This window comes from Eubalaena glacialis, chromosome 1, assembly GCF_028564815.1.
Source record: "Eubalaena glacialis isolate mEubGla1 chromosome 1, mEubGla1.1.hap2.+ XY, whole genome shotgun sequence".
Lineage (NCBI taxonomy): Eukaryota > Metazoa > Chordata > Mammalia > Artiodactyla > Balaenidae > Eubalaena > Eubalaena glacialis.
Window position 1 is genome coordinate 186,756,078 of NC_083716.1, and position 144,179 is coordinate 186,900,256.

The 144,179-nt window shown below is 37.1% G+C and overlaps 1 protein-coding gene and 1 pseudogene across 4 annotated transcripts; one reads left to right on the forward strand and one right to left on the reverse strand.

Annotated features, from left to right (window-relative positions):
- Positions 1-9,883: 9,883 nt before the first annotated feature.
- Positions 9,884-74,125, reverse strand: CWC22 (CWC22 spliceosome associated protein homolog). Of its 4 annotated transcripts, none has more exons than XM_061185488.1 (21): positions 74,063-74,125; positions 53,297-53,444; positions 52,384-52,523; positions 47,527-47,594; positions 46,065-46,175; positions 43,240-43,479; positions 38,853-38,981; positions 37,134-37,302; positions 36,696-36,749; positions 34,309-34,444; positions 34,013-34,219; positions 33,857-33,919; positions 29,569-29,673; positions 28,215-28,296; positions 24,566-24,626; positions 20,097-20,174; positions 19,310-19,462; positions 17,227-17,354; positions 15,400-15,501; positions 15,086-15,306; positions 9,884-10,796 (listed from the first exon to the last, which is right to left on the reverse strand). In XM_061185488.1, the coding sequence occupies exons 3-21, from the start codon at positions 52,408-52,410 to the stop codon at positions 10,225-10,227; spliced, it is 2,706 nt and encodes a 901-aa protein (XP_061041471.1). In that variant the 5' UTR covers positions 52,411-52,523; positions 53,297-53,444; positions 74,063-74,125; the 3' UTR covers positions 9,884-10,224. The 4 variants fall into 4 exon arrangements, with proteins under 4 accessions (XP_061041471.1, XP_061041488.1, XP_061041479.1 ...); XM_061185505.1 differs by having other exon boundaries at positions 53,297-53,493; positions 74,063-74,089; XM_061185496.1 differs by having other exon boundaries at positions 53,297-53,789; positions 74,063-74,086.
- LOC133087852 (zinc finger protein 821-like) lies at positions 53,311-54,782 on the forward strand (annotated as a pseudogene).
- Positions 74,126-144,179: the final 70,054 nt, after the last annotated feature.

Consider the following 144,179-nt stretch of genomic DNA (forward strand, 5'->3'; position numbering starts at 1 on the left):
GGATCATATAGCATGTATTCCTCTGAGTTCTTTCATCAACATTTATGTTCTTTACATTTATCCATGTTGTTGAACACAGCTGTGGTTTTATCATTTTCATTTCTGTATAGCATTCCACTGCATGAATACATCACAAGATTATTTATCCATTCTACTGTTGATGAATGTTGGGTTGTTTCCAATTTTTGGCTATTATGAATAATGATATTCTGAATATTCTTGTACTCGTCTTTTGGTGCATATTTGTACACATTTCTGTTGAGAAGAAAGGAGATTGAAATGTTTGTAGTGTTCTTACTGTTTAAGTACCTAAGTACGTAACATGTAGTGTTTTGTTTTTTTTTTTAACAGCTTTACTGAGGTATAATTGACAAATAAAATTGTAAGACATTTGAAGTGTGCAGTGATGATTTGATACACGTTTACATTGTATAAGACTATCCCCCCATGGAGTTATCTCTTACCTCACATATTTATCATTTTTGTTTGTTTGGTTTTTTTTGGTGAGAACATTTAAGTTCTGTTCTCTTAGCAAATTTTATTTATATAATACAATGTTATCAACTATAGTCACCATGTTATACATTAGGTTCTTAGACCTTATTCATCTTATAGTTGAAAGTTTGTACCCTTTTACCACCCTCCCCCTATTCAACGTGCAGTATTCCACTGCCCTGTTGAGCACTTAGGAGTGAAATTACTGGCTCATAGGGAACATGTATGCTCACATTTAGCTGATATTGTCCAACAATTTTCAAAACTGACTTTACTCACTTACACTCCCATCACTTCTGCACTTTTTTTCCCCTTAACACACTTTTATGCATACATCTTTACCTTCATTTTGGTGTCTTAGGTTTGAAGCTAATGCATTCTTACCTTCTATTTTCTCTTGCTCTACTACAAAATACTTACATTTGGACTCCAATTAGGTTAACAATAATTGATCCTGCATTTAACATTTCATAAAACCCAGAGGATCCCGAAGTGTATCAAATCATTCTGCCTAGCAATAAATCAAAATAATCTGTTTGCCCATTCACTCATCAAATGCTTATTGACTACCTATAAGAGATAGATTTGAACCTGGGGACACAAAGGAATGTAAAATTGAACGTCTGACCTCCAAGGAGTGTCTACAGTAGTAGAAGACGCTTTTTCATTAGTACTGCTTGTTCCTCTCCAGTGCCTCCCGTCTCTCCTATCGATTCTCCAATACTTGCCTCCAGCCTAGGCGAGAAATGCAGCGTCTTTCATTAACCACAAACACAACTTTCCCTCCTCTCTCTTTTCCCTCTTTGGACAACTATAATTAAGAATTTTGTTTCTTCCTTTTTGGACAGAAAATAATATTAAGGACATAAGGAAAATTGTTCTCAAAACTTGAGGAATGGCAATATTTACTTTCTGCGTTTTTTCTATATTTTGAGGAAGCATCTCTGTGTATTATGGGGTTTTCAGGCTGCATTTATATTCTGTAAGAAGATTGCAAATGTTTGAAGTCTTCTTACTGTTCAGTATTTCATATTGTAAAATGATCAGGAGAATACATTAGTTGTAAAGGTAATGAGCTCAAGTATCCTTGTGGTTTAAAGGAGGCATTACAGCTCCCAAAATAGCTGCAGTTAGTCCTTTTCACTGGTAATATGAAACCAATTTTTGTTTGTGAACTGACTTGTTACATCTGTGCAATACATTTCAAAGCCCAGGAAGAGTGTTGTAGGAAAAGTGAGGTTCTGTTATAAAAATAGAGCACTAGTAATAAAATTAACCTCATTTAAAATCACTCATTTAGATATTTCCGTGAAGTATTAAGAGCCGCCCAAAGGTCCTTTTTTATATTTTTCACAGGTTGTCTTTATGGAGTATATATTTATTTTCATCTATACTCAAAAGGAAAGGCTACATGCAGAAGTGGGTAAGCAAAAGTATAGTGTGGTGGGAAGAGCTGTCCTTGTCACCCAAAACTGCCGAACAACAGGAATCACCCTGAATTAATACAGATGCTTTTAGTGCAAGTGGTACAAATCCAAATCAAAGTAGCTTAAATAGAAAAGCGAATTCATTGGCTCATATAACTTGTAAGTCTAGCGCCAGCCACACTTAAATTTATTTAGGGACTCAAAATTATTAGGACTCCTCCTCTATCTGGGCACTGCTTGCTTTTGAGTTGTACTCATCCTCTGTACTGCAGATTGGCTTTTTCCATGGGGCAGTGGATGCTCTAGCTTCAATAAACACCTTCCTTGCTCTGTGTGCCCTTAGATATGGCCCTGTGTTTCATGTACCAAACTGAAAAACTACTGGAGAAGCTCTGAGTGGCCCAGCTTAGGTCACATGCTCACTCGTGAACCAATGGCATTGCCCAGGGGGATCAGGTACTTTGTATGGCCAGGCCAGGGAGTTCTTTCTTTGGCAGGTTTACCAGAATTATCTGATCAGAGAGAAGGAATAATCCTCATACAAAAACAGCGAATGTTCAGTACAGCCCTCATAAGGCTTTTATGACCATATATCGGTCGTAAAAACAGTGTTAGAGGGCCTTCCCTGGTGGCGCAGTGGTTACGAATCTGCCTGCCAATGCAGGGGGCACGTGTTCGAGCCCTGGTCCGGGAAGATCCCACATGCCGCGGAGCAACTAAGCCCGTGCGCCACAACTACTGAGCCCACGTGCCACAACTACTGAACCCTGTGCGCCTAGAGCCCGTGCTCCACAATGAGAAGCCACTGCAATGAGAAGCCTGCGCACCGCAACGAAGAGTAGCCCCCGCTCGCCACAACTAGAGAAAGCCCGTGCGCAGCAACGAAGACCCAACACAGCCAAAAATAAAATAAAAAATAAAATATATTAAAAAAAAAAGTGTTAGAGAAGGGTAGCTCTCTGATTAAGCAAAACGGGTACTATATAAAGTATGGGACTCATAAGGACTCCTAATTCATACCAGATACTGTTCCAGGATTTTTTCTAGGAGGGAAACCGACGCACGGGAGATTCAATCCCATTTGCCCAATCATTTAGGTCTTGTAATGCACGAAATTACTGATTAAATGACTAGTTAATTCACTTTAACAACCATTTGACTGTCACTGAAGTGTTTGATCAAAAATTAAGGTATTTGGATATTGGATAATCTAATTCTCTAATATGGGATTAAAAATAATACAATAGTCACAGCTGGTTGTTTTCCATTCCTAAAATGTGTTGGTTATAATAAACAGCTACAACAAGAAACCAGAACCTATATGAGACAATCATTTTAACAGGCTAATCATGCTTCCATTTGCAGAAAATCTACTTTTTAAAATGTCAACCAGAATGTGTTCTGTTCTCTATTAAATGGTGAGTTCCTCATTTAAAACAAATCTCGCCCTCACAAAAACAAGAGGGCTGTATAAGTAGACACAGCTTTATATGAGTGGAAGACAGTGAAGTTCCCACAATAAACACTATCATTGTGATTCACTGAAGAGTATTTCCTAAGTGCTACATCTATGGCCGTGGTCATCAGCTAGAGATGATTTTGCTTCCAAGGGCCTATTTGGCAATGTCTGGAGACATTTTTCATTTTCAGGACTGGGAGGCTGGTACTACTGGCATCTAATAGGTAAGGCCAGGATGCTGCTAAACATTCTACGATGTACAGGACAGGCCCCCAAACCAAAGAATTAACTAACCCAAAATATCAATAGTGCTGAGGTTGAGAAACCCTGGTCTATACAAGGTACAGACAGAAAGGCAATGTTTAAGACAAAACTCCTGCCACTGACAAAGGTATAATCTACTTAGGTGGGGTAAGACAAAAAATAAAAACGATCTCATTGTATGATATACAAGTGCTAATTACAAGGCGTTTACTATGTGTGCCTTGAATTGCATCAAGCGCTATAGAAGAAAAAGCCATTGTTGGGTTCTACAGCAGAGCAACCTTCAAGTTAGTAGCAAGGTGGATGTGTGTTGAATCTTGAAAGATTTGGATGGGCAAACAGAAAAGGATATTTTAGGAGGAGGGTAGGAGGGAGGCAGAAATCCAGAGAGGAGAAAGGGTAGTATCTTTCCAGGGCAGTAAATAACCAGCTCAGCTATAGCAGTGTTTGTGTGACAGGGTAACCTTAAGAAAAAACCGATTTCACCTGTCATGTGTGATCACGTAGTGGATAGAGTTCTGGCTTTGCCATGTCTTAGCTGGGCAGACATGAGCGTGTGAGCTGTAAAATTGGGATAGCTCTTACTTTTTGGTTGTCGTTGTAAAAATTAGGTACTCTAAAATGTCTGCCACAAAGTAGTGCTCAAAGGATGGTCAGCTGCTAGAACCAACATTAAGAAAGACAAATGGAACTTGAACTTTAAAGAAACGCTAGAGGAGTCATCGGACTTCAGTGGATAAGGTGAGGACTGGACGAAAATAATGCTTTAGATTAAACTGAATCTAGATAGATGGTATATAGGTGGTCACTGCACTGATTTTTCTGGATAGCTAACATTTTTCAAAGTATAAGTTTTTATTTTTTAAACTTGATCTGGTTTTCCCACAAAAATTTAGGCTCAATTGAAAACAGGTCCCCTGTTTGTGTGTCCTCTTTGCTATATCCTCAGAACAGTAGTACCTGGCATACAGTAGATGACCAATAAGCTATTGTCCAAGTCCAGCCATAAGTAAAAAGGGCCAAGACTATGGTGGTGTCAGAGTGGGAAGATAGGGACATTCGCAAAGACTTGCAAAAGCAATATTGACAGAATTTGGCAATTTGAGGATGGGGAACAGCTCTGAAAATGCAAAAGTGACAGGAAATTGGTGGAAGCATTTCAGAGTTAAGTTGGAAAAGATGCAGATCTGAGGAAAAATGGATTGTATTTTGGATCCATGACATTATGGAGAATAGGCCAGTGAAATGCAGAACTGAAACTTGACACAAGTTTTGGAGTAATGTAGCTAGAGGGGATTGCTGAGATTAGCAAAGTAAATGAGGTTTCTCAAGAAAGATGAAGGGCCTATTCTCCAACTATTATGAGAGCAGAAACTAAAGCTAAGATCTTCTTTGTATAATAAAAGTGTTATTTCAAAATTAAGTGAAAGATCGTTTTTGAGGGTTTAGAGTGGAATCACAAACCAGCTACTCGAAAGCTAATTTACCTTAGAGACTGCTTTCTTTGGACCTTCAATAAACTTTGGGCTGTTTTAAACTTACTCAAAGTCATTGTCAACATTAAACAATCAAAAGCTACATACAAATTCTTATTCTTTAATCCTCTTGAAAACCGGGCAGATTTGTCAACCTCAGCCTACGACACAATTGGGTGGAGCTGGGCACCTATTGCTGCCTTTAAATGACTCCAGTTTACCGCTGCATTTGATTGTTTCAGCCGTGTGATCCACCTGGCCCTGTAGGTATTTGAGTTTGCAGTTCTTGGTCTAGTGGTACCATGTCAGTACACTGATAGTACAAACTGTTAACGATGAGCACTGAGTGCCAGGCACTGTTTTAAGCATGCCACAGAGATCATTTACTATTTGAGGGAATTACAATTATTAAACCATATTACAGATGAGAAAACTGAGACATAGAGGTTAAAGGACCTGTCTGAAAAGTTAAAAAAAAAAAAAAAAAAAGGACTGCCTGAATGAAGGTCAACAACCAGCAAGTGGTAAAAAGTCAGACTTACATGTGCAGTTAGCCAAATAGTATTCAATTTAAATGGCCATAAATTACTCTATATGAACCTGAGTCTTTTTCTAAAAGAAAGCCTGTGCTCTTCTGTACGTACACACAGACATGCACACCCTATGTGACTTTGGCTAGTTGAGTATCTCCTTTCTTCTTCTACCTGTGCAAAGTTGGCCTAAGGTGAACTCAACAGTTTCATCCCTCCCCACAACGCATGGTCTTGCGTGGTGAGGATGGTGAGTCATAGTGGTAAGGAGATGTCCACACATTTATCTCTAGAAAACATACAATGCATAGATAGGACTAACTTCAAGAAACATATGTTCTAACTGGAGATACGCAACGTGCTCAAAAGTTTTTAAGGACATTTAAAAAGAAACATGTGGGTGGGTATAAATAGAAGTTGTAGAACATATCCAAGGCTGAAAGGCTGAGGGGACCCAAGAGATCAGAATAAGGAGAGCCAGGAAAACCACTTGCAAGTGTTTCAGTTAGGGTTTGGAAGTGTGCACACGAAGATGTCCACCTGAAGGGAACAGAGGTTTCCTAAAGGTCACACCAGGCACTCCGGGTTCTCTCCTAAAATATCAGCGGACATTAAAGTTTGCTTGACTGAAGAAACATCCAGTGGAATAAACATGGAACAGAATGAAAGAATTTGAAAGGTCAGAAAGGACATCTGACTACATTGGAAAAAGTGAGAAAAGGATTAGGAAAAAAGGATCAGGGTTCTAAAAGATCTTGATGAATGAAAGCATATAATTATAAGGTAGACATGAATTAGAGGGGAAAAAAACACACCAGTTGAGTCAAAATGACAGTGGCATAAACAAAGTATTAAAATCAAGAACAAAAAAATTCCCTCATAAAAAAAATTCACTCATAACTATCAGAGATAACGAAAACTTTTTTTCCCCTTTCTGACAACACATTTGGGAAATGTGAAATCAGGGGTATAAGAAGCTGGTTGCTTAAATTAAAAGAATATATACATCTGGAAAAGAAGTACTAAAATAGGAGAGAAATGATAGAGAATTACTCTTTGTCACACATTGACTCTAGAAAAATCCGTTAATTTTCTGTGTAGCTATTTAAACACAATCCTTTTTTAACACTGTATCACAGATGACATATAACAGAGCAATCATGAGTCAGTCAATGAACCTCAATTTTCTCCTAAGTCTTTGCTAGATGCTGGGGAAAAAGAAAACCAGTATTTGTTAAATGCCCACTTTGTGCTATGTATTACTACAGGCCTTTGACTGCTTTATTTCATTTAATCATCACTATAACTGTGTAAGGTGGGCACAACAAACTTAAAAAAAATGTTTTTTGAGGTATAGTTGATTTACAATGTTGTGTTATCTCTGCTGTACAGCAAAGTGACTCAGTTTTACACATACATTCTTTTTTATATTTTTTCATTATGGTTTATCCCAGGATATTGAATATAGTTCCCTGTGGGCACAATAAACATTTTAAAGATGAATGTGAAGGTTGGAGAGATGAAATAATTTGCCCAAGTCCACACAGCTGGTAGGTGGCAGAGCTGGTACTCAAATATTACTTCTCTCAAGCTGGAATAAAGTTTATCTGGGTTAAAATCTGGTCCTGCTATATACCAGCTTTGTGGCCTGAACCTAATTAACCTCTCTGGATTTCACTCTTTTCTTCTGCAATACAGGAAGACAAAACCAATTCTCAAAGGGTTGTTTTGTGGAAATTAGTTTATTCATTTGTTCATCTATCAAATGATGGACCACAGAACAAGGAAGTGAAGAAATGAGGGAGGGGGTAACATTAGAACAAAGTCAATAGCTCTAAAGTTGTGATGAAGTAAAAAAGATTGCTAGAATAGCAGCATTAAAGCAGATGAGCTGGATGGGCAGGGGTCAAAGTATAGTGCCTGAAGGAGAGTTTTCAGAGGTTGTATGGATTTTGATGTCAACATGAAGGAGATGACCACAGGAGTAGGTGGCTAAGGATGTGAAATGTAGGGATGGGGGAAGAGAACCCTGGAGGCAAGGAAGTTGCGAAACTGAAAAACAATGAGCAACGCATGCAAAGTATCTAGAACTCAGGTGATCCTTACAAAATGCTAATCCTGAAAAGTAAAAAATTAGACATAGCAAACATATTTCTTGTCTGCATATTAAAAAGGATGAAAGTGAGAAACCTGCCTGAGTGGCAGGCAGTGGACGGGAACACATATTTGATGCTATAGAAATGCATCGAGAAGGCAAACAGTGCAATTTCCCACCCAGGCTCTTATTTATTATGTCCTGATATGACTCCCTTACACTTTAAATACATCTGCTTGAAGGTACTTAAGTGTTCCGTTAACTGCTTTTGTAAGAGTAAATAAAATCGTGAAGAGTAAAAAAAGCTGAATTAAGTACAACAGGAAACAGTTAACAGTATGCAACAATGGTATGTTATTTTAAGAATATTAAGCAACCTCCTTACAACTTCATCTATATTATTAATTCACTTAGCAGTTCCTTTCCTGTTTTAAAATACAGGAACATATCCAATCCATGTTGAATGATATCTATTATCATCTGTTGATAATTACTATCTGTTATCAGTTTATTGGGATTCCAATTAAAGAGACTTAACTATATTTATAGAGAAAAAAATAAATAATTTTAACAATTAAAAAAAAAAGTACAACAGGAAATATTAACAAAACTTTCCAGGCAATATTTATTATAAATAAATATCTATGCCTCAGCAGTTCCTTCTGCCTTGGTTCTTCCCACAGCAAACACCACCTTATGAGATATCTTCTCTGTCCTTCCTATGTAAAATCATCACCCCCCGCCCCCCTCCATTATCACACACTCTCTCTTCTTCACATCATTTATTACCACTGGGTACACTTACATTTCTTTGTTCATTGTCTTTCACCATTCTCTCTCCCAACTATAAGAGTTGAGACTTTGTTTCTTTCATTGTTTTACCTCTAATTCCTAGAACAGACTTGGGCACACAGAAGCTCATAAAAGTTACATTAAAAAAAATAGTCTACTTTAATAACTCTTTAAGGTCTTAAGTACTCAGTAAAAAGAATGGTTTCCCATTTTTACATTTAGAAAAGAAATTATGAACTAAGGTTAAAGTGAAGAAAATAAAATTTCTAGTCCACTGTTTTTTCCTTGTTACCACCTCTAAAGATAAATGTTTAGTTAAAAAAAAAAATTAACACTTATTTATTTCCTTTAGGGCTTACAGCCTATGTGTTCCTTAAATCCAATTTGCTGAGCTTCACAGTTCTGTGAAATGTACTATGTCTGTGATGGTCCATTGTAATCACAACCCACCACCTTCTAACCACCAGACATGGAGAAAGTGTTGAAAAGAATTTTTCCAAGCTGCCATATTCCATTTAATACTTTGGGGGACAGAGGAAGAGGAGGAGGAGAGCATAATATTTCTTTACTGACATGGACTTTATTGTTACTTATACTCAAGTTTTTAAATAACAAAAATAGAAGACATTTTGAATCAGAGTACGTCTCAAAGCGAAACATTAAAATGGTGGTCCCATTACTCTTGAACCTGGATACTGGCTAAAATGGATTTTATGTACTTTTAAGGTGAACAAGTACAAGTAGTCTATTTAGTAAATAAGGTTAAATGTCTGTCAGCAGATCTAAAATTTCAGAGGCAATATTTTATTTCAAAAGTAATAAATAATACAGTCACATATTAAATGGTGAGAGTTACAATGATAGAAACCCTTAAAATTCTTATAAAAAAAACTAGAATTATTTCACAGTTAGTCTTGCCCACATTTCTCATGACTGTATGTTTTCCGGTGATCTATTAATCCAAATTAAAAATTAAATACATATTAACTTACCAACAGTGATATAACTTCAAGGCTGAGAAAAAGCACTAATCACAAAGAATTTCAATTAAACGTTCATCTAACAGTCCAGAAAGAGATGTTATCGAGAGAAGTCCTAATTATAAATCAGATAGCTGTGTATCTGTTTAAAGACTAACATACACCTAGCTTCACCAAAACACTTCCGGAAAAAACTACACATACCTATTTTGCTCAAGACATAATATGAAACTTAAAATAATTCCTCTACTTTAAAAAAAGCATGACTCCTAAGAAAGGTTCATAGCATCTTATTAACAAAGCAAAAATGTTAACCTGAAATGGTTCATCTATTTTGGTCTTCAGTTACAAATAAAAAGTCACTAACAATTTATTATAATAATTCTATGAACAACTGGAAACATTATCAGAAAAAAAATTTTGTCAATGAAAAAAATCACTGATTCAATGAGCATTTGATCATTTTATTAACAAAATATTGGCAAGAATTACATCCCTCTCTGGTGAAACTTTTCAAATAATTTTATGTGGAGGGCCTTGAGATGTATCAATTACAAAACATTTTTTTAAATGAAAACATTTTTTAAATGTACAAATACAAACCAGTACTTTATACAAGAATTCTCTACAAAGTTTGTCAATCAATGTAAAAAATAATTTGTTTCAACTGAATATAAGGCATGTTCAGTTTCTGTAATTTTGCAGAATTATTTTTTTTGCTTTGTTGGAGACTTTTCTCTTCGCCGGTCCTGATTTTTCTTTGATTCTCTGGATTGTTCAGAGTATTGGCTAGATTTTTCCCATCGCCTCTCAGCACCATTCTGATACCTATCTTCATCACTTCTAGAGGCTGAATGTTTTTTATCCTTTTCTCTTGACTTGGACCTATCCTTTCTTCTAAAATTCTCACTGTCCTTATTTCGGTATTTGCGCTCATTTTCAGAGAAAGAATTTCTTCTCTCTCCTCTTTTCTTTTTGGGATCCCCAAGATTATGTTCCAAATCCATGTACATTTCTTGCTCTCTGTCCTTCATGGCTCTGCTGTAGCTGTTTCGCTCAGAAGGAAGCCCTCTGTCTGAAGTGTACTTTGTTACGGGATCTCTTGAATCTCTGTCTCTGGGTTTCTCTGACCTCCTTTCTCTCTCGGTCCTCGTTTCCTGGTGCCGTTGCTCTGGTCTCCTTTCTTCTTGTTTCCTATCATTCGTGTGTTGTTTCCTGATCAATTTATTTACTTCTTTCCTTCTGTGGTTCCCTTGCCCCTTCTTTCTTACATCTTTATCTGCATGTGTAAAATGAAATATAGTTAGCTTTCATTTTAGTCTTAATTTCACAACTGAAAAATCACACTTATTGACGCATTATAGGTTTACTAATTCAGACAAACTGGATGCAGAGCCAAATTGACTGAATGCAAAGTCTGATGACAGAACATTATACAAATAGTGTAATTTTTAAGAATATACAATATATTAACTGAAGTACTGCTTTGATCCTTAACTCAAAAGAGTAAACAAGAACTTTAAATAAACTATAGCAAATGTAAAAGTTTTAATGAAGTGACTAAAGTGGTACATTTCCACTCACAAATTTTATCCAAAACATAAATTCCAGCCCACATGCATTATGTCATATGAAATATTATGTCAGATCTCGTACATAATTAAAATGCAATGATCATACATGCCAGCAACATCACTTCCTAAAAGGTGCGTTGAGCAGGATGACTGGGTTTGTGTAATGATATGAATATGTATTTTTCAAGTGAAAACCTCTGCCTACAGAAACGATAGTTCTGCTATTAGAGAAGGACTAACTGTACTAGCAAAGAGAAGCTATATTGAGATATAATCATAGGCTTTATGAGAGCCACAAAGGCTTGATTTCTGAGAAAACTCCTCTAAGAAGGCCTTGAAACTTTTAATTTTATTGATATGATCACAAATATAAGTATTAATTACAATGAAATATCTTACCATTTTAAGCTATAAAACACATTTAATCACTATATCTGTGTTATTTAGTTTGGGTACATAATCAAAGGTACTGAGATGACCACAATTTCTGTCAAATTCATATGAATACAAAAAGAAGAAACTATGGTGGAAAGTTGCCTACCCTTGTCCTACCTCCACCCAAACCTCAGTGTACCAGCCTCTGTTTCTCCTGCCAAATGCCTACCCCTGGCACAGTCAGTTGGTTTGCCACTAAGGACCTATTTCTCTGGTTCCTATCAAGCAGCTCAGCTGAGCTGCAGCTACCCAAGCAGAAACCATCTGGCTCTGTGCAGAATCGACATCTCTCTGACCCTGGTGTATGCCACTCTTGGTGCTTCTTGACACTAAAACCTGAGCCCTATAATAATATGCACTCTTCTCTCTCTTTGGTGTTTGCTTTAAAATTTTCTAATTTGGGGTAAGTTCGTATTGCTTTTATGCTATTTAATATTTTACTGATAAAATTGAAAGCTCTCTACTGAAATAGTATGATGAGGCAAATTAATTTTGAATCAGCAAGCTTCCTTATTGCAGCAGTTCATGCTGTGTTATCATCTGTTCTCAAAACAGATACCATGAAATAACAAATTCTTTAGAGGTGAATGGTAAATGAACAATGTTAGTGTATTTCAATTCAAGAATAAAATTTCCTGTGAGCAAATGGAATCTTGCTCTAATAATATAAAACACTGAAAGTCCCCTAATTCTGCATGCCACTTAGTGTGTAAAACACTTTGAAGTGAAACAAGCGTGTAAAGACTAGCCTTCCAACCTACTAATAAGGCTGTGGGGAAAAGTGCTGCCTCTCTGAAATACGCATTAAAAGATACAAGAAATGACATGCATTTTGGACAATCAGACTATCTCTTATTCAAACTAAGATACTATGATGAAAGAAAGCAGAATTGGCCCTGGGGAAAACAACATAGACCTTTTCAGAAAATGGCATATTTGAAAAAATCCTTTACTCTAGCACTTCCCCTTCCCAAGGAGGACAGAGAAAATTGTGAAAGACTAGTAATGCTGCTGAAAACAACTAGAAATGCCAGATAAAATTTTAACATCTTCTGTTGAAAGGCACTAAAGATCTGGAGCAACTTAAGATGCTATAAGGAAGGAAGTGCTCAAAAAAAGGGATGGGAGTATGTCAAAAGAACACAGGAGTCAACTTGAAGGAACTCCTAATTGCCAAAGTTGAAATGATCTGAACAAGAAAATAAATGATAGCATTGGACTTTAACCCATAGAATAAGATAAATATCCATGAGTCCACACTGATATAAATATATAGTTGAATTAATAAATAAATGGAGGAGGGCACAACTCTTTCTTACAGGAGAAATTCAATTACCAAATGTGGAAAAAAAGAGACAAACAGGAAAACCACCATTTGGCAAACACTACAGTAATAAGTGTTGCAGATAAGATCCAAAGATGGATGTGAAAATAGAAGACTGAAAGAGGAGATTTGCATAGTATTGAATTATCTCCCTACAAGATATTAATTTATAAAGAAAAACAGTTTCCATGAGAAAACCCAATAGATACCACCTTAACCAAGTGATCAAACTTAACGTCACCAATATCAATATTATCAACTCCTCAATAAGGCACAGTAAGAACAACACATCGTTTCTACAGTATTCTGGCCAAAAATGAATAACCTCATTCTAATCATGAGAAAACATCAGACAGATCTCCATACTGCGGGACATTCTGCAGAATAAGTGACCAGAGGACTTAAAAAGGGTCAAAGCCATTCAAAACAAGGAAAGCCTGAGAAGAACTACCACAGGTTGTAGAAGATTAAAGAGAAATACAATTAAAGGCAAGGAGGACCCTGGAAAAAGAAAAAGAACATTAGTGGGAAAACTGGTGAAATTCAAATAAGACCTGTTGTTTGGTGAATAGCATTTTCCCAGTGTTAATCTACTGGTTTTGATAAGTGAACTACAGTTATGGAAGATGCTAACATTAGGGGAAGTTGGGTGAAGGCTATATGGAAATTCTCTGTACTATTTTTGCAACTTTCTTATAAGTCAAAAATTAGTTCAAGATAAAAAGTAAAAAATAAAGACACCAGAGAGCTGGCGAAAAAAAAAAAATGAGGACTAGAAGGGCCAAGATTCAAGAGAAGGCAGAACCACAGAGAGGTAAGGTAATGTCACTTTCTCCCTGCGAGTATCTGCTGATTCAGGGCTGCTGCTGAGGGACATAGACCAGCAGAGCTCTGGCAGCCTTGCGGGGCTCGAGAGATAAGAACAGGACTAGTTATTTGCAATACATACATGTGACAAAAGATACATATCTGAAATACATAAAGGCACTTACAAATCAACAGAAAAGCCAACTTAATGAAAAGGGGGGGAGGAGGCAAAAAATCTGAACAGCCACTTAACAAAAAGAAAATATCCAAATGGCCAATAATACACAAAACGATGCTCAACTTCACTACTGATCAAGGAAATGCAAATTAAAGCCACAATGCAGTACCATTACACACCCACCAAAATGGCTAAAATGAAAAAGACAGTCAGTTAAAGTGTTAGTGAAGATGGGAGCTACGGGAACTCTCATACATGGCTGGTGGGATTGTAAACTAGAATAACCACTTGGAAAGCTGTTTGGCAGTATCTACACACGCCCTACAACCCAGTGATTCCACCTCTAGGTATATATCCAACAGAAATGTGCATATATATATATATATATATATATATATATATATATATATATATGTATGTCGCCAAAAGATATGTACAAGAGCATTCATGGCAACACTATTTATAAACTTAAATTTCCATTGAGTAAAAGGGATAAATGTTAAATATACTGTGGAATATCTGCATAGTGAAAAACTATACAGCAATGAGAATGAATGAACTATAACTAAATGCAATAGTGCGAATGTATCTCACAAACGTAAAGTTGAAAGATAAACCAAACATAAAGGAATTCATAATATATAATTCTAAAGTTAAAAGCAGGCAAAACTAATTTATAGAATTACAAATCAGAACAGGAGCTGCCATGAGGCAGTGGATGGGAGGAGTGGTAGTAAGTACAAGAGGGAAAAAGGAAGATTTCTGGGGTACCGGTCGTTCTCATTCTGGGTCCTGGCTACACGGATGTGGTCTGTTTATGAAAATTTATACAGCTGTTCACTTAAAATGTGTGCACTGAATGTGTGGTATGCGTCAATTACTAATATAAAGCTTCACTATTATAAGTAAAAAATTAAAATTTCTTTAAAATATAACCATCAGGAAAGCTCCTGTAAACTAGATTACAGACATTATGAATGGCATTTCAGTCAGCACTCAAATAAATATTTGCCAATGGAATATCTTCATTTCGTTGAAGAGGATTCCAAAAGATCATCTTAGCATTGTAAATGCTGAATTCAGTAGAGACTGCAACAGTGATAGGTGATCATTTATATTATTAACTGTGGCTTTTAAACAACTGAACTCTAAAATAAATAAGCAATCAAATTATTCTCTTCCCTTGTAAACAACACCAGCAATATACTTGTTAGAAAAGAGCACGATCAATTATAAATGAGTTTCAATACCTGAGGCTGAGCTCTGACTGCCGGTGGATGAAGAATCGCTTTCTTCACTAGAAGACTCTGAACTGCTGTCACTGCTGTCCGAACCAGAGGCAGAGGAGTCAGACTCCGAGGAGGAGGACGCAGAGGAGGAAGAGGAGGGGGAGGATTTATTTGGTTCAACATCTGGTTTTTGTGCCACGATGACCTTTGGTGTATTTTTGAGATGCTCACGCAATTCATCCCTAATTAGAAACATAATCTCTGTTAGATTCTGCCTTGAAGGCAACTGTGAGATAATTCTGTAAGTTGAATAAAATTCTGATAATAATTCTTACGTTAAACCTCCAAGACCTATAGAAGTAAAGAAGTTGATGGCAAACCGAGTGTTTCTTGGGTTATCTCGGGGTAATAATCCTTCAAAGAATGGCTGTAGAGTTCTAAAAAAGAAAAAGAAAATGAACAAAAGAGGACAGATTGCTTAAATATAAAAAGGCAAAATCCTTATACAGTCATTTTTCAGATTTTCTATATATTAAATTAGTAAATGAAATACAAGCAAGTGATTTAAAAATCATTTATCTGGTCAGGCTGCATGCTATCTAAATGAGTGGGGTCAAGTCATAATTTACTAAAATTAATTTCTAGGGATTTCTCTGGCAGTTCAGTGGTTAGGACTCAGCGCTTTCACTGCCATGGGCCCTGGTTGGGGAACTAAGATCCCACAAGCCGCGAGGAGAGGTCAAAAAAAAAAAAAAATTAAATTGATTTCTAGAATTATACAAGAGGAGGTTTTTTAAAAACTTTCTTATACACACACAACACTCAGAATAGATATACGTATATAACACATATAAACCTACATATACATATGTATATTTATTATATGTGAGTGTATGTACAGAAGAGTAAAAAACAAAACAAAACAAGCCTCTTCTGTTGTACATGCAAACACGCATGTATACACAGCACTGTGGAAGGTACTGGAGGAGGGGACGAGCAGTCAACAAAAGAGAAATCAAGGATGAAGACTGTAGGAATCACTGTTTCTAAGGAGGGGGAAAAATAGAGAAACATTAACAATATAATGTGGTTTTGGACATGTGGTTTTGAGTGCTACATTCAATGCACTAAGCTGCAGAGTTAGGAAAAACCATTCTTCATAGAAAAAGGTAACTTAATGTAAGAGGAACGATTAATATGAGTTTGCTGGATAGAACAAGAGAAGGAATTCCCAGCTCTGGAAACAGAGGTAAGGAGGCATGAACGAGCCAGACTTGCTTAACAAGCTGGGCAGCGTTGGTGCAGTGCAGCCGCAGCGCGGCTTGCTGGAGAGGGAGTGCGTGAGCCTGGCAAAGTAGATAAGGACCAATAAGTAAGTATACGAAGCTAAGAGAAGCGGATGGATCCGCCCAGAGCATGCAGAATCCAGGACAGACCTTTAGCGAACACCGGAGAGGCAGGCTGAAGGGGAGAGAGAGGTTGGGAGGAGCAAGGCAGAATGAGAAGAAAGTGAGGAGCCCATGAGCAAGTGGGCAACGGTGTAAGTGAGACCAAGAGGTCAAGAGGCATGAGGACTGAGAATGACTGCGGGACTCGGCAGGTGGTCACTGAAAAAAATCTGGAAGGATTTCAGGAGTGTGAATGGAGTAGAAGCCAATGTGAGTGGCAATGGGCAATCTGAATACACAGGAAGTAAGGAAGCTGGGACAGGGATTCCATAATAGTCCTGGAACAAAGCCCTAGTTCAGCGTAATAATTTCAACAGTTACAGGACTGATATTCACTGGTATATGTTCACAATCATCCACTGATAATATAAAAAATTATCATTCTTTGGCTCAATATTAGGGTAAAAATGAAAATAAAACTACAAATACTCATTACTGGGAAACTCCAGTGAGCATGCAAAAAAATTTTGTATGTTCTAACTAAACTAAAAGAGGCATTAATTCTGCATTTTCTCTACTTGAACTAAACGATCGTTAAAAGTTTCACCTTGTCCTGTGCCACACAGAACATCAGAGTCAGAGCAGTGTAACGGACAAAGAATGTCCTAAGGACTTAACTTGTATTTTTACAACTAAGGGTGAACTTACGGCTGCTAAAGTAGGGGAAAACCTCCGAGGGCAGTAAGAATAAAAAGTGCTTAATAATAAACTTACTCATCCTTTAATCTTCCATTAAGTTTAGGAAGACCCATGTATTCACACAGTTCTTGGAAAAATATTTTCACAAAAATTCTACTGGAGGACGTAGTGGTTTCTTCACTCAGCTTTATGCATTCAAGAACCTGAAAATTAAAATTAGGAAACGATAATTTTATTTTGGTGTTCAAAAGATGAGACAAAGTGACCAATATCTGTAACTTTTAGTGTCCCTTGAAATTAACGATTTGTTCTCATCTGCAGTTAGAATTATCTCTAAATATCTTCCCTTATGCTGATACGCATTATTACTTGGGAAAGTTTAAGACTGCTTCTCTATACAAATTTCCAAAATGTTAAGACGCTACAGAAATAGAGTTCATTCTCTTTCCCGAGTAATGTGCTTTTTATAGCAGGGAGGAATACTGTCTTGAGCATATAATGCTAAGATTACTAGCTCCTAAAACTCACTCATCAAAACATGGGTGTATGAGGGTTTGGGGCAAAATGCCACTTAAAGCATCAAGCTACAGTTCTGTCCAGCACTAGAGTACACAAGAAGAGTAAAGACGAAGAGTGATGGCTTGTTCTGAATAGTTAAAAGATTGTGATAGTGAGCTTACTGAAGCTCACAGAGAGAAATTTTAGGGTAAATAAAAATAAAAGCAACCTCCAGTTTTTTAGGGATGTGTTCCAGGAGCTCACTTATTTCAATTGTTTAAAACTTTGATTTCATTTTCCCAGAGAAGGGAGTAAAAACAAAGTAAAAGTTATGATTAGCCTGCTGGGTTATTAGCTTATAAATGCCTATTAAAGTAGCTGGACACACTTAGTACTTAAAGTATTACAAAAATCTATCCAACATTTATAAGCTCAATGATGCTGCTTCCTTCTACCATTGGGTTGTGGTATTCTACAATATGATCCTCTTTTTTCTTCCTTCTTGGATATAATTTCTTTCCGATTTTTCAGTTCCTTCAGCCTAACCTACCACTTTGTATTTTGCATTATTACCTTGGGCATCTTACCTCTTCTGTTATATGGTACTAAGCTTCTTGAAAGCAGGGACCATATACAATTCATTTTGGATGCCCAGTGTCTCTTTCTGGGCACAGAGTTAGTGACTAAACAAATGGGTGTTGAATGAATAGTAATTGTACAATTAAGTGCCACCTTAATGAATGCAGTTCAAATTCCAACCCCGTGTACATTTCCCCATCGAGAATATCTTTCCTTGTTCTAACTATGACTACAGAAGCTCCTCCCTATCACTTACCCAACTTCAATGCCTGCTAAGAAAAATACATCTTGCCCGAACAGTCATTTCTCTCATGTCCTTACCAGAGGAACTATTGACAGTTACTCCGTCAGGAAACAGGCAGTAACTCAGAGGCTTAGGTGCCACCAAACTATTGGTGTACGTGAATATGAGTGTGCACACATGTGTGTACACAGAGAAGATGAAAATCTATATTTTCTCTGAAAACACTCCTAGCCATCACTATCAAAAAGCACTGCAATGTTTGGACTGTTAATATCATCCAGGATGGTATTTCTTACACTCACACATTATTAGGTTTTCTTTTTTTAAAAAAATTAATTAATTAATCAATTTATTTATTTTTGGCTGCATTGGGTCTTCGTTCTTGCGTGCGGGCTTTCTTTAGTTGCGGCAAGCGGGGGCTACTCTTCGTTGCGGTGCGCGGGCTTCTCATTGCGGTGGCTTCTCTTGTTGCGGAGCACGGGCTCTAGGCATGCGGGCTTCAGTAGTTGTGGTGTGCGGGCTCAGTAGCTGTGGAGCACAGGCTTGATTGCTCAGCGGCATGTGGGACCTTCCTGGACCAGGGATCGAACCTGTGTCCCCTGCATTGGCAGGCGGATTCTTAACCACTGCAGCACCAGGGGAGTCCCTACTTAGTTTTTTGATCCCATGTTATATGAACACAACCTCAAAGATTGCCATTATAGTAAAAGTTTGCTCCACATTTCATTTTAAAGTACATTTCCTACATAGGAAAAGGATGGCTATGTTATACTTAATATCTATTTCATAATAACAGGGGATTAGGAAAGAAGTACAAATATTGACCCATCTACTTACGCTCCATGGAAGTGAATCGGTGTATAAGAGGTGAGCAAACATCTTAGCAACATTTCTCAATTTGTTTGTTTCCAAGCGATGGATGGTATCATATTGTTCTTTGAATATACTTTCAAAGGATTCCATGTATTCTTTTTTTAGCATGCAAAATCGCTAATAAATTAAAAATAAAAATGTCAATACCATTATGAGCATATTAAATACTAATTTATTCAATCAAAAGTTAATAAATATTTGTATATCATATCACTCAATCTTCTTGTGCTGTATAATGGGATGCTCAAAAAAGAAGTTAATATATATCACCCCTATCTACCTGGGATTTATATGCTAAAACAAAGTTATACATGTAGCTGACCACAGACACACACATTTGTATAAGATAAATGTACTTCTCTGTGGGTTGAGTTTGGACTCAAAAAGTTATTTTAGCTCATGCTTTATTTGTGCTGCCTGAGCATGTACTTGACTTCAGAAACTGCTGTGACATTTTGAAAAGAAAGCATTTAACTGTCCTCTTTGGGAAATTTTACAAAGCATGTGGAATTTCTCAAAGTTCTGGAAGAGTAATACGTAACGTTAAGGCACTACAAAAATGAAGTGGGAAAGGAGGAAGCTGCAGAGAGTGGGAAACCTGTGGAAGGGAAGAACAATTTGCTTTCAGCAAAGATATGTTATTATATTAGACCAGGCAACAAAGCAGACACATTAATTCACAATACTCATGTTAAGAATTACCCTTGTGATTTCATCAAAATCCAACAAGAAAAATGAGGTTGGAACTCACCCCAGCTAATAAGCCAAAAAATTTCTCATATGTCCTTTGTTGGGCACAGCAGTCAAGTATCATGTTGCAGAGTTCTTTCTATTTGGAAAACAATTACATTAATGATTCAAAACACAGTGAATCCATGCTATATGATAATTTATCAATATGATAGAGACAGCCTGAATTTTTAAATAAGGTTTTAAAAACACAAAACTCTGTGAACTTTAGTTGTGAAGACAAAACAAAAAATTCAATCTATTCAAGCCTATAGTTTTTTAAAGTCTTCTGTTTGCCTGACAGAAATTCCATAGTCATTTATGCTAATTAGATTGATTATAAAATTCTAAATTCATATAAGTATGAACCACTTCATGAAAACCTAGTATAGGAAACAGATACATCAAAAAGAGACTGAATATACTGTATTCTAAAAAGATTCTACACAGAAGTCTTTTAAATATAGATCACCAATATGACATATAACAATTCAGTTATACATCTTCCAAAGATTTAAACCCAATTATCAAGGAATATATTTTGTTAGTATGGAAAAGGCAGAACACGGTGAGTCTTTACAGAAGCATACATGGGCACAGCTTCAATGTTAATGTAAATGACCCTCTGGCTGATAAAGAAGAAAATATATTTAAGAGAGCAACAACAAAAAAAGACATTTGTGGCTAAGTTTTTTAGCCTCAAAATAAATGTTATACATATAGATCTGTCAATAGATGAATCTCTATAAATAGATGGAATCATTTCATAACTGCTATAATAACACACTGTCCAATCAGTTATTTATGTGCCTTGAAAACTCCTTTGCGAAAATTCTGTTGAACAAAGAAATGCAAGAATAAATCCAGGATCAGGAAATACCATCATCACAAATGACTTATAACAAATAAATATTATTTACTAATTCCTGAAATAACCTTAATGAAATATGTGTTGATTACAGAAATTTCATAAATGAAGAAACTCAGGAAATATGGACAAATCAATGGAGACAAAATGAAAAAAGGCATAACCCTACCCCTAACCCTGAGCACTGCTGTGGAATTAACTAAATATATTTCTCAACAAAACATTTCTTATCAGAAAGTTTAAAATTAGTTTTTTTAAATACAGTAACTGCAATGTATTTGCTTTCTATAAACAGAAAGCAAGCCTATAAAATATAATGTATACATTTCAGTTCATTTTTACTTTTATTTAATTTTACCTTTATATCTTCAATTAGGAATTTTGACACTTTTGTCACTTGATAACATTTTGTAACATTTTGTCACTTGATATAATAATTACTAAGATACAACCTAAGCAATTATTGTAAATAATTTTAAAAATGAGGTCAATATGCATTTACTGCAAATATCTATGTGCAAGAGGAAGCAAGGGAACCCTGAAGAAGCACAGAACAGACACTCTAGAACTGTGCTGTCCAGTATGGTAGGTCCTAGCAACACATAGCTATTTAAATTTAAATTGCTTAACATTACATAAAATTCAAATTTTAGTTTCTCAGTCACACTAGTCACATTTTAAGTACTCAAAAGCGACATGGGACGAGTATAGTGGCCACTGTACTAAACGGTGCAGAATATGAATATTTTCATCACTGCAGAAAGTTCTATTGGACAGTGCTGTTCTAGAAGCTGATAATTCACTTATAAAACTATCTACTCAAAGGCCTCCCTTCACAATATAAGATTATTTTTAGATGTAATTATATAGCTAGATTATTATTATTTTTTTAAAGATTAGTCACGAGTTGCCTCAATTAAAATGTTTATAAATGTCTAAGTTCTGAAGAGATGTACTTTGTCAAAATTTAATATAGTACTAAAAACTTAAATGAGGCTTTTCTGAGTTCTGCCATATAATGTTAATTTGATATATTAAAATGCATTTTCAACTTCTTCTACCAACACTGTATTTTACAATAACATAACAGATAATCAGGTTTTAAACAATATAACATGGTAATATGCTGATAGCATTGCTAATAAAGTCAGCACTACCTGAAAAACAAATTACTTTCTTCCCTAGACTAAGTGCAATTACAAGAGTTATTCCCTGTGGCATAAAATAATTAAATATTTTAACATTTTAATTAAATACCATAGTGATTTTAGGAGAGTCTTTTGAGTGCATGAAAATAGATGCACTAAGACACTCTTCCAAATGTTATCAAAATATGTTGAAGTTAAGTTCTAGAACAACTATCCTCTAGATTAATATTAATAAAATTTATAATGACTTAATTGTATTCCTCAAATAATGTGACAAGATCATACTATAACTTCAGTTTCAATTATAATTTTAAAGGTTAATTCACTAATTTATTCCCTTATAATGACAACACATCAAGTGCCCCATAATACAAATAGGTATACTATTATTAATATACCAATAAATAAACTTTAAGAGGGAAAAAATAATTTTTTTAATTTGAAAAGAATAATCTCCTCTCAAAATTCCATACCATGGCATTTCAAGAACTAATCTATATTCTTGAACAAAGGCTGGGAAACTTTTTCTGTAAAAAGCCAGACAGTAAATATTTTAGGCTTTAGTGGCCATATAGTCTCTGTTGCAAGTAGTCAATTCTGCTGCTATAGGGCAAAAGCAGCCACACACAATACATCAACCAATGGGCACGGCTGTACTCCAATAAAACTTTATTTGCAAAAAGTGGGCAGTGAGCCTGGGCCACAGTGTGCCCATCCCTGTAATAGAACATATTTAAAGCCTTAAGACAAAGGACTTCCACTTAACGTTAACTTAGCTCAGATAGTCAAGAAGATCTTTTAGAAGAACTAGAAACCAAACAGCCTAGTAGAGCTGATACATTCACTCTGCACCTGTCTACTACATGTAAAGGAAGGTGTGAAAAACAAAACCCTGAAAGCCTTGGCTCAGGTTCCAAGGATCTAAAATCCAGATGGACTGGGAATAATATACATAAGAATACAACTAGAAAAAAACACCCATCTAGTCTTTATTATCCTTGGTATTAGGGTTCCATGATACTTTGAATAGTGAAGTATACTGAGTTATAAGACTAACTAGTTATAAGACTAATGGGCTAGGGTGTGGAGAAAAGGGAACACTCTTGCACTGTTGGTGGGAATGTAAATTGATACAGCCACTATGGAGAACAGTATGGAGGTTCCTTAAAAAACTAAAAATAGAACTACCATACGACCCAGCAATCCCACTACTGGGCATATACCCTGAGAAAACCATAATTCAGAAAGAGTCATGTACCAAAATATTCATTGCAGCTCTGTTTACAATAGCCAGGACATGGAAGCAACCTAGGTGTCCATCATCGGATGAATGGATAAAGAAGATGTGGCACATATATACAATGGAATATTACTCAGCCATAAAAAGAAATGAAATGGAGGTGTTTGTAATGAGGTGGATGGAGTTAGAGTCTGTCATACAGAGTGAAGTAAGTCAGAAAGAGAAAAACAAATACAGTATGCTAACACATATATATGGAATCTAAGGGGAAAAAAAAAAAAAAAAAAAAGAGGTCATGAAGAACCTAGTGGCAAGATGGGAATAAAGACACAGACCTACTAGAGAATGGACTTGAGGATATGGGGAGGGGGAGGGGTGAGATGTGACAGGGTGAGAGAGTGTCATGGACATATATACACTACCAAATGTAAAATAGATAACTAGTGGGAAGCAGCCGCATAGCACAGGGAGATCAGCTCGGTGCTTTGTGACCACCTAGAGGGGTGGGATAGGGAGGGTGGGAGGGAGGGAGATGCAAGAGGGAAGAGATATGGCAACCTATGTATATGTGTAACTGATTCACTTTGTTGTAAAGCAGAAGCTAGCACACCATTGTAAAGCAATTATACTTCAATAAAGATGTTTAAAAAAAAAAAAAAAAAAAAAAAAGACTAATGGGCTAAGGGGGGGCTAAAATGTACTTTACGGCCAGCTGAATCCCTGACACCTTGCAGAGTGCCTGACATACAGTATATGCTGAATACATTTTGTTAAATGAATTAATGAATGAAAAAAATGGTACAGATTCTTCTGTATGCAATTAAAGAAATGTAACAACATGTATGGTGATCTTCACAACTTCTACGACAAAAGAATGTTTTAGTGCATAAGGTAGACGGACCAGGTAATTCATTAGAGAACAAACTTCCTATTGTATTTAAGTCACCATTTGATTTATAGGCAACCACTCAGAAATTTGTGTAAAGTGTGGTGGTTCAGAGAGACCTCCTCCTTTTCCCAAAGCCAAATCAAACAGCCAATTTAAGTCACTGGAATGAGTAGCATATATGAAGCACCTCGGAACTCCTAAGTTTTGAGTTACTTTAAAATTTTAGAAAACCTGCATTTTAAAAAATGAGTATTCAGTACTGAGTTACTGTTTCAATTCATGAAACCTATTAACCATTTTTATAACCAGTATGTATTTCCTAATAGAAAAAAAAGTATTAACTTACTGTTTGACCCTCAGGAAACTCCATTTTCAGCAACTTGTGAGCACACTCTTCAAAATCTAAACTGTAGAGATAAAATGGTCACAATAGTTAGGTTAAAAACCTGCAGCATATTTAAACTGTAGCACTCTTTCATATGTAAGAATCTTATCTTAATAATTGTTTTAAAAATTTTTTTTACTATAATTTCCTATTACTGTATTGTATATATAAAAAAGACATAGTTCTTAACTCTGCAAATAATGAAGTACTGATACATACTACAGTATAAAATGGACGGACTTTGACTTATGCTAAGTGAAAGAAGTCAGACATAAAGACCACATACAGTATAATTCCATTTATATACAATGTCCAGAATGTGCAAATCCATAGACACAGAAAGCAAGCAAATTTTTATTACACTGCTAAATATTTCCACTTCTCCTGATCCAAGTCAGGAAGAGGTAAAAGATGTTCCAAGAGCCCAGCATGACATCCAGTGCTTAATCACCACCTTTACAAGTTATCTTGATTCATACCCAAACACAGGGCTTCTATTGTACATTATATAAAAACTAAGTATAAAAATAGTAAATAACCAAAATCACTTACAAAGAAAAAAATTTGTTTTTATACAACACTTATATAAATTACATGAAAAATATTTCAATATGCTTCACTTGAGAGAATTATCAAACTCAGTGTGAACTTGATTCAGGAATAATGCTAATATCTTTTGATAACAGCAGTATAAAATAATCACCCACTGAAATATAATGATTATGAATTTAGTTTTATAGTTCATCTCTATTCCTCAGCTTCTGTTACTTATTGGGTTTCATAAACACAAAAGGGGTAATAATTCAAGATGGTAGAATGGAATTTCAAAAAAACTGAAAAGAAAAAAAGAAATCTATCAAGAAAGAGCTTTCATAACAGATAATATTAAACAATATCTAGCCCTAAGATTAAAATAGTTGACTGTAGTTGATAAACTTCAATAATATAGCAATACCAAAAAGTATTTTAAAAGATGTGACATTTTCTAGTTTTTATTTTTTTAAAAACAGAATTAGTACTCAGGAAGAAAATCCTGTAATTTCTGAAAAACAAGTCAAGTAGGTCATGGAAAAATTTTGCAACTTTCCTTTTATCTAGTAAGTGAAGAATAAGGGAGAAGGTATGACAGTCTATTTCCCTTGTTCCTGTTTTACTTTAAAAGTATTTGGTGACTCCTTACCATGATTGTTTTGAAGTTGCACTAAATGTAAATATTAAATGAATTAAATTTGCTTGATATTTTAAACGAAATGAATTCCAGGTTTAACACAAATTAATAGTGACTGAGGGAAGGGGAAAGAAAAAAGACTTTACACAATGCCAGTTTTCAAGCCATGCTTACAAATGGTTTGTTGATGTCTCCAATCTAAGAAACTTCAAATTGTTGAGGACATTATAGTCCCACCTCCCTCTGATGCTACAGCTTCAACATCACTTAAAAGCAAGAACAACCAGGAAAGTCTAATTTTTAATAGCAAAGCTAGTTGTGTTGTTTTATGTTTCCATAAATAAAAGAAGACTGTTTAAGGAGCCAGAACATTAAGAAGAAGATCAGAGTACTGTTGAGGTCAGTCAACAAGTCTAAAAGGAAAGAAAGTATAAAAATAAAATCCCCAAATAGTTCAGTTGCCAGAACTTGGTTTTGTTCAGAAGATTTCCAAAAGTGAACGGTTTATATAAATAATCCAACCTCCTCTCAAGATAACCACTGGTGTTATGTTAATGTATTATTTCTAGAATCTGCCTACCTATTTGTATACTTAAGATAATGCTACCAGCATGGTATTATATAGTCTATATTATTAGTTTTTATCCCCACCTAACAATAAATCAGACCACTTGCCCACATCAGTACCAATGCTCCATTAACCTAATTTTCAATGGTGGCATAAATTGAACATTTTGATTATTCATACTGGGCAATAAGATTCTCTCTCTCTCTCTCCCCTCTCTTTTTGCTTTGAACAATTCTGTGTATAATTCTCTGTCAATATGTATTTCTTTAAGAAATATAATGAAAAAGAAGGGTCAAATGGCAATCAAACTAAGCCATTGATTCATGCTACCAAAAGGCTTTCCATAAAGAATGCACCAATTTAAATTTCCACCAGTAATCTTTCTGTGTATCTAACTGAACTCATCATTATTACTGAGTCCTGTTGCTTTAAAAAGATAAAGTAAACCACTTTAGCTGTTTTAATGACCAACATTACTTATTCATCTAGAATAATATTTGTTTGGTAACTTTTTTACATTTTATAATGCCATTACATGAGTCTCCCAACCAAGTCCTCTAAACACCTTTTTATCAAAGTTGTGTTTACTTCCTAAAATTATTTTTACTAGGCATTTAGGGGCTGAGACTCTTAGCAAATAACACATAAGACAGTACTTATTGTACTGTTACTAGAATTGGTGCCGCTATATAATAGTGTCTGTCACTTGTCTAATGTTTTAGTTTTTCAAATCTTTTTGTGTGATTCAGAGGTTATCAAGGTTAGATCGCTTAAAAAACAAAGTTTCTTTTAAATAATAATTCAAAGAGCTCCACTGTGACTCTTCAAAGTTTGTGTTAATAGCAATATTAAAGCAGTGAATCTGCTCTTTACAACTGTTTACTATTGAATTCCTAAAAAAAAGGACAAACAAATAAAAGGTCAAACTCTAAGAATAGCTACTTAAAACAAAAATTTCTCACTTTTAAGTTTGTATAAAAAAACATTTAATAGTTTTTCCTTTCATGTGAAAGGCAAAGAAACATGTAAGGGTAAACCAAAAAAATTTCTTAGCAATGTTTTGTTGTTTAACATTTCTCTTTTTGAAGACGAAACTAAGCCAAAAAGTTTTCAGACAGACTGAAAACAAGACGACTCCTACTTATGAATCATTTTTGCTATTACATCATACTAAATGGAAATATACAAAACCTAGTAACAAAACAAAACAGAGAAAATATTCCTTCTCCACTGTAAAATATACACGGTGCCCACTAAATCAATAGGCTGATAACCATTCGAAACAACAGATGTACTAAGCATTTAATATGTCCATTTATTTCTCTTTAAAACCAAAGTCACTGCCTTCAAAGGGAATAGGTTGTTTTCATGGCATCATAGTAGTTCTTGCTTAACATTACTTCAAAGGGTCCTTAAAACCTTCCTAATTCCTACTTCCATTCATATTCATTTCCATCTGCACAACAAATCAGTGTCCAAACGTCATCATAACAGTGTTTCTCTGCTTAGAGCCAGAGTTAGAAACCAAATTAAAAAAAAATAAAACATTAAACTTCCACTACACAATTAAATACTCTGCTAACTCTGTAATGTAGAATTGTTTTCAGGTTATTACTGATATTTAAATATAAGAAATGACATAGCTTTAAAAAGAAAAACATTTAATTACGTAACAGATAAGTAAAGACAATTTACTCTTGAGGTGAAGAACCAACAGTAGGAATCTATTAACTGGGGCTTGGGATGGGGGTAGAGGCAAGTAGTTTGAGAATCCCTGCAATAGTATCTAGTTTTCTGTTATCAGATTCTAAAAATCCCATCTGCTTGCCCATCCCCTGTCAAAAATAAGGATCAACTGATCTACAGTATCTTACCTTGACTGAATAGCAAGATAAATTGTACGACGAAATGAGACTAGATTAATTTCTGTTTTGTCATGAATAGTCACCGTTTGTCCTGAAATTAAACATAACCAAATTATAAAACTACACAAATAAATGTGAAGTGAAAATATATCCCTGTATAATAATATTTTCATAATCTATTTAGAATCTATGAGTTTAATAATAATAACACTCTCTTCTACAGTATAAGTTAGTATTTACAGAATTCAAAGTAACTATTTCTAGTCTTTTGCCATATCTTAGAGTATTTTAATAAGTTTATTCAGCTCAAAGAAGTCCAGAACCAAGCCAGGAAAACTATTTTTGTTTCTGTGTCACCTGCTCATTTAGACATTATAAAAGGCTGCACTCATGCTGTTGTTTGGTAAAACATTATTTCCATATTTATAAACCGTTATCTTGATAATTTGAAAGAACTGTAACTTATGGGTAGAAATTGTTTCAGAGAACACTGGATCATCATGACAGGTTTAATGGGTCCAATAGAAATATGAATATTTGTTAAAATTTTCTCTTACCTAATGCATGAAAACTTTCCTTATAAACATTTAATAGTTTTTATTTGAATAGTATTTTCACATTAAAACAAAGAAATGCTAAAGTTAAATGTAGTACATGGTTAGGAGATGTTTTAAATGAGGAAGACACTGGAAAAAATCAAACTCATTTTTATAAACTATGTTGTAGAAGAGCTACTATACTCTAAGACAGAACATTACGCCCTAAAAGGGAAAGATATACTTTTAATATTTTCAAATATGTAACGTAAGTAAATATTGACCAGTGTATGTTCTGACGTTTTAACTGAGACTTAACCAAAGTAAAGTTCTGAGTTTATTTTCCTGTGAAATAATATAATCAAAGCTGAAGAGGAAGAACATCATGCCTGCTTCTGTTCAAATATAGCTTCGGGCCTCTCCACTCTATTTTTCCAACATAAAGAGCAAATATCTAGTCACTCTCAACTGTTACATTCATGCCAGGGTAACATAAATCACATGCCCTCAACATGAATGTACCCTTTTCAGAGTTTATAATCAAAGTCATAAAATGTCAAGTTAAAATTATGTTGATATTAAAAAATGAATTTCCTTGTTTAATACTTTCCAAGCAGGGTCTTCCAACCTTGCCAATACTGGTACTTTGCTGTGGGGGGCAGTCTTATGACTCACAGGATGTTTCACAGCATCTCCAGCCTTCACCCATTAGATGCCAGCAGCATTGCTTGCAACCCTCCACAGATTAAGAACCACTGTTTTAGAGGACTACAGTAGATTACCTTGGGAGTATTTTACAGTTTTATTTGAATAAGCTATACTTTTACCTTCTTCATCTTCTTCTCCCTCTTCCTCCTCTTCTTCCTCCTCCTCTTCACTACTCCCAGCATCTTGGTCTGTGTTTGAGTCACTATCTCCTTCATCAAGAATTTCTAAAAGAACAAAGATAGGTTTAGGAAAATATGAATGAGCAAGGGATACAAATGCATCTCTTTCCAAGAAGATAATTCTCAGTTCATGCAACCCATAGTGGTGTAACAGTTTATCAACCAGCGAAGATGATCACACAGGCCTCATGTTATTCCCTGAGTATTCAGAGAGCATTGTAACTAATTTGACTAGAGAAAGCCGTATGTGTAATTCTTCTGCCAGATAGAAAGTGGCCATGAAACAAGCAAGGGATGAGAAGAACAAAGAAAAAGCAGATGAAGGTTTTCCAAAAGAGCAAGAGCACTGGAACAATAAACTAGGCAGAGAAGTTAGCATATTGGAGTCAAAATATTATTAGTTCATCATCAGAAAGAAGATAATCTATCGTAAGAAGCTAAGGCTAGCTATAGAAAACAAGAATTTAGGCTAAGAGTGTTTTTTGAAAGACAAAGAATGGAGAAGAAAAAAATCGTGTAATTTAGCATTCACTTTACATAAATAGTGGTGAGATTTTTATTAAAATGTATACTTATTAAATAGAACATTACAATCAGTCCATAGACTTTCCATATGTACAATAGAAACGGAAGTTTAAAGGCCTTTAAGAAAAACTGGTAAGATGAGCACTTCATTGGAATATCATTTCTTAAAATACATGTCACGTTAAGAACTGGGCGAAAACAGTGATGTAAATAAGAGACTACATAAGGCCAGTCATCATGTTAATAGTAATAAATGACAAAAACTAGAATCGTATTTTGCCCAATGGTATGTGCTCTATCTGTCTGACAAAGATTTTACAAACCTAGACAACAATTCACTTTTGCATTTTTATTATAATCAGACAGGACTTAATATAGTTTTGGGGTCAACTAAGTTTTAGGAAAATTCTAATTTCCTTATATTTAACCAAGTAGTATACATCAGGAGCCACATGTAATACTTAATGTTAGCAGAGAACTTCCTACTGTGAGAAACAAATCATTTTACAAAAATGGAGAGTTGTCATTCAGCCCTTAGCTGGCAAACAAGTCTCCTTGAGAATATTTCTAACAAATTGTGACTTCAAGAAATGATCTGAAGTGTCTAGTTTATTATGACATAATGTGGCTTAGACAGACCTTTAAAAGAGGAAACTGTTTAGTATTCAATAGTAGGAAGACAGGCACTCCTGCTGCTTTCCCAAATGCTGTAAGACCTAAAACACAAGTACACCTGGGTCACTCTAAGGTGCTAATTACTAAAGCTGTGCCCACTTCCTCCTGCAGCTATTTTTTAATGTCAACTCTAGAACATTTTCTGAAAGAATTAAGGTCAAATGGATTGTCTAGTCATTTACATCATCCTCTCCTTATCTCTTCACTTTAAGATCTACTTACTGAAATCACTTAGGTCGTGACAACTGGATTTTATTAACTGAATAAAGCAGTGGTTTCCAAGCATGGTCTGTGAGTCCTGGGGGGAATCACTGAGACCTGTCAGGTAGTCTGTGAGGTCAAACTATTTTCATAATAATACCAAGATATTATCTGCCTTTTCACTGTGCTGACATCTGAAATGATGATGCAAAAGCAAGAGGGGTTAAAACTTGCTGCATCCTGAGCAAAATCAAGGTATCGAACTGCACTAGCAGTCATTGTACTCTTTACTGCCACACTATTGTAGTAGGGGAAAAAACACACACACAGTTTCATTTAAGAATGCCTTTGAAGAAAAAATATAAAATTATTAATTTTGTTAAATCTTAGCCCTTGAGTATTGGCATTTATAATAGTCTGAGTAAGAAAATATGGAGTTCATATATAGCACTTCTGTTAAAGACAAATGTACAATGGTGGTGGCTATCTCAAGGAAAAGCACTTGTGTGACTGAGTTGCAAGATGAATTAGCCATATTTTTCATTTTTACTTGAAAGAATGGCAGACAAACTAGAGTTGTTAAGTATTTACCAGACATTTTCTCAAATATAAACAAAGTGAGACTATCATTTCAAGGTAAATGAACACAGGTATTTTCAGGTATTTGCCACCATGATCAAATTCAGAGTTTTCAAGAGGAAATTAGAATTTTGGAAAACTTGTATCCATCCCTGTGAGCTTGACAGCTTCCCAATACTTAGACTTTTCTGATAAGACAGGTGGTAATATGAATAAATGTGATTTCTTGACATTGTATTAATGTGTCAATTTAATTTTGAAAATGTTAACATGTTAATACTTGGAAGATGTGAATGATTCAGTGAATCAGTATTTTCCAAATGACCAATGCAACGTGTTATGAAATCACACATGAGTAAAAGATCCATTCAAAGTGACAGGCCAATGGATTTTAATGTTAACAAAGTATGAAAATTCGTGGATATTGTTTCAGGTTTCACAATGCAATTAAATCATTAAGAAGCTACTAGCTATTAAATATTAATTGGAATAGTATTAAACAGAAATATACACAATTATAATTCTGAAAAGGCTATTAAAATACTCCTCCCTTTCCAACGACGAATCTGTGGTTAGGCTAAATTTCCATCATATATTTCAATCAAAACAACCTACTGCAACAGACTGAAATCAGAAACAATATGAGAATCCAACTGTTTCCTATTAGGCCAGACATTAAACTGCACAAAATATATAAAACATGCCATTCTTTTTCTTAAATTTCTTTTTGTAGTTATTTTCATAAAAACATGTAACTTATGCAAATATGTACTAGGTTTATTATTATTTTGAAATGATCTAATATTTTTTATATTCTCAGTTTTAATTTCTAATAAGTAAATGTCAATAGATACAACTCACATAAACAAAAGCTCTTTGGAGTCCTCAATAATTTTTAAGAGTGTAAAGGGATCTTGAGACCACAGAGTTTAAGAAATGTTGTAATAAAGTACAACTTTCTTGGCCAACTGCCAAGAACCTAAAGTAATGGATGGGGAATTCCCAAGTTCAAAAAACATAAATAAATAAACAAAACCATACCAGGTATAATAAGAATTCCACAAAATCATTTGCCATCTTTTAGGGAGACAGTAGAAAAAGAAGTTCATAAGAAAAGAAGAAAATGGGTTTAAGGGGTTTCTCTATGTTTGGAAACTAAATTTATTAGAGAAAAAGGAATCTGGCTGTTGCAGTGAAACCCCCCTAGGAAAACAGCAACTAAAGAGAGAAACCTATTTGCTGTACCAGATTTTTAGGATAACGTATAAAATTGGAAGCTTCTTACACCTTTACTCTTCAACATTTCACTTCTAAGCGTGACTAAAGCATAGAATGCAGCAATGACAGAGTTCTATGTCTCTGCTCTCTCTTCCTAGGAGCTTTCACAGCTGCAAGTATTTGTCAGGTAAAATCACAACTCAAGGGAAATAAACCCATGAAATTATTATATAATTATAATATATAAAATAATATATATAATTATGTAACAGAATATAATAGAATGATATCAGTAACTCTGGATATTAGCTTTAGAAGAAAAATAATGACACACATGAAAAAAAACCAAAAAAAACCCCCAGAACCAGTGTCTAAATACATGCTCTGTGGCAATATAAAACACTGTGTTTTATTTATCCTTACACAAACAAGTAACATTTACTCTTACATCAAACAAGTAATTTGTTCTAGGTGACTAAGCTAGTAATGGCAAAAACAAAATACAAACCAGTATGTGTACAAAGTTAGTGCTTACAATATACTAATGATGTACAAATGATAAAATAATCAATTTATCCATTTATTAAGTATATTAAATACCAATACCATATCTAGCACTGTGACTGATCTTATCAGAAAAATATCAACCTGCCCTCAACAAATAATGAAGTATAGAGCTTTATAATAAAGTACAGCACTGAATTGAATATTAAATTGGGTGGCAATTTAAGTTAAATAAAGGCCATTGGTAATACATGAATATTTCTTAAGAGGGATGAAGCTTAAGAGCTGCATAATTAAATAGAAAGAGGAGAGGGAAAATGAGTTAAATAATTTAGAATGAACTAATACCATGGATAAGCACTAGAGAGAAAAATAATGCATGGGCAAACAGTGAAGAGAATGGCTTCATAGAGCAAAGATTTCGATAGGTGGCGGTCAGTGATCTATACCATTCTATCAGTACTATATCGTTACATAAATTGCTTCTACTTATCCAAAGGAAATTATTTTGAAAAATTCTACATACCCTTCTTAATAGTTTTGTACTTCTCTTCATTCTCCATAAAATTAGGATCCATCTTGAAAACATCTCAAAAAAAAAAAATTAAAAGTTAAGTTAGTGTTTATTTTCTATGTTTACATTTGTTTGTACTCCACTTCCCAACGCCCACCCCTGACTTACTAAGAACATCTTCTGGATTATAGTCATCTTCCAGAGGGAGCATATGCGTGAACTGATCATCTTCTTCAACTAAGTCAAGTCCTTCTAGGACAACAGGGTGGTCCTTGAATCCATCCTTCCTTACAGCAAACATCACTTCAATCATATACTGAACTCTTTTGTCAATTTCAGACTCATGGAGAATGTTTCGAAGGCGTTCAAATATAGCTAAGTTAAACAGAAAGAAAAGAAAATAAGCAATACATATTACAATACTCAAATAAAAGCTCAATATCAAATCAAGGATATATACTTACCATTGATTCCTCTTGGTGACACTTGTGTTAATTTGAGACCACATTCCTTAAGAAAACCAATAGCTACTTCAACACTATCATCTGTTGGTCTTTCCAGGAGCAAAGTGAGCATTTCTAAGCATAAAACTTCATGAGCCTTGAACAGAATGAAGACACATAGAACAGAGAAAATGCTTTTACATATATTAATCTACTACTGATGGTCATTTTAAAAATTAGTAAATCTAGCTTTTGCAGTGATAATATTGTACATATGATGAGCAAAGATTTATAATGTACATAAAAATACTCCAAGTATGGGATACAATTTTTCTTTCACTTCCATTATGCATCTGTTAAGAATTTTCTGATGATTTTTTTCGAAAGTCTTAATTTACTATACTGAATACAATTATATGATTTATCTCCAGAAGAAATATTCTTTTTATACTCTCTATATAGAAAATATATATTAGCTATAGGAAATGCCATAATTAACCTCAAAATATAAGTTAAAAAGTCATTTACTAATTTTTAATCTGAGATATTTTCATAATTACTATATGAAGAACAGTAACATGATTCTTTTTATATCCTTCTCCATGACCACAACTCTATATCCATTTCCCAATTCATTCTCTCAGCAACTCTGTTAGCAAATAGTTCTTAAGTTACATGAATACTAATTTTCTCAGAAAATATCTTTCCAGTAATTTATAGCATACAACAACAGTTTTGAACACTTCTATTTTTAATTAAATCAAACTCTACACTGGCCATGGTCAAAATTTAGAATTTTATAAACAATGCCAGGTAGAGAGGGAATAAAGTTCTACTGACAAGCTTTGCTGTAAAAGAAAATGGACTTAGGAAGCATGTTCAAAAGACCATATATATGCCTTTTTAAAACTAGACTCTTATTTGAGATGGAGAGAGACAAAGTCCAAATCTCAACTCAGGAAAATATCCTCTTACATTTAGCACAACATCAAAAATACATACTGCTTTTATTTTGGGAAGGCAGGCGAGGCTGAAGTCTTATGTTAGGGATAAGAAAACATTGCCCAGTACCACAGTTTGGAAGATGTAAAATATTTATCATTTTAACTGGTTTATGTCAATTCCAAAAATATCTCCAATATAAGTGTAATATATACTCAAAAACTGAAACATAATATCTGTGCTGTTATAGATTATGAAATTAGGTTTACAGACATGTGAAATTAAGTTTCCATGGTCTTAAGTAGAAAATTATCACTGTAATAATATGACTAGGTTAAAATCTAAAAGGTTTCTTAAAGTGAATAGTGGAAAGAATTTCATATAGGAAAAAATTAAAATATTATTAAATGTTAGAGAAATAAGATTAAGTGTGACTTCAAAATTCTTCCTTCTGTATAGATATAATTTAAAAAACAACAGTATATATCTGAAGGAAAACTGTGAGTATGAACAAGAGCAATTTTACTATTTTCACGTTTAAAATGAAGCTAAATCAAAACTCTCAAACAGTGGAAGAATACAAAATAAACACAAAAACTAAATAATAAAATGATAAATATCTGCATTTAAAACAGATTAAAATTATTTAATCTACAATATTTTATAAACTGATTCTAAGAATATATGAATATATGCATATACTATGTAGTTATATATATGAATATACACATATACTATGCAGTTCTGGGGAATAGCATTCTTTTTAAAGAATATCAGCTATTAGGTTTTCATGAACACTTAGGTACAGGGAAAAGAAGAAATAAAAACTTTTTAAATAAAAACACATTACACGGGCTTCCCTGGTGGCACAGTGGACAAGAATCTGCCTGACAATGCAGGGGACACAGGTTCAATCCCTGGTCCGGGAAGATCCCACATGCCACAGAGCAACTAAGCCCGTGCGCCACAACTACTGAGCCTGTGCTCTAGAGCCTGCGAGCCACAACTACTGAAGCCTGTGCACCTAGAGCCCGTGCTCCACAACAAGAAAAGACACTGCAGTGAGAAGCCCGCGCACCACGACAAAGAGTATCCCGCACTTGCTGCAACTAGAGAAAGCCCGCATGCAGCAACAAAGACCCAATGCAGCCAAAAATAAATAAGTAAGTAAATAAGTAAATAAAAATTAAAAAAAACAAAAAACAAAAAAACACATTACACTCTTTGAAGGAAAAATGTGTAGTAAAGTAACCATGTTCAGTATTAAGAGTTAGATAAATTTGATAAAACACTTGTTCTGGGTTCCTCTTTATATTAAAAAATGCACTTATTATAGTTCTAAAATTAAAATATTCAACATACTTTTCCAAAGGACTATAAATCAAAACAAAGATGTCACTGAAGTGGCATCAAGCCTGTGGTCTAATGCCACTGAATGGAACCAAATTTTGAAAATAATTACTTACCACATTTTGGTTAATAAGATGTGCCACAAATTTTGAAGCCGTCAGACAAAGTGGCTGAAAAGAAAAAGTAGGGACAAAGTTAATCTATAAACTAAAACCAATTTTCATTTATCTACAGAGTCTACAGTTCACTTACATACTCTCCTTAAAATATGTAACACGCAAGGTAATTTTAACTTGTAAGAAAGTTATAAAATAAAAACTAATACATATGAAAAAGTGCCATTTCTGGATCAACAGTTACAATTCAACAGTTAAATGCCATCATTTTTGCTGCTCATTATCAGAGGCCAGGAATATTTACTAGAAAAAAGGTCTCATGAAACATGCAATTTTAAAAAGAATTCCTACATAGAAATCAACATTGCTCACTACAGTTGATACTGGTTTATTAGTCTGCCATGTGTAGCAGTCTACTTACAAGTCCATTATATATACCTTATCATTTCTCCGATAGCCTTTTCGAAAATTAAGAATTAGCCTTTTGAGGATTAATTCTCCAATTTGTGGAAATTTTGAGTTGATAATTGCCACTAATGCTGCATAAACATGGGTGAAGATTGGAGAAGCACTCTGTGCTTGCAAAACGGATCTGGATAGCAGGCCTCTGATTAAAAGAGAAAAGAAAAGGAGTCAATAATAATCACCAGTTTAATTAGAAGGAAAAAAAACTCAGTTAAAATCCAGCTATATTACTCCTCTGTAAATCATCATAAAAGCTAAATCAGGACTAAATTTTCACCGCTCTTATCTAGGGGAAGAGTTTGTCTTACTAATAAATAAAAACTGGTTTTGAGGGAACAATTTTCAATTTGTACATATATAAAATAGACAGATTTAATACAATATTTTTTTCAAAAAATTTTCTAAGTATAATTTCTTTTTTCCAGCTCCTGTTCATTACACCTAATCATGAATTTGAGTTTTTAACTTCTTGTATTAATTTGCTTAACTTTATCAAAAAAATGAAGGGAGAAAAAACCTGCTTCAAAAGTACTGAACCTAAAGTAAAATTTCCACTATGGGCCCATCATTCATATAAGTTAATTCTGGGATTAAAGACAAATCTGGGCGGTTTCCATCTTTAAAGATAGGTGTAAGTCTATTGTTCTTGAAAATAAAAGTGGAAATATGGAATTCTCCTAAGAGAGATAAAGACATAATCAAAGCACTGCAAAAATAACGCTAAAACAAGGACAGGAAAATAAAAGGTTCTACCTTCTAACTCATTTTGAAATGGGCATGTTTCTACATATATTTGATAAGAGGAGAGATACAAAGTGGGCTAAATGAAGAGTTATTTTTAGAAATGTAATGACAAATAATTAATTATTGGATTGTCAAAAGGCACAAAAACAATGTCTTCATAGTTATCAGGTTTAGGTATGACATCTGAATCACTAGAGTAGAAAATGAGAAAAGAGAATTCAGCTTATAAACTGTAAGATCTTAATCTACCCTTCTCTGAGTCTGTTCTTTCTGAGTAAAATGTGAGAGGTCTTCCCTACCTCGGAGGACAGTGGCTGCCTCCTGGTCACCTTACTAACTCCCACAACCTGCTACACCTTACTTTATATCCCCAATGTTTTGAGATGATGAATCAAGGTCATATGAAATGACATGGGAAAACAGCCCTCAGATTTTAAAATAATAAATAGAATATAGAATATGTCTATTTCCTGACCCTTTAAAATATCACAACTACTTAAAAACCACACAGAAAATGGTTGTTATTCCCTTCTGCTTTTCTAAAATTTATTACTAATCTTTCTCATTTCGTTCACATTCCCACTTTACTTTCATTAGAAATTAAACTGGTCTGAGGTAGCACTTTACGTATATATAAAAAAATTAAATGTTTATTATTCCTCATGAGTTTAAAATTATTGGAAGTATTCAGTAAACAAATATATGTGTAAAAATTATTATGTGACATCAAAGCTTCTCAAAAAGTAAAAATTCCACGTAATCTCTAACAGTGGCGTATAAGTTATTTGTTAGTAGCTTACATTTTTACAGGAACTGTATTTTAAATATTCCTTGAAACTTCCTTTGAAATGAAGTAGCATAATAAATCAATGATTATTATTCATGTAGATATTATGTTCCTTTGAAAAAGTGCTATGAAATTCTACAAATAAAATAGCTGATGCTTACCTTCCTCTAACTATATTTTCTTGAAGAAGTTCTTGAATAATAATACCAATATTGGAAATGTTGACTTTGTTGATCAGACCATTGATGGACTTCTTTAGGGCTTCCCAGCTCATCCTCTGGTATGCTAAGCTAAAAAGAATTGATTTTAATAAAGAGGAAAACTTACTCAACAATTACAATAACAAGAGGTTATAATAACATAAAAAATACTTAGTGTTCCTTTACTTTCAACATTTTCACAAAGTGACCCCAAAGTGCAGTAAAATATATGACCATGTGGATACACAGATTATATCCTAAACCATATTTTACTCTCTGTACATGTGATACGCAGGTACAGACTAATTCCTTTTAATAACATAATAAAGTAATACAAGGATATGTAAGGATAACATTTTGTTCTTATGTCCATGAATATTGCAGTTTATAATATTTATTAGTTAGATTCAGTACATGCTTATTTTACATTATAACAATTTACTTAAACTTGTCTTCAAAGGAAATGTTTTAAAATAAAAGCAACTATTTTTTATTTTAAATTACAATATGAAATACCTAAATATAAACCATGAAAAAGAAATTATTATGATGTCCCTTCTCAAAAGCATGACAAGAAAACAAAATTAAGTGTTTTAAACCATAAATAGAATTAATTACAGGAAAAGGGAGAGTCATACGAAACCATGGGGCTGAAAGACTGTTCAAAGTATCTTAAAGAACATCTCTATATTTAGGCAGTACGTACAGGTTTATCAGCTGAATCTTAGATGGTTACACTGTTTTTTAACTTAGAGCTTAGGTAAATTATTTAGTCTAACTGGGTTTCTTTACGATGAACTTGGTAATATCTAATGTCTTTCAAAGCTCTAAAATTCTATGGTTTTTATAATTATTTCTCTGTGGGATATGATTTCAACTTAAGAAAGTCTTAACTTTTCTTTTTCCTTATACTTCTCTGGCAGTCTGGTGAAGGTAATGAACTTCTTAGAATAATATATATAAATACATAGGATTACAAAGGATACCAATCATATTGAAACAGAGTTTTCAAAGCATGAAAAGAACAAAAGTTTGATATAGTATTCTACGTGCTTCTTAACACATTAGTAACGAAGTGGTGGTAGGCATGATAACTTCTTTAATTTGCAAGTGGCATAAACAGTATTTTGAGGTATTTGCAACAAATAGTCTATTAATACTATGGTCTGTTGCCTACATTCCTGATAGAAAGAAATGCTAAATTAGATCAATTTTTAAAGATGCAATTTTCTTCCCATTCACATTCATGGACTGTCTGAATTCTATCCATGGACCTCTTGAAAGTTTGTAGGTTAAGAATCCCTGTTCTGAACCCTCCTACACTGTTGACGGGAATGTAAACTGGTACAGCCACTATGGAGAACAGTATGGAGGTTCCTTAAAAAACTAAAAATGGAATTACCATATGATCCAGCAATCCCACTCCTGGACATATATACAGAAAAGATGAAAACTCTAATTCGAAAAGATACATGCACCCCAATGTTCATAGCAGCACTATTTACAATAGTCAAGACATGGAAGCAACCTAAGTGTCCATCCACAGATGAATGTATAAAAAAGATGTAGTATATCTATACCATGGAATATTACTCAGCCATAAAAAAGAATGAAACATTGCCATTTCCAGCAACATGGATGGACCTAGAGATTATCACACTAAGTGAAGTAAGTCAGACTGAGAAAGACAAATAAGATATTATTATCATAATATTATATCACTTACACGTGGAATCTAAAAAATAATGCAAATAAACCTATCTACAAAACAGAAACAGATTCACAGACATGGAAAACACACTTATGGTTACCAAGGGGAAGGCGGGAAACGGATAAATTAGGATTATGGGATTAACAGATACACACTACTGTATACTAAATAGATAAACAACAAGGATTTACTGTATAGCACAGGGAACTATATTCAATAACTTGTAATACATAATGGAGAAGAATCTGAAAAAGAATATATAACTGAATGACTTTGCTGTATACCTGAAACTAACACAATTTATATTTAATCAACCATACTTCAATGGAAAAAAAAAAAAGAAAAAAAATAAAGAATCCCTGTTCTGGAGTGGTATACCAGGTATACCAAGGAGGGGTGGTGAGGAAGAGTATTTTATCACTGACATTGTCCTCAGCAGACACTGAAGATAAAAAGCAGACTGACTTGCAGTTAATTTCATTACTGTTTCTAAATTCTCTATAGATTACACACTCCCTTACTGCCTGCATCCAAGGTGGAAGACTCCTCCGGCCCCCTAACCCCAACCATTTAGTATGCTACTGTCTAGAGTAATAAGATCTATGGCTTAACAATTAGCCTGATCAATAAGATATTGCTGATACATAATCACAAACTCTCCTATTAAACTTTGGTCAACAGATGATAATCAAGTACACTTGTACTTCTTAATTAGGAAACCTACACTTAACCTGATTTAGTATCTACTGAAAGCAACGACTACACTTCTACTTCTCCTGTCCCTTTTATAGCCTATAGGCAGAGTTCAACTGTATATAAAATTATCTTCCAAGAATCTGTTTAAAATTGCATATACTGTGGACTCTTCTCTGCCCACTTTATAAGGAAGTCAGACTCTGGGATTAACAACAATGTATCCGGTCTTTTACAATTAGGATTGCTTTGGACTGGATTGGAGACAGTAAACACTTCTCACTAATGCCGCCACTACTGCCTCCAGTAAGAGCAGAATTCCGACATGATCATGAAGCTCCCACAAACCACAGAAGGCATTTCCCAATCCCTTCTCAACATACCACTCCAGGCAACACTACCAAGTGCCAGAATATGACGCATAGAGAAAAACTTACTTATTAGTTTTAAATTTAATGTCCCCCTTCTAGCTCATAAATTTTTTTAAATTAATTAATTAATTAATTTATTTTTGGCTGTGTTGGGTCTTCGTTTCTGTGCGAGGGCTTTCTCTAGTTGTGGCAAGTGGGGGCCACTCTTCATCGCGGTGCGCGGGCCTCTCACTATTGCGGCCTGTCTTGTTGCGGAGCACGGGCCCCAGACGCGCAGGCTCAGTAGTTGTGGCTCATGGGCCTAGTTGCTCCGCGGCATGTGGGATCTTCCCAGACCAGGGCTCGAACCCGTGTCCCCTGCATTAGCAGGCAGATTCTCAACCACTGCGCCACCAGGGAAGCCCCGCTCATAAATTTTTTAAACTTTAATTTATTTCAAGTATTTATACTTTATTTTATATAAATGACATTTCTACTTCAAGCTAATTCTTGCAACAAATTTAGATTTCATTTATATAAGGTTCTCAAGTACTTTCAAGTTGCCATGAAAATACCCAAGAAAGATGTGGGAAGACTTTCTTGACTCACCTGGAATCTGTTTTTCTTAAAGCATAGCTATATTCTATCCCAATCTTTTTCCTGACTACCTGGCAATTGAGTGATCACTTCAATCTTGGACCACAGTTTTCCTGGTTATCTCATTCCACTAGAGAAAAAGGCCTTGAAAACTTAGCTGCACTTTCCTACATAGTTCCTCTTCATCCCAATTATTTTGCAAAGGGAAGAAAAGGTACTTAAAGGTTGAATGGTCATATATGAATTTTGATTGTTTGCCTTAGTGTAGCAAAAAACTATAGTCTAAGATGTTATGGTCTAAGAAAAGGAGGGAAAAGAGAAAACTGTCAACTGTTTCAGAGGTTAGTACAGGGGTTGGCAAACTACACCCATGAGCCACATTTAGCCTACAGCCTGTTTTTTGCAAATAAAGCTTTATTGGAACAAAGCCATTCTCATTTGTTTACATATTTTATCTATGACTGTATTCACTACAACGGCGAAGGGGAGTAGCTATAACAGACAGAATAACGCACAAAGCCTAAAATATTTACTATCTGGCCTTATACACAAAGCCTAAAATACTTATTGATATTATCTGGCCTTTTATGGAAAAGTTTGCCAACTCCTGGTTTGGTACAACTGGAAAGATCCATTTTAGTTCTGAAATATCAATATTACTCTTGATTATTGACGAAAAATGGACACTACTAATAGGCATGCATGCAACTACAAAAGGAATAGCTTGAAAACAGGAAAGAAAAAAAAGATAAGCGATCTTTCCTCAAACTTTTCCATTCATTCATGCAAAAAATAAAGAGCTTATGAGCTAATGTCAGGGAAAATAGTAAGCAGAGCTCCAGTGGAGCTTCTGAAGGTAGGAAGGAAAGAAGTCTAATTTGAGGTCTCTATCATTGTGGACTCGTGCAAATTCTCAGCAGCCAAGGTTAATTAGAGCACAGATGATTTTTTTAAATGAGGGTATCACTGCCTTGTATACTTAGTGATATTGACATGCCTGTTTTTATCTGTAATCTGTTCTTGCATCATCCTGAGCTTTGCAGGAGGAATATATGCTCCACCAGTGCGAGTAAGAAGAGGATCCAGCTCCTCTTTCTTCTTCTTTGCAGTAGGTTCATCCTGAGCAGAGGAACTCTGGGTTACCAATGGTTCTGGGCTTCTTCTCCCAGGAGATGGAGATTTCCGGGACCTTTTCCGATCCACATCTCTTTCTCTGCGTTTTTCTCGGTCTCTACTTCTGTAATATATTTTGTTAATGGAGAAAAGACAATACAAATTACATTCTTAACTGAACTGCATACCAAATGAGTGAGACCATTTGGGGGCCACAAATTCAGACAAGGAAAAGTGGTTAAGGAAGTGCCTCACAGAGAAAATGTAACAAACTAGGTCATCAAGGTTTAACAGGATTTACACTGGGGGCAAGGTAGGAAGGTGGGAGGGGGAATGGAGGATGGCATTCTGCAACTAGCAGAAGACAGAATAACTACTGAAAAGCTGAGCAAGGGTATTTGGGCCAGAATAAGTAGAAACAATAAAGAATCATATATAACAGTAGTTGGAAAGATAAGTTCAAGTCAGACTATGAAATCTTAAAAGACAAGCAAAGACTTTAAGTTGTTTATCCTGGAACTGATGAGGAATCTTTAATATTAGTTTCTGAGTGGAAGAGTGACGTGAAAATAGTGTTTTAAGATGACAAATTGGCCTGTGATGTACATGATAAGTTGTATAAAGGAGAAACCAGAGTTTATCTCCAATAATGGCAATTTAGGAGTAAGAATGTTATAATAAACTGTAACATTTGAAATTGTTTCTTGATAGAACTCGTAATTTATTATAAATCTCAAAATATCAGAAGCTTCTGGTTGAGACAATGTGAAAAAATAAACCATTTTCTAGCACAATAACTTTTCCCTACTAATGCAGGTGACTATCCTTTTCTAAGTTAGCACTTTTAAAATGATTAGGGTATTTAATGTTCCCAAACTATCAAGAATGAGCAAGAAATAATGCTTTGCCTTGCTTTTTGCTATCTTTCCCCAGAGAAGAGTCCGTCCACTTGGCTGTTTTTTACTTATACTGCCTGGAAACTCAGATTATTCTGCTCATGCTTTGTGCAACCATGAGTTATATGAATACAATAAATAAAAACAAGTTTCATATTATCACTGCATTACCAGGAAACCACTCAATAGAATTTAGCTAAATCTAGAGGGTATATTTGAGATAATATGTCTTAATAAATGGAGAGACAGAAGCAGTCACCTACCCAGGCAGCTGTGGAGGAACTCTTTAAAACCGAAGTATAAAGAGACCTGAGTGATTGCCCCATGAAGACAGAGTCTGTACCTACTAAGACAATGTGAACAGTGGGGGAAAAAAGTGGTTCCAAACAGAAACCCCAATTAGTCAAAAGCAGGTGCTCTGAAATCTAGCCAGCGATTTGTAATTGAGTTGCTTCTTACTGTAGATGTAAAATGTTCCAAGAGAAGAGCAACAGAAGGGATTTACTGACACTGGTTATGATTCTTCTGAGAAACGCCAGGTAAGACTGCTCACTGGCTGGTAAAATCATGTCCTTACATGATTATAGTGTTTGTTCCTTTAGAGTGCAGAAGTAATATTCTTCTGAGTCTAAACAGAAGTATTTCTCTTCAAGTGTTTTTATACTACAGCCTTTATATTCTACATAATACACAACCTGCTTACCTCACAGTGTGACTGTGTGGATCAAATGAGACTTTATATACATACAGTGGACCAAACACAGAGTTACAGTGAAGTAATACAGTTAGGGCATGTGGAAATAAACATGGGCTTTGGAGCCAGAATTGAGCTCAAATCTGTTTCATCATCTACTAGATGGGTAATGGCAACCTCAGGTTAGTTAATCAGTTCAGACCCCAATCCCTTACATGTTAAATTGTGAGATACAGTACCTAGTGTGTAAGAGTTTTGACAGTATTTGAGAAGGTATAGGAATACCTAGCTCACCAATTATGGTGGTAGTAGCTGCTCTTATTAAGGTGTCATTAGGGTAACAGCAGATGAACCTGGCTTTTGAGGTTAATCTGACATTTAAGGATTGGTTACATATTAGAAAGTAAGTAGTGAGAAGGAAATTTTGGCTGCAGATATCAAATAATGTGTTTGATATCTCCAAACTGGAGATATTATTTCTCTACTCCAAACTGCGGAGAAATTTGATCAAAATTCTAGTGGGTTATAGTCTCAGTAGTCATGGAGTGGATAATGTGAGAGAGACATCAAAAAGGATATAGAACTAGGTGAACAATAAAACATGGTAGGCAAGTTTTTGAAACTGGATGACTAATAAGGTGGGAAATCAAGTTCTTCAAGACTCAAGTAAGAATAATCTATACTTAGATAAAAACTGCAGACTGGTAACTTCATTCTCAATGTCCCTCTGCCATTACGTAGGAAAGTATATTAAGATCACTCTATGTCATATAATATAAATGGCTTTCATTCAGTAAACAATCTCAAAAACTCACATAAGCCAATTCCTCATGTAGTACAGTATAATGAATAAAAGCTTGGCCTCTAGAGTCAGACAGACCAGGACTTGCCACTGATACACTTCTAAAACACAAACAAATGACTTAACTTCTCTAAGGCTCATTTTCTTCATCTATAAGAGACATATATTTACTGCAATTAGGAGTTAATTCACATTAAGTCCTTGTTAGAAAGCCTGGCACCTAAAAACATCCATTTAATGCTAGCTGCGATTATTATTAAGCATAAAGAAAATTTAAACAAATATATGTTTCTATAGTTAAAATATCCAATACTAACCGTGACTCCATGCTATCATCATAAGAACGTCCTCTTCTTGAATGCTCGTAGTCTGACCTGCTGTAATCAAAGTAATCTCTATCCCGAGGGGATCTTTCTTGTTCCGTGTATCTAACACATAAAAGAAGAAAACCAAAGTTTTAAGTTGAAAATAATGATGTTATACTTAGGAAAGTCATATATTGGTAATGGCAACATAACTCTATGACTGAACAAAGTCTTATCAAGTGGATTTTAACAAACAGCTTATTTTGTTGACACCTATTCATTTAGTCGTGATGATTATAAAAGCTTTCAGCTGGTGTGCAACAAAACAACTCCTGGAATTCACTTAACCAAACCTGACACCCTGATTCGTACTGTCCTTAGTAAAAGATATATATCTGCATATCATATATAGTTTAACATGAAAAAGGCTATCCTCCAAATGATTCCTTTTGCTGAGTCAGCTCATTTTACCAACGTACTGAACAAATGACATTAGTGTCATTGGTTGGCCTCCATAAAGACCAGTTTAACTCTACTCCAAAAGACTATTTTTATCAGCTGCTATTCTTGAAATTATATTATTAGATATCTGTAAGAATGGATTGAAATTATCAGCAAACAGGGATAGAGAGTATAAATCTGCTATTTGAATCTTAGAAGTAATAAAATCAGAGAACCTTAAGAGAAGTTAAATACATACACACACAATAAATAGACACAGTAACATAATCCATGTTTTATATACATATCTACAATTAATTTATACACACACACACATACATGTGTGTATGTCTGTAGAGAGATTTTAAAAAATATATATATAGGAAGGCGGTGATCGTAGATGCATACCACAGTGATTAACGTGATGCCCATAAAGCAAAGGTTTTTAGAGACAGCAGAGTGGAATATGAACAAAGTACATAGGGAATAAGAAATCAGACAAATGAAACAAAGTTTAGAGAGTGCTTCTCCTTTCATAAGTTATTTTTAATGGTTATAGCTTACTAAGTGAAATAACTAAAGTCCTACTATGAATGCATGATGAACATTAATGGTAATATTTCTGGATCTTTGATCTTAACACAATTATGGTAAGATATATATAAAAACATTTTGAAAACTTATATAAAGAGCTATGTAAATATAAAGGATAGTATTAACAGTAAAAGCACTTCAAAATAATGTGATTTCAACTCACCTTTCCATTTTATAAACTTTCATTCTATTTAGTATCTGAGATATTAAAATTATTCCCTTTCACCTAAAAAATTTCATAAAATCTAGAATTATTTACTAGAAATTCCTAGAACAGCCATTCAAGGATGATCTGTTCTCAAGCTCACTCAATAATATTGCCTGTAAAACCATCAAAAAGAAGTTGTTTACCCTAAAATTAGAAATCTAAGAGCTAGATAATTTCTTAAACTCATTATAAAAAATTTAAATGGTATTTGGAACACAAAAAACTGTTTACCTGTCTTCTGGAGAGGAGGTCCTCTGATATGAATTATAGTTTTCCCTTCTGTCATGACTAGAAGAATGCTTTCAAAGGAACAAAAGAGGGGGAGGGGGTGTTTAAAAATTCTGTTAAACATATAGACAATGACAAATGTATCTTGGAAAGTTGGAAGTGCTTTAAAAAATTATTTCAAAATATTTTTTTAACCATAAGAATAATTTGTATTACCTAAATAGTATATAAGATAAAACAAAATTTTCAGGTCATCCAAGGTAAATGTTTGTGGTTTTCACTATAGATCAAATACTGTTTTTAACAAAAAAACTCAAGGTAGAAGAAAATTCTCTAATTTTTGATGCCACTTAGTTAATATTTTATTCCTGTGTAATAAGATACAAATTTACAGAACATTTTTTTTTTATTAATTTATTTTATTTATTTATTTTTGGCTGCGTTGGGTCTTCGTTGCTGTGCGTGGGCTTTCTCTAGTTGCGGTGAGCGGGGGCTACTCTTTGTTGTGGTGCAGGGGCTTCTCATTGCGGTGGCTTCTCTTGCTGCGGAGCATGGGCTCTAGGTGCGTGGGCTTCAGTAGTTGTGGTTCACAGGCTCTAGACTGCAGGCTCAGTAGTTGTGGCACATGGGCTTAGTTGCTCCATGGCATGTGGGATCTTCGCGGACCAGGGCTCAAACCCGTGTCCCCTGCATTGGCAGGCAGATTCTTAACCACTGCACCACCAGGGAAGTCCCTAGAACATCATTTTTATAAAGGCCTTTCCTGGTGAAAAACAAGACCAAAGCTTTCCTTTGGTGAAAAACATGACCAAGGGCCAGAGATTTTCTAGCAAGAGCTCACTTCTGTAGTTATGCCCAAGTCTTTTATAACATTGCACTTACTTTCTTATCTCCATTAGCTTATAGAAACCACAACATTAGTCCAGGTTACTAAATCTGGATAAAATAAATAGCTAGAAGAAACTGACTCTAATGTATTTATGAAAATTCATTTTTGTTTTCAGCAAACAATATTTGAGTGTCTGATATGGCATGTATGGCAATATGGTAGGCTGTAAGGATTTAAAAAACATGACTTGTAAAATATAGCTCCTAAGCCAAATGCTTTGAAAAATAACAGACATACAAATAAGTAACTTCCGTGTAACATGAGATCGAAGATATGTCACACTGAGACAGAGATATGAACCATCCAGTTTAAGAACATACCCTAATTTAAAAGTCCAAATATAGTTAAGAAGCCAAAATATTTATCTCTATAAATAGGTAAATTTTTTAAACCACTGGTATAAAAACATTCATATTGACAAGCTTATTTTTAAGAATTAAAGTAATTTTAATTAACTGAACTGTAAGAAAGGAAAAACAGTATGTTTTCAAAGTATCTTAATCTTGAAATCTAAGAAAAAATAATTCAAATAATGAGTAACTTGTTCCACATACTTACATGCTTCCCTCCTTAATGGGAAAAATATACATTTAAAAATTGAAAATTATACTGCAAAGAAATGTAAACAAGCTCCAACTTCCTCTTATGTTATGACTATCTAATTACCAGCAGTATGAGTATAACATTATCACAAGTAAATTGCCAATACAATCTTCTTAAGTATTGAATTTTTTGAATAGCATACACTAATTAGACTAATGCATGTTGGTGAATAAACATGTGATCAAATTTATAATTTAAAGTAGCCAGTCTGGCTGTATTTCACACTGAATGCAAACATCTTAAAATCCTGTTTCCAATGTGTATAACTTTTAAAAATTATTTCACTGGGCAGCTTAATTAAATAGAACTGTTCTATATATATGATATAGGTTTCCATAACACTTGACATCTAGATCCTAAACCAAATATAGAGCACAAGATTCATTCAATTCATGGAAACACTAAACACGATATTTACTTATTTATTATAAGACACAGCCCTTCCTGTCTAGACACTCTGGCGGATACAAAAGATAGGAAAAACCTTCAAGGAACTTAAGATCTTATGGGAGAGAGATGGTTATAAAGATTTCTACAATTAAACACATCAGATTATATATGAGAGAGACAGAGAAGGGGGAGGAGAAGGGGAAGGAGGGAAGGGAGGGGAGAGAGAAAGAACAATAAAATTGCACTGTCTACTTTTTCTTTTACAAGGCATGACAATTATTTTAACTACATTAGGGAGCAGGCCTCAATTCTGTGCTAATGATTTTTAACACGTCTATGCAGTATCTGTTGTGGGTAAGAGGGAGAAACCAAAAATACTGAGATCGTGAATCAGGATTTTGTAAATATGATCAAGTTAACAAATGACTGGCACACTGATAAAATGACTGGCATAACTGATAGTTATGTTCACACACAACTGCCATTCAAGTATTTTATTGGAATTGCATATCTAAATAGTTTATAGTTTATGGTATGGTGTAAGGTAACGAAATCACTAGTCAGTGCTAACAGGAGATCTTGAGTAGGAACAAGCACTGTGGTACAGAGTACTGAGGGTGACAGTGAGTAAAGGGGAACCTGAACTGGGCTTCGGTAGGTTTTACTAAGTGCAAAATAATTTCGAAGTGTGATCCAAATAATAATAACCTAATTTCCCTATTTCCCTTATCATAGAGTTTAGATTCTAAGAGCAGTAGTTGAAAGTAACATATTGTTGAAATTACCTTTAAAAATTCTCTAAATTGTTCATTAAGCGAAGCAAATATGGTACACAGTGCAGTCACCTGTAGTCTCTGACGATGTAGAGAGAGCAATATGAGGAGGTGAGTGGAGCAGACAGCCTGTGTTCAGAGGCTCTGAGCATCCATTAAGCTCAGGGAACAAGTCTTCAAGAGCCAGAGGGAGGAGGGGCTGGAAGAGTTAGGGAGCTTGCTTCCAGCTGGCTAAGGAAGCTACAGGAAGGCTCAATAGAAAAATAAGGGATCCTCAGCTAAAGCCTCCTGAACCTTACAGATGAGGTCTCAGAGTATCAAGAGAGGATCTGAGCTTCACCCGAGGTAAGAATGGGCCCAAACCAGCTAGTGGACCTGCTTATAGCCAACAAGATGGAGAGAAGGAGACAAACTAAACTGGCTGGAGGGCTGAGCCACTAAGTGTGAAGGGCTTGCTGATTGAGGACATCCTTTCCTAAGCTGGGGGAATGCCCCAGAGGACCACAAGAGGGAAACGTGGAGAAGCACAGTCTAAGAGAAACAGGACGAGGATTCTGAGAAAGACTAAACACTTCTCCTTTGGTGTAAATGTTACAGAGTCTAAATCTCTGTGCTCTTGCCTAACATGGCTCAGTCGAGAGCCAGTTCCGTACAAGCTCTCCTTTCTCCTTATGTCCCCAGCTCCTAACACAGTCTGCCACCTGCTCGGCCCACAATTAATTGTTTAATTAACTGTCATTGGACCAATCAGTACAAGTCCCAAAGAGGCGAATTTCAGAACACTATATGAAAGTATCTACTGACAGATGGGGCCAGCTTCAGGGACAGTGAGCCCCCTGCCAAAGGAGCTATGCAAGCACAGCCTGGATGTCTACCTAGGAGGGAGGCTGGAGAGTGGCTTCTCACACTCAAAAGAAGTTCAAAGAGATGGCAGCAGAGCCTGCCTCGGCCTGTAAGCATATCGATTCAGTTTATTAAGCATTTACCACACCCCAGGCCTGGTACCTGGTGCCTGCTGTTAAGGAGCTCCCATCTACTCACACTCTTTTAAGTAGGTTTAGGGGTGCAGAGGTGGTGGAGGAGGAGAAGGGACAAGTGCCGGTCTTTACAATCAAATAAAAATCCACCTTTCCCTTTACTGACTCCAAGACCCAGGAAGTGGTGTGCCTGTTTGTATGAGCAGATCTGTGGATTACACAGATTGGCTAGCAGATCTGTGCAGCTGAAAAGAAAAGGAAGTAGAGTGGTTTGCTTTCTTGCCAAGTCCGCTCACAGGCAGAGGAGCAGTTCTGAAGCAGATGGAGTTACTGGTTCCTGTGACTGCTCTGACCTCCTCTACTATTCTACTTTTCTCAGAACCTGCTCCAGCCACACTAGACTCTTCACCTTTGCCTCTGTTGTCCCCTCTGCTTGGCACACTCTTCTCCCAGACATCCATGTGGCTAACTCCCTCATCTCCTTCAAATGTGTGCTCAAAAAGGCCCCTTTTCACTGGGCCCTCCCTATGAAAAATTACATCATTCCAACGCTACTCATCAACCTTACCCTACTTGTCTTCTCCATAGCACAAGTCTAGCATTTAACACTCTAATATACTATATAATTCACTTACATATTTAAGTTTATGATTTTTCTTTCTCCCCCACTAGAATGCAAACCCCGTAAGATTCCTGTTTTATTCACCATTTTACCCAAAGTGCTTAGAATAATCACTGGGACATAGTAAGAATTCAGTGAATATCTGATGAATAAATGAATGTATAATGTCTAAAGTAAAGTACAGCACAGAATAAGGAGCTCATTTATACATATGCAATATGCAACAAGAGGTTCACTTGTAGACAGACATGTAGGAACTGTGACCAACTGAGAAAGAAGATCTTCATCTTCCATTTCATGCTCACGCAGGAAAGAATGCTCTTTGAGAAGAATGGTGGAATTTCCCGCTGTTTATTTTTCTTTTGCATGTGCTCACTCGCATGCACTTTCTTGATTCACACACACACACACCCTGTATGTTCTCTCAACTGCCCACTTGCACATCTGGCCAAGTATCTACATTTGAAATTGTGTTAAGTTAAATGTGCATATGACGCAATTCTACTGTCTGGTTCTAATGTCCTAATTATATAAATGCATTTTTGTTTAAAGGGTAGATAACTGACTACAAGTTTATGTTCTTTATTATAAGTTTCAAACACTTACCTTTATTTGTGCCACGCTACTTTTCATTTTCTGTTGCCAGTTGATCTGATATGTCAAAGACTCCTTAAGCTGGTCCAAATAACAAGTACCGAACAGTATGAATTCCTTGACAGTTTAGTTTTACTGTCTGCAAATGACACCTATAAAATATGCCAAAGAAACCTTTGTTAACACTTACAAAATGTGTGTAAAATAACAACATATTATATCCACACAATGGACATTTGACCACCTTATTTTTCTTAATAGGCAAAGATATAATCAATAATTAAATGTAAGTTCAAAAACTCTTTAAATAGTTCCATTTAACAATGTATAAAAATACATGTATTAGTAGAAAAGACTCTGAACAAAAGAGCAATAACAAAGGCTTATTAAACACCATAAAGTATTCTAATACAAAACATCCAATGTTTCGATTTAAACTAAGAATGAAATAGCCAGTGTTCATGTAGTAATGATCATAAAGAAATATACACCACATAGAAATATAAGGTGCTAATGCAGATGGGGATGTACACAAATCACTAAGTCAAGAAAAGTTTCCATTACAATGGTTAGCATGCTATCTAGGTTAGTAAAAATAATATACACCAGATTAACTTGTCAATCTATAAAATATAACTGCAATCTAAAGCACATCATTGCTCAGGGACTCCCAAAGTGGAGAGAGCCAAAGAAAGGAAGCCCCACGGGCTAGATATACTCTCCCAAATCTCTGACCACCGCTGAACCAATACATGTACTAAATAGTGTCCTCCGGAGCTGCCCTCTGCCCGCCGGGGCCAAGTCCCGGAGAGCCCCGGCCCGGCCGGCCCGAGCTGCGGCCCAGGGCCCATTGTCCGGCGGTCCGTCTGTCCGGAGGCGGGGCCCAGGGACCCAGAGCGCCGCGGAGCGCCGAGGCGCCGGATACCTGGGATTCAGGCGAGTTTACTTTGCTCCGTGGGAACTGCACCAGAGCTGGAGATATGATAGAAGACTGCCTGAAAGCTGCTTCCTTTGCCACTTCCTGTGGAGGCCTGTCTTTGCCATTTGCGGTTTCTTTCTTCTTTGGTCAGCACCTTGCAAGGAGGTAGTAACATCCAGTCATGAAACTGGGAAAAGCCAGAGCTGTTGGATCAGGGAAACATGTCCCGTCGGAAACAGACAAATCCAAATAAAGTTCACTGGGATCAAGTATTTGCTGGGCTAGAAGAGCAAGCCCGCCAGGCGATGATGAAAACTGATTTTCCTGGAGACCGTGGCAGTCAGCGACAAGCTATCCAACAACTAAGAGATCAGGACTCCAGTAGCAGTGACAGTGAGGGTGATGAAGAGGAGACCACACAAGATGAAGTCTCTTCCCACACATCAGAGGAAGACGGAGGGGTGGTCAAAGTGGAAAAAGTTAGAAAATGCAGAACAGCCTGTTGGTGGGAACAATGTGGTAGAGCATGAGGTCACGGAGAATTTGAATTCTGACCCCTTACTTGGACTCTGCCAGTGTCCCCTCTGCCAGCTAGACAGTGGGAGTCGGGGGCAGCTGATTGCGCATGTGTACCAGCACACTGCAGCAGTGGTGAGCGCCAAGAGCTACATGTGTCCTGTCTGTGGCCGGGCCCTTAGCTCCCCCGGGTCACTGGGTCGCCGCCTCCTAATCCACTCGGAGAACCAGCGGTCTAACTGTGCTGTGTGTGGAGCCCGTTTTACTAGCCATGCCACGTTTAACAGTGAGAAATTTCTTAAGTCCTTAATATGGAATCCCTACCGCCAGCCCACAGTGAGGGCCCCTCCAGTGCTGAGGGGAAGGACATTGCCTTTAGTCCTCCAGTGTACCCTGCTGGAATTCTGCTTGTGTGCAACAACTGTGCTGCCTACCGGAAACTGCTAGAAGCCCAAACCCCCAGTGTACGCAAGTGGGGCCCTGCGTCGACAGAACGAGCCTTTGGAAGTCCAGCTGCAGCGGCTGGAACAAGAGCGCACAGCCAAGAAAAGCCGGCGGGACAATGAGACCCCCGAGGAGCGGGAGGTAAGGCGCATGAGGGACTGAGAAGCCAAGCGCCTGCAGCGCATGCAGGAGACAGGCGAGCAGCGGGCATGCCGGCTGCAGCAAGATCGGGAGGCCATGAGGCTGAAGCGGGCCAATGAAACCCCGGAGAAGCGGCAGGCCCGGCTCATCCGGGAGCGGGAGGCCAAGCGGCTCAAGAGGAGGCTGGAGAAAATGGACATGATGTTGCGAGCTCAGTTTGGCCAGGACCCTTCTGCCATGGCAGCCTTAGCAGCCGAAATGAACTTCTTCCAGCTACCTGTGAGTGGGGTGGAGTTGGACAGCCAGCTCCTGGGCAAGATGGCCTTTGAAGAGCAGAACAGCAGCTCTCTGCACTGAACCACACCCTCCTGCCTGCCTTCCCACTCAGCCGTCCCCAGGTCCTGTCCTTGCTGCCAGAGGCAGGCCCGAGTTTGTTGCAGGTGGACCTGTGTACCCCTTGCGTATGGGAGCAGGATGATGGGGTCAGGAGGGACCCAGCTCAAGGCAGCTCTGGATGAGGGAGCAGGCACTCCGGACACGATTCCCCAGCCCACTGCTGCAGGGCATGCGCATAGGACTCTGGGGCCCCAGTGTGGCCCTGGCCCACGCCCACCCCACGGAGTTGTGAGGGCAAATAAATTAATTTTATCTTTAAAAAAAAAAAAAAAAATAGTGTCCTACTCAGGATCACAGGACTGAACTGAGATGTGAACAACTGCTTAAGAGACAGAATTTGCAATTTAAGCCTAATCAAATTAATTGCCTGAAGGGTCACCATTCCTCAGAGGAATGTACCAGAATCCAAAGCCTTAACATAATAGTAAAATGTCCAGAATACAATTAAAAAATAACTCAACTTATCAGAAAGCTGTGGCCCAATCTTAAGAAAAAAAACAAAGGAAACCAACACTGAGACACCAACCCAAATGCTGAAACTAGTATACGAGGTTTTTAAAGCATACTCAAAAGTGCAAAGGAAAACATGCTTGCAAGGAATAAAAATATAGAAAATTTCAGGAAAAAAACCCAAACAAACACAAAACAAAAAATGAACCAAACTGAAATCCTAGAACTGAAAAATATATGAAGCAAAAAATTCAAAATGGAGATAAAGGAAAGCCAGAAAGCTTGATGGATAATTTTTATCCAATCTAAAGAACAGATAAAAAATTTTAATGAACAGTATCAGGGACATGTGGGACAATTATCAAAAGGCCTAGTGCATGTGTAATTAAAGTCCAAGAAGGAAAGAGAGAAAGAATGGGATACAAAAAATATTTCAGGAAATTACAGCCAAAATTTCCCCAAATTTGATGAAAGGCACAAATTTACAGATTCACAAAGCTTGGAGAATCCCCGGCAGGATACACGTAAAGAAAACCACACTTACACACATAGTCATATATAGTAGTCAGTAGTCAACCACAATGCGAATTTGCAACAGGGGAGAAAAAAGAACCAAAACTTCCAAGGCCCTGACTTTTTTCTTAAAGTACTTAAAAAGGAAAATTTGTTCGTATTTTTTATTTACATTTTATATTTTTGAACATATTGTTAGGGGGTCAGCCATTTTTAATGATCTCGGATGACCAAACCAGCCTTCAGAGCGTTCTCTGTCCTACTTCTGACTTTACTTGTGGTGTGACCATGTTCATTATAATCTCAACGGAGGAAAAAAACCTTGTAAAAAAAACAAAAACCACCACAACAAAAAATCTTATTCCGAGCATTCCAGTAACCTTTTTGTGTATGTACTTAGCTGTACTGTAAGAAGTTCGTTTGTATGAGATGGTTAAAAAGGCCAAAGATAAAAGGTTTCTTTTTTTTCCTTTTTTCATCTATGAAGTTGCTATTTATTTTTTTTGGCCTGTTTGATGTATGTGTGAAACAATGTTGCTGAAAATCAAAGATAAAGAGAAAATCCTGAAAGCAGCAAGAGGAAAAAAACAACACATTATGTAAAAGGAAATAATTCAAATTACTGATGACTTCTTATCAGAAACTAAGGAGACCAGAAGACAGCAGAATAATTTTTAAAGTGCTGAAAGAGTAAGAAACTGAATTAATCTAGAATTCCAGCAAAAATAATCTTAAGAATGAAGATGAAATAAAGACATTTACTGATTGAACAAAGCAAACAAAAACAACGAAGAGAAACTAAGAGAATGTATCACCAGCAGATCTGCACTATAAGAAATCCTAAAGGAAGCTCCTCAGGCTTATCGGAAATGATATGAGATGGAAGTCTGGATTTTCAAAAAGGAATGAATAACACTGGAAATGGTAACTTTCTCGAGAAATATAAATGACAACTTTTTCCTTTATCTAAAATACACAGGTTTGTTTTAAAGCAAAAACTACAATGTCTTGAGAGGGCATAGTGTATGCAGATGGGATATATATGGACTAAAATGGACCTACATGAGGCAAGGTTTCTGTATTTTTTTCTGAAGCAGAACAATACGAACTCTAAGAGGCCTGTGAAAAGTTAAGGCTATATAGTGTGTTCTCTAGAGCAATGAGCAAAAAAATAACATAAATAAATATAGCTAAAAAGTCTACAGACAAATTAAAATGGAATTTAAAAAAATATTTAACTTATAAAGGCAGGAGAGAAGGAACAGAAGAACAAAAAACAAAGGGGACAAAATGAAATAAAATAAGATGGCAAACCTAAATCTAACTCTATTAATTATATCAAATATTAATGCACAAACGTTTCTAATTAAAAAACAGAAGCTACTCCTCCCTCACCTCAGGTGATACAACCCTGAAGGCACAACCTTGTCTTGGATGGATTTTATGCCCCAGTTGCCTCAAGATGACTTACACAATGTGTATGTGCCATACACAAATCACATGATTCTTTTCAAAGATCCTGTTTTTATGGCTATAAATGTATAGAGCTATAAAACTCAGAATTTTACTCAACTAACTTTTGCTCAAAGGCAATGGTATTTTTGTTTTTTACTTCTACTAGCACAATTGTTATATTCTAGCATATCCTTATCACCTAGTATTATTTATACATACACTTGTTCAACAACAACAAATATTTATTGCACTTGTATTAGTTCGCCAGGCATTTTTCTAGGAACTGGGTAGACAGCAATGAACAACCATAACAAAATCCCCTGCCCACATGGAGCTTATGTTCTGCTTATAAAAAGTAAATCTATAATGATAAGCAAAGCACTAAGCTACTAATAAAGCAAAGTGGCTGGTTGGGCTTTTTTCACACACGCCAGTTTCAGATCATTACTTAATATTGTAAAACCAGATCCCTAAGTCACTATGTTAAAAATAATTTGAAATAAGAAAACTTGCATGATCAGAAAATTACCTGTACATCTATTGGGGCCCACCTGACTTACTACAGCAGAAGATACGTATGTGGGGGTGGGGGGAATACCTAGGCACGCTGGTTTTATGAAAGCATCCCCAAGGTAATTCCAACATTTAACTCTTCCTCAAGACTGCTCAGCTTTCAAATTCTGGATGAGAAACTGGTTCTCAATTTGTCTTAAACCATGAGCCACTTAAGGTAAAATATAGAGACTCCACAGCTTACCTACTTTATAATGAAGAACTTAGTCATAAATCATTTGGAAAGGGAAACATAAATTCCAAATATTAATCCTTAACTCACTGGTAAGAAGCACATTCATGCGTGTAAAAAAAAAATCAGTATCAGTGCTTTTTAAATCTGAGAAATTCTGGGCGCAATTTATAGGGAGAAAATTCTCACTCGTAATGCACTGACGGCCACAGCGCAGGTTTTCTGGAGCTTAAGATATCAGCCATGGGACTTCCCTGGTAGCGCAGTGGTTAAGAATCTGCCTGCCAATGCAGGGGACATGCGTTCGATCCCTGGTCTGGGAAGATCCCACATGCCTCGGAGCAACTAAGCCCGTGTGCCACAACTACTGAGCCTGTGCTCTAGAGCCCGTGAGCCACAACTACTGAGCCCGCGTGCTGCAACTACTGAGCCTGCGTACCTAGAGCCCGTGCTCCACAACAAGAGAAGCCACCGCAATGAGAAGCCCGTGCACCGCAACAAAGAGTAGCCCCCGCTCGCCACAACTAGAGAAAGCCGGCGCGCAGCAACGAAGACCCAATGCAGACCCAAAAAAAAAAAAAATCAGCCATGATAATTAAAGTAACACTATCTACTATAACATGATCACAAACACAAATTTAAGCACCGAAATGCAGTCATCCAGATGATAAAATATGTTCATAAAACACTTTTATTATCCTTAAAATGAAAACAAAACATGAAAATTGAGAGAGGAAAAGAGGAAAAAAACCTGCATTGAGTTCAGCCTTCCTATATAAACGAGATATGTATCTGATAACAATAAATGTTTCAATGATTATGTACTTCTCAAGTTAAAAAAAATTCATATACATAGACTGAAATAAACTCTATAAATTTTATTTTGCCTGTAGGCTTAAATATGCTTGTTAACTGGTGAGATCTAGAACATACTTTATGTAAAAATTAAAAGCCTAGAGAACTGTCAATGTCCTTACTATCCATAATTTGTTCCTACTCCCAGGATGATACTGTATTATACCTCAATAAAGGATTCCTCTCTCCTCTAATAATGTTGTTATATAAATTAATAGTTTTTGCTCATTCCTTACATTCACTCCTCTATGAATGAGCCTCAGGAATTGAATCGTCCAGAAGGAGCCTCCAAAGAATCCAAGTAAAAGCCTCTACCTAGTACTCTTTACTTTTTTCAGGGAATATGCTGATGGATACTGCTGCCATCATCACCTGTGACTGATTTCCAGGACTTTTCTGATCCTGAAGGAGAAAACACTGAAGACAGAACAAGGGCCTCCTTCCCCTGATGCTAGACAGCAGTGACTGCCAGGCACTTCTTTGCCTATTTTTGTCCTTGATCCTCTTGGTTATTTTTTTCCCTCTCTGCTGGCTGACACTTCTAAATCAGCACTGTATAACAGAACTTTCTGCACTGATGGAAAGGTTCATATTCTGCCCTGTCAGTAGCCACCATACCAATACAATAGTCACTGCCCACGTGTGGCTACTGAGCACTTCAAATGTACCTAGTGGGACTGAGAAAATTAATTTTATTTGATTTTAATTAAGTTTATATTTAAACATGAATAGCCACATGTGGCTACTGGTTACCATACTGAACAACACAATTCTAAATGATTAGCAGACACTGGGGCCTTTTAGTCATGGTACTCCCAAGATCCTTGTTTTTGACAATCTCCAGATATGATACTAATTAATTCTTCAGATACTGTCAAAGTTAAAAAAAAAACTCATATCCAAATTAATGGGAAGAGTTGTTTGGTTATTTTCCATGGCAGATTCAGATTATGGGAAATAAGGGATAATATAATAATGCTCATCCTAGAGTTTGTCTATGTTGCAATCATCAATGTGTGATCTCCAGAGTCTTAAATGCTGCTCTGCAGCTACTATGATGCCAAACGATCATTTTACATAAACAACAAGAAAAACCTGGCACTAGAGATACTACTACCATCACAAACTTGATATACAATCATGACCCACTGAATAACAGTGCAGATAGGGATTGATCACATCTCCAGAAGATAATGGTCTATCCTTCAGCTTAGGCTGAGTAACCAGAAGGGGTATTAATAAAATGAAAAAAACAAAACAAAAAAACAGCCTTGATGACAGCCAAGAATTGACAACTGACACAGAAACCACAATTTGTAAAATGGATTTCCACTAATTTCCAAAAGAGAAAAATTAAACCAATCTAAGTCATGATATACAACATGGATTATTTAGGGTCAAATTCTTATTTCTAGTTAGTCCAGACCCATCTGACCCACACAAAATGGTGTCCGCATGGACTCGCGTGTTCTAAAGATACGACCACTTACTGTTCCAGCAACTCTTTAGTTTACAAATTTTCTCTAGTCTACAAACTCCTGCCAAGACCATCTGATGACTACTAGGTACGTTACTGGGGATTTTTCATTGATGGGCTTTAACATACAAGACAACTGAAGCACTTTCTCCAACAATTCAATAGCATGGGGGACAAAAAAAGAAACGAATGGCACAGCTGTTACAGAATAAAAGAGGCCTAACAGACTTAACATATGTAACATGTAGACCTTGCTTAGATCCGAAGTTGAACAATTTGCCCTACTCTAAAATGGGATGTGTTTATATAGCAGGACTCATGCTAACTTGAATTCAGCACTAACTCCTCTATGGAGCCTTTCTTCTAAAAAAGGAGATGGACTGAAGATCTTTTCTCTTCATGGGAGACAAAATAATGGAAGAGAACACTTTCTAGTCCAGTAAGACTGTGAACTTGCTGACAATTATTATATTCACATCATGGTTTTCTGGGTAGAAGAATGAGAAGAGGGTGGGATCTGGACTCTCAGAATTACTTAAATCCTTAGATACATATTTTCTACCCAAGAGAACTTATCTTAGCATGTACCCGAAATAAGACTCATTTCAAAATCAGCTGTTACCTATATAGTGTGCCCAAATTGATAATAAAGGAGATAGTTTAAGCTTTAGTGCCAATAATATACAAACTTTAAAATAGCATTTTCCTCAACTATATTACAGTTCTCCAATGAGACAAGTCATTTTAAAATAATACGATGATGGGACTGCCCTGGTGGTCCAGCGGTTAAGACTCTGTGTTCCCAATGCAGAGGGCCTGGGTTCAATCCCTGGTTGGGGAACTAGATCCCACATGCCACAACTAAGAGCCCGCATGCCGCAATGAAGATCCCGCGTGCTGCAACTAAGACCCGGTGCAGTCAAATAAATAAATTAAATAAATAAATAAATAAATAAATAAATATTTAAAATAATATGATGATCAGTGTCCCAAAGCTGATAGGAATGGTGCAATGGTGTACGCAGGCGGCCCAACACCGTTCAAAACCAGCCAATGGAAGAAATGCCAATGTATACAGTAGCTCCCAACAAACGAATTTGCCATCCACACTAACAGATTCTATAGCACATTACAGTGATGTTTCTGAGATATCCAGAGATGAACAAATTACATTTCCTGTGTTAGAAGTCAGAAACATGTAATTTAGAGTAAGATAACAGCAACAATAACAAATAATAATACATTATTATAGCCACAAAGACACTATGCCAGGCACTTCATTTACATATTCTTAATTCAACTTTCATGATTACCCTGCTTTTGTGACGTTTTAAGTCTTATTTTGCAGTGAGAGAATTGAGGTACAGAGAGTTGAAGCAATGTGTACAAGTAAATCACAGTTAGTAAACAGCATTAAAATTCAAAAAAGTTTATCTGATGCTAAAACCATCTGATATTGCATCCCAATGAAAATGCCAACATTAATAAACTGATGCCAAATTGGTAAATTATAAAATGTAAACAGATATGATCTCTATTATCCAGAAAATTTTTCTATTCTAAACTGATCCATTCTTCTAAAGTTCCAGATAGTAAAGGTTTTGATGTTAATATAATGAGGCACTACTTCTTTTTAAACATGAATAATTTTAAGGATTCCCTTATTTAATTTACATACCTAGAATTCACTGTGACCAGGTACAATATGAAAAAATAAATCACTTGACTCTATTGTGCAAGACCTAGTATTTTCCTTGACTATCCCTCTTGGGTCTTAAACCTGGTTTCTCTTCTCAACCTACCTACACACAGACACAGGGCAATTTTTAATGCTTTTTATTTCAAATTATCTCATCCATTTAAATTTATTGACTTTTCTTTCTGATCAGTGTCATCTTTCACCTTTCTACCCTTTAACCATCATCATCAAACATTTTTCTGGCAATCAAGTACAACCTGTTACATTTCTACCTCCCAAAATGTAAGTGTGAAATTGACAATACTGCAGACTGCTACCGCAGTTCTAACAAAAAATGCATGAAGTACTATCATCATCCACATTTATATAGAATATGCCTGTAGGGAAATAACGAGAGTTCAACATGTGCATGCTTGATACTTAGACTAATTGGAAATTCCTGCAATGAGAGCAATTTGAGTTTATAGCTCTCACTGCTCTTCTTAGCATCGCCGTGTGGATTTTATGATGAATTATTAAATTTCTCTCTCCTTGTCACAAGTAAGCAACTCAGCAAAACCACACCTGCTCTCCTGAGCAAGGAGGATATTTTATAATAAGGAGATGTAGTTTCAGCAAGCATCAGAGAGCAAAATATTCAATAAGATTTGTAAGAAGTGCTTTAGACTGTTAACTGGAAACTATGAAATTATAAATTCCACAGTTATCTCAAAAATTCAGAAAATGAGAAAATATTCAACTAATGGCTGAAATGCAATGCTTTCTCAATCATTTCAGTATAACACATCTATCATTGTCCCTTAGGTGTCCTCAACCCATGCTGGAGGAACTTGTGGAAGCATACTGTCCTAAAATTGTTAAAAGAAGTCAAAGAAGGACTTCTCTGGTGGCGCAGTGGTTAAGAATCTGCCTGCCAGTGCAGGGGACACGGGTTCGAGCCCTGGTCCAGGAAGATCCCACATGCCTCGTAGCAACTAAGCCCGTGTGCCACAACTACTGAGCCTGCGCTCCAGAGCCCGTGAGCCACAACTACTGAAGCCTGTGCACCTAGAGCCCGTGTTCCGCAACAAGAGAAGCCACTGCAATGAGAAGCCCACGCACCACAACAAAGAGTAGCCCCCACTCGCCACAACTAGAGAAAGCCCACGCGCAGTAACGAAGACCTACTGCAGCCAAAAATAAATTTTAAAAAAAGTCAAAGAAGTGGATTTCCTTTAGTTTGCTCTTCTGCATTCTAAATAGTAACAGTAGGTGTGGCAAACTCCAAACATTATAACAGAGTTAAAAACAAACGTTAGCTGCCCAGTGGGGAAAATGGAATATTAAATAGTATTCAAAATAAAAGCTAGTTTAAATCTGTTCTTAATACAAAAAGGTGATGGTATCCTTGGGAAAAACAAATAGGACCCAAGCCCCTGACCCTTCCAAATAGTGATTTTCCTGTTCAGGGAACAGATAGGAGTAACAGATGGGCCACAGTTCTTTGTTTTTTGTTTTTTTGTTTTTTGGCTGCACAGCATGGCTTGTGGGATCTTAGTTTCCCGACCAGGGATTGAACCCACGCCCTCCACAGTGAAAGTGCAGACTCCTAATCACTGGACCACCAGGGAATTCCCTGGCCACAGTTCTTAAGCATTAATGACAAAATTGCTATGGCTTTTCCCTATCTGTACTGAAGAAAAACTCCATTGTTTAAGAAAACTGCTTCCTTATTTTTTCTTGCTGTTTTTTTTGGATATATACATATTAGTGAGAAATTTGCCCCATGATATGCCACATAAGAAAAAAATGATACTGTAATTTGAATTCAGCACAGGTTCACAATTTCAAGAAAATAAAAGGGCCAAAACTTTTTAGGAAAAGTCACCAGGGTGACAATCCCTTATCTGCAATTCTGAAATCTGAAAAGCCTTGAAATTCAGATTTTTCTTTAGCTTGTGGCAAACTCATTTGGCAGCAAAATCTGACATGCACTAACTTGAGACTTAATGTGATTCTTCACTTGATGCACTGTGGAAATATTACATGTATTTGATTAGAGGATGTTACCCTGGATCCCCAAAGGGGAACAACTTAATAAATATATCTGCACTGTATTTATTCTCTAAAATCTGAACAGAATTCTGAATGTCAAATCAGAATTACAAATAAAGAACTGCAGACCTGTCCTCCCTGTTTGCTTCCTGGTACACCATTGTACATCGGGTGTGCACTCTGATGCATAACCATTTGGATAACTGAAGGTTACCATGTTGAAGTACAGGGTTAAAAACTGTGCAGACAGTATTGGATATTGTTTGCGTTTTTAAGTGATGAGGAATAAACAATATAAAAACCTTTGACTGGTCTCTGACCCTATGTAGGGGAGACAGGACCAACTTGGGGACATCTTAAGACAGTAAGACTCAGATGAGTAAAAAAAATGACAAAAATCTAAAAGTTCTTATCATTTTAAAGAATCAGTGACACCAATATTCATACCGAAAATTACTCATTATAAACTGGGAGGAGGTATTAACCCCCCATTCATTTCCTACACGATGAAACCAGTCCAAATTAGTCTGTGTTTAAGTTATCAAAGAAATTAAAGTGATATGATCATTTGGATATGCCACTTAAACATTTTTTAAGTAGCATTCTTTTGTTGGTACATAGGAAGATCCATCCTGTAATGTGCTCCTTTTCACCAGAATGCAGGCTCTATGAGAGCAGGGAAATTGTCAATTTTTGTTTGTTTCCAAATTTCTATCAGCTATTTCTTGATTTATAGTATTCATTTCAACATGAGTTGGTTTTAAAGAAAAATTCTATATGTTGAACTTCTTTACTGATTCGTTTAAATATAAATTATGTCATTTATGGGGCAAATTCCCTGGATCCTACCCCCTTTCTACTTCCAGTCTCTTTCTCTACACAACCAGATTTTTTTTGGTAGATGAGTCCACACTGGCTGCCGCTAATTCTTAATCTCCCGTTAAGCCCTCTTACGCACCACAATTTGGTTTTCCACTCCCACTATTACATAGTACTTGTCAAGGTTACATAATGACCTCCTTGTTGCTAAATCCAGGGGCCACTTCCTTATTTTATGACGTTGTTTCTAGCACTTGGTACTGCTAACCCCCTTCTTGAAGTTCTCACTTCTCAACTTACGGGGTGCCAAGTTCATCTGGTGTTGCTCTTGTCTCTTCTTCTGTCCACCCCTCTAACATTTTACTATCCCATAGAGTTTAATCTTTGCTCATGGATTTTTATCTGTTTTGTTCATTGCTGTAATCCCAAAATAGAAGTCTCTCAATATCTGTTAAATGAACAAATGAATAGTGCTTATCTTTTCTTTCTCCATATTCTCTCTGGAAGACCATCTCCACCCTCACATCTTCAACTCATATCCATAAGAATGACTTTATTCCAGCCCAATCTTTTCTACAGTGTTCCAAATCTTTATCACTAAATGCCTACAGAAACCTCCATGTGGATATCCCAAAGGCCCTCTGAACTAGGGTAGTCCAAACTGGAACTCATTTCCTCCTCTCCTCAAACCAGCACTTCCTCTAAGATATTACCTGTAAAGCTAGCCAAGTGACAGTTTCCTTTTCCTCACTCCCAGTCAGTCATCAAATCCCACTGATTTTGCTTTCTCAGTTAATAGGAGATAAAATCAAATCTGCCCATTCTCTCTGCCATTGTATACAGGAGAAAGTAGGGGGAAGGCTCCATTTAGGGAAGATCCCATAATAAGATACTCCTCATTTCATTTTAGAAGAAGGCAAGTTGGTTTTGACCTCTCTAACAAAATTTCTCACAAGGTCTTCATCTCTTGGCTATAAGAACTTGCCCAACTTGCCTCTAAAAATATATGCATACTACTAACCTGTAGGGTTCCACTGCATTCTACCCATGCAGGGTAAAAAGATCCTTTAAATATATGCAAAGCTACCCACAGAGAAACCAGGCCTTAAATTAAAAGCACATCCCACTATGATAAAAACTGTAAAAAACACAAACACATGAGGGCTAAACAATACACTACTAGATAACCAAGAGCTCACTGAAGAAATCAGAGGAAATCAAAAAATACCTAGAAACAAATGACAATGAAAACATAATGACCCAAAACCTATGGGATGCAACAAAAGCAGTTCTAAGAGGTAAGTTTATAGCAATACAATCCTACCTCAAGAAACAAGAAACATCTCAAATAAACAACCTAACCTTACACCTAAAGCAATTAGAGAAAGAAGAACAAAAAAAACCCAAAGTTAGCAGAAGGAAAGAAATCATAAAGATCAGATCAGAAATAGAAAAAGAAATGAAAGAAACAATAGCAAAGACCAATAAAACTAAAAGCTGGTTCTTTGAGAAGATAAACAAAATTGACAAACCATTAGTCAGACTCATCAAGCAAAAAAGGGAGAAGACTCATATCAACAGAATTAGAAATGAAAAAGGTGAAGTAACAACTGACACTGCAGAAATACAAAGGATCATGAGAGATTACTACAAGCAACTATATGCCAATAAAATGGACAACCTGGAAGAAATGGAAAAATTCTTAGAAAAGCACAATCTTCCGAGACTGAACCAGGAAGAAATAGAAAATATAAATAGACCAATCACAAGCACTGAAATTGAAACTGTGATTAAAAATCTTCCAACAAAAAAAAGCCCAGGGCCAGATGGCTTCACAGGCAAATACTATCAAACATCTAGAGAAGAGCTAACACCTACCCTTCTCAAACTCTTCCAAAATATTGCAGAAGGAGGAACACTCCCAAACTCAGTCTACGAGGCCACCATCACCTTGATACCAAAACCAGACAAAGATGTCACAAAAAAAGAAAACTATAGGCCAATATCTCTGATGAACATAGATGCAAAAATCCTCAACAAAATACTAGCAAACAGAATCCAACAGCACATTAAAAGATTCATACACCATGATCAAGCGGGGTTTATCCCAGGAATGCAAGGATTCTTCAATATACGCAAATCAATCAATGTGATACACCATATTAACAAACTGCATGAGAAAAACCATATGATAATTTCAACAGATGCAGAAAAAGCTTTTGACAAAGTTCAATACCCATTTATGATAAAAACTCTCTCAGAAAGTAGGCATAGAGGGAACCTACCTCAACATAATATGAAAAACCCACAGCCAACATCATTCTCAACGGTGAAAAACTGAAACCATTTCCCCTAAGATCATGAACAAGGTTGCCCACTCTCACCACTACTATTCAACATAGTTTTGTAAGTTTTAGCCACAGCAATCAGAGAAGAAATAAAAGGAATCCAAATCAGAAAACAAGAAGTAAAACTGTCACTGTTTGCAGATGACATGATACCATACACAGAGAATCCTAAAGATGCTATCAGAAAACTACTAGAGCTCATCAATGAATCTGGTAAAGTAGCAGGATACAAAACTAATGCACAGAAATCTCTTGCATTCCTATACTCTAATGATGAAAAATCTGAAAGAGAAATTAAGGAAACTCCCATTTACCACTGCAACAAAAAGAATAAAATATCTAGGAATAAACCTACCTAAGGAAACAAAAGACCCGTATGCAGAAAATTATAAGACACTGATGAAAGAAATTAAAGATGATACAAACAGATGGAGAGATATAGTATGTTCTTGGACTGGAAGAATCAACTTTGTGAAAATGACTGTACTACCCAAAGCAATCTAAAGATTCAGTGCAATCCCTATCAAACTACCAACGGCATTTTTCACAGAACTAGAACAAAAAAATTGCACAATTTGTATGGAAACACAAAAGACCCCAAATAGCCAAAGCAATCTTGAGAAAGAAAAGCGGAACTGTAGGAATCAGCCTCCCTGACTTCAGACTATACTACAAAGCTACAGTAATCAAGACAGTATGGTACTGGCACAAAAACAGAAATATAGATCAATGGAACAGGACAGAAAGCCCAGAGATAAACCCACGCACATACGGTCACCTTATCTTTGATAAAGGAGGCAAAAGTATACACTGGAGAAAAGACAGCCTCTTCAATAAGTGGTGCTGGGAAAACTGGACAGCTACACGTAAAAGAATGAAATTAGAACACTCCTTAACATAATACACAAAAATAAACTCAAAATGGATTAAAGACCTAAATGTAAGGCTAGACACTATAAAACTCTTAGAAGAAAACATAGGCAGAACACTCTATGAATAAATCACAGCAAGATCCTTTTTGACCCACCTCCTAGAGAAATGGAAATAAAAACAAAAATAAACAAATGGGACCTAATGAAACTTAAAAGTTTTTGCACAGCAAAGGAAACCATAAACAAGTCAAAAAGACAACCTTCAGAATGGGAGAAAATATTTGCAAACGAAGCAATGGACAAGGGATTAATCTCCAAAATATACAAGCAGTTCATGCAGCTCAATATCAAAAAAACAAACAACCCAATCCAAAAATGGGCAGACCTAAACAGACATGTCTCCAAAGAAGATATACAGATTGCCAACAAACACATGAAAAGATGCTCAACATCACCAATCACCAAACGCAAATCAAAACTACAATGAGGTATCACCTCACACTGGTCAGAATGGCCATGATCAAAAAATCTACAAACAATAAATGCTGGAGAGGGTGTGGAGAAAAGGGAACCCTCTTGCACTGTTGGAGGGAATGTAAATTGATACAGCCACTATGGAGAACAGTATGGAGGTTCCTTAAAAAACTAAAAATAGAACTACCATACGACCCAGCAATCCCACTACTGGGCATATACCCTGAGAAAACCATAATTCAGAAAGAGTCATGTACCACAATGTTCACTGCAGCTCTCTTTACAATAGCCAGGACATGGAAGGAACCTAAGTGTCCATTGACAGATGAATGGATAAAGAAGATGTGGCACATATATACAATGGAATATTACTCAGCCATCAAAAGAAACGAAATTGAGTTATTTGTAGTGAGGTGGATGGACCTAGAGTCTGTCATACAGAGTGAAGTAAGTCAGAAAAACAAATACTGTAGGGTAACACATATATATGGAATCTAAAAAAAAAAAAAAGCATCTGATGAACCTGGGGCAGGACAGGAATAAAGACACAGACGTAGAGAATGGACTTGAGGACACGGGGAAGGGGAAGGGTAAGCTGGGATGAAGTAAGAGAGTAGCATTGACATATATACACTACCAAAGGTAAAATAGATAGCTAGTGGGAAGCAGCTGCATAGCACAGGGAGATCAGTTTGGTACTTTTTGACCACCTAGAGGGGTGGGATAGGGAGGGTGGGAGGGAGACGCAAGAGGGAGGGGATATGGCGATATACGTATGCATATAGCTGATTCACTTTGTTATACAGCAGAAACTAATACAACACTGTAAAGCAATTATACTCCAATCAAGATGTTAAAAAAAAAAGAAAAAGATCTCACTATGATATATTCAATCATTCCACACTTTCTAAATTTCCTTCTAAATTTCAAAAATGAAAATTCTGTCTCAATGTATCAACAATCTATCTCCTTATATTACTCTTTGATAGAAAAGAGTTCTTGGGGTAGCAGTCCCTCTAACTGCTGAATAAAATAAACCCTAAGGGACATCGTTACTGCTACTGTACCCTCAATCACTTGTACTTAACCACACCCCCACAAGCCCACCTCGTCTCCCCTCAGTCTCCCCACACTTCACTTGGTTCACAGCTCAACTGGCTGGCAACAGAATTTAACTTTTCTCATTAACCCCAGCACCTCATTCACTGGACAAATATTACCATTATGGGTTTTACTGGTCTGCGATTAAGCTAAATTTATACCCATTTTCAAGATAACAAAGACACAAAACCTTACATTTCAAACCTACACCACAACCCTCACCACTTTACTTAATATATATCTTACGGCAAAGAAGTAGCTCTAGTGCTTCTAATCACCCACTGAATAGCTCCTTTTTCATTTTGTCTTAAAGTTTGTATTTGTGCAGGGGAGTCTCCTTTGTGAGGTCATAAAAACTGAAAAATTTTGTACAGGACAAATGAGAAAACAGAACTAAAAATAATAATAATAATAACGAGGCTGGTGTCATAATTGATAATTATATTAAAAAGTGGTTCACTCTGTAATGACCTATATGGGAACAGAATCTAAAAAAGAGTGGATATATGTATAACTGATTCACTTTGCTGTACAGCAGAAACAACACTGTAAATCAACTATACTCCAATAAAAGTTAAAAAAGAAAAAGACCTTACAAACTCCTAAAAAAAAAAAAAAGTGGTTCAGAAAAGCACTTGCAGAGAAAATGAAGAAGTATAAGGTTAAGAGAAAAAGCCAGATGGTCTTTTTCTACTTTCTTACCTTACCCCCTATTCTTCGGAAACAAATTAAGAATAGAGGGTTAAAGGCAGTGTCTGTGTATAGTGAGGGGAGTTATACGTTAAGCTGCACAGGAGGCACTGAGGTCTGAGAGATGAGAGTTCCTATCATCAGGCAGAGCAGAGAAGTCCAAGTGCTATAGCAAGGTTATAAACTCAATACTACTGGAAAAAAGGAAGTGCAACTAGGTGGGTCTGGGGCATATAGAAAGAAATGGGTTTAGAAGCTGAATTATGAAGGACAAGTAGGAAAGGGGGAAAAGGTCATTCCAGCAATGAGACAGCATCAGTAAGGACTCAGAGAGATGAAAGACCTTGTAGAAGAACACTGGATCCTTGAAGTTCTTGGTCACTGTTATATATCCAGAACTTAGGACAGTGCCTGCTACTTAATAGGTTCCAATTCTAAAATCAAATATAAAAAGAGGTGTGTGGACCTTTGATTATTGCTCCTATTTCTTAACTCCCTATAATGATATTTTGACAACTTCTTTACCAAGGAATACCACTGCAGCCTTGCCCCACATATCAACCCCTATTTCTAGGAACCGCCAAGCTATGTGTCATCAATTGTATTATGACAGTCCTATCAGGTGCCATTCCTTATCTGTCTTCATCCCACGTTAACCTGGAGAGCAGCTTGAATATACCTCCCTATTGCCATGAAAAAAAGAAACAAGAACAAAAACAAAAAACAAAACAAAACAAAACAAAAACAGTTCCTTTGAAGGCACTGCAAGAGGAAATCTGATCCTGGAGGTGCAGTTACCTCAACTTACCAAAACAAGTCTAATTATTGAGGATGCTGCATGCTTTCAAACATTCATACCACTTTGTCTCCCCTCACCCCAAATCTGTTCATCACCTTGCCTAATTAAGTATATGGGCCGGATATATTCCACCAACTCTCACAGCACAGCTTTGAAAGTGGGCTTGCTGAAGATTTAATGAAAGTGCCATTCAGTAAATCACATTCTAAGTTTTAAAGAAAACTTGGATGCCGTGTCCTCCACAGAGAAGTTTATGAACTATCCCCTAGACACACAGCACTACATTCTACTCCAGAGGCTCCTGTCCCCAGGTTTAGAATAAAGCTGTCCTGGTAAACTAATTCAAGAAAGGACTCACAGAGTAGCTTTTGAGATGGAAGTACTGAATTCTAGTCTGATCCATTTATGAGTTAGGATCAAAGTCAAGTTAAACATGAACCTCCACTGGGTCTCTCCCTCCCATTAGCCAAACTATTCGATAATTCCAGGAGCCCTTATGTCCCCCGGCCAAGGCAGCCCACACCATCTTTTTGGTATCTGTTCACTGGGGAAGATTTATTAACTTAGCTACAAATTGCAAAGGCTTGCTTTAATCATTGCTTCCTTTCCAGATATATTATTTCTGAAGAAAATGCTTTGAAAGTTTGTACTCTGTTGTAGGCCTTGAAATATCTCTTCCAATGTCCACTTGGGAAATGTATATACTGAGATAAAATATTCAGGCTACAGGTTTATTATGTCTGGAAGTTTGCTAAAGCTAATATGCCAAAGGCCTTTTTGTTCCATTATCCTCCCATGCTAGGATTCTCAGATTTAAACAGAGAAGTAGAGAACTGCAGCAAGGAAGCCCTCCAAGTCATTAGTGGGATCAGCTATATTACCAACAGCCACTTCTTTCTTGAACTAGCTCTAGGCCAGCCATGACTTATATCAAGTTAGGGATATACCAGGTAGTACAAGATTCAGTCCAAATACAAGTGAACCATAAACAGAAAATAATGTTCAAGTTAAGGCATGGGCATTATAAATAAACAATGTATCACTGTGTACTCTCTTAGGTGGTCTCAGATACAACAAGCTACTGCAGAACTCTTGGCAATGCACAATCATCAGGGAGGAGACTTAACCTCTAACAATTCAGCAGCTGGGAAAAAGGACAGAGCTAAGAAGGCTGGTTTAGGAAAGACAGTTGAGCAATCTAGGAAGTGTCAGAACTCCAGAAGTGATTGGAACTAAGCTATCAACATGAGGAAGGATGTGGCGGCATAAGGAAAATACTGGCCGGCCACAGATCAAACACGTTGGAGCAAATAAGGCAGCAAACCTGATTCTGGGGGTAGGGGTGAACCACAGCCGATACCTAGGAGATGGGCTAGAACAGTGGCTCTCAAACTAACTGGCATGAGAATCTCGGGAATGCTCTGGCAAAAAAGAGAGTGAAGGGTCCCTCATTCCCCAGCTTCTGATTCAACAGGATTGGGGTGAAGCTCAATAATTTACATTTCTAACAAGTTCCATGGAGATACTGATGCTACTGATTCTACTGATTCAGGACACCACATTTTCAGAACCACTGGGTCAGGCCGGATATTAAAGGTTCTTGGCCTCTGAAGTCTCAGTGCCTTACATGCATTATTTTTCTTCAACTTCAAAACAACCTGTAATTTTTAGATGAGGAAGCTGAGACTAGAGATGTTAGGTAATCTGCCCCAAGTGACAGACCTAATAAGTTCTGAACCAAGACTGGAATCTTTGGTTTACTAGTCCTTCATCCAGTACCAATTCAAGTAGGCCTCCTCCTCCTACAGATACTAAACGCTTCTTGTAATCAAGATCACACTTTTAATGCCAATTCTAAATCCACTTTTCCACATTAGGATATTAACTGAGGTGAACTGGCAATCCTAAAACAAGTTTAAATACAGATAAGGAAGAGGCAGGTTAACTGGTTTTCTGAAGCCCAAGTTTGCTTGTTTATCTATCTGCTATTCCCAGTCTGTGGAAACGTAAAAAAGCATACTCTTACCCCACTTTCAATCACTTAATTCTTGCATCTGGAATAGGCTTTCCCCATTTTTTTCGTTCTCCATTTATCTCAAAGAATTGTTTTAAGAATTAAGCAAAAATCGGTAAACTGGTGATTGCAGTTGGAGTCAGTAAAATTAACTATGATATTATATTACCGTTACGTGCAAATGTACTGTAGGATTGGAGCTCGATAGAGATGTGGGGACTGGAGACCCAAGTTTGGGAGTTATCACCTTATTGGTGATAGTTCAGGTTATGCAAGGATAAAGGATGACAGAGGAAGAACACTTGTAATGAGAAACGAACAGTCCCCAGGAATAAACACTAGTAAGCGTCAGAAATTACGTGGCAAATGAATGAAAAAGAAACGACTAATGAAATTTTAAAGAATCACTCACATTACGCCGCAAAGAGGAATGAGAGTGAAACTTCCACTATTTTTTAATTAACTACCATTCATTGATCCCGCAACCGTGGCCCGGGGCCGGGGCACTAAGAAAAGGGCCTTGGGAAGCCCAAACGACTCGGGAGGCTCTAAGTAATCCGCGCCCAAAACACACGCACACGAAAGGCGAGAGTACCAGCACTGGTGCTGGATTCCACAATAAAGCCACTGCGGAGAGACAGGCCCAGGAACCTCTCGAGGAAGCTACTCTGTCCGCGCAAGCGGGGCGGGAGTTCACCGCTGCCCCCTCCCCACCCCACCCGCTGCGACTCCTCGGCCCGACCGACACTCACAGCCCAACGTCACGGGCCAGCGCGCGGCGGGAGACCCAAGCGCACCCGAGTCGCCCACGGCCGTACCAGGGAGCCCGCACCCACTCCTGGTTCCCCTTCACTTCCCACCCGGTCTGGCAACCCACCACCCCCACTTCAGTTCCCTGCCTGCAGATAGTCTACGGAGTTCGGTAATTACCTGGCGCTCCACCGCGCCGCCATTACACCGGACGTACGTCACTTCCCCTTCCCGCCCCGGCGGTAAGAGGAAGGCGGAAAGTGAAATACATAAAAACCTGACGCCAAACTGACTTTGATACGTTATCCTATTAATTTGTTTAAAATACCATCTTGTAATACCAGATACAGAGCCGTCGATCCGGCCACATTTTTCCCTTCCCAAGACGCCGACAAAAGAGAAGTTCACACAAACTACAAAATCCAGAACCCACCGCCAATGAGGACGGAAATGACGCGACCAATTGTAGGCTGAGAAGGCAGCAACGCACGACGGGAATTGTAGTTCTTCTGGATAAGCGGCAGAGAGTGCGTGCTGTAGGCCCGCCAGAAACCTGGTTGTGTTTAAGAGTTTTTAAAATTTACTTTAATCTATAATTATTTCTCTGCAGTTGGCAAAAAAGTAGACCTTAGTGTAGTCACTTTTCCGTGAAAATCTTAAGGAGAGCAGACACCTTCTTCAGACTTTTTACGATAGTTAAACCAGGAACCAAAAAAAGCAAAAATGTTACCAAAGGTTAAGTGCCTACTAAATTCCAAGATTTCCAGCCCAAGTGAATGGGAGAATATTGGACCACAGAGTGAAGTAATAAGGAGAAACTAATTCTGTAGAGAAGATGGTGCCTCTATATTAGGTTAAGGTACCAGCTGGCGAGACATGCTAAGGAGAAGGAGATTGCCTGGCCGACTTGGAAATCGCAGTCTGTACGCAAATCAGAGGTAATCAATCGAAGTATTTTCTTAAACATTACTTTTCAACAGTAACAAAACCTAAAAGTTAACTGCTTGTTACTGTTTTGAAACTATCTTTTCCTAAAACAACTGTATCTTTATGTTCCTCAAAACAAGTGTATAAACCAGTCCTGGTTTCTCCAAACACTGATTTATTACAATGTTAGGGTACTGCTAAACCCTTCCTAGACGCAGAAGAGTAAAGTGATTACGGGTAAAGACACTGGAGCACAACAACTTATGTTTAAATCATGAATCTATTGATATGGACGATTGACCTTAGGCAGGTTACTTCACACTGTGTGCCCATTTCCTGATCCGTTAGATAGGACTGATAATAGTACCCACCCCACAGAATAGTTTTACGACTGAATTAGTTTTGATACCCTTGATGCATTTGTGATAATTCCTACCATATGATAGTATTATCTATCCTTTTTCATATGTAAGATATTTGGCCATAGCTTAAGGTGCATTTTGGTGTCTTAAAATATTTAAGTGGATAGATTTTAGTTGTAATAATAGGAGATGAATCTGGTAACCATTTGTATCCATATCTGAAAAAAGCACAATACCACCTCTACAATTATCAACAGAAATAGGAAAGTTGGAGTTGAACCTAGGGGAACTGGGTGGAACTGGGAGAGACTAGGTTTGTCATTTGGGTCCTCGAGGAAGTAAACAGTGATAAAATTAAGAATGTAAAAAAGATGAAAGGAAAAGGGAGAAAACTAGATGAGGTAGGCGTAGCTCCAGAGCAAAGATGAAGAGTCCCTCCCTGGGATACAATGGCGAGGCCTTTACAACACTGTCTTGCTCAGTCATTGGCCAGAGCCTCCCCGAGAAGCGTGTGACCTCAACTCAAAACCTGAGGTGAACTTGAAAGCGGTAACAGTTAAAGGCTGTCACCTAACCACACTCCTTGTAACCAGGCAAAAAGCCATTTATTGAGGAGGTATCTGAGCAGCACATCTCTGTGTTTGTCCCAGCCCACCCATTGCATCAGGTAGATTCACTCTCCACACACATTCAGGGAACTGTTGTCTTCCTGTAGAGAAACTTCAAAGACAGAAGTTAGTGGGACAAACTACGGTCCCCATCTTTGCAGTTGGTCTTGAGCCACAACTGAACCCATTGACTCTCTCCTCCACTATTCATCCTAAACTTTCCTCTCTCTCTCCGCTACCACTTCTGCTGGTCTCAATAATTAAACGTGTGGTGTGAAAACCCTGATTCCTGAGAAATTTGAGCCCCTGGTAACAGTCCCCTTCTCAGGCAGGTGTTGCTGCCCTTGTCCATTTACAGTCACTATTGGAGACGGTAGAGGTGTACAAGTGGATCACCTGAGTACCACATGTAGTCCTACTTGCCTCCATCGAATAACATCAGGCCTGCCTCCTCCTGATGGTGAGAGTTAGCTTCCCTGACAGGGTGTTGACTCCTTGCCTACTTGTCCCTGAACTCAAGAATTCCAAAGTTCCTAGGCAGCAGATGAAGCTTAGTTCAGTGGGACCCTTCCTGTGTCCCCTAGCAAGAATATACCACCTCTGGAGACTAGAACCTCTAATTCCACAAAGTTCAGAGTTGCAGGAATGGGAAGTACTCTGTCCCTTAGTGGGTCATTGGGAATGATGGTAAATGGGGCTATTCCTGTTTTAAGCCATTGTTTATGGCCCCACCTATTGTTTCTATCTGGGATCCTGAGCCATGTCAAGGTCTACTGCATCCTGGGGAACAACACCTCATTCTTGCAGAGTATTGTCTCTTAGAAAGTACTTGAACTTCACCCTGAGCAGACCATTCCAGTGCTATACTAGGCCACCAGATTCTGGGACGTGCAGCATGTGGTGCAACCAGTGGAACCCATGGCCACAGGCACCTTCCTGCACCTGAAAACGGTAAATCAGTTCCTGTAAACTGATTTCTCTGGTTGGATGCTATATTGTATTGTATTCCGTCCCTGTGGCTCAGGCATTGTGTAAGTCCCCAGATGGTTGTGCTAGGTGAAGATTGGTGGGCTGCAAATGCATACCCAAAATAAGTAATCTATTCCTATGCTGCACCTTCCAGGATGGAATGATCTCAATGTAGTCAACTTGCTGCCAAGGGCTACTTGATATCCTGTAGGAGTGATGACATATTAGGAGCTCAACATTGGTCTCTCCTGCTGGCAGGTTGAATTTTCAGATGAGGCAGTAGGCAGGTCAGCTCTGGTAAGTGGGCTCCATGCCGATAGGCCCATTTCATAGACTCCATTCTTGTCACCATGGCCATTTCATTCATGTGTCCATTATGCCAGCACTGGGGTGGCTGCTAACAAAGACAGGCTAACATCAACTAGCTGAGTAATTTTGTCTACTTGGCTGTTTAGTTCTTCTTCTATAATGTATACTTTCTGGTGGACATTGACATGCGACAAAAAGATCTTCACACTTTTTGCCCACACCAGTATTTATAGCCACATATCTCTAAGCCTCTAAGACCTCCTTGTCTGCAACCTTCTAAATCTCTTTCTTTTCAGACCTCTGACGAGCCAGCCAGGCTACTTGCCATTGCCTATTAGATAATATTCGAAAGTCAGGCCACTTTTCCCTCCATACCATGTGTACCACCCGAAGCTCTGCCCATTAGGAAGATTTTCCCTCTCCTCTGTCTTCAAGGCTCTTCCTGACTAAGGCTTTAATGTAGCTGTTGTCCAGTTTAAGCCTTCATCCACATACTTAGCCAACCCACCTGTGAACTACGTTTGGCCATTTTTTCTTCCCTCAGCTTGTTGTTCAAGACCCCACCTCCTACCCCACATGGCCATCAATATGAGCTGAAAGAAAAGTATCGATACAACTGTGATGGGTGATGTCAAGGTCTGCACTATGTCTGGTCTTCTTCATGCTTTATCCCAAATATAATACTTTCATCTTGTGACTGGGCCCCAGAATTTATGACATGGTGGGTTCAGTAAGACACGTTTCATTTTGTACCACTAAGTGTCTCGTGATCAAGCATTCCCTTTTTAGCAGTAGCATGCCAAGAGCTATTTTTCAAAAGTTGTACAACCTTGATCCAGAACTCTAGGAACCTGAACTGTGATTCTCCTACTAAGATTTCCATAAACTCCATACTGCATCTTTTCCCAAAACTGACAACTCTAACACCATAGGATCTGCCAGATCCTTTAGCCCAAGTATCAAGGCTGCTTGCGCTATAGCTCATACCTAGTGCAGAGCCCTTTCTTGTGTCAGGTTGCACCTGGTATTATAGGCCAGAAATATTTTCCTAGGTCTGGAGTACGTTGTTTACAGAACCCAAAGCATCCTCTTGGCCGTGTGCTTTCTTCCTTCTTGTAGGGGATGCAAGAGGCAGCAATTTGTCTTTTACTTTGAAGGGGATGTTCTATCACTTCCCAGAACACCACACTCTAAAACCTTTACTGAAGGGACAGGTCCCTGATCTTTCATAGGGTTCATTTCCTCCAGCATGCTATCCACCTCTTGCTCAACCTGTTTGATCAGCATGATGTCATTGTTATAATGGATCTCTATGACCTTCGACAAAATTTCCAGATGATCTAGATCTCTCTGGACTGTATTATGAAAGAGGAGAGTTAACATAGCCCTGGGGCTAGCGTGTCAGTGCATATTGTTGTCAGTTTATTTCATGTGGACATTAACTATTTCTAATTGTCTTTCTTGACTGGGATAGAAAAGAATGCTTACTCCAAATCAATGGCTACATACCATGTACCTGAGGTCCTATTATCCTGCTTTAGCCATGATACTATGCTTGGCATGGCAGCTGCAACTGCGGCTGCTTCTTGGTCGAAATTGCAGTAGTCTACAGTCATTCCGCTAATTCATCTGGTTTCTGCAGGTGCCAGACTGTCAAATTAAATGGAGATATGATGGGAACTATTACTCCTGTATCCTTTATCTCCACCATACCCCAGGCATTGTGATTTAATGCTTTAGATTTGCTCTCTTGTCTGGGAGAGACGGGTTCAAAGACTTCTGCTTGACTTTCCCCCACTATGATACCTCTCACTCCACAGGCCAAGGACAATATATGGAAATGGATCCAACTGTGAAGTATGTCAATCCCAATTATACACTTGGGACTGGGTAAAGGACTACCAAGTTAATCTGTGAATCCAGGGGACCATTGTGGGCCAGACTCTGCCCATAACTCCATTTATTACCTGGCCTCCATGTACCTCGGTTCCGATAGCAGAGCCATAATGTTGCTTCAGATCTTCAGGTATCAATGTCAACTCTGACTTGCATCTAATAGTGCTCAAATATGTGGATACTCCCCTTTCCCTGTGTACAGTCATTCAGATAAGTACAAGTGGGTCCCTTTGGGAAAGGGTCAGGGGAATCTCTACAATATATACTTGATATGGTGTTGCAGGGTGCTTCTTCCTGAGACCCAGCTAAGTCTTCAGCCAATGGTTTGAAAACTGGTACAGGTTCAGGCACTGGGCAAGAGATTGTGACTTTTTATTGGGGCAACCACCTTCAGCCTCCTGCTCATCCATTCCTTCTTCTTTTAATTATGTATAGTGAGCAACAGTCTCATTGGCTGCCCATATATTTTGCCCCTAGTGACACCCTATTCTGTCAGCCATCTTCACAACTCCCTCTTGGCTACTGCTCCTATATTCTGGTCACTATAATTATGACCTCCTAGCTTCTGGGGGTTAAGTGTTGCTCATCCTCTATTGCTTCAGGGCCCCATTATCCTCACTGCTACTAATAAACCAAGCTCCATGGCAGGCTCTCCTGTAGTCAGCCCTTGAGGAGTCAGCATTGGATGTCTTTCTTTGTGATGCTGGTGCCCCTCTTAATAGCACATTCCTGTTGGCCTTGAGGAATGATATGTCCTCTGGGTCCTCCTGTGCAAAATAAATTTGTGGTAGGTTTTCTGGCCTCACATAATATATTTACTCCAGCATGTCCACTTTCCTGAGCTTTTTGTGTCTTTTCTCCAGGGTCAGCTATGGCAATTCAGGCATTTCATTTTTCTCGCCATGAGCCATTACTTTCTCCAGATGTCTGGGAATCACCCTACCAGCACATTCGCTCTACCCACTCAGATTCTTTTCAGAGTGTTTAATTCTGTATTCCAAGAGAGTGCCCCAAAGTCAATAAGCTCTCCCTATCTAGTATTATATGCCAGTGCTCTCTATCAGTGAAAAGTTTTAGCAATCACACTCCCATATTGTGCCACGTACTAATTGTTCCCCATATACCACCTGAGATGGGCTTTTCTTTGCCAGTCAGGAAGTGAGGGATCCAGTTTCAAGCTCCCAACTTATCACTTGCTTTTTTGGGTCTTTCCTGGAACCACTGTGTCAGTTGGGTCCTCTGAGAAGTGGCCTTTGAGATGGAGACAGGAGAATAAAGGTTTGTTGGGGAGTAACACCTGTGAAAGGAAAGGGCAGGAAAAAAGATTGAGCAGGAAGAGTCAGCAGACCATAATGCAGATCTGACAAAGTACCTGAAATCCCAACAGAGAGGCCCAGAGTGAGGATTAGCTCTTAGAAGAGTCTTGCATTGGATGAAAGTCTAGACCCTTGTAGCACATCTTGCTTGGGCTTTGGCTGAGGCCACCCCAAGAAGAGCATGACCTGGACTCAGAAGCTGAGGCCAAACCTGAAGAAGTTAGTAACTGGAGGCCACAAGTCCTTTCTTGAAGAAGGATCTGAACATCTGAAGGTTGCATTTCTGTATCTGCCACAATAGGTACTAGCACTAGGTTTGTTTGGTATGTTCTGTATTTCTTAATTAGCTCACTGCTATTATAAGAATTGCATTGGAGGAACTGACAAATCAGAAGAGATCTCAGCCTTCCCTGAGTTAAGTTCATATAAGAATTTCAGAGATTGTAGGTTTTAAGGGAAAGACCTGGAGATTTGCCCTCACTGTCCATAATAGGTTCTTAGTTCATGGGAAACATTGATTAAATCCTTACGAAATAGCTAATAGAGAATTTTACTCTCCTTCATTTTGATATTGTTGGTACTGTGCTAAATTGACCACAGCAATTCAGTCTCATTATTAAACAGGTTTCTGCTTCTCTCTGAAGCTTGCCTGAGACTCCAGTTTAGGCAACAGGCTAGTGATTGTGTCATTATCAAAAAAAACTGTCTCAGAGCCCTCAAGATTGCACTAGGTACTCTGAACTATGGTTATTCCAAAGAACAGAGTCTTGGGTGCAATCTTCCAAGGTAAAATTGCTTAGGAAACTTTTAGACTGTACAGTGTACCAAGTCAGGATTCCCAGGACTCTTTTCTGTCCAAAAGCAGACATACTTCAACAAAACTAACTACTTGATCCAAGGCCCAATGAAATACGAATTAATTTCAATGGACTTAATAAACTATTAAGGGAAATTTTAATGTGGTAATTTATTCAGAATATTTTTGGTATTATTTTAATGTTCTATTTTTTGTAGCTATATGAAAGAGCCTTTTCCTTTTCTTCTGAAGCTATTTCAGATCTTCAATTTAATAAACTCTACCTTTGGGATCTGATTCTTACTGATACATAAACATTGAGAAACAGATATTTTCACTGAGTCTCCTTACTTTCATAACTTTTTTTCAATAAGAATATTTTCTCCTTTTTACCAGGCTGTAATTGGACAAATCAGTGGTGCAAAAGTCACACCTGTAGTGTCACATTTGAGAATAATTCTCATTTAATTGTGTATCAACCAGGGTTAACTTTATATGTCAAGATCAGCTCATGAATGACACCAGCTGTTGACTTTAGCTGTGAAGGCCAGCCAGCTGAGTAATGACCATTGCCTTGGAGACCAGAGGACCTGGGAACATTGCACTAATCTAAGAATCCTCACTAATCCTTTTTCCTATAAAGACCAGATGCCACCTTGGAGAGGAGGTGGGGGAGGGATGGATCTGGCATGCTAAAAGATTTACCTAAATATACGACCATTACTTAGGTTTCTTTTTTTTTCTTTCTTTCTTTTTTTTTTTTTAGGGGCGTGGGCCATACGTACCTGCAAGGGGCTGTTTGGAAATGTGTAAGGGTGGTGAAGTTTGTCATCATGCCAGGAAAGTCTGCTTTGGCATTTTGTAGCAGAAGGAAGTAGGGATGAGGAGGGGCAGGGGTGCTAAATGTCTGCAGAGCTCTAGGAAGAACTGTCTCCCCAGCATACCACTTGAGTTATCATGAGAAACACAGAGAGGGGGTGTTTAAATCATACTATCCGTTTGGGTTTAGAGGAGTGGCTTAACAGTTTTGTTTGGTTTGGTTTCTCCACACAGTCCAGTGGGGAGAGCTCTTGAGGAAGGTAGGATTAGTTTGAAGCAAATAAAGAATTACTTTTCCTTCCCATATTTGTAATGTGATTGGTCCTGTTACAGCTATACTTAAAACAGAGTTAATCCAAATGCAAAGTAATTATAGCCATATTTTTAAAAGGTAGGAGTATAGATTAGTGGAAGGAACAAAAGATATTCTTTAATTGATTTTCTTTAAGATATGTTTCTGTCCAGAGTGCCTAATTCTCAGATGATCATGTTAGTCACACTAAAAAGCCAAAGCTTTGACCCATTGTTGTGTGACTCAATTCATATCATATTCTGAAAGTTTTAACAAGCCTCTTGTGCTTATGTAACCCACGTGTAATAACTTAAAAGTGCTCTTGGAACTATTTCTGACATTTTCTACAAAAACACTTTAATTGGGGTGGCCAACAGCTTTTAACTGCCACAGGGGATGTTTTGATATGCGAAGTGGATGGGAACAAAAACCCACTAAAGAAGAGGGTTCCCTTGCCCACACCCCCCCACCTGTGTTTTTCTTTCTGATGATGTTTCCAGAAAGCTGTCCTTTTTAGACAAATGTTAAAGTTTCCAGAAGGCAAATAGTGCCTTTTTCTGTAAGTGAAAGTAGAGGCAGGAGAAAACTGTTTACAGGAGAAAGTGGAGATGCAGAGGAAAATTGGTTCTAAGAGTAAAGAAGAACAAAAAGAAGCATAGAAGCAGTGAAAAAAGAGAAAGTAGAGAAACGCAGAGAAATACATGAAATGGTAATAAAAGTGGGTATTTTTGAGTCATAATCCAACAGGACTGATCGATAATGACCTTGTGGTGCAAGCGAGAGGACACAGACTCTTTTTTAGTATAAGAGAAGGAGTTGATTATGGCCTGTGCTCTGTGCTGGAATCTCAGCACTACCTGGGGGCCATTGGGAAGCAGGAAGGAGCACACTGAGCCTGGCTGCAAATGCTGGCCTCTGAGAGGGAAGCTGAGAGAACCAATCCCAAGTACCAGGGAGCAGTAGAGCATACTGGCTAAAACATGATGACCAGAGCCAGATCGTCCAAGTTTAAATTTACCAGATGTATTATTTATTGTCACATAACAAATTACTCTAAAGCTTAGTGCTTAAAAAGTACACTTATTATCTCACATTTTCTGGGAGTTAGGAATCAAGGGCAGCTTAGCCTAGTCTTGGGGTTCAGGGTCCCTCACAAGGTTTCAGTCAAGGTGCTGGTTAGGGCTTCAGTCATCTCAGAGGCCAACCGGGAGAGGATCCACTTCCATGCTCACTCACATGGCTGCTGGTGGCCTCAGGTCCTTGCTGTCCATTGGCCGGAGACATCAGTTCCTTGCCACTAATGTGGACCTCTCCATAGGGCAGCTCACAATATGGCACCTGGCTTCCATCAGAGCGAACAAGTGAGAAGGCATCAGAGAGGACACAGTCTAATCTTGAAAGTGACATCTCATCGTTTTGTCTATTCCTTTTGTTAGAATCAAGTCACTAGGATCATTCCACACTCAGGGGGAGGGGATGACCCAAGGACATGAAGACCAGGAAGTCATCTGAGAGGCTAGTTTATCATACCGCTAAGTAACCCAACCTACCTTCAGTTTCCTTCACTCTAAAATGAGGATGAGTGATAGTGTTTACAACATTAAACAGTACAATAAAGAACATTTTTTTGGCCTACGTTGTTTGAGAATGGACTAAGATAATGTATGTAAGATGCCAAATGTGGTGTCTTACACACTTACTTTTGAAATAGTGACCATTTTTCCTCCTAGGGATTTCCTTTTCCTTTCTCCCATGCAAGTAATTGGTTTCCTCTGCTCATTCCTCCAGAGGGAGATCTGGCCACATGGGAAGCTGAGGCCTGTTGGTCTTCCCAGTTTGGTTTCCAAAAGCCTAGAACCTTATGGAAACAGAAAGTTTGGGATGGAGACCAAGTAACTGGGAAAATCATTAGGGAAAGAGCAGGTCCCGGGAAGGAAGAGTGGAGCGAGTGCTGAGCTTCCTCTTTCTTCAATCAGGCATCACATGTTATCGATAGAAAGGTCTTTGTTTTCTAATTCTTTGAATAAGCAATCTGATGAAAATTATGGACATTTGAATAAGCAATTCAGTGAAGGAAAATGACCAGACTATATTATGCAAAGGGAAGGTCTCTACAATCTTATTGAATCCTGCAGCATGTGTTCTGTAATCCTTGGATTAAATAAAATGACAGTACCCTGAAAAAGCAATAATGGGGATTTCACTGCCTGGAGTTTAGGTTTAGACTGAGTTAGTATTTAATACCACTTGGCAGTATTTTAAAAGTTGCATATCTGTAGTCAGCAAATTAGTTAACACTATCTTTGAATACTATAAATATTCTATCATACAATCAAACCTGTGCTAAGAAAAATGCTGACTGTCTGGATGGCTTAAAAGTCAGTGTTCAATATATTGAGACATTTAGGGATAAAAAGAAATAAAGGACATTTCTCATATTGGTATGTTTGATCAATAAATAGGAATTATTACCAAGCACAGGTTACAGTAAGAGGTACTGTGAGAAATATGAAGTTTTTGAAATATTTTCTCTACTTTCAAATTTTCTATCTAGTTGAGAGCTTTCGTCAAAGCTGATTTTTAAAAATCTAGTTGAGAGCCTCTGCAAAAGGCCTGGCATACAGTGTCTTTTATCAGGTTTCCCATCTGACTTTCGGAAATCCCCAGAGAATAGGTCCTTGTTCCATAGACCTGTCACAAGAGACAGGATATCATAGTGGTTAAGGTGACTGGCCCTGAAGCAAAGGTGACTGCCAGAATTTGTACCTTGGCTCTGCCACTTGGTAGCTGTGTGATCTCAATCAAGTTACTTAAGCATCTCTGTACCTCAGTTTTCCTACCTATAAAGCAGTAATAATGTGACTCATGTCATATGGTTATCGTGAGAACAAAATGAGATAATCTGCGAAAATACTTGGAACATGTTAGTCCAAGTGTGTCTGGCTCAATAAACTTGAGCATATTCTTACTAGGTGGTTGTTGTTCACTTTTCTCCATGAAATGACTGCTTCAGGCTTTTCTGCTCACTGGCTATTGCCATCTTATAAGCACTTCATCTAGTTGCTATTTTCTTCCCATTCTAGTTATGCCCCAAAGACAGACATGGCTCCTAATCCTGAATTGTTCAAAGCACAGCTGTGGCATTTTGTAAAACTTCACTGACGCATATATGGGTAGATAATACAATTAGAAAAGGAAAACCTAAGACAAAGCATTGAGTGCCATTTCTCCTGGAATCTGTTAGTCATGCCCTTCCAAAGGGGCTCCTTGGCAAGCTGACTCTGTCCTTTACTCTGCCTTGCTACCATGATCTGGGGCTTGACTCATTTTCTCCGGGTGGATATCCCCTCAATCCTGCCCTTCTTCTCAGGGTCCAGGGCCTACACTTACTCTATCTCTAGCTTTCTCAAGAGAAAGCAAAAACCAGCCAACACATCATAATCTCTGCAGAGAGAACAACACGCCCACAAAGAAAACAGAGCATTTCCTTTCTCGTTGTCTCAAGTATCTCCATTTCCACTTTCTCCTTTGCTTTGTACAACCCAAAGTTCCATAAAAATGTATTTTACCGAAGAGCTGCCTTTTCCCAAATATAAATTTTCTGCCACCCCTAGAACAACAAGCACAAATTTCAATCTGATTTTACCTTCACCAAATTCCATCCAAAAAAACCTCTTTAGAATCTCTCTCACAGTTCCTAAATTAATGTTTTTAGGATGGAGGAAAGTGAGGAAAATATTGAATCAAAATGATCAGGCTGTTCGTGTGGGCAATTGCAGCTCATTTCTGCTGGAGATCCTTTAATAAACTATATACAATGTTGTCCCACAGAAATGTAATGCAAGCCACATATGTAATTTTAAACTTTCTAATAAGTAAAATTTTAAAAATTAAGTAAAATTAATTTTGATGTTATATTTTACTTAACAAAATATGTCTAAAATATTATAATTTCAATATATAATCAATAAAAATATTAATGAGATAGTTTATCCTTTTTTTCATACTATGTTTTTGAAGTGCAATGTGTATTTTTCACTTAAGGTGCGTATCTGTTTGGACCAGCTACTTTCAGGTGCTCAATAGTTACATTTGCTAGTAGCCGTATTGGACAGCATGGAGAGCATACCTAGGAATTGCCCCTAACAGGACAGTGGTCCTTCGTTGACTGGGAGCTGCTCCTGGGGGAGTTGACTTCTTCTGGCCAGCCTGGCATTCCAGCCAAGCTTGCTCCTGCAGCCAGAGAAAGTTTTCAGGCAAAGAATCCTTATGCTAGAGAGCCATTAGGGGAAGTGTCCATCAAACTGCAGGTAACCTCTGCAGAGACTAGGGGATATGGTCAAGTTATCAACAGTGTTCACTACAACCACCTAAAACAGTAGCTGGCACCATTCCATTCCAGTGCTAACTAAAAATGGCCAACTAGTTACAAAATTAGGACACTGTATCAGGAAAATTACTAAACAAATGTTCTTTTTTTCTCTTCAACAAAAGAGATTCTTCTCTCCTGAATGTGAAATGATGTCTCAAGTTTTTTGGGTTTTTTTTTTTCCCCTCTCTACTTTCTATTTCCTCCAGGAAATATGCTCTGGGTGAGACTCTTGCACATTTGCAGGGCCCTAGGTCCTAGCAAATTTGCATTTTTTTTTTTTTAATGGATTGGTTTCTTAAAATTGTCAACATTATCTCTAAAAAGCTTTCAGTTGATTTTCTGGAAGTATGGGTGGGATTTTTAAAAACCTCAGATTTCATGAATTGAGCACAAAATTTTCACTTTTCACACTCTAGGACTGTGTCTATGTATCTGTCTTTCTGGCTTCCTGAGAAAAAAAAAGAGCATTTGTATTTTAAATAGTTGATATTCTTCTTACATGCACATATTTATAAGATATCAAATCATGCATTCCAAAAATAATAATTAAACCTTGAAGCAGTAGCCAAAAAATGACATATGCATTTTAAGCAAATTGAATATTTTAATAGAAACATCTACATTATTGCTGCTATTTATGGATTCTGAAATTTTATTTTATTTTACTTTAATTTTAAGTAAATATACTTTCAGGCTGACAGGAAAATTATAAGAATACACAATGAATTCTTATACCCTTAAGCAAGATTTCCTGAATTTAACATTTTACCACATCTGCTTTATCATTCTCTTTCTCTCACTTTCTCTGTCTCTCTCTTCCTCCCCCTCAATTCCCCCCCCACATATCCACTCTCATACATGAGTGTGTGTGTGTGTGTATATATATATATATATATATATATATATATATATATATATACACACACACACATATACACACATAAGAGATTGTAAGGAAGCTGTAAAAATGTCTCCTTACCTTTAAATACTTTAGCATTTATTTTCTAAAAGCAAAGACATTCTCTTACATAACCACAACACAGTTAAAATCAGGAAATTAACACTGACGGAATACTATGACCTAAACTGCAGACCTTAGGCAAATTTTGTCAATTTACGAGTCCTCAGTGGCAAAAGGAAATCCTAGATCACACATTGCTTTCAGTTGTCATGTCTCTTTTGTTTCCTTTATATATTTATTTATTTATTTTTGGCTGTGTTGGGTCTTCGTTGCTGTTCTTTAAATATGTGGTAGAATTCACCCAGTGAAGCCACCTGGTGCTGGATTTGTCTTTGTTGGGAGGTTTTTGATTACTGATCCAATCTTCTTCCTGGTAATCAGTTTATTCAGATTTTCTATTTCTTCATGATTCAGTCTTGGTAGGTTGTAAATTCTGGAGTTAATCCATTTCCAATGTGTTGTCTAATTTGTTGGTGTATAATTTTTCATAGTAGTCTCTTTTGATACTCCTCTGATACTTTGTATTTCTGTGGTTGTTGGTTGTGATTTGTCCTCTTTCATTTCTAATTGTATGTATTTGAATCCTCTTTCTTTTTTTCTTGGTAAGTCTACTTTTTAGATAGGCCTAACCTATGATCCATCCTGGGTAATATTCCAAATGTGCTTGAGAGAAGGTATATTGTACTGTTAGTGGTTGGAATGTTCTGTGTATGTGTGTTAGGTTCATCTGATCTAATGTGTAGTTTAACTCTAATGTTTACTTGTTGATTTTTTGTTTGGATGATCTATCCATTTTAGAAAGTGAAGTATGGAAGTCCCTTGCTATTATTGTATTACTGTCTATTTCTCCCTTAATATCTGTTAATATATGCTTAATATATTTAGATGCTTCTATGTTGGGTGCATAAATACTTACTAATGAATTGACCCCTTTATCTGTATATGATGACCTTCTTTGTCTCTTGTTGCAGTCTTTTTTTTTTTTTTTTAAAGATGGGATTTGGGGATTTGTTTGGTTACATCCTTGGGCTTGAACACAATGCTGAGCTCCTTGCTAAGGGGAAATGGAAGCCTGTGTGTAATCCTTTGCATGCAGTGGAATGACAGTTAACCAAGCTACCACCTGTTGTAGACTGTGATGAAGTACCTGCTGAAGCACTACCTTGGGAACCTAAAGTGCTCCTACATTGACTCTCATGGCAGTAATGATGACCATAAAGACTGTGGTGTGGGATGGAGTTTTTTGTTTTGTTTTTTTTTAATTTATTTATTTATTTTTGGCTGTGTTGGGTCTTCATTTCTGTGCGAGGGCTTTCTCTAGTTGTGGCAAGTGGGGGCCACTCTTCATCACGGTGCGCGGGCCTCTCACTATCGTGGCCTCTCTTGTTGCGGAGCACAGGCTCCAGACGCGCAGGCTCAGTAGTTGTGGCTCACGGGCCTAGTAGCTCCGCGGCATGTGGTATCTTCCCAGACCAGGGCTCGAACCCGTGTCCCCTGCATTAGCAGGCAGATTCTCAACCACTGTGCCACCAGGGAAGCCCCAATCTTGTTGCAGTCTTTGGCTTAAAGTCTAGTTTGTCTGATATGAGAGTAGCTACCCCTGCTTTCTTTTGAAATATCTTTTTCCATCCTTTCAGTTTCAGGCTCTGAATGTCCATAAACCTGAAGTGAATCTCTTGTAGACAGCGTATAGTTGGATCTTATTTTATTTTTTTTCCATTCATTCAGCCACTCTATATATTTTTCTTGGAGAATGTTAGTCCATTTTTATTTAAAGTAATTGTTGACAGGTATGGGCTTACTATTGCCATGTTGTTGTTTTCTGGTTGTTTTGTAAATCCTTTGTTTTTTTCTTCCTCTCTTACTCTCTTCCTTTGTGGCTTGATGATTTTCTCTAATGGTATGCTTTGATTTCTTTATCTTTTGTGTATTTACTATGACTTTTGCTTTGTGGTTACCATAAGGCTTACATTAAAATATTATATTTGTAGCAGTCTATTTTAAGCTGATAACAGCGTAGCTTCGAATGCATATGAAAGCTCTACGTTTTTACACACACCCATTTTATGTTTTTGATCTTTTTATATTCTGTATCCATTAACAAATTATTGTAGTTGCAGTTATTTCTTTTTTTTAAAATTTTTATTTATTTATTTATTTATGGCTGTGTTGGGTCTTCGTTTCTATGCGAGGGCCCTCTCTAGTTGCGGCAAGTGGGGGCCACTCTTCATCGCGGTGCACAGGCCTCTCATTATCGCAGCCTCTCTTGTTGCGGAGGACAGGCTCCAGACACACAGGCTCAGTAATTGTGGCTCACGGGCCTAGTTGCTCCGCGGCATGTGGGATCCTCCCAGACCAGGGCCCGAACCCGTGTCCCCTGCATTGGCAGGCAGATTCCCAACCACTGCGCCACCAGGGAAGCCCTGCAGTTATTTTTAAATACTTTTGTCCTGTAACCTTCATACTAGAGTTATAAATGATTTACCTACCTATTACAATATTAGAATATTGTAATAACTAAATAGTATCCTTACCATTGAGTTTAATCTTTCATGTTTTCATGTAACTAATTAGCATCTGTTTGTTTCAGCTTGAGGAAGTCACTTTAGCATTTCTTGTAAGGCTGATCTAGTGGTGATAAACTCTGTCATCTTTTGTTAGTCTGGAGAACTCATTATCTCTCCTTCAATTCTACAGGACAGCTTTGCCAGGTAGAGTATTCTTGGTTGACAGTTTTTTTGTCTTTTCCAATACTTTGAATATATCATCTCACTCTGTTCTGACCTGCAAAGTTTCTGCTGAAAAATCTGCCGATTGTCTTATGGTGGGGGGGGGGTCCCCTGTACATAACAATTTACTTTTCTCTTGCTGCTTTTAAGATTCTCTCCTTCTGTTTAACTTTTGACATTTTAATTCTAATGTGCCTCAGTGTGGATCTCTTTGGATTCTTCTTATTTTGAACTCTCTGAGCTTCCTGGATCTGAATGTCTGTTTCTTTCCCCAGATTAGGGAAGTTTTGGGTCATTATTTCTTTGAATAAACTTTCTGCCCCTTTATCTCTCCCTCTTCTCCTTCTGTGACCACTATAATGTGAATATTGGTCCACTTGATGGTGTCGCATAAGTCCGTTAAGCTATTGTCACTTTTTTACATTCTTTTATCTGTTTGCTCCTCTAATTGGATGAATTCCACTGCCCTGTCTTTGACTTTGCTGATCCTTTCTTCTGCTTCATCTAGTCTGCCATTGAGCTTCTCTATTGAAATTTTCAATTCATTATCATATTCTTCAGCTCTGTGATTTCTTATTGGTACTCTATTATATTTTTTATCTACTTACTGAATTCTCACTGAATTGTTCTTCTGACCTTAGGGAGCAGCTTTATGACCAGTGTTTTGAACTCTTTATCTGGTTAATCATTTATCTCCATTTTATTAAGATCTGTTTCTGGAGTTTTATCATGTTCTTTTGTTTGGAACATATTCCTCTGTTTCTTCATTTTCGTTGACTCTCTGTGTTGCTTTCTGTACACTAGATAAAATAGCTTTTTCTTCCAGTCTTGATGTAGTGGCCTTGTATAGGAGATCAACCTTATTAATCAGTCCAGCCAAGCTCTTGTTTTTCTCTCACACCATTTTGATTATCCAAGCTGCCTTCTTTATTCTTGTTGCCTCCCCGTAGTTGAAAATGTGCCAAGACCCATCAATGTCCCAAAGGGGAGGATCACAGTTGGCACCTAGATGTAGGCTGATTAGAACCTGGACCCTCAGGCAGCAGCTGGGAAAGTATGTACTTATGTCCCTTCTAGGGAGAAACTGGGAAATAGGTGTTTTTGTCTGCTCTGTCTGTGCTGGGCCTGGTTGTATAGTCAAGGAGACGGGGTGGTCCTGTGCCCATTAAGAACTATTTCTTTGTTTGCTACTGTGGCACTTGTGAATGCAAACCCCATTGGCTATCAGAGCCAAGCAATCTGGAGGCCCATATCCCTGGCAGCAGATGAAAAAGCTTGGGTGCCATATGTGTGTATAAGCTCTTTCCAGGGAGATACTAGCAACTTGGTTTTATTGTTGAAGCAGGATGTAGGGAGAAGGCAGGAGATGTCTGCCAGCTTCCCTAGTCTCTGAGGGAAGACCTAAGATCAGCCAGGCCTAAGATCTATACTAAAGTTAGAAGCCTGACCCTCAGGCATCTGCTTTTAAATTAGGTATGTAAATCTCTTTCAGGGAAAGACTGGGAGATGAGATGAGCTCTAGGGGGATAGCTGGTTAAAAACGCTTCTTTGTTTGCTACAGTTCTGTGGAACTTGTGAATGGAAGCCCCATTGGCTATGAGTGCCAGGTGATCTGGGAACCCATCCCTCAAGTGGCATCTGTAAAAGCTGGAATGCAGACATATGTACAAGCTTCTTCCAGGGAGATACTGGTGACTTGGAGCAGACTGGAGAGAGAAGGTGGGAGAGCTGTCTGCCAGCTTTCCCAGTCTCTGGAGATGATCACAGCCAGCCCTTAGATTCATGATAAATTAGAAGGCTGGCTGTCGCAACAGCTTTTTTTTTTTTTTTTTTAAATTATTTATTTACTTATTTTATTTTTGGCTGTGTTGGGTCTTCGTTTCTGTGTGAGGGCTTTCTCCAGTTGTGGCAAGTGGGGGCCACTCTTCATCGCGGTGCGCGGGCCTCTCACCATCGCGGCCTCTCTTGCGGAGAAGAGGCTCCAGACGCGCAGGCTCAGTAATTGTGGCTCACAGGCCTAGTTGCTCCGCGGCATGTGGGATCCTCCCGGACCAGGGCTCGAACCCGTGTCCCCTGCATTGACAGGCAGACTCTCAACCACTGCGCCACCAGGGAAGCCCCGCAACAGCTTTTTAAAGTATGCAGATAAACCCCTTCCAGGGAAAGAATGGGAGATGGGCATTTTTTGCCTTCTCCATCTGTGCTGATCCCTGGGGAATAGCCAGTTACGAACTGCTTCTTTGTTTGCTATAGTCTTGTGGGTCTCATGGATGCAAGCCCTGTTGACTTTCAGAGCTAGGTGTTTTAGGAGCTCATCCCTCAGCTGGGAGTTTTAAAAGTTGGAGTGCTAGATGTTACTCAGAATAATGTATTCAAGGTCATCCATATTGTAGCATGTATCTGTAGTTCATCATTTGTTGTGGTTGAATAATATATCAATTGTATGGATATATCAAATTTTGTCTTTCTATATTCATCCGTTGATGGACGTGTGGATTATTTCTGCCTTTTGCCTATTGTGAACATTGTTGCTTAAATATTTGTGTATAACTATTTATTTGAATACCTATTTTCAATTCTTTTGGGTATATAGAAGGAGTGGAGTTGCTGGGTCATATGGTAACTCTATGTTTAAATGTTTGAGGAACTGCTAGACTCTTTTCCAAAGTGGCTGCACCATTTTGCATCCTTACCAGAAGTGTATGAGGGTTCTAATTTCTCCACATCCTTGTCAACACTTGTTATTATCTGACTTTTGATTTTAACCTCTTAGTAGGTATGAAGTGGTATCTCATTGTGGTTTTAATTTACATTTCTCTGATGACTAATGGTGTTGAGCATCTTTTTATGTGTTTATTGGACATTTGTATATCTTCCTTGGAGAAATATCTATTCAAATCTTTTGCCTATTTAAAAAAAATTGGGTACTTTCCTTTTTATTATTGAGTTGTAAAAGTTCTTTTTGTATTTGGGATACAAGTCCCTTATCAGATATATGATTTGCAAATATTTTCCCCATTTTGTGGCTTGTCTTTTTATTTTCTCAGTGGTATCCTTTGAAACACAAATGTTTCTGATTCTGTTGAATTTCAATTTATCTATTTTTCCTTTTGCTGCTTGTGCTGTTATTAGCATATCTGAGAATTTTTGGTCAAATCCAAGGTCATGAGACTTACCCTTTGGTTTCTTCTAAGAGTTTTATAGTTTTAGCTCCTATAATTATGTCTTTGATTTATTTTGAGTTAATTTTTTAATATGGTGTGGAGAAAGAGTTCAGCCTCAATCTTTTGCATTTGTCTATCCAGTAATTTCAGCACCATCTGTTGAAAGACTCCCCATTAAATGGTCTTGGCACCCTTATGCAAAAGCAGTTAGCCATAAACATGTGATTTTATTTCTTGACTCTCAATGCTATTCCCTTCACCTTTATATCTCTCTTTTTGCCAGTACCACACAATCTTCATTACTTCTGCTTTGTAGTAAGTTTCAAAATAGGGAAGTATAAGTCCTCTTACTTTGCTTTTTTTTTCAAGATTGTTTTGTCTATTCTGGGCCCCATGCAATTCCATATAAATATTAGAATCAGTCTGTCAATTTCCACAATAAAATCAGTTGAGATTCTTATAGGCATTGTGTTGAATCTGTAGATCAATTTGGGGAGTATTGCCTCTTAACAATATTAAGTCTTCCAATCCATGATCATGGATTTTTTTTTCATTTATTTAGATCTTCTTTAATTTCTTTCAGTAATGTTTTGTAGGTTTCAAAAATGTAAGTTTTGCACTTCTTTTATTAAATTTATTCCTAAGTATTTTATTCTTTTTAATGCTATTGTGAGTGGAGTAGTTTTCTTTTTTTTATTTTCAGACTGTTTATTGCTAGTGTATAGAAATACAATTGATTTTAATATATTGACCTTGTATCCTGCAATCTTGCTGAATTTATTCTTCAGTTCTAATAGTTTTTTAGTGGACTCCTTAGGATTTCCTGTATACAGTATCATGTCATCTGTGAATAGAGATAGTTTTACTTCTTCCTTTTCAATCTGGATGTCTTTTATTTCTTTTTCTTGCCTAATTGTCCAGGCTTGAACCTCTACTACAATCTCAAATGTACTGAAAGAGGCCATTTTTGTCTAATTCCTGATCTTAGGGAGAAGGGTCTAGTCTTTTACCATTATGTGAAATGGCACAAGCTGAAAGGTCTCCATTGACAAGGTCTGGATGTTTCAACAGTTATAAATTTATTTTGTGAAGATCATTTGGTACTGAAACCTCTGGATTTCCAGTGATCTTATTTCCCGTGGTCAAACAGGTTTGGGGGGCAGAATTCTGGTTGCAAAAAGAAGAGAAGTAGAAAGGTTTTTTTAGCTTATCTAAAACTAAAACAAGGAGAAATTCAATTTGTGAACTGGGGTAAAAAGAGAGACTGACTTCTTGCTTAGGTATTGTGTGTGGAAGCAACAAAATAAGAAAGGAGAAAGAAACAGTTACAGAACAATGTAATTTATAGTTAGGGGGAAAAAAAAAACTGGGTAATTCACTCAGAAACCTTTTTGCTTCCATCAAACCCACATACCTTCTAGTCACTATTGCTGTAATTAGATTCTCAAGAGATACAATAATGAAAACAATTCTGGTTGAATGCACCCTTTATTCTTAGACAGGGCTTCCATCCTGAATCTTTTCCCACTTTTCTCCCCAGATGAATTAGATATAGATATCTCTTTTATGAGAATCCTTTAAAATTACTACAAGACCCAAGTCTGGGCATCCAGATTAGTCTTCTCTGTCTTTAGGGTAGAACCCTGGTCCCCGTAGATAACTATAGTCAGAGGTATCCTGAAACAAAAGTCTGGATCACCAGAAGTTTTCAAAAAGAGAAGAAAAAAAGGCAGAATGTAATATTATATTTCTGTGATCCTTTAATTCCATCCATAAAATGTTCCATCTGCTTATACTTGGAAAAAAAGGTGAATTCAAGGCATCATTCCATGGTGGCCTTACTGTGTGCCCTTACCAACGCATTGTGCCATGAAGCCAGAAGCTTTGAGGCATTCGTAGTGGGGATACTGCTGAAGATTGCTTTGTCACTCATTCTGGCAAAAGGTTTTGTGGAAAAATTACTGTGGATCTTATGAATTTATTCTTAATATATTAATATTTAATAATGTAATTAGAACCAGTGACTAATAATGCTTAATGGACTTTAACTTCTTGGTAATAAACAGGTTTTAAAGCTAAAAAAAGAAGAGTATAGTAAGAGTAAACTATATGACAAGTTAAGTTTTGATTAGAAGCTAGTATGAAGTAAGGGCCTAGTTAATGAGGCCCTGCTTGGGATGGGCCAGTCAGAGGAGGATACTACATGGGAGTACCCAGCCCACTGGGAGACACTAAGGGGGATTTGAGTGATGAGGGGGCTTCGTAAAGAGACAGAGTGCAGAGTAAATGATATTTGGAGGGTGCCAAAGAAAACTTTCAAAATGTTATGTATTAGCTAATTAATTTTTAAATAACACCATTTATTATTTTGGGATTACTTTCTCAGATTGCATCAACCCATTACAGCAAGTAATGGTGGGCATTTATCACTTTTAATGATCCAAATGAGCACTCCCTGTCCCTCCCATACCATTCCCAGAGTTATTCAGAATCAGTACTTGGGAATGCAGAGATTCTATGGAACCCTCACTTTAAGTTGCTCATAGGACTCCTTGGTTTGAGAAATAAGAAACTTAATAATTTTAGAAACTTTAGAAACTTAATAATTTTTTATAAACACTTTTAGTGCCCCAACTGAAGCAACAATTCTAGAAGGGAGTATCCTTTTGGGGACTCTAAGTGCACCAAAGAGGTGGTATTGATCATGGAGGTAAAAATAATCCTTAGAGCTCTGTTCTTAAAGCCCCAAACTCTTGTTAGATCAGGTTGTCCCACAGCTAGAGGCCCCAAGGAATGAAAGACCAGGCTCCTGGGCGTTGCCCCCGAAGTCCTTACATTAAGACTGAAGGAGTTCAAGATTATCACAGGAAGTGTATGTGGAAATATAGTATTATGTGTGTGTATGTTTTGGAAGAAGAAGTGAGGAAGGAAGAAAGAAGGGAGCCAATTCCAGATCTTGCGTGACTTCAAAGCTTGAACCTTTTTACTAAGCAAATTAGAGCCAAATCTTCAACCTAAAAATCTCAAATGCCCTTTGAGTCACTTGGGACCATGCTTAGAACATCAAGAACAAGTCATGGCACATCTTCAACCCCTGCACCTCCTCATACTCCATTCCTGTTTCCCCATATCCAAGATCTGAGGGCTTATTTTTATGCTAGATTAAGGTGAAGGATGGATTTAGGCCTGAGCTTTCCTCCATCTCCCACTCCCAAGCTTCCCATTGTCTCTCTTGATTTTGTTCTTCCAGGAGGAGTAAAGAGAGACCTGATTCCTCTGGCTTGATTTGTAATCCCTTTGTTTCTCCTTGTAAAGATCAAATGGAGAGAAAGAACTTTGATCCCCTTTAAAAATCATACCCTTTTCCCTCTCTCAACCCTCTCTTCCCTCCCAGCCCTTCCCCACGATGATGACAATATTGAATACTGGAGGATCTGGTTTGAGCACTGATCCAGAGAAGGTCATTCCCCTTCTTAGACTTAGAAGACATCAAGGGAGGCCTCGGCAAGGCCATATCTCTATTGCCATAGAAAATGAGAGGAGAAACTTGTTTCAAAAATTGAAACAGCAATTTGGGGGTGATATATTTTCCCCATATTATGATTTCAGCAAATCATAGTAGTCTTATGTTACATATGAGAAAATTGAGTCTCAGCCAGGATAAGAGACTTGCCTGAGGTCTCAAAATGGCAGAGCTCAGCCTTCCTGCCTGGACTAGTTCTCTTTCCACTACGCCATGGTGACTACTTAACAGTTTATTATTTTATGCTTTATTTATTCTCTTAAAAGGTTGTGGCTAAGGGAATTTCCCCACCATAATTTATGAAGTTAGTCTGGTTCAGGTTAAAAGAAAGAAATCTTGGGAACATTTCCCAACAGAAAAAGAAAATTGAGAGGAAGAAAAAAAATGCAGATTAAGTATTATATATGAAAGACTATTTACAATAGTCAATAGATACCACATGGTTGTTTTATTAAATATAGGTTCAATTTAAAGATCTACAGGGATTTACTGAAAGAAAAGTGTTGTCCGTCATTGGATTAGAAAAGAACACTTCCACAAATATGCAGTGGCTTTTTGTATTCAGTTTATTTATTTATTAAAATAAATAAATAAATTTATTTATTTATTTTTGGTTGCATTGGGTCTTTGTTGCTGCGCGTGGGCTTTCTCTAGTTGCAGCGAGCGGGGGCTACTCTTCGTTGTGGTGCTCGGGCCTCCCATTGCTGTGGCTTCTCTTGTTGCAGTGCACAGGCTCTAGGTGCACGGGCTTCAGTAGTTGTGGCTCGTGGGCTCTAGAGCGCAGGCTCAGTAGTTGTGGCGCACGGGCTTAGTTGCTCCGCTGCATGTGGGATCTTCCCGGACCAGGGCTCAAACCCGTGTCGCCTGCATTGGCAGGCGGATTCTTAACCACTGCACCACCAGGGAAGTCCCTGTACTCAGTTTATTTTGATCTTATCTTGGTTTGTCAAATACAATACCTAAATGAACAACTTCCAGAAAACGCCTTGCAAAGAGTAGAGTGTAACAAGTGAAGAGGATGATTTAAAATATCCCCTAGTAAGGTGGTTTTGGAACACTGCATATATATATATTTTGCCTCTCTTTTCTCCTGCAGCCCACTTCTGCCTTCACCTTCAGTTGCTTTCCAGAGAGGAAGAACCAATATGTATTCCCACTAACTGTGTATACGTGTACCACTTTCTTTACTCTCTTGCCAACACTGTGTACTACCAATCCCTTTACAAAATTTTGCCACTGTAGTATGGTACAATGAAATCTTATTTTAATTTGTGGTTTCCTGATTGCTAATGAGGTTGAGTCTATTTCCTGATAATAGTAATAATAGCCAACACTTATTAAGTGCATATACCACAGCGATTATTTGCTAAATCCCTTAAGTGGATTGTCTCCTTCACTCCTGACAGTATCCCTATAAGGCATGATATCTGATTATATTTACAGGTGAAACTAAGGCATAGATCAGTGACTTGTCTAAGGTCACAGCTCGGAATAACAGCCTAGACTTGAATGTAGATAACCTGAGTCTAGAGCCCCATGCTCATAAGGGCTATGAGTTATGCTATCTTTTTTCCGTATGTTTATTGTCGATCTGGATTTCTTCTTATGTGAGTAATCTACACATACCTTTTTCTTTGTTTTATTTACACAGCGACTTGATGCAATTTTATTATCTAAATCAGATTGATGCTTCTTGATTGTTTCCACTGCCTCGGACTTGTAGCAGATCGAAAGACCAACTTGTCGTAGATCAACAGGAATAGCTCTAATGATTTTTAGAAATTCTCAGGCTTATAAAAGTATTATGTAGCAAAATATTAGGAACTCTTTAATATGTTTTACTCTTTGATAATGGAGAAATTTATTCATTCTCAATGTCCCCAAGTAGTAATTTAGAAAATGTTTATGATATTTAAAAAGTGAATATTTAGTGATTAGGCTTACTTAAAACATTATTAAATTAAGAACTTTAAAAAACCCAACTCTTTATTTTTTTCCAAGGAGATGTAATTGCTGAGAATATTTTAATCTGTGAGAATATTGCACAATTTTAATCGGCAGAAAACAGTTGTACCAACCAAGTTAAAAATTGCTAAGAGAGGCTTCCAAACAAAATTGTCAATTTGAGATGTTGACTTCTTTTTTCCCTATTGAAATAGTGAAGGTCACAGGTTCCAGTTAATATGTTTTGGTTAGTTTTACAAAAATGAATACTAGGACCAACTTCTGCCCTCCCTTTCTCTTCTTTTTTCTGGATTCATTTGTTCATTGGTTAACAGAGTTTTTGCCTTTCAGTTAATTTCATTATTTAATTGTTTTTTTTTTTTAAAGAATATAGAAAAGTTTTCTTCTTGACTTCAGTAACATAAACCAGCCAGAAATATCACACACACACACACATACACAGCCTTGTATTTGAAACCAAGTGAATATTTAATATTTTTCTCAGTTGTTTGAGTTTAGTATTATATGACACTGAAATTATGCTATTAAGGCAGGAAGTAGGATGAAACTGTCGGTAAAATAGTGGCTAACCATGGATATTTCTTTGGAAATGCTTAGTTCACATCACTGCTATGATGTTTACAGAGCACCCACCATAAATACAGGTGAGAGACCATGAAAGACTTGCTTGGCTGACATTTGGCCCAAACAGATGATGGATCTCCCATTCATCAGAATGGCCACACAGACTCAGGCTGCACCCTTCCTTCTATCTACTTCAGCCTAGGATCTTCTCACCCTTGTGTGTTTCCTTTCCTCTTGCTTCCTCAAAAACATCTCATCCACTGCTCATTCTCTCACTATCTTTTAATATAGATTCTACAGAAACAGGAGGGTAAAGGTTGAAGAGAGGTGGGGAGAATAAGGCTATAAGCCACGGAGGCAGCTGTTGTTCTCTTTTCTACCCTTGTCCTCTCTCAGCATCAGGGCTAATCTCAGATTGTTTGAATATTTTCCACCATTTCCCCAAACATACCCCTTTCCCTGTTCAGCTTCCTACTAAGAGACTGTGCCCCATGTACTCTTATGAAATGCTTCAGGATTCTTCTGAACACAAGGCAAATTTTGCTGCATAAACTTGCCGTATCACTTATGTCATCTTTATCTTTTCTTTTTAAAATGTATTTTATTGAAGTATAGTTGCTTTACAGTGTTGTGTTAATTTTTACTGTACAGCAAAGTGATTCAGATATATATATATACACACACACACACACACACACACACACACACATTCTTTTTCATATTCTTTTCCATTATGATTTATCACAGGATATTGAATATAGTTCCCTGTGCTGTACAGTAGGACCTTGTTTATCCATTCTATATATAATAGTTTGCATCTGCTAGTCCTAAACTCCCAGTCCATCCCCTGCCTCCCGCCCCTTGGCAACCACAAGTCTGTTCTCTATGTCTGTGAATCTGTTTCTGTTTTGTAGATAAGTTCATTTGTGTCATATTTTCGATTCCACATATAAGTGACATCATATGGTATTTTCTTTCTCTTTCTGACTTACTTCACTTAGTATGATAATCTCTAGGTCCATCCATGTTGCCGCAAATGGCACTATTTCATTCTTTTTTATGGCTGAGTAGTATTCCATTTCATATATATATATATAAAATATATATATTATATACATATAATATATATACACACACATATATATATGGCACATCTTCTTTATCCATTCATCTGTCGATGGACATCTAGGTTGCTTCCGTGTCTTGGCTATTGTAAATAGTGCTGCAGTGAACATTGGGGTGCATGTATCTTTTCAAATTAGAGTTTTGTCTGGATATATGCCCAGGAGTGGGATTGCTGGATCATGTGGCAACTCTATTTTTATTTTTTTGAGGAAACTCCATACTGTTTTCTGTAGTGGCTGCACCAATTTACATTCCCACCAACAGTGTAGGAGGGTTCCCTTTTCGCCACACCCTCTCCAGCATTTGTTATTTGTAGACTTTTTAATGATGGCCATTCTGACCCATGTGAGGTGGTGCCTATCTTTGCAACCAGAATTGAAGCAGAAGGATGAATTAAAAAACTAGATACATAGTAATCAATCTTTTAAGTCACATTTTTATTCATTCATTTATTTTTTTTTTCAGTTTTATTGATGTATAAATGATAAAATTGTAAGACATTTAAAGTGTACCTCAGGGTGATTTGATATACATATACATTGTGAAAGTCACATTTTATCTTTAAATAACATTTTGTCTTTAACTTTAAAAGTAGAACTGTGATAAAAACCACAAAAATAGGTCCATACTTGCTTAAGGCCAAGAGGATAGGGTAAATGCTGTAAGATCACTATGTTTCTCATTTGTCCAGAGAAGAGCCGTAGACAGACAGAAAAGATGTGGTACTAAAATAGAAGTAGCTTGGCTGATTCTTGAGGCTTTTAGGAGGTAAGGAAGGTGGTGACAGGACTGTTGACTAAAAAAAAAGCGCACAATCTAAAAGTTGAGAATTATGTTTCATTTGTCAGACTTGCAGAGGACTTAGGCCCTAGAGGCAGCCTCTCAGATAGGCTCTGAGGGACCGCTCTGAAGAGGTAAGGGAGGAGCCATATATAGGAGTTTTTGCAAAAAAACCCAGTTAGTGGAACATCAAAAGATTACTGTTAATTAAAGGAAAAGAGACCTCTCAAGTTAATGAATTTAGTGCTTTTCTATCTATATATGGGAAGATGCAAGAGTCTGGGCTCATTGAATTCATTCCTTTGATATGTACCCTTTGATATCTAGGGCCAGTATCCTGCTTTTCTCCATCCTGAATCCCCTCAGGGTGCACACATAATCAGGGTGGCTGCAATGACTAATGGCTTGATGGCTGCAACATCCTTTGCTTACTGATATGGTAGGTGATACTCTTTGTTCACTGGGCATTGGCCAAGATGGTGGCCTTATTTATCCTGACTCCCAGGAACCCCTGACTCCAGTTCCCCAAATCCCCATCAGGCTATATTCTGTTGGAGCCCCTCCCCAGGCCATGATAACTGCATCAGAAACTGGGATTTGGGAGTGTGAAGAGAAACCTTAGGGAGCCAACTGATGGAACCACAGCTGAGTTTACTCTGTTGATGTATTTTCATTGGCCAAAATGGTGTTTCACTTTTTTTCTTCAAATTTGAAGGCTTTCAGGTGTGGAGTCTTTAGTGTGCCACTGTTTCCACCCCTCCCTGTTACTAAATACACAACAGCTTCAGTTATTTACGTAGTTGCCCAATCTTGAAGACATTTACGATCCTGATTACAATTCCATAGCTGGAAATGGAGTATGGGGAGGTATGTTCTTACTTCTTCCCAGGACTTATGTAGGGTGAGGCCTTTTATGGCCAGATCTTGGGGAGAAGGGGAATGGGTTGCTCTGAAGCTCTGTGTTTTATTTGTTTTGTTTTTAATTTTTTTAAAGCTTCATTTCTAAAGCTAGCCCCATAGACTTGCATTCCCCGCCACTGTTTACCTTGTTTCACACAGAAGCCTCCGTTTTGCTCTGTACTGACAGTGTTCACGCCAAAATGCTGAACAGTTCCCTACAGGAGTATGAATGTATGTGTATATATTTATTATTCTTTTGAAAAATCAATAATAACAAAATAGAGCAAAATTCTGATACACGCAACCACATACCCCTGACCTTTGTATTTTTTTTTCTCCAGCAAAAATAGCTCAATTGAGAAGAAATTCATTTGTTGAAAGTTGTAGTTTTAAATTTAATTTAAATGAAAAGGCAATATTTATTAATTAGAATTTCAAATACGTATGTCTTACCTTAATGCATTGCCTATAATTTTTGATGAAACAGCAAAGTATTATTGTAAGGAATTTCAAACCTCAACCTCATTACTAGCAATGCAGTCTATTTTCTTTTTGCTGCTGGATTTTACTGGTAGATTCTGTGGATAGTTTGACTCTCTGGCTATAAAGAATCAAAAACTGAAAGAAAAAAAAAAGAACTTAGAAGGGGTTAAAAAGAAGAATTTTTCTTCTTTCTTGGTAATTTCCCTGCAGAATCAACCAAGCAGGGAGCTGTGTTAACTTCATCTCCAGGGAGGAGTGGGGGAGAGCTGGACACAGACTGAAGAAAAATGTCAGATAAAAATAAATCAACAGCTTTATTATTTGAGGTGAAAATGAAATCTAATGGAAAATAGTGTGTTTTTTTGTACCTGTGAATGATATCCTATAGAAACCAGTAAGAACTGAAAAATGGTCAAGATAGTAAATTTTAGTTATGTGTATTTTACTGTAATAAAAAACGTGGCAGGGAAAAAAAAAAGTCAGTGAAAAATGAGACAAGCCATGAATTGTGATTTGATAGGAGAGCTTTTATTTCAGAAGATCACAAACTCAGTATGAGAATGGCTATTCAAATAAAGAAGCTAATTAGCATGCGTTTAAGTTCTTCAATGTCAGCTGTGATTAAGTTTGGATTTTTACCCCTTTAAACTATGATAGCTTAATCAAAACAGTAGCAACAGTAAAGCGAAGGAAAAGAAACTTAAAACTTGTGGCAGAGAATATTCTTGGAAACTGATACCCTCCACTGGCATCCTGTGCAATTTGAATGTTTTAATTGGATGAAAATCCATTAAATATCCATTAAGGAGCTGTCTTAGAATATTGTATCATTAAGTAATAGAAGTTGCTAATTTTTCTTAATCACAACTGGGAAATGTGAAGAAAAAATTGGAGTAAAGAGGACATTTTGGAATGCCGTAGTTGACCTGTAAAACCTGCTCTGAAGTAGTTATAATTCTGTCTGGCTCATTCATTGTACTTTTCAGGATTTCAGTGGTGCTTATCGGTAGGGAGAAGCAAGAAACTAAAACTATGAGGGACCAGAACAGGAAGAATGGGCCTCTCTTCTGGATGGTGGATCTTAAGCTTCTTCTGGGCTATGGATCCTTTGAAACTTGGAATAAAATTCATTTGCATATATCCAAAACTATCTGTAATAAAATTAATGTTGAGGGTTCATAGATTGTCAGAAACTCATCCATGTGTTATCCAGAGTTCTGTGGACATAGTGATAGGAATCTTTTCTCTAAGGTTTGCCTTCAAGTTGGATAATCAGCAATAATGCCCAGAGTCAACTTTGGCCCGATGGTGGCCCAGTCTGGAAGATGGTAGATAGAAGTAAGAGAATTTAGGCAAGGCTGACATGCAAAGCTAGGGAGGCATCATATCAAATTCTCCAGATCATCACATTATTCCAAATCAGACTCCAGATTGCAGCTGAGACTACAGGGGACAGGGCTCAATGTCTCCATAAATGAGCAGTTTCAAATAATTAACCAGGATCACAATCCTTATTAAACAAAACAGCCCTAATAACAGAGTAGAGTACTGAGTGAGAAATTGAGGCACATCTTGTAGCTTGGACTAGCTAACCCAGTAGGGATTTGGAGAGTATATGCTACTTGGAGGGTCCACTGGTTTGCCAAACACCATACCTTTAGTATCAAACTAAATTTACAAGCATCAAGGAGATTCTTTTTGTACTTCGTGCCCTGGTTATAATTGTTTTAGGAATTTCTGAACTCAAACTTGTGGGTAAACACTATCAGAGACTGTAGTTGGGTATGGCTAAGAATGTGAAGAGTTAACTGTGCCTGTACATTTTATTCTGGACATGAACTTGGACTGAAGTATGTAGACGGTATGGCAGTAGCATTAACCCTTTACATGCAAGACCACACATAAAGCCCCTTTGTATAGAAATGATATCTTAAGCACTGACATTCTCCTTGGGTGAACAGCAGATTAGATCTCATTATATTATGTTGTTTCCTAGCGGACTTTCTGTATCAACCCAGTTCTTAACCATTACTTTATTTTTTCTCTTCTAAGTCAGTAATTGAGGCTGTGCTTTTAGGAGAACATATCTATTATTTGGTATTCTTTCCTCCCTCTAAATGTTTTGCATCATCAGACTCATCCCTCTGAGCACAGTCTGACTCAGTGTGTCATCTGGCATATCCACACCTGCCACATTTCAGCCCTGCTCTGTCATGCATAAAAGTACAAGCAACATGCTGTTTAAATGGAGCCACACTGACGGTTTCCATTCGTTCAAATAACATCTGTGAGGTTTGCATGGATTAACATTCAGATGACAGAAATCTAGTTCTTATTTCAGATAAAGAGATAAGGATTGGTTCATTTTAACCATGGGCAGGCACTAGAGAAGGCTCACATCTCATTGGAATGAATTTGTGACTATTATTTTACCAAAGGTTTTCCATCTAACGTACCATGTGTTTAGACCAGGGTCCTGGTACCTTTATAAAGAAAACATCACTGGACATGCAAATAATACTATGTTTCTTATTACTGGGAAATTGCTCTCAAGAATTAAAAACTTCAGTACGTGTCTTCTCTGCTCACTGCAAAGGAAGAATATCTTTTTGAAAATTGTTAGGTTTGCCCAAACTCATCCACGTAGCTGCTTCCTTCTTCAAGAGATGTAAAAGACTGTGTAGGTTAGAATGACAGACACCCTTCAGGGATTGATTTTGGTCAGTCAGATAGCTATTATGTGCTCTGTGACCTGAATGAGACTGAGGAGGATTGGTGGAGGGGATGGTAGGGATCAGGATGTAGAACCCAGGGGTGCCTATAGATTCTGTCTATTGTGGGAGCTGATGGCCTTATCTCCGTGTTGGAGTACAGATGCCTTGCAAAGAGCTGCCCATCAGCAAGTGTAGACCTAAGGACAGTTTACAGAACACCAGTCATAAGGAAAGTGACTTTATGTAAGCTTCTTATTTGTGTATCATAGGCCAGGTTGTGTTATCATAGGCCAGAGTGAGGAGTTGCTTTTTTATTGTTATAAACGCTGAATCATAAACATAAGCCTAGACATAGCCCTAGAGTCTAGAGTTTCTTGAAATCTTTTCCCCAGGCCATCCCTAGGAAACATTGGAAGGTAGAGTAGATTAATGTCTGATGCTTCCCTGTTCTTGGTTTCCACCAATGCTGTCTTCCCCTCAGACACTCCCTCAGGTCGCCTTTCTTTCTTATCCCCATCAAAGTTTGGATCTTGTTAAAAAAAAAAAAAGTCAGAATCATATTCACCTCCACGTTAAGCTTAAAAAAAAACTTGAGTGCTGACTTTTGCTTTGCCTGAAACAAATAAAAAACTGGACAAAATATATGAAACAATGGTTTTCAAGACATCAGATGATGAAGGACACTAATTCCTGAGAAACAAGAATAAATGAGGTGAGCCCTATGCTGGCCCCAACTGACTGCATTGAGAGAGCCCCCAGACTGTGGTGTGCTGGCAGGGGAAACCCAGGTGTAACCTGGTGGACTAAGTTGAGAAAAATGAGTATGTTTTTAGTTGTTTCTATGACTGGAGAGGCTGTAGATATCTAGTGGACAGCAGTTGATGGCAAGTTCCTGAATAACAAAGAATCTTCCCAGCCAATTTGTACAAGTGCCACTGAGGAGAAATACTGGTGGATGATCTCTGCCAAGAATGCTGAGGAGGTGAGGGAATATCCATGACTCTCTACTGGAAGGACACTGGGATGGTGAGGATAGAACAATTTCTAAAAACATGAGCAGCATAAAATTAATTCTTTAGCTTAAGAGTTATTTGAAGAAGAAAATATTATGACATTGTATGTATTTCAACCAGTCTGAAGGCTTCAGGGAGAATTTTCTTTGTTTAGGATGTTGTAAAAACCCATGATCCTGAAGCACTCTTTCATTAGTCATACATTCTGATCTCTTCTGAATTTCAGTTTTATCCCAGCATGGCCTTTGGTGAACAATTGTCTTTAAATAAAGAAACATATGGTTTTATTGTGGCTTCATGAACTGAGAGTCGCATTCCTGCGGATGAAATGGCACTTCAGGCAAAGTGCAGGCTGCCCACCTCAGAGCATCCTGATCAGTAATTATAAGTAAACATCTTGCCCTCTTGGTGATAAATGAAAAGAATCAACTCTTCCTATTTAATGACTACATTCATTATGAAAGCAAAACACAATTATGCTGGAAAAATAAATCTTTGGTTTCAAAGGATAAGATTATTTTGTCTTAGAGCTCATTAACGTAGGTAGAAATCACTACTTGTGTGCTAATAGATGATTGATATATTCAACAGAATTACTTTTATAAATACTGTAGCTTGCCTTTGCCAAGGAGAGGTGGAGATAACTGTTGGCTAATATGCATTTCCCTTTCTTCCCTTGATCAATGCTCCTTGAGTGTGCTCTGTGGAGAGGGATGGTGCCAGATGCTGAGACACAGGGGAACAAGACAGGCACTGCCTTGGCTCTCTTCCTTCTTTGAGTTGCTGTCAGTTCATAAAAGTGAAGGGACTGGAGCTGAAGAGGGTGCTTCTCAAGTGGGTTTGGTGTGGAAAGGATACAGGGAAAGAATTACTCTGGAGTAGAGTAGGACTTAGGGTCTGGGAAACAGCTCTGGCACCAATACATGACCCTGAGAAAATCATATTAGCCACTGGGTGTCAGTTCCTTCATCTGTGAAATGAAGGTATTACTCTTTGATCTCAAAGGTTGTTTTTTTTTTTTTTCAGCTTTAATTTGTAAATGAAGGAGATCTGCTCTTTGCCCCAAGTAATGGGTTTTCCTCCCAAAGCAAAGTTTATGTGCTAAGCAGAGACCTTACTTGACCCTCCCCTGATGATTCTTTCCCTGCTACACCCAGTTGTACAGAGCAAGACGACAGAGTGCCTGAAATCATGGAGTATACATTCTTTTCTCCTGACCTTTTTCCCTTAGGTGAGAGTCATGGTTGTCTCAGATCCCTTAGGAGAATTTTCAGAAGGCTGAAGGCTTTTCAATTCCAATGATTATTCAATACAATGCATGGACAGGCCCAATGTTTTTATATACGTAATTCGTCTTAATGACCTCAGACAGTCTGACCTGGCCTAACTTAATACATGTGTAGCTTTATTGTGTATCTTTCCTATTATTCTGGTTTAGCATTAATGCCCTATAAATATTACTATAAAAGCTTAGAAAATTACTTTCAGATTTTCATCTGGAAGCATGACGTATAATAGCATTATTTATTTGTCATGACAATACTTTGAACAATGCCTAAGACAGTGTAAGCCTTCAGTAAATGATAGCTGCTATTCTTTTCTGATTACTAAAGTTTAGGGATGCTTCAATGTTTGGTAGGGCAAGTATTCCCTCATTATTTTAGTTTTAAAAAAATTACTGGCTATTATCACTGACTATTCATAAAGATGACCTTAAGATGCTTTTATTAAGGCCCTTAGGAGGTGAGGAGAAAAGAATAACACTGTCATCTTTGCAGTGTAAGTTTCCCCCTCTGTCTCAGTTACCTATTGCTGTGCAACAAGCCGCCATAAAACTTAGTGCTTTGAAACAGGAACAATTAATTATTTCTCACAATTTGGTAGGTCGATTAGGTTGAGTTGGGCAGTTCTTCTGTTCCATGTAGTATAGGTTGAGGTTGCTTATGTTGTCCTATTCAACTAGGAGATCTGCTGCAGCTGGGCTAGAAAGTCTGAGAAGGTCTCTCACATGTTTGGAAACTTAGTGCTCACTGTTGCTTGGATGCCTCAGGTCTTCTCCACATCGCCTTTCACTCCAGGTAGATAGCTTGGACTTCCTTCCAGCATGGCAGCATGCTTCTAAGAGTGCAAAGGTGGAAGCCACAGGTGTCTTAAAACCTGGGCTCAGGGCTGCACAGTTTCACTTCCACTGCATTCTATTAGTCAAGTCAAGTCACAAGTCTAGCCTAGTTTCAAGGGGAGGAGAAACAAATTCCACCTCTTGGTGGAAAGGGCAACATGTACATCCAGGGAGGGGAGAATTTGATGGTGTCTGGTAATGGGCTGGAACCCATGTTGGTTAGCATGGACAGCAGTCAGAAGAAGTGCTGGACATGGAACAAAAGAGAGGGAGGACAAGCTGGAACTCATTAAACCTCTGTATCTGTCACTGCAAATAACCATTATTGGCAATAGCTGCTGCTTCACTTCTACCTCCCAATTCCCATTCAAATATTTCTTTTGGCCAATTCTAACTCAGGACCGACCGTACAGAGATGAGGCATCTGGGAACATAGCTCTAGCTTAACCAAGTTGAAAATATAATGATCTAGTACACTATTTAAGATCATGGTTTATCTCTCCATTTATTTAAGTCCTCTTTTAGTGGTGTTTTATAGTTTTGTTCACATAAGTCTCTTCATATTATTCACATGTGTTAGGGAGGTTTCATTGTCTTAACAGCTTTTCGTTGTCTTAGCGGCATGTCTTTTTCTTATTTTTTGTTGATGTTAGTATTTATGTAGTGCTTTTCAAAACATGTTTATAACTGGACAGGTTATTGATATAATTAGTTCCCATAGCCTTTTCACCAGTACAATTGTATTTTGTAGACAATCATGTGAAGACATTCAGAGTTACACTTTCTTCTTTCCAAAATTTATAACTTATATGTTTTTAAGACTGGATACATTGGTTAGCACTGACAAGGAGGCCCTCTGATTGAAATTCATACTTTATAGGGCTCCACGTATCTCAGGAAAATACAAAAATAAATTTATTAAAGAACGTATGGGTGTCACTGCCGTTTGAGATTGTATACTCAATCCTGATATAGTACGGCCTGTAACCTTAAACATCCACTTTTCTGACTAACACTGTTCAGGATCCAAAAGAAATGCTTCTCCCCAGCTCTTTCCCAATGTCCTTGAAACAAAAACCAATAAAATATTTTGGAGATTGTGCCAGTGTGAATGTTTGTGGATTGTGCCTCTGCCGACATTGGTGATGGGCTCTGTTTTGAAATGCAAGGAGTCTTTGAACCATGTAAGTGCTTGGGTCATAGAAAAGACATATTCATTAACTCAAAAAAATCCTTTCTGTCATATAGCATGGATAGAATAGGATTTTGTAAGCATCTGTTTTCTTGCTTTTCTTCATGTTCTAACTCACAGTTCTGGAGGTGCTTATAGATTAGCACAACCTTTGCCACAGATACACTTGGCAGCTGAGGAATATTTTGCAATATTAAACAGTTCTTATTACTCTAAATTTTGTATGCATGTAAATATGAATATAATATATGAAAACTAATACAATTCTTTACATTACTCTATGGATCTGATGTTGTTTTAATGATGGTGAAAATTGCAATATAAGTATCATAAACTGACATGAAAATAAATATTTTGTAATATTTTCTGTAATGATAATTTATAATATGTAACCCATTATAATATTTGAACATAATATAGGGATTTTATGGACATTTCTGAATCCAAACATCGGTTTAAGATTTTTATTTGCATTTCCAGTTGCTACTATCATGGCAAAATGAAGTTTCTCAAAATTGAAATTGTGAAAAAAATTATCTGAAATTTACAGTGAGTCAAGGAAGGTTGTCCACTTTGTGTTACTGTCAACAGAATACAAATTATGTGAAAGTCTTGACCATAACAATGTAATTTGTGATTTCTTTGAAATGAACTAAGAGAATGGATTTATGGAATAAATCTATAATGATTTATAAATTGTGTATATTTTTATTTTCTACTCATATGTCTCCATCCCATGAACAGAATATGAAGATAGGTGCACTAATATAAAAATCTAGCTGTCTTTGATATTTTGATGACTTTTAAGTCATATAAAATCATTGCTTTACATAGTTTAAAAATTTTTTGAAATCAGGGCTGGTAAGTGGATGGGTGGAACCAAGAAACAGATTCTAGATTATGGATGCACCTGTGTGTCTCCTTCAATACATGGACTCTAATGCTGTGTGGGAAGTGAAACCACAGAAATGCATCTCGGAGGGCTCTAAGGAGCTCTGGTTCTTTATGTTTCAGCACAGAAAGAATTCAGTGAGAGGCAGAGTGATAGATAACAAGTGATTTATTAGAATAGGATGCTTGTGAGGTTTACAAGCGGGAAGGCAATAGGGTGCTGCCCCAAGAACGTAGTGGGCTACAGTTTTATAATCAAAGGAAAAGTGGGGAGTAGGAGAAGACCACCTTCTTCCTCATTCTTGGGTAGATGTCAAGCTTCCATCATCAGTTCCTCCTCCACATTGGGCGGGGGAGTTTTCTTGTCCGTACATGGTCAAACTGGGACTGTCATGGCACAGTGGAAATGAGGAAAAAGGCAGTAACATATACTAAAGTATGGTAAATCATATTAGGTTTCAGTATAAAGTCACCTTTTCCTTATATTTTTGTTTTTAGTGTGCGTAGAGGAGCATGTCCTAGGAATCATTAACTTACTTAGCTCACTGTGCAGGATGTAGGTCTCATTCCACCATTGTTTTATTGTTTTGGCGCATGTCTCATGTTTCTGTTGCATGATTTTATTGCTAAGCAAGCCTTCTTGGTTTTGTGGTTAAGCAAACCTGCTTTCTTGAGTGATCATTAACTTACAGGGGTCTCCAATACTTTTTTCTTTACTTATGATCCCTTAGTGGGATTAACTATTTAATCACCTACTTTGTCCCTTTACTCTGTCCCTATCAGAAGCACCCTAAGACAGTGACCTCACACACCTATGTCAAGTTATGGGATAGAACAAATTTTAATTAACAGCTTTTTAGCCTGATTTTTATTTTTTAATTTAAAATGTTTTTTATTGAGATATCATTGACGTATAACATATTAGTTTCAGATGTATGACATAATGATTTTATATTTTTATACATTGGGAAATGATCACCACAATAGGTCTAGTTATCATTGTCACCATATACAGTGTCGACAGAAAAAAAAATGCACAACCTAAAAGTTGAGAGTTATGTTTGTTATTCAGTGGACAAAACTGAGAAGTTAAGCCCGGGACACAGCATCTCAGATAATTCTGAGAGACTGCTCTGAAGAGGAGGGGGTGGGGGAGAAGCCAGGATATATACGAGTTTTTGCCAAAAAAAAACCCAGGTAGCTGGAACATCAAAAGATTACTGTTAATAAAAGAAAATCTGATATCTCAAGTTAGGGAATTTAGCGCTTTTCTATGTATGGGAAGATGTGAGAGTCTAGATTCACTGAAATCATTCCTTTGATATGCACCTTAGCTACCTGGGGCCCGTATCCTATGTTTTCTTATCCAGAGTCTCCTCAGGATAAGGGGGGGCGTTGGCTGCAGCAGTTGACTGCTAGATGGTGACCTTCTTTGTTTCTATCCTGAGTTCCCTCGGGGCTCACTGCTGGAGGTGAGGGCAGCTGTAATGTGGTGGCTGGATGTCTGCCTTTGTTTACTGATATGGCAGGCAGCATTCTTAGTTCACGATAGTTACAAAAAAATTGTTTGTTTGTGGTAAGTTTTAAGATCTACTCTCTTAGTAACTTTCAAATATGCAATACAGTATTCTTAACTATAGTCACCATGCTGTCCATTACATATCTGTGACTTATTTTATTTTATAAATGGAATTTTGTGCCTTTTGACCCTCTTTTCTTATTTGTCCCCCCCCCCCTGCCTCTGGCAACCACGAGTCTGTTCTCTGTATGTATGAGCTTGTTTTTTTTTGTTTTTTTGGATTCCATATATAAGTGAGATTATATGGTGTTTGTCTTTTTTCTGTCTGACTTATTTCACTTAGCATAATGCCCTGAAGGTCTGTCCATGCTGTCACAGATGGCAAGATTTCCTTCTTTTTTAAGGCTGAAGGTATATACACCACTGTGTGTGTATATATATATATATATATATATATATACACAATGCATTTTCTGTATCCATTCATCCATCAATGGACACATAAGTTGTTTCCATATCTTGGCTATTGTAAACAATGCTGCAGTGAACATGGAGGTGCATATATCTTTTCAAGTTAGTGTTTTAATTTTCTTCAGATAAATACTCAGAAGTAGAATTGCTGCATCATATGGTAGTTCCATTTTTAATTTTTTGAGGAACCTCCATACTGTTTTCCATGGTGGCTGCACCAATTTACATTCCCACCAACAGTGTACAAGTGTGCCCGTATCTCCACATCCTTGCCAACGCTTGTTATTTCTTGTCTGTTTGATAATAGCTATTCTAACAGGTGTGAGGTGCTATATCATTGTGGTTTTGATTTGCATTTCTCTAATGATTAGCGATGCTGAGTGTGTTTTCATGTACCTGTTGACCATCTATATGTCTTCTTTGGAAAAATGTCTATTAAGATCTCTCTGCCCACTTTTTAATGGCATTGTTTGTTTTTGCTATTCAGTTTTTAGGAAGTTTTTATATATTTTAGATATTAACCCCTTATCAGATACATGATTTGCAATTTTTTTCTCCTATTCAGTAGATTGCCTTTTCATTTTGTTAATGGTTTACTTAATGTGAAGAAGGCTTTTTAGTTTGATGTAGTCCCACTTGTTTACATTTTTGCCTTTGCTTTTGGTGTCAAATCCAAAAAAATCATTGCCAAGACTGATGTCAAGGAGCTTACTGCCTATATTTTCTTCTAGGAGTTTATGATTTCAGGTCCTTACCATTCAAGTCTTTAATCCATTTTGAGTTAATTTTTGTGTATGGTATAGGATAGTGTTCCAGTTTCATTCTTTTGCATTTGGCTGTCCAGTTTTTCCGAACACCATTAGTGCAGAGACTGTCCTTTCTCCATTGTATATGCTTGGCTTCTTTATTGTCATGAATTAATTGATTATATATGGGTGGGTTTATTTCTGTGTTCTCTATTCTGTTCCATTGATCTATGTGTCTGTTTTTATGCTTATACCATGCTGTTTTGATTACTTCAGCTTTCTAATACAGTTTGAAATCAGAGAGTGTGATACTTTCAGCTTTGTTTTTCTTTCTCAAGATTGTTTTGGCTATTTGGGATCTTGTGTGGTTTCATACAAATTTTAGGATTATTTGTTCTATTTCTGTGAAAAATGCCATTAGAATTTTGTTAGGGATTGCACTGAATCTGTAGATTGCTTTGGGTAGTATGGGCATCTTAACAATATTCTTGCAATCCATGAGCATGATATGTCTTTTTATTTATTTGTCTCCTTCAGTTTCTTTCAACAATGTCTCATAGTTTTCAGAGTATAGCTCTTTCACCTCCTTGGTTAAATTTATTCCTAGGCATTTTATTCTTTTTGATGCAATTGTAAATGGGATTGTTTTCTTAATTTCTCTTTCTGGTAGTTTGTTATGATTATGGGAAAGCAACAGATTTTTATATACTGACTTTGTGTTCTAATAGCTTGATTTTTTTTTAAACATCTTTATTGGAGTATAAATGCTTTACAATGGTGCGTTAGTTTCTGCTTTATAACAAAGTAAATCAGCTATACATAAACATATATCCCCATATCTCCTCCCTCTTGCGTCTCCCTCCCACCCCTCTAGGCGGACACAAAGCACCGAGCTGATCTCCCTGTGCTATGTGGCTGCTTCCCACTAGCTATCTATTTTACATTTGGTAGTGTATATATGTCCATTAATAGCTTGATTTTTAACTTCTAATTATTTAAGTCATATGGTACATGGGCCTCATTTTGTTCTTTTGTCCCAGAACCCACAAAATTAAAGGAAAGCCTGACCAAAACTCTATTAAATAAAGTTGTGATAGCTAAATCCCTATCTTGATTCTTAATTTAATAGAAAGGCTTATTTTTTAATTTTATGATTTCATATGGTGCTGGTTATTTTGCTGCTTGAATTTGTTATTTGTTTGATTCTAGTCACCAGGATTATTTCCTTGAGTGAATGTTTTAGGAAAAGTTCATATTTGTTATATTTTCTGTATTAAGGGATATCTGGGAATGTCTTCTTGTTGCCCTTAAATATGATCTCTCACTGTCTGTTGAATTATTATGTCACTATCTTTTTCCTAAAATGCTTCAATTATTTTTATATTTGAAGAGGATATATTGATACCAATATGATTTCTATTTCATTCAATTCATTCAACAATTACTTATTGCAAGCCTCCTGTATGTAGTGTAGGTAACTTGATTTCTCCTCCTTGGGTGTTTATAATTTTGACTGTTGACATTTAAATTCATTTTCACTTACTATGTTTACCTCCTTATCCTTTTCTTCTGAGTTTGAGGAGAATTTCTTGTGCTGTTATTCACATTGTGATATTTCTGCGGTATGCAGTCTGCTGTTTGCTGTCCACATAATGTTTGTAATTCAGCTCCTTCCTTTCGTAGAAAAGCAGTTTTTCCTGATAGCAAGCAGAGTGTTCTCTCTTTATAGATGCAACGTTCTCTTAAAGATCTTTGACAATATAAATTGATATTTTAGTTATTTTAAAAATCTGTTTCGTGGACGACATTTGCTTTATCCCTCATTCATTCAACAAGTATTTACTGAATGCCCATTATGTGGCAGGCATTGTTCTAGGCACTGGGCATGTATTAGTGGGCTAAAGAGGTCTTATATTGATATATGATATATCAGTGAGCTGAAGGGATTTATAAATCCCTGGCCTTGGGGAGCTTATATTCTAGTGGGAGAGGAAATATGATCAACAGTGAACATAATTTTTTGAAGGTCACATGATCATTCACATGTTTGGTGACTTGCTGGGAAGACTCACTGGACTCAGAGGTAGTTGTACTCACAGCTCTTTTCCCCCTCTGTAGGGGGAAAGACTCATCAGGCAGAGTCTGGAGGGGTCCAGGCACAGCCTTCCAAAGTTCTCTCACTTGTGGGTTGGTATGTCACAGAGAACTTGCTTCCTCTTCCAGCGATCAAATGAAACAACACATGTGCAATGACATTGTTTCTGCCCAGGGAAGCCCGCTTGAGACTTAGAGTCCAGAGTTTTTATTAGGGGCCAGTCACGTAGGCATTCTCTGCCAATGAAACCAGCTGCATATTGACAAAATTCCAGACTCCCAGAAGGAAAGAAGGTGTTTCATTGTAAATCATGCTGTTTTCACAAATATAGGCAGACCTCTTTGCAGATATTATGTGTTTTACAAATTGAAGATTTGTGGCAACCTTGTGTGGAACAAGCCTATTAACCTCATTTTCCCAACAGTATTTGTTCAGTTCATGTCTCTGTGTCGCATTTTGGTAATTATCCACTATTTCAGAGTTTTTCATTATTATATTTATTATGGTGATCTGTGGTCAGTAATCTTTGATGCTTTTATTGCAAAAAGATTATAACTTGCTGAAGGCTTAGATAATGGTTAACATTTTTAGCAATAAGAAATTTTTAAAGTGTGTACTTTTCTTTAGACATAATACTATTGCACACTTAATAGACTACAGTATAGTGTAAACATAACTTTTATATGCACTGGGAAACCAAAATATTCTTGTGACTCACTTTTTTGTGATACTTACTTTATTGCTGTGGTCTGGAACTGAACTCGCAATGTCTCTGAGGTTTGCTTGTAGCCTAGGCAACCAAACTTATCAGTAAGTAAAATAGGGAACATTCTAAAATCCAACTTCCCAGGCCCAGCCAAAGACCAGCCCCCTAAGCAGGCCCTTTTAAAGACCAACATCAGATGTTCTATGTGAACAATTTCCTGCACAATTGTAAACAAATAAATCTTATAGTTTAATATAACATGATAAATACCATGAAAAAATAGAGCAGGGTAAAGGGGAATTGTGGGTGCCAGGTGGGGATGCAATTGGCAAATAGATTACAATTTTAAATAGCTTCTTTGAGAAGGTGATATATTTGAGCAGAGGCAGAAAGGAGGTGAGGCAGTGGGCCATGTGGATAGCTGGAGAGAAAGCTGGCTTGCAGAGGAACACCCGGAGTGCAAAGCCCCCTAGCAGGAGGGTTTCTGTTCTTTTCTTTTTCTTTTTTTTTTTCCTGATACATTTATTTATTTATTTATTTTTGGCTGTGTTGGGTCTTCGTTGCTGTGCGCGGGCTTTCTCTAGTTGCAGCGAGCGGGGGCTACTTTTCGTTGCAGTGCGCGGGCTTCTCATTGCAGTGGCTTCTCTTGTTGCGGAGCATGGGCTCTAGGCGCGCGAGCTTCAGTAGTTGTGGCATGCGGGCTCAGTAGTTGTGGCTCGCGGGCTCTAGAGCTCAGGCTTAGTAGTTGTGGCACACGGGCTTAGTTGCTCCACTGCATGTGGGATCTTCCCGGACCAGGGCTCGAACCCATGTCCCCTGCATTGGCAGGCAGATTCTTAACCACTGCACCACCAGGGAAGTCCTGTTATTTTCAAAGCACAACAAGGAGTACAATGTTGCTGGAGCAGAGAGTATGGAGGAAAGATTAGGAGAGGTGATCAAAATGGCAAATTTGGATTTTCATTGACTGCAGATTTTCATATGCTATTTTTTTGTTTGCCTTTCCGTATGTGGAGATTTCTATTACAGGGAATTGCAAGTGGTTCTGCAAAAATCTCATGGCTTTCTAATCAAAATTTTAGTCCTAAACAAAGTAAAGAAGAAATTTTACAATTTTAACATTTTTATATTGATGGATTAAAGGTTTTCTTGCCTAGAGGGTAGGGTGGAATGGGGGTGGGGACTGTTTACAATTCATTGCCTAATTTCTATAGCAAAAGAGAGTTCTTTCTTTTTTTCTTTTCTTTTTTTTTAACATCTTTGTTGGAGTATAATTGCTTTACAATGGTGCATTAGTTTCTGCTTTATAACAAAGTGAATCAGTTATACATATACATATGTTCCCATATCTCTTCCCTCTTGCGTCTCCCTCCCTCCCACCCTCCCTATCCCACCCCTCTAGGTGGTCACAAACCACCAAGCTGATCTCCCTGTGCTATGCGGCTGCTTCCCACTAGCTATCTATTTTACGTTTGGTAGTGTATATATGTCCATGCCACTCTCTCACTTTGTCACAGCTTACCTTCCCCCTCCCCGTATCCTCAAGTCCATTCTCTAGTAGGTCTGTGTCTTTATTCCCGTCTTACCCCTAGGTTCTTCATGACCTTTTTTTTTTTTTTCCTTAGATTCCATATATATGTGTTAGCATACGGTATTTGTTTTTCTCTTTCTGACTTACTTCACTCTGTATGACAGACTCTAGGTCCATCCACCTCACTACAAATAACTCCATTTCATTTCTTTTGATGGCTGAGTAATATTCCATTGTATATATGTGCCACATCTTCTTTATCCATTCATCCGATGATGGACACTTAGGTTGCTTCCATGTCCTGGCTATTGTAAATAGAGCTGCAATGAACATTTTGGTACATGACTCTTTATGAATTATGGTTTTCTCAGGGTATATGCCCAGTAGTGGGATTGCTGGGTCGTATGGTAGTTCTATTTTTAGTTTTTTAAGGAACCTCCATACTGTTCTCCATAGTGGCTGTATCAATTTACATTCCCACCAATAGTGCAAGAGGGTTCCCTTTTCTCCACACCGTCTCCAGCATTTATTGTTTCTAGATTTTTTGATGATGGCCATTCTGACTGGTGTGATATGATATCTCATTGTAGTTTTGATTTGCATTTCTCTAATGATTAGTGATGTTGAGCATCCTTTCATGTGTTTGTTGGCAATCTGAGATCTCTTTCTTTGCCTTTTACAAGTGGGGTCTGTTGCTCCTTGTGCTGACTTCCATTGTGCCCACTGGAATTTGTTCTCAGGTTGACCTTTGCCCCCCACCCCCAGTTGCCCCAGGACCAGTCTTCACATCAAGCTCCTGAATTAGGAGTAAGTTAGATTGGAGTTCTAGATGCCTGAGGAAGGCAGTAGACCTGGTCTGGGAGTGCATTTCAGGTCTCTGCTTATTGTGTGTGCTGGTCCAGGGTCAGCTGGAACAAAGACCTCTTACTCTAATTGGCAGCAGAATCTATTGGAATCTACCATGGCAATTCCCTTTTGAATTTAGATATTTGGATTTTAAGAGGGCTTTTTCAGCCAGGACTGCTAGGTAGATGGCACCTAGAAACAGTCTCTAAAAGAGGGATGTGCCTGTGAGCCTTCTTCAGTAGATGGATCGTAATGCTGTTTTGGGAAGCACCCCAAGGTGCTGAAGAGATGTTGTGATTAATAATTGATGCCTGCTCTTGCACAGGGGAAACGAGTAGGCACACATCTTCCATGTATTGGGTATCTCTGTTCTGGATCTGGTGAAAGAATGACTATGACTGCAGTTGCAAGCACTGTTAAAAGCAAATCAAGGAGCTCTTTGGGAACTGGAAAGGGACCTATTCTGGTATCCCTCAAATGGTACCGTAGAGTCACCATTACATGTAATCTCCACATTGTGTAGTACCAGCAGCAGCATAAGCCTTCTTGCAGTTAGTCCAGAAAGGCTAGGCTAGGTTTCCTATAACTGGATCCTGCCATCCTGTAATTGGGGAAGAGGTCCAAGAGCTGCTGCAATCATTAAAGCATAGCACCATGCTCAAAAAGAGGGCCCTTCATACTGGTATGTAAGAGATCTAGTAGATGTCATCAAAGACCAGAAGCATTGCTGGGATTTGTTCTAGTTACCTATATTAACAAGGCACTTGGGAGAAGTTTGGTTTAGAAAGAGAATGAGAGCAGATTTTTATGGAAACCTAAGTTAGTGCTTAGCTCTTAAGTAACTCTCTATACAAGTCCTAAGTTTTCAGCCCTTTAAAATCAGGGACTCAGTTCCCAGCCAAGGCCTCTGTGAGCCCTCAATACACATTTGTTGAACGGCCAGCTCTTGAGGGCCAATCCTGTGGCTTCTAAAGTCCAAATTAATCACTTAGTTCAACCATTTTTCCACATAAAGAGATTAGAAATATGCTGTGGAAAGATTGTTGCTCCCAGGTCAGTCTTTTTGAGCAAACTGATAAATAGCATAGCATCATTATTTTCAAATCTGAAGGTCCTTGGCTGCACTCTCTGGAAAATAATGTATTCTTTCCAGAGAAATTACAAGGGTTAAATAAGATAATTCACAGTTTCTAAAGACAGTTTACTGGAACATAATAAATGGTAGTTTCCTCTTCTCCTTTTGAACATGGCAGCTTAAGAAAAAATATAGCAATAATCTACAGATTGAGAATAAGGTAATAAAATTCAAAATGGCTTTTGACGTTTGTTAAAGTTGAGTACTCTTGACTATATATAGTTTTGCTTTTTTTGTTTAAATGTAGCTTAAATCAAGAATCAATCCGAACAACTTTTTCAATTAATTCCGGCACAGATAGAGCTGGTTTGCTCATTGTTATTACTGTCTGAAGTCCTGTTTTCTAGTTTAGTTTACGACTCTGGAAGAAGCTTTTTGGTCTGATCTAATGTGCCTTTTGAGAATTATTAGACTTCAGTGGATTTCAAAGAAGAATTCTATGAAAGTTTTGACTATTATTTTTGTTCTCTGTTACTCTTAAAAATACATTGATTCATATGTAAGTCTTTAAGATAATTAGAATTATGTTCACTATCCCTAACATTTGTAGGATTATCACAAGATTATAATGGTAATGATATAAAGTTCTTTCAGTTTTTATGTTATAGATACCATGCCAACTTCTTTACTTCCAGGTAGGAAAATACAACGTAAGCTGAATGGCAAAATTTCTATCAGCAATGCATAGCCTCTGAAAGAATGTTTTTAGTCCTTAGAACTGTCAGGAACTGAGTTCCTGATTTGTGTGGGTACCAGACAACAAGAAATGAATTTTTTTAAAGAATTAATTAATTTTTGGCTGCGTTGGGTCTTCGTTGCTGCGCGGGCTTTCTATAGCTGTGGTGAGCAGGGGCTACTCTTCGTTGCGGTGGGCAGGCTTCTCATTGTGGTGGCTTCTCTTGTTGCGGATCACAGGCTCTAGGCACGCAGGCCTCAGTAGCTGTGGCGCGTGAGCTCAGTAGTTGTGGCTTGCAGTCTCTAGAGTGCAGGCTCAGTAGTTGTGGCGCGCAGGCTTAGTTGCTCTGCGGCATGTGGGATCTTCCCGGGCCAGGACTCAAACCCGTGTCCCCTGCATTGGCAGGCGGATTCTTAACCACTGCACCACCAGGGAAGTCCCAACAAATGAATTATTAAGAAGATAGAAAAGGAGTATTATTCAGCTTTAATGATGCTTATTCCCCAAAATTTATAGTTGTCTCCACAGCACGCACATTATGGGGGAAAGAGACAAAATTAATTCATGAATCAGGAATCATAAAGTCTCCAAGGATGATATTGCTGTTTAATAAATAAAGTACTAAATACTAAAGATTTTAAATTTTATTAGAAAACTACTCTCTGGATTTTTTAGCTTCTGGCATTTTTTTTCAAATCTGAAAATTTAGCAGTTTTGATATTCACTTGAGCTCTAAATATTTTATATTTGAAAATAATATTTTTTTTTCCAATAAGCCTCTGGCAACATCAGGCTGAACAAGAATATAGCAGAAATAAATTGACTTCATATTTGAAAATCTCAAAGGACTTAAGATACTCACAGTTGAAAAATGCTTTAAAAGACGTATTTCCTTCAATTTATAAAAATGGCCAGTTTGAAATTATGCTTTTAGGAAACAATTTTAATATTTATGATGATTGTGAAACAGTATAATTGAATGCTGAATTGATACTCTATTAGAATATCTAGAGACCTCTTAAAATGATTTTAAGATTACCTAATAGGATCTCCGTGCTTTGCATTACATTTCTGGGAATTTTAATGAAAAGTTCAGCAATTGCAGTCAGAAGATCTTTAAAGCTCATGTGATTTCTGTTATGTTATGCTTAGCCTCTCAAAGCCGTCACATTGTTTAAATCCCAGTGGACGCACTGGAGCCAGGTAAAGTCAGAGTTGTGAAGTATAGTAGGTGAAGTTCATATTTACTGCCCAGAACTTCTATATTTGGTGCCCTTTTTACATTCTTGATGTGAGTACCCCCCAGTCCTCATTTAATTATAGATATACAGTGTTCACATATAGCCCTCTGTGTCAAAACCTGTTTACAGGTAAAGAGTAGATAAGAGATAGCCGTAAGTTTATTTAAACAAGTAAACTGGTAACATCGTATGCCTGTGGCTGAGAAATTAGAAAAACAAATTTTCTTTGCTGCTATCAGTGATCCCAGAAGGCAGGCACCAAAGATACAAGATCCCACATTTTTCATCAACTTAATAGCTGCTTTCATAATGTTGTCATGAATTATGAGCCAAAGAAAAGCCTTGTACATTACCTAGTCTAGTTCCTTTATTTATGGAGGTGACAGGTAGTGGGTGGTTAGTGGTGGTGGGTCGGGGGAGGCCCAGTGTCACAGGTGTAGTGTCAGTGGAAGATTGAAATTCAGGCAGCCTGAATGCTAGTTCAGAACTCAGCCTTGTGAAAAGCAGTGTATTATGCAGATTAAGTGCACAGGCTCTGGAGTTAGGCCTTCTGGGTTTAATTTTGGCTCCAGCCCACCCCTTGCTATTTATTTAACCTAAGTACCAGTACCTATCTTACAGTCTTGATGAGAAGATTAAATGAACTAAATGAAGTTTAAGATATTAAATGAACTAAATGAAGTTTAAGATAGCCTGGCCTGTGAGTACTCCACAGATGTTAATAACACCACTGGCCTTGAGGAGGCTGGTCTCATCTGCCATTTGACCTATATTTAGAATCGTTTCAGCCCGTTAGTAGTTTCAGCCCATGCTGTAGTGTTATGTTGTACTTTTTCAGCCCATTAGGAAGGTTATTCCTATTGACCTATGACTTGACCCATGAATAAAAAGCCATTAGACCCCACCATAAAAAGAAGCCCTGGACTATATATCTTTGCTACTTGTATATATTAAACTGAAGTTCATGTAAGTCAATTCTTTAAGCATGGGGTAGAGAATTCTTTGGAATAATTCTTGCTATCTGTTTCCAGGGAAAAAGCCATTTAGTTTACTTGATATTTCCCAAATGGACCATATTAGGGGGATAAGTAACACTTGATTTTGTTTCTTTTGCACCTACTAATTGCTCCTGCTGCTAAAACAGCAATGTGCTCCCTAACCTGCTTCTAGAATAAAGGCAGCTTGAGTGGCTGGGACTAGAACTACACATCTGTTCTTTCTACTCTGGTTGGCAGACACTTCATCTCTACATCTGTGTAAACCCACGAACTTTTTGTTTTAAGAATTATTCAAGTATTTCCGGAAATGTAGTGCTATGATTTTTTTTTTTTTAATAAACTTATTTATTTATTTTTGGCTATGTTGGGTCTTCGTTGCTGCGCGCGGACTTTCTCTAGCGGAGACGAGCAGGGGCTACTCTTCATTGCAGTGCGCGGGCTTCTCATTGCAGTGACTTCTCTTGTTGCGGAGCATGGGCTCTAGGCACGTGGGCTTCAGTAGTTGTGGCACATGGGCTCAGTAGTTGTGGCTCTCGGGCTCTAGAGCGCAGGCTCAGTAGTTGTGGCGCACAGGCTTAGTTGCTCCGTGGCATGTGGGATCTTCCCGGACCAGGGCTCAAACCCGTGTCCCCCTGCACTGGCAGGTGGATTCTTAACCACTGCGCCACCTGGGAAGTCCCAGTACTATGATTTTTTTTCCCAGTGGCTATGAGTTACAGTTGACATGGATGCTAAATTGTTTTAATCTTGACATATTATTAAAAGATGTTCCGTGGCACCACCTCAGTGAATTACATACATTATGCATTTGACAAAGGGATTTTTTAAAAAGAAATACTGCCCCCTTGTGCTGTGATGTGGTACACTACTGAACGAGGGTAATTTTAAGAAGATCTTGTAAATTCTCTGAATTCTCTTTAAGTATAACAGATCTCATTGAGAAGGAACACTAAATAATGTGCGTTGTGTATAATACTTTTTTACACATTAGCAAGTAGTAATAGAAGCAAAACCAGACAGGATGACTATTTCTTTTATCTAGTATTACAAGGAGCAGCACAAATGTTGCATTTTAGAAAGATTATAATCTATCTATAGTGAAAGTTCTTTGTGTTTTTGTTTTGGTCTTTGCACACCATTTCACCTGGAAGAAATACTACTATATAGTAATAGATTTGTAGTAGTGCTTTACAGATGACCATGGGGCCTCATTTAGTCCTCAAATCAAGTGTGTTAGGAGAGATATTGGTGTTATTCTTCCCACTTTATAGAATAAAATGAATGAACATAAGAAATATTGAATAACTTACCCAAATTAATACAATTAGAAAGTACAATTGGTAAGAACATAAAGAAAGCTAATGTACTCAAACTCATACAATTAAGATCTTCTGACCTTAAATGCTGAGCCTTTTCTACTATAAAGTACTGACTACTAAGATGTTCAAAAGTCTGTATAGGGGCTTCCCTGGTGGCGCAGTGGTTAAGAATCCTCCTGCCAGTGCAGGGGTCACGGGTTCGAGCCCTGGTCCGGGAAGATCCCACATGCCATGGAGCAACCAAGCCCGTGCGCCACAACTACTGAGCCTGCTCCCTAGAGCCCACGAGCCATAACTACTGAGCCTGTACACCACAAGTACTGAAGCCCGCACACCTAGAGCCAGTGCTCTGCAACAAGAGGAGCCACCACAATGAGAAGCCTACACACCGATACAAAGAGTAGCCCCTGCTCGCCGCAACTAGGGAAAGCCAGCAACGAAGACCCAACGCAGTGGGGGAAAAAAAAAATAAAGTCAGTATAGCAGTCACACTACTGAAATTGTAGAACTAGTATTTTCAAATCTTTAATCAAACTGAGGTTCTGTTGTAATTTAATAGCTCCATATTCTATACTTATCTCTTTGCTTTATGAAACACAACATTAGATTGATATTCAAGCCAGTTGGTAAATTTAATTTGTGGGTTAGCATTGTGAAAGAATGCCAAAAAAAGAAAAAAAAAATCAAATTGGTTTGCTTGTATTCTTTACTTGGAAGTACATTTTATAGTTCAAAGAAATCATTTGAGCTGAAGAAGTTACTCAAAGGGAAATGTACCTATAAAATATGCTAAATAAGACACAAATCAAGTATTACATAGTTAAAAAGCTTTTTTAAAAAAAACTTGAACAATGAATAAATAAATTCCCATAGTTAAATTTTTCAACAATATGAGAAAAGGAACTAAGGGGTTAAGGATTTTTCCCCCTGCCCAAATTCCGTTTTCTTCCCCAGAAGTAAACACTGTTAGCAGTGTGGTATACATTTTTTCATTCTATTTTCTATTCATTTACACATATTTGCATGCATATGGACAAATATATTGTTTTTGGAGGTCATGTGTAGGATCCATTTGTAAATATTCTGTTGACTGCTTTTTTCACTTAAAAGTATTTTGAAGATCACACATACTAGTGTGTATAGATCTTCCTTCGTTCTTTTTAATTGCTGCGAAGCAATTCATGGTATTACTATGATTTAATTCTTGCATTATTGGTGACCCTTTAGGACGTTTCTTGTTTTTCACTGTTACAACTGTTACAGGAATAGAGCACATTCATGGCTATTTTTTCTAGAATAGATGCCTAAAATTGGAATCACTGTATCAAAAGGTATGCATGTATTTAGCATTGATAGATGCAGCTAACATCACCTCCAAAAAGCCGTTACATGTTTGTATTTTGACAAAGCATGTCCATTCCCAACACTCTTCTCAAAGCCAAATCATATTAATATTTTATTTCATGCCAATTGGTTGGGTGAAAATTTTTATTTCCTTATAGTTTTAATTTATATTTTTCTGATTACTGGTGAGGTTCAGAAACTTAACTTCTATTTATCGTTTTTGTTTTTTCCTCAAAGAATTGCTTGTTCCTCTCTTTGTCCCTTTATATACTGAGTTTTTTTTTGTCTTTTTACTTATTGATTTGTAGGAATTCTTTTTATATTTAGATTTTAATTTTTTGCATTTTATATATAGTAAATACTTTATTTTCTTTGTCTATGTAAAAAATTTTTGTGTCCTGTTTTGGACAGAAGTTACATATTTTTATATTCAAATATGTTAATCTTTCTTTTTGGGTCAATTGCTATTGTGTCAATTGTTACATTGATTTGGTGAGACATTACATATTTAAGACATTATGAGTCTTTCCATTTAACAATTTTGCACATATCAATCCATTTATGTTTTTGATGCAACTGGATATCCAGTTGTAAAGAAAAGTTAGATGTTAACCTCATATCATACTAAAAAATAAATTTTAGATGGAATAAAGAGGTAAATATAAAAGTGATATGATATGTCTTTATATTTCTTATTAGAATCTTTTTAGGTATCTTATTTTGTCTTGTTAGTAGAATCAACTTTTCTGTGTTATTTTATAATTGATCATTGCTGGTATATTAGAGATCTATTATTAGTGTTTGTATTCTGATCTTGTATTGGCCCCCTACAGAACTCTTATTAGTGCTAATTATTTCTCAGTTGACCTTCTGAGAATCAGTTATTTCCTCCATAAATAACGATGTTTGTCTCTTTTTCACAGTGTCTTTTTTTTTTTTTAATTATTGCATTGACAGCTTCCAGTACAGTCTGTAAAGCAGGATTGCTAGATGACATTCGTGCTTTATTCTTGACTTTAATTAGAATGCTTGTAATCATTATCATTACATTTCCACTTTCATATATATGTATGTGTGTATATATATATATCTATCTATATATATATCTATATCTATATATATATATATATATATATATACACTTCACCTTGTTAAGGACTTTCAATTTACATTTTACTAAGAGTTTTTACAAGAAATTTTATTAGACCTTTGCTTGACATGATTACATGATTCATGATTACATTTTGGACCCTATAATATGATAATATAATGAATTACAACAATAGACTTGTTAAGTTGAACCACCCTAGCATTTCTGGGATAAAACCCAAATGGTCAAGGTAGATTTTTTTTTTTAACCTACACTTTTGGATTTAATTTACTAATAATTTATCACATTGCACCGAGGTCCTTAAGTTACCTTTCCTTTTTTGATCTTGTCCAATCAGCATCACAGTAATGATTCCTTTGTAGAATGTCTCAAAAAGTGCTTTAAAAATCTATTTATTTTATGCTCTGGAAAGGAAAACTGGTATGTAGTAATTATTTATTGAAGATTTGGTAAAACTATCTGAATGTTATCCTTCTTAAGTGACAGACATTTGACCACTTTTATAGTTTATTCTAGGATTATTGGCCTATTCAGAATTTCTTCATTAGGTTGGAATAATTTTCACAATGTGTATTCATTCAAACAATTATTCAAGCATAGATGATCAAATTGATTACAATAAAGTGATGGTACAAAGTATTTTATTACTATTTCAAGTATATTTTCTATATCTGTAGTTATATTTCCTTTTGCATTTATGCCATTATTTTGATCATAACTACAAAGATTTTAGAATTTTATTTTATTCACCTATTTAAAAAGGTGGCTTTTGGTTATAATGGTGAAAGTATTATTTTTATTTTTATTTTTATCTTTATTAATTCATTTTTTACTTTTATTGGAACTTCTTGTTAGTAGCTATTGGAGTTTTAATCTTAATTCATATTTTTCTTTTTTTTTTTAAACATCTTTATTGGAGTATAATTGCTTTACAATGGTGTGTTAGTTTCTGCTTTATAACAAAGTGAATCAGCTATACATATACATATATCCCCATATCTCTTCCCTCTTGCATCTCCCTCCCACCCTCCCTATCCCACCCCTCTAGGTGGTCACAAAGCACCGAGCTGATCTCCCTATGCTATGCAGCTGCTTCCCACTAGCTATCTATTTTACATTTGGTAGTGTATATATGTCCACATTTTCTTTATTTCCAACAAGTACAAGTGAGGCTAAGTATCTTCCTCATATTATTACTTTGGCTTACATCTCACAGATTTTGATATGCAGTGCTCTTATTTTTCATTCACTTCTAAATATGATTTCTGTTTTCTTCCTTCCTTCCTCTTTCCCTCCCTCCCTTCATTCCTTCCTTTCTTCCTCTCTATTTCTTTCTTCCTTCCTCTCTCTCTGTTTCTTTCTTTCTTCCTCCCTCCCTCCCACCCTCCCTTTCTCCCTTCCTTCCTTCTTTCCTTCCTCTCCCTCCCTCCCTTCCTTTCTTCCTTCCTTCCTTTCTTTCTTTTCCTCTCTTTCTCTCTCTCCCCCTCCCTCCCTTTCTTTCATCCTTCCTTTCCTCCTTCTTCCCTTAGAGTGAAGGGTCCTTATTAGCGAGTGCCCTCAGGATCAACACCTGCAGGAGGGGGAGGGAAAGGAAGCAGGAAGGACGAGAGGGGGCAGTTGAGCCGCAGTGCAGCTCTAATGACAGCCCTGGTTGACCCCACTGGGAGTTAAACAGCCTGCCAAGATTGTCCCAAGTTTGTCCAAAATGGCTAAGCCTCTATATCCCTGCCTTGACCAACCATCAGATGTGGGCTGCCCTTTGTCCTTGAGTAAGGTGCTTCTCTTTGACTGGGGCCCTCCCTGGAGGGGCCGATAGATGAAGGATGTCTGCTGACAGCTCTCCAGCTGTTGGAGCAACCAACCCTTTTCTGAAAGGGACGCTGTATAATTCTTCACCATGGCCACCAGTCTTCTACATGCTCAGCACTTTCTCTGTTCACCATTCCTTTCATATCTTCTTCTGGGGACATTTTTCTTCTGGAAGTACATCTTTTAGAATTTTCTTTAGTAAGGGTATACTTACTTTCTCTCTCATTCTTTTTTTTTTATAAACACAGGGAACCCAAATTTTATTTATTTATTTATTTATTTATTTTTGGCTGCATTGGGTCTTCGCTGCTGCGTGCGGGCTTTCTCTAGTTGTGGTGAGCAGGAGCTACTCTCTGTTGCGGTGCACAGGCTTCTCATTGCTGTGGCTTCTCTTGTTGAGAGCATGGGCTCTAGGCGCATGGGCTTCCGTAGCTGAAGCACACGGGCTCAATAGTTGTGGCACGTGGGCCCTAGAGCATGTAGGCTTCAGTAGCTGTGTGGCGTGGGCTCTGTAGTTGTGGCTCACAGGCCCAGTTGCTCTGCAGCATGTGTGATCTTCCCAGACCAGGGATCGAACCCGTGTCCCCTGCATTGGCAGGCGGATTCTTAACCACCACGCAACCAGGGAAGTTCTCTCCCTCATTCTTAAACTGGGTACAAATGTCTAGCTAAGTGTTTTGTGTTTTTTGCCCCCAACACTTTGAAGATACGATTTCATTATCTCTGACTTCCATTGTTTCTGTTTAGAAACCTCCTGTCAATTTAATTGTCATTCCTTTCTGTGTAATTGCTTTTCTTTCTGGCTGCTTTTAAGATTTTTTTTGTCTTTAGTATTCTGCTCTTTCCCTCTAATATGTCAAGCGGATTTCTTTTTATTTATCTTGCCTATATTGTCCTTCCTGCACCTGTATCTTCTACATTAAAAAAAAATTCCAGACACAGGCTACATCTTTTCTTTCTATTATCTATACCTTCTATTTCTTCTCTGTATGTCTCTCTTATCTCTCTTTCTCTGTCTCTTTTTCTCTCTCAGTAACTTTAAATTTTGATATAAATTCAGATTTCTAGAAAGTCACAAAAACAGTAAAAATCACTACCATATACTCTTTACCAGGCTTCATTAATACTTTATATTTGAACCCATTTGCTTTATCATTAGTACTTTCTCTTTAAGTATGTGTGTGTGTATTTCATTACTATGGCAACATAATACATTTTTCCCCCAAAATTTAGTAGCATTAAACACCATTTATTATACAAGTGGGTCCTCTGGATCAGGAATTTGGATAGGGCACAGTGGACATGGTTGTGTCTGCTCATGGTGTCTGGAAGACTCAAAGACTAGATGCTAGAAACATACACAGGCTTGTTCACTCACGTGTCTGCCAGTTGATGTTGACTAAAGGCTGGTGGAGACTCAGTTCCAGTCTATGTGGGCTTCCCCATGTGGTCTTTGTCCCTTTATCTAAGGAATTGAGTCCTTTCATCTTGGACTTATTAATGTCATCTTATTTTGCATTTCTGTTTTCTTTTTTCCTTCTTATTTCTCTGCCTTTTGTGGATTAATTGTGTTTTATTTACACCTTTTAGAAAAACTTCCTTCGGCTATTTGAAAGTTACATGCCCCATTTGTCTTCTTATGGAAGTTACCCTAAATTTTTTTCACACACATAAGATCAATGCATAAGCTTTGTCTTCTAACAAAGTCTAAAATTAATCTAAAGAAAAACTTAACCACTTTTTCTTTCCTGTTTTCTCTCCTCCCTGCTATTACTAAGGTTAAGATCATCTGGTATTATAGACCAGATTGTCAATAATTCTATTTGCGTTATGCTTGAAGAATTATTTTTGCTAGATTAAGTACATGTGTTCCAAGTAATTTTACAAGTATAAGTAAAATAGACAAGCAGCCTGAAATCCAAAACAGAGTTCTCAGGAGTCATTTCTGAGCTTGAGGCACCCTAGTGAGTAGATGTCCTTCATGGTCTAGAGCCTGATAGATCAAGCAGGAGCTTGGACTTTTCCCAGTTATCTAAAATCAGTGCCTCATTGCTCCAGCTTCCTGTTTTCCTCTCAAATATCTCTGGGGAGAATATTCTCTTTAGTAGAACATGCATTCTTCCATTCACATTTGTAAGTGCCAAATGCTCTTATGTTTCTATATCCTCTGATAAGTTGGCTTTATTTCATAGACAGACACAAATTTTAGAAATGTTGTTCTTTATAAACAGTTGATTTAAAGTAGTAAAGTATACCACTAATAGAAACTAAAAGTTATTTTATTAACAATGTGATAAGAGCTCAATTCATTTATGCCTGTGTCCTCAATGCTATCTTAAGAAGACATCTTAAAATCTATCACTGTCAGTTTTCTTATAGGTAAAGTTGGAAAACAAGAAAACCCAAACCCTAGCTCTCAGAGTCATTATAAAGATTAGAAATAATGTTAAGTACAAAGCGTAGCACAGAGAAGATGTTCAATAAATGGTGGTGGTTTTTATCATATCCCTTATTTTAGCACCATTTTGCCCCCATGAAGTTCTTAGGGTTCTCTGCTGTCCACACTTTGGTAACTGTTTGAGAGTCCATCTGTTGAGAAAACACTGGCCTATGGTGTGTGTGTGTGTGTGTGTGTGTGTGTGTGTGTGTGTATAATTTTTAATCCCTTGGTCTAGAGATGAGCTGCTCTTCTCTAGTCTGATAATTAAAAAATCATAGAATCATAAGAGGGACTATGAATTCAAGAGAATGGCAGCAAAATATCAGAGGTTTATCTTGTCCTCATGTTTTTTCATGTTCAGTCATTTTAATGCCATCTTCATGATTTTTGCTTTCTACACCTAACAGTTATAGTATTATGTAGTAATTTTAAAAATTGACCTTAATTCAACTCGCTTATTATAAAATAATAAGGTTATTATAAAATAACCTTATCTTAATCAATAATATATATAATAGATTATATAATAATATAATCAATAATATATAAAATACTTTTTATTTTAATGGCTATTATAAATATTATAATTATTAATATAAAATGATTCCTTTGTATATCACCTGAAATCATATTACAGCATATTTGATCAGTGCTATACTTATTTGGGGGAGCTCTGTTCTAATGAATGCAGTGCTCACTTTCTCTCCATACTGTGATTTGTTATAGGCCTGAGAATTCAACTAAGCAACTAGCTGACTTCCTGCCTCCCTTCTTTCCCACTTGCTGTTTATCTGACCACCCATTTATTCATTTATTTACAATTTAGTGTCCTGTACCGTGCTTGGCACATGGTAGGCACTCAATGAGTAGTTGTTGAATAATGAAACTGATGCTTTTCAAAAATGATTTGAGGCATCTAATTTTATTAAATTTGTCCTTTCTATTTAAATTTACATTTTAGCCAGTGTTTAAAAATACGGCAAACAAGTAGAGATCACAATTGTGCCTTGTACACAATATACTCAGTTTATCTCAAAATAATAATAAAATTCCTGGATATAACAAAATCCAGCCATTTATTATTTTTTATGGTTGAGAATCTTGAGTCTTAAAGATGTGAAGTTATTTTTCCAGAGACCTCAGAGTAAATTAGTCCTAGAGCTGATTTTGAACCCAGGCTACTTGACTACTGAATCAGTTTCAAAACTCTTGGAGATATTTCCCAACCACAGCTTGGAGATTAGGGAAGCAAAGTTTTATTTTCTGTTGTCCATTGTCCATTCCCTCTTCCTTTCTGTCCCCAACACAATTCCCCTTCCATGTACCCATACACACACCAATATTATATTTTCTCCATTACTCTTGGGAATTGAGCTAGAAACTATGTTTGTAATTACACTATGATTTGGAATAGGTAAAAAGTACACTATGGCATATTTTTCCAATTTAGGGTGGAACTACATTAGATTATTTTGCTGTTTAGTAGGAGGGTCATATATTTTGTACTTGTGTCATTTGTATTACAGAAACACGGCATACACTTGTCCATGCAGACTACAGTGAGCAAATTTGGGTTTCATAATCAAATAAGGATTGCATTACCTCCAGAAAAAAAAAATCTCATTGACTTTGTATTCAAAAGCTCTTTTATATAAGATAATTTATATCTGGCAAAAGATGCGAGGTTCTGATTGAAAAGCAATCAGATGAGAGCAGAGTGCAGTTTGTAATACTGTATAATCTGATAAGCTGTTCCCAGTTTACCCCTGCTGAGCACAGTGGACAGGAATACAGTTCTCCTAGGAAGAGATGAGCTATAATGTATTCTAATGCCAAGGACAAATTCATGCTGCAGCTTCTAGTACAGAAAATTTAACAAGAGGAACCATCTTTTAAAAAAAATATGTAAAATTCCTTATTCCTTTCATTGATTAACCTGATGCTCTTTTAGTTTTCACAAAGATCTCCCACCATTGGAATATTACTCTGTGAAAATTATGGCTTAGGGCTTTTTTTCCGGAATATTTGTGACAGATGCACATAATAAATTATTTCTGAAAGTAAGAATCAGGGCTACCCCTCTGCAAAACAGACATTTGTCTTTCACATCCAACTCCTCATTTTATGTTCACTGCCTTTGTTGCAGGCACAGACATGGATTTCCCCCCTCTGTCTCTCCATGCCTCACACACATGTGTATGCTTGTGTGCACCCACACCCTCCTTCTCTACCCCTTTCCCCCTTCTTCTTTTTGGTTTATTGGTCCTTAATCTTTTTTTTTAGGTGCTTTCTGGACTGGGACCTGCCACTAACAACCCATACAGGTCAGTGATAACCTTCTGACAGCTCAAGCCTTATGTGTATCAGCTCTCTTTTTCTGTAGCTCTGTGTTTTGGTTAACACATACTTTAATAATAGATCTATTTTGTAGCTTGGATGTCAGAGTAAGTGCTCTCACCTTGTCTAATGGCAATTAGTTGATCTCCTAAATGCACTGTTAATTGACATGCTAAGGGTAAAAAGCTAGAAGAGTACATATTATTTTTTGAAGCATGTGAACTTTCAAGTGTGAATTTATAATCTAACTTCTAGAAACGGAAAATGTTAAGCAGGAAGAGAAAGGCTAGAGGAAGAGCTGACTTTGGACATTTGCATGGTCTGACAATACCCCTCAAGGCAGTTGTTATATATATAGCCTCTGGTAACTGTGGGGTATATTGCACTGACTGCATTAAAATTTCCCCAAGAAATTGGGTCAGACATTCATAGGGAAAGTCTCCTCTCTTCTTCCTTTTCCTCTCCTTTCCTTCCCTCCATCCCAATCTCATTCATGTGCCTATTGGCAATTTTTCTTCTGTATCATTGTTTTTAAGGAAAATTTTGTGTTTGTGAATATAAAGAACCTGGTGGCCTCAATTTTCTTTCTTTTCACTAATATTTTGGCTTCTTGCCATCTTCAGCCGACTGTGCATTAGAGTGATGCTGCCAAAAAAGCAATAAAAAAGGAAGTTTTATGCTGATGTAGAATTAATTCATAAAGACTGGGGCAGAGAAGTTAACCTCTGTGCACAAGACTCCCTTCTGATGAGCAGATGGCTGTGGATCCTACATCCCCAGAAGACTGGATCCTATTATAGCAGGTGTAAAACCATCACTGCTCTGGGTGCATCTCTATGGAGTTCAGGTCTTAAGTCTGCTCTTCCCTTAAATTCTGTGGGTGCTTAGATTTTTAACATGAAACTATGGAATGAGCTCTTATTACAAAGAATGTTTTGAATTATTTTAAAAATATAGTTTCTTTGAACAGTTTGTTTGTTCCCTGTGAGATTTTTATTGGGAGATGTTAGATATATTTTAAAAGGTTTACAAGGTGCTGCTGTAACAGTGTAAATTAGAACTTGTGAGGTGAATTTTCTGTTTTCGCAAGGTTAGTTCTCTTCAAATAACATTAAGCACCAATATATTCTTTTCGTAATCTTTCCTATGACCAGACCTTCATGCACACAAACACAAAAGACATAAAAATATAATTCTATGAAATTTTAAGCTCTCCTAGTAGAGATATTTTCTAGATATATTTATTCTCTCTCTCATATTTATTCTTTCTCTCTATGTAAGATTCTTGTGACAATAAAATTCTTGTATGGAATATTTATCTGATAGGGTTTCTCAGCTGAGACAGAGCTGGGTCTCTCCTAGAGCCTTATGAGGAATCTACCCCAGAGGTTTTCAGGATTGTCTGGATAAACAATCTTAAATATCAGAACGTTTGAAGACCCTGAAATAGATACCCAGTCTTATCCCTGATTTTCATGGGGGTTCAGGAGCTTTATGTGAATGAACTTGGATCCTGGCCATGAAAGAGATCCAGCTGTCTACAGACGTGTCCAGTGAAAGAGGCTGAGTAGACAGAAAACCGATTGCAGGGGAGGGCAAAGGAAACTCTGAAAGAAAAATCTTACACCTGGGTCTAAGGAGCCTTTACATGTTCTGAGGGTTAAGAAACAGCTGTAATTCAGGATAAATTGTCAAGCTGCTCTTTGTGATGTCTCTGACTCCAATCCCCTGCGACTGCCTATAGAAAACCTCTATGTATCCTATGGAGTGTGCTAGGTGTTGAAAAGAGGGAATTGTGTTCTTAGAGGCCCTCTGCAAGAGCTGGGCATTAGGAACGGAGGGTTGGAGAGAGATCAGACAGTGTGCTGCAGAAGGTGGGGGTTTAGATCAACAGAAGTGGAGAAGGAAAAGTGCAGAAAAACACTTGAGACCAAGCTTGGGTCAGGACCACACTGAGGGTGACCATGTTAGTCTGCTAGGACTGCCATAACAACAACAACAAAAAAAACACAGACTGGTTGGCTTAAACAACCAAAGTTTATTTCTCATGATTCTGGAGGTTGGACGTCCATGATCAAGGTGTGGGTAGGTTTGTTTTCTCCTTGGCTTGCAGATGACCGTCTTCTCCCTGTGTCTTTACATGGTCTTTCCTCTATGTATATGCAGTGTCTGTGTCCTACTCTCTACTTCTTATAAGGACACCAGTCATATTGGATTAGGGCCCACCCATATGACCTCATTTTAGCTTAATTAGCTCTTTAAAGGCCCTGTCTTCAAACAGTCACATTCTGAGATACCAAGGGTTAGGACTTCAACATGAATTTGGGAGGAACACAATTCAGCACATGACAGTGACCTTGGTATGACATCCGCAACCATATTACGTTGCCAGAGGTTTAGACAGGCAGTACGAACAGAGTACAACCGTGGCAGGAAGAGTTGATGAGGACTCCCTTTCAGCTCTCCTAGAAGGATGCAGGAGGGAGATCTATGGTCCTGCCACGTGGCAGATAGAGCAAATGGTCCAACAACTTGGAGGTAAACTGTGAAAGCGACCCTTCTCAGGATCTGCAATGGATGTACTCTAGGGTTATTCGGCTTACATATAAAATACCAATTAAAAATTATATAAATACATAATTTAATATCTTGGAATAAATGCTACAAATGTCAATGAAATTTTAAAAATCAAATTATCTTAACATTATTCCTATTTGCATTGGTTCTGAGTTGGAAATAGCTTTAGAAAACATTCTATTCAGTTTTCATAAGGGTTTTCTTATACTTCATTTCCTTCTGAAAAATCTGTGGGGAAGGCAGAACAAACATCTCAGTGTTAAACAGATAAAAAAATTGAATCTAAAGGAAGTTAAGATGACTTGTTCATGGTCCTAAAACCAGGAAACAAAAGAGCTGAGACTCAAAGGGGAATGTTTTGAAACACTATAATACAGAAATACATAGTGTCGTAGTCAGCTCTGGCTGCCATACAAAATACCATAGAGTGGGTGGCTTCAACAACAGACATGTATTTTATCACAGTTCTGGAGGCTAGAAATCCAAGATTAGAGTGCCATCATTGTCAGGTTCTGGTGAGGATTCTCTTCCTGGTTTACAGATGGCTGCCTTGAACCTTATCTTCACATGGGGGGAGAGAGAGAGAGAGAGAGAGAGAGAGAAAGCTCTTTGGTGTCTCTTCTTATAAGGGCACTAATCACATCATGAGAGCCCCACCCTCATGACTCTATCTAAACCTAATCCCAAAGGCCCCATTCCTAATACCATCACATTGGGAGTTAGGGCTTCAACATATGAATTTGTGTATGTATGTGTGGACACAATTCAGTCCAAAGCACAAACACAGAATAAACAAAATAAAAGGGAAAGGAAAACAATCATAAGCAACTATAGAATACCATCTAGCCATTAAATTATTTTAGAATAATTCTATTTGCTTTGCATTTATAAAATGTAAGTCATCAATTTTGGTGAAACTTAATACATACAATTTTTTTTTTTTTTTTTTTTAAACATCTTTATTGAAGTATAATTGCTTTACAATGGTGTGCTAGCTTCTGCTTTACAACAAAGTGAATCAGTTACACATATACATATGTTGCCATATCTCTTCCCTCTTGCATCTCCCTCCCTCCCACCCTCCCTATCCCACCCCTCTAGGTGGTCACAAAGCACCGAGCTGATCTCCCTGTGCTATGCGGCTGCTTCCCACTAGTTATCTATTTTACATTTGGTAGTGTATATATGTCCATGACACTCTCTCACCCTGTCACATCTCACCCCTCCCCCTCCCCATATCCTCAAGTCCATTCTCTAGTAGGTCTGTGTCTTTATTCCCATCTTGCCACTAGGTTCTTCATGACCTCTTTTTTTTTTTTCCCTTAGATTCCATATATATGTGTTAGCATACTGTATTTGTTTTTCTCTTTCTGACTTACTTCACTCTGTATGACAGACTCTAACTCCATCCACCTCATTACAAACACCTCCATTTCATTTCTTTTTATGGCTGAGTAATATTCCATTGTATATATGTGCCACATCTTCTTTATCCATTCATCCGATGATGGACACCTAGGTTGCTTCCATGTCCTGGCTATTGTAAACAGAGCTGCAATGAATATTTTGGTACATGACTCTTTCTGAATTATGGTTTTCTCAGGGTATATGCCCAGTATGGGGATTGCTGGGTCATATGGTAGTTCTATTTTTAGTTTTTTAAGGAACCTCCATACTGTTCTCCATAGTGGCTGTATCAATTTACATTCCCACCAACAGTGCAAGAGTGTTCCCTTTTCTCCACACCCTCTCCAGCATTTATTGTTTCTAGATTTTTTGATGATGGCCATTCTGACCGGTGTGAGATGATACCTCATTGTAGTTTTGATTTGCATTTCTCTAATGATTAATGATGTTGAGCATTCTTTCATGTGTCTGTTGGCAATCTGTATCTCTTAATACATACAATTTTTTATGAAATTTCTATAATAATGTGGTATTGGTATATACTTTGGTATATAAGATGCTTTCTTCCCTCCTTTGTTATTCAGATCAGCAGGAAATGTATATTGTTGAGAGCTAATTTTGGCCTACTCTGTGTGTTTTATTATTTATTATGGATTTTCCTCAGTACTTTGAAGGGCCTGGTAGGTGGTGCTTTATAAATAAGGTGACTGTTGTCTCATGGTTCCATGCAGAGATGACTCGCAGGGACAATTAATTCAGCAGGACACTCCATTGTGATGAATCTGGAAAAAGGCCTTTGTCCCAAGCCTGAGGGCTTGGACCGGATGAATTTCTTAGAGCTGTGCTAAGGCCTGTTCTTCAGAGGGGAATGCTAAAGCAGCTTAAGACGTTTGCTCAAATGTGGATGAAGAGTAGAGTGTTCGGAAAGAAATCTTATTGTATTGGATTTATTATGACATAAAGTAGTAAGGAGACATTAATATAGAGGAGGTAAAAAGTTTGTAAATTTTTACTGTGAATGTCTTTTTCTCAAGTTACATGTTTAAAGTATTCATAGCGGAGGGATCAGCAGTTTTATTTACTTATTTATGTAATAAGTACTTACATTGAACTTACTCTTTGCTAGGTGCCCTTTTAAGCTATAGCAATCCTCTGAAACAGGAACTGTTATCTGTACTATACAGGTGATGAAGTAAAGTATCTTGCCAAAGTCACACTTAGCACTAGTATCTCCCAAACCAAATGAAAAAACATTATAGAGAAGTAGAATAATTGTGCTGAAGAGAAAGAACAGATAATTTTTCCAATAATAATGTATTCCCACCTAGCTTGAAAAACTGTCAGGATGTCCTTGAGAAGAGGATTTTACTCCATGTTCAAATATTGTAGAATCTCATATTATGCACATTTAGTTACTATGAGTTAAACCATATACACTGAGCTGGAGATTATTCCAGAGTGAGTGTCTTATGTGAACTGTTAATCTCCTGTTCCTTCCTTCTAACTCAGCTTCTCCAGGCCTCTTGCCTTGATAGTATTATTCTAATATTTAAAGTTATGAATTTTTAGATACCATAATCCCCTACATAGTAGCCAATACATTCTTCAGGTTCTCAGTCAAAGAAAGAACAATATGTTCCAATACTAGAAAAAAAAAACAGACTTTGTTAGATTTAGAGAAGGCACATGGGTCTCCAATGTTTCACCATTTTAAAGGACTTTTAAGGGTAATTTTTAACAAACTGCAGTTTTTCTATTTAAACAATTTAAAAGCTATCTTTATTTTCTAATTTCCACCTAAGATGCAACTTTACTCAGGAAAGAGCCGGTAGGATTCTAAAATACACAAGAACACACATGTCAAGAAAACCAGCAAAATCTACATATCCTCTCCCATTCTAGGTCATAATTTCAAATTTCCCAGTGTGTCTTCCTGCCCCTTCAGTTTTGTCTTGCCCAAAGCACTTAACTCACTTATAACCCAATTGATATCTTGTGTAATGCTTTGTGAGTCAGCTGACCAGAGAGTTTAGGTGCAGCCTCATTCTGCAATGACTTTCCAGGATGAAAGTTCTAATCTAGAAAATCCAACCTTTCCTCATCTAGACTAGTGGTGTCCATTCCCTGAGTAAAGAGTTAAAACAATCTTATAATTTAATATAATTTAATTTACTGAGGTGTTTTAGGATCCTTGGAACCATAAAGCACTGGATCAGTACCAGAAAGCACCAGAAATTTGTTGACTCTTCCCATATAGCTATCTCACAAACTTTTTAAAAAAGTAAAATGTTTATTGAACTATAATAGAGTGCACAAATTATAGGTGTACATCTGTAAACTTTGCTTTTTCACAAAGTTTCTGAATGGACTCATTAACCACATCAAGAAACTACCAAAGGCACCCAGAAGCCCCTCATGCACCATTCTAATCATTAACCCCTCTGTAGTGATTACCACTATTCTTTGTTCATTCTCATCACTGTATAGTACAGTATTCCATTGTATGATACGCCATAACCTATTTATCTATTCTACTGTTGATAGAAATTTGGGTTGATTTGTATTTTAGCTATTGTGAGTAGTGCTGCTATGAACACTCTTTTGCATATCTTTTGGTGAATATTTGCATGCATTTCTGTTAGGTGTATATACCTAGGAGTCATGTTTCTATTCAGCTTTAGTAAAGACTACCATTTTCCAAAGGGATTATATCAATTTACACTCTTCCCAGCAATATATGATCCATATCTTCATTAAAACCTCAATGTGTTCTGCCACTTTGAATTTTAGACATTCTGGTGGTTGTGTAGTGTTATTCTATTGTGGGTTAATTTTATTTTCCTGATAATTAATGGAGTTTAACATTTTTTCATGCTAATTGGCAGTTTAGATACCTCTTTTTTTATGTTTTCTTTTTCTTTGGCCACGCAGGGCGGCATACCTGATCGTGGTTCCCCGACCAGGGATCAGGGATTGAACCCGTGCCCCCTGAAGTGGAAGCGCGGAGCCCTAACCACTGGACTGCCAGGGAATTCCCTAGATACCTCTTTTATGAAGTTTTGGGCCCATTTTTGTAATGAGTTGTGCCTTTGTATTACTGATTTGAATGAAGAGATACAGATATAGGTATAGATACTGATACAGATTTCATACTTTGGATATATGTCCTTTGTTAGAAATACGTATGGCAATTATCTTCACCTCTCTGTGGTTTGCCTTTTCATTCTCTTTTTGGTGTCTTAAGTTGAATGGACTTTTAAAATTTTAATGTATACAATTGTACCATTTTTTTCCTCTCTGGTTATCATTTTGAGGGGCCTCTTTAAGAAATTTTTGCCTACCCCAAGTTTATGAAGAGTTTCTTGTAGGCTTTATTCCAGAAGTTTTATAGCTTACCTTTCACATTTAAATCTTGAATTCATCTGTAATAGATTTTTGGATGTGGTGTGAGTAAGGTATCAAGACTCCTTTTTTTGGAAGTACAGATGTAAATTGTCCTAGTTTTTGATGCAATTCTGATAGTATAATTTCAAAATTTTATTTTTTTATGTTTGTTGTTGGTGTATAGAAAGATACAGTTGTTTTAAATATTGACCTTATATCCTTGGACTTGCAAAATTCATTTATTAATTCTCAAAGTTGGTAGAAATTTTTGGATTTCCAAAGTGTACAATTAAAGCATTTTAAAATGACAATTAGTTTTCTTCCTTTCCAACCCTTATTTATTTTCTTTTCCATTGCATTTTTTAGAAGCTCCAGGATAAAAGTTGGATAGAAGTAGTGATAGGACCACCTATTTCTCATTCCTGATCTTAGAGAAAAAACTTTCAATAATTTACCAACAGAAACAATGTTTGCTATAGTGTTTTTGTAGAGGCTTATTAACAGATTAAAGAACTTCCCTCTTATCAAATGTTTTTATGCATTTATTGAACCGCTCGTATGATTCTTCTCCTTTATTTTGTTATTGTGGAAAATTACACTGATTTTCAAATGTTAAATAATCTCATCTTTCTGGAATAATTCCTAGAGTCATGATATGTATTATCCTTTTTATATATTGCTGTGTTAGATTTGCTGTTATTTTGCTTAGGGAATTTGCATCCAAGCTCAGTAGAGGTTAGCTTATGATTTTCCTAACTTGTATTGCCCATTAAATTTTGCTTTATAGTGAGTGACCTAATGAAATGAGTTGAGAGTGTTTCCTCTTTTTTAACTTCTGGAAGAGTTTGTGTGAGAACAAAGTTGTTTCTTCCTCTGGTGATGTCATATAAGCCTACAGATTTCTTTGTGTGAAGGTTTTAAACTACAGACTTAATACATTTAAAAATACAAGAAAATTCAGACTTCTCTATTTTTTGCTGAGTTAAGCTTTTCTAGGAATCCATCTACATCTAAATTCTCAAATTGATTTATATAGAGTTTTTTTTTTTTTTTTTGGTAATAAAATCCTCTCATCTCTTTCAATATCTGTATGATCTGTGATGGTGTCCTCCACCACATTTCTGATATTGCCTCTTTGAAACTTCCCAATATTTTTTTTTCTCATTAGTCTTGCTAGTTTCTTTGATTCATGGACTAGAGAAGTCTATTCCTTAATTTTTAAGAATGTGGAGATTTTCTGGTTTCTTTTTGTTATTGAATTCTTCTTAATTCCATTGTGGCCAGAGAAGATACTCTGAAAGATCTCAATCCTTTAATTTTGTTGAGATTTGCTTTATGGCTCAACATGCATTTTATTTTGATAAATGTTCCACTATTCTTGAAAAAAATGTACATTTTGACATTCTTGGGGGCAGGAATGTATGTGTGTATATTATATGTGTATATATATATACATATATATATAATATACCCTGTCAAATCTTTACAGTTTTTTGCCTAATTCATTTATCAGTTATTAAAAGATGTATATTAAAGTCTCCCACTCATGCACATTTCTTTTGTATATTCAAAGCTGCATTATTGAGTGCATATAAATTTAAAATAGCTACATGTTCCGAGTAAATTGATCATTTAATCATTATGAAATATTGCTCCCTATCCTTAGAAATACTTAGTGTCTTCAAGAATACTTTGTCATATTAGAATAGCTACACTAACTTTTCCTTGGTTCATGTTTGCATGTTTTTTCCATCCTTTCTTTTCAACTTCTGTGTTCTTATATTTAAAGTGTGACTCTTGTAATCAGCATTATAGTTTTTAAAATTCCAATCTGATAATATTACTGTTAATTGGACTGTTAGTCCAATTACACTTTATGTGATTACTGATTTACTTGGGTTTATATATACAATCTTAGTTATTTTTTAATTTTCCACTTGTTTTTATCATTTTTTTACTTTCCTATCTTCTTTTGGATTAATCACGTTTTAAAAATTATTCTGTTTCCCCCAGTCAGCTTTTTAGTTATAAATTCTTTTTTCTATTCCTTCAGTGGTTAGTCTAGCCTTTAAAATATGCATTCATTACTTAATAGAATCAAATATATTTGTAATTTTCCACTTCCCAGATATGTAGACTACTTAGGACACCTTAACTACTTTACTTCCCTACTCCTGCCATTTATATTATTTTTGTCAGTCATTTTAATTCTACATATACCTAAACCTTTACAAGACGTCATTATTATTGTTTAGTACAATCAGTATTCATTTATATTTTTCTTCATACTTACTATTTCTGGTGTTCTACATTTCTTTCTCTCTTTCTCTCTTTAGCAATAGTATTGCTAAAAGCTCTGCTGGGTTCTCTACCTCTTATAAGGGTTTTTTTCCTCTGATAGGAATACTGATCTCTAATTTCGCAATCATTAACCTCCAGTTGGCAAATACTTCAAGGGAAAATTAACTCACAGAATGTTGGCTTACTCACATGTGGTTCTTTTCTATCTGTGATCTTGCTCCTTCAATTACTGTCTCTATGGCTCTCTGATTATTATTATTAGTAGTAGTAGTATAATGATAGTAGTAGAAGTAGTAGTACTTTATCCCATGTTTCTTGCTGTTCTCAACAGGAGTCTTCCACAAGCTACTTTTTTTTTTTTTTTTTTTTTAAATAACAATACATTTGTGCTGGGTTTTCCAATTTATAGGATGCCTTGAGATAGTTAAATTTTTCTTTCTTATTACTCTGTCTTTCTTTTTTTTTAATTTTTATTTATTTATTTATTTATTTATGGCTGCGTTGGGTCTTCGCCTCTGTGCGAGGGCCCTCTCCAGTTGCGGCAAGCGGGGGCCACTCTTCATCGCGGTGCACGGGCCTCTCACTATCGCGGCCTCTCCTGTTGTGGAGCACAGGCTCCAGACGCGCAGGCTCAGTAATTGTGGCTCACGGGCCTAGTTGCTCCACAGCATGTGGGATCTTCCCAGACCAGGGCTTGAACCCGTGTCCCCTGCATTGGCAGGCAGATTCTCAACCACTGCGCCACCAGGGAAGCCCCACAAGCTACTTTTTAAATCATATCTATAAAGGAGAAATACTCTGACACATTTTTTAAGTTCAAATTGACAGAGTTAAATGATGAATGAAGCACATAAACAATGCCAATTTAGAACATAATATAGAAATGATTTGTTCAGTCATGTATTTATTCATTTAAAAATATACTGGGTCCCTAATCTTGCCAGGTAATATTCCATATTAGGTAAGTAAATGATGAATGAGACAAATGAGGTTTCTTAAGTTCATATTCTTTTGGAAAGCGTTTGACTGGAGGAAGACACAGGTAATATATATGTAACATATATTAATGGGATAATTAATAGAATTGTAAATACTATGAAAAAATAAAAGAAGGGGATGTGATATATAGAGACTGGGAGTAGGGGGAGTCAGGCTGTTGTAGATTGAGTACTCTGTGGTTAGGAACATCCCTGAAGAGGTCATATTTGAGCTGAGAACTAAATGAAAATAACTGACCTTCTACAAACTTAGGGACAGAAGATTCCTATAAGGATCAGCAAAATAAAAGGCCCTAAGGTAGAAATGATCTTGGCATGTTCAAGGAACATACAAAAATCTAGAATGGCTTAAACAGAGAGAATTAGGGGACAAGTGATGTGGCTCAGATCATGTGTGGACTTATGGACCATGATTAGGGGGTTGAATTTTATTCTAATGCAATGGAAATCCATTAGAGGGTATAATATAAGGAAACATGGACTATGTTTTAAAGGATCATTCTGGCTGTACTGAGAA

Excerpts from the sequence above, each read along its gene's own strand:
- CWC22 (XM_061185488.1), bottom strand. The coding sequence starts at position 52,410 with ATGAAAAGTAGCGTGGCACAAATAAAG. Across the intron at positions 36,750-37,133 it reads GCTATCGGAGAAATGATAAG|CCACTTTGTCTGACGGCTTC; the intron begins GTATATATAATG and ends TTTTCTTTTCAG. Across the intron at positions 33,920-34,012 it reads TAATCCAGAAGATGTTCTTA|ATGTTTTCAAGATGGATCCT; the intron begins GTAAGTCAGGGG and ends TTTTTTTTTGAG.